The 144179-nt window shown below is 38.3% G+C and overlaps 2 protein-coding genes across 4 annotated transcripts; one reads left to right on the top strand and one right to left on the bottom strand.

Annotated features, from left to right (window-relative positions):
* Positions 1-32315: 32315 nt before the first annotated feature.
* PHC3 (polyhomeotic homolog 3) lies at positions 32316-104927 on the top strand (the record flags this gene model as incomplete). Of its 3 annotated transcripts, XM_084231629.1 has the most annotated exons (15): positions 32316-32474; positions 36785-36940; positions 38012-38089; positions 63868-64026; positions 66126-66224; positions 72342-72588; positions 75818-76263; positions 76375-76689; positions 81840-81990; positions 85097-85347; positions 87509-87668; positions 95508-95622; positions 98877-99009; positions 99102-99333; positions 104773-104927. In XM_084231629.1, 15 exons carry the CDS (start codon positions 32331-32333, stop codon positions 104925-104927), a joined length of 2841 nt encoding a protein of 946 aa, XP_084087755.1. The 3 variants fall into 3 exon arrangements, with proteins under 3 accessions (XP_084087755.1, XP_084087754.1, XP_084087753.1); XM_084231628.1 differs by having other exon boundaries at positions 75818-76689; XM_084231627.1 differs by lacking the exon at positions 66126-66224 and having other exon boundaries at positions 32331-32474; positions 75818-76689.
* Positions 104928-116583: 11656 nt separating this feature from the next.
* On the bottom strand, positions 116584-117597 carry GPR160 (G protein-coupled receptor 160; the record flags this gene model as incomplete). Its single annotated transcript, XM_084231182.1, has 1 exon — positions 116584-117597. The coding sequence occupies one exon, from the start codon at positions 117595-117597 to the stop codon at positions 116584-116586; it is 1014 nt and encodes a 337-aa protein (XP_084087308.1).
* Positions 117598-144179: the final 26582 nt, after the last annotated feature.

Below are 144179 nucleotides of genomic sequence, written 5' to 3'. Positions count from 1 at the left end.
ATGATCTATCCATAGCTAAGATGCTACCTGAAATCATTGTTCTTAGACAATCACTATAACCTACATGTAATTTTTTCTTAGCACAATCAGTGAACAAGCTGGCTGTATTCCCATAGATGTATTGTAACAGGGTGGTCCCCAGGAAAGGGAGAGGGTCCAGGTTTCTTGCCTCATCCAAAAGGAGGGTGGAGCTGAGCAGGGAGAGAAGAAGCTGCAGAGGAGACTAAGGAAGAAAGGATGCAGGATGGATAGCCAGAGGAGACCTCTAGGAGACATATGGTGCCAAGAGACATGTGAAGAAACTGCACTTGCCGGTTGTTGACTGGTTGACATAGATGTGGGTGAGACTCATGGGGAGGTGATAATGGCAGTTTTTGTCTGGATTTTGATTTTGCTCTCTTCCTCCCAGACTTGTCTGGTTGTTTCTGATCCTTTTCTGTGGGTCCACACTGGAAGATGCTTTAGACTTGTGACAGGCTTTGGGGCCTTGCTCTAGGTGAATCCTGTTTGGGTAGACTTTTACCCACGAGGGGAAGGGTAACTTTGGTGCTTGATTTAGAAACTATATTCTTTGCCTTTCCTGTATTGTTTACTAGTTGTATTAAAGTTCCTTTTTATTAAAGTCTCATATGTTTTACGTTGATGTGGCAGATGGCAGAACCTATTTAGAGCAGGTAGGTTTGTGGAGTCTGTAGTGCCCCTCTCCCTGCCGTGTAACAGTATTGTTACAGGGCAGCCACGATATGAAATGGGTTGCCTGACTGTGGGTCCTTACCTGTGGCTGAAAAGGGACTTAATACTCCACTGTAGGCACACACAAAAGGTTAATAAAAGATTTACTCACAAGGGAAGGGGAAATGAGGAAAGTACAACTCAGGGAGAAAAGTGGGAGATAAAGTCTTAAATATGTACTATCAGTTCTGCCGATCTGGAATCCCAAATGGCACTCTGAGAGCTGGCAGTGAGCCAAGAGCTGTGAAGCCAAGAGGTGAGAGTGAGTGCCCCAAGGCCCACGTGTCTGGTTTTTATAACAAACCAGGCTGTTTAACTCTACCCTCAGGTCCCAGCAATCTGCCCTTTGGTGGTGATGGGATTTGGCTTTCCCAATGTCCTGATGGCTTTGGTCTGGAGTGGGGGTGGAGTCCACAAAGCCTGTATGGAATTAGCTCAGGACATCCTTTCCCCCTAACAGTATCACGGTATATTGAGTATCACATCTTTTTGACATATTCATTCTTTATGATTTAGCAATACTATTTAGTCTTTATTATATGAACCCAGTTAAAGATTCTGGTTATGTTCTGCAAACACTGTTCAATATGAGGCTAGATTATTCCATCTCCTTCTCTACCTCATAATTAGAAAGCAAGCTTAAGATAAGAAGAGAAACAGGATGTCTTTCTTTACTTTCTCACTAAGTAATTTAAAACTAACTCAGAGTTTCCTTGAGAGTTTAATTTATTGGGTTTTTGGAGGGAGGGGGGGAATTTTGCCAAACTTTTTCTTATCCATCTAATAGAATTGAAAAACTTTAATAGTAATTAATGTCAGAACATCTTTTAAAAATATGTACACACTAATTATTAGGTCTCTTGTTTCTCTATTCCTCTGTGAAAACAAGTAGAGATTCACTGGAAAATTTCCAAATGAGAGAGGGTACTTCACCTTCTAAATCAGTCACCCTGAGCAATGTAAAAGTCAACAAATATGGTATATGGGGGAGGGGCAGAATGAAGTTTAGAGCTAATAGCTTAAAATTAATTATTTAAAAAATAATTATTTAAATAAAAAAATAATGTTTAAAAATATCTGTTGCATGTCCCCTGGTGTAAAGCTCTATATTTAATAAAATAAAATGTAAAATCCAAGTTTTGCCTCTTAGTTTATTTGGGGCTACTTAGCAAGCCACATAGGCCTATGGTGAATAACAATTTTGAGATTTTATAACAATCCAAAACACTAGGGCAGTACAAAACAAATTGCTAGTATTGTGGAGGAGCAAGTGAAAGCTACAGAAATTCAGAGAAAGGAGTAATTATGTACAGTCATACTGGAGGAATTTTTTTTAATCTCTGATAGCAGTTATCTCAGAAGATAAGTGTGGTATGAAACAGAAGCAGTTGTCTTTCAAATGGAATGGACTTTATCAAGGATTAACTGAAAAAAATTCTTTATCTAGGACTAACTGAAAAAATCCTTTGTTGACTTCTAATAGTCAGAATGCAGTTTCAAAGAGACCTAGAACTCTGGCAAATTTATAAGAGATAGGCTACAGGCTGTTATTTAGCTTTTCAAGGCCTGCTTTTCCTTATTGGAAAATGAGGGGGCAGGGTCAGGAGAGAGTCTATAATCTTAAAGACCTCTCTCAGTTTAGAATTGTGAGATTCAGGAAACTTTCACTTTAAAAAATTCACAATACTGTGACCTTATGTGTAAAATTGTCCTAACACCTACAAAGTCTATAGCACCTGGTATTTGTTGGTTGACATTCAGAATTACCAAATCAGTTTTTCATTCATTGAATTTGATTTTGAGGTTTTAGAGGAACACCGAGGAGCAAACTCTCAGCCAGGTAATGATGTTCTGAACAACTCCACTCCCATCTTCACACTGAATGGAGCCTAGGTTCTGAGGACTACAACTCCCAGCATGCCATGAACCTAACTTCCTGAATGGGTGGCCACTCGACTAGAGTTAGGTGGCCAAGTTTGGCTTCAAACTGAACAAATGTGTGCTCTTATCCTCTTGCTTTTCTGGTTTTGACTTGCACTATAGTGTTTCAGTTCAGATGTTGTTGCTGGTAGGAAGTATCAGCCTCTCTCTTCCTCTGTCTCTCTCTATTCCTCTCTCTGTCTCTGTCTCTCTCTCCATTCTCCTACTTCTCATTCCCCTTGTAAGTAAATTTTTTTTTTAAGATTTATTTATTTATGCATATAAGAGCTGGGGTGTAGGCCAGAGTTGCGGGGATAGGGGGTGGTGAGAGGGTTCACCAGAGATAGAGTGGGGAACACAACAGGCGGATCTACTGAAATACACTGCTGAGGGGAGCAGCGGGTGAGACAGGAGAGATCTGCTGCATCATGTGGGTTGCTCCCTGGTCAGACCTTTTATTAAATTTCTCTCTATGTGTCAGTCTTTGGGTCTGAGTTCTTAAGTACGCAGGTGAGGATTCACAACCCAGGTCGCTCCCATTTCCCCCAGGGTTGCCCTATAACAGTTGGTCTATTATGGCTTTGTTCTGTGCTAGACGTGTCATGGTATTGTTACACGGCAGGGAGAGGGGCACCCCAGAAACCCCAAACCTGCCTGCTCTAAATAGGTTCTGCCATCTGCCACATCAAGACAAACATAAGACCTTTAATGGAAAGGAACTTTAATAGAATTAATGAATATAGAAAAGACAAATCATATAGTTTCTAAATCAAGTACCCAGAGTTACCCATCCTCTTGTGGGTAAAAGTCCACCCAAATGGAATTGGCCCAGAGCGAGGCCCGAAAACCTGCCACAAGTCGAAAGCAACTTCCAGTGGGGATCCATAGAAAAGGGTCAGAAGCAGGCAGACAAGTTTGGGAGGAAAAGATCAAAATCAAGATAAAAGCTGTAATTGTTAACCTCCCCATGGGTCTCTTTTTTAAAAAGATTTATTTATTTATGCATACAAGAACTGGGGAATAGGCCAGAGGTGTAGGGCTGGGGGTGGGGTGAGAGGATTCATCAGAGACAGAGTGGGCAATAGAATAGGCAGACTGAATGAAATACACTTGCTGAGAGGAACAGCGGGCGAGACAGGAGAGGTCTGTGCCATGTGGGTAGCTCCCTGGTGGGCCTGGGATCAAACTCGTGATGCAGAGACTGCGGACAGCTTAACAGTGCTGTGCTTAATCCCTTGCACCACCAGGGAGGGCCCCCATGGGTCTCAGACCCACATCTGTTTCAACCAATTCAGGACCAAGAAACAAGTGAAGCTTCTTTAAATGTCTCTCTGCTCCACGTGCCTCCTCCAGGTCTCCTTCTGGCTCTCCATCCTACTTCCTTCCTTCTCCAGTCTCCTCTCTAGCTTCTTCTCCTCTGGGCTCAGCTCCACCCTCCCTTGGGTGGGGCAGGGAATCTGGAACCTCCCCTTTTTCTGGGCACCACCCTGTTACAGTTACTAAATTTAAAACTAAACTCCCACTCATTGCCCAGCAAGCAAGTTTGGGAGGCATGGATGGAACTGCTATGGTAACTGGGCCTTTAAACTGATGATCCATTAAGCTGATCCAGTTCAAGAGTCAGGACACAGCCAAAACTAGTCACCCTACCCAATCAATGTTGCTTGGAGTATTAATAGAGCCTTAGGACCATCTCTCTGTGTGTAGCAGACCTTTCCTGACTTATGTGCCGTTCCTCTCAACAGCATATTTCAATAAATCTGCCTTTTCTGTTCCCACCTCTGTCTCTGGTGAATTCTTTCACTCCAGGCCTCCAGCCTACACCCTGACTCTTCCCTACAACAAGATGAAGGTAGGATAAACAAAAGATCTTGCTCTCAATTTGCTCACAGTAGCAGTCATGTGTCAACGCTTATTTAAAAACATGTTGTAAAGGCCAAGACAACTCAGTGGGGAAAATATTAAGGTTTTCTGTTTTTAACAAATAATGCTAAAACAATTGGTTATTCATCTAAAAAGCAATGACTTGAAAGGTTAGAACTGGGGGATAAGAGGATGACCTTGTTTGTGAGTCCCTATCTTAACATTGCAGAACAAGACCCAAAAGCAGGTTTACATTGGGAGTGAGAAAAGAGAGAACCAAGAGACAGGGAGAAGAAAATTGATTGGTCAGCACATGGCGGTATGCCATCTATCCTACCAGCAGATACAGTCAGCTGAGCAGTGATCACTGTGCAAGTAAAAACCAAAAATAGCAGTCCACCTGTGATGAGTCTTGGAAGCTCCACTCTACGCTAGTTTCTAGCAGCCCCTGTTCAGGGAGTCAAGATTTAGAGTACAGAAAGCTCCATCTTTTACCATTAAGTTGGTTATGAGTGCCATTCACTGGCTTGGAGATTGATTCCTCTTACAGAAGTTCAACCCCTAACTAACCTATACAAAAGTTAATTCAAAATGGATCAAAGACCTAAATATAGCAGCTAAAGTTATTAAACTCTTAGAAGCTGTGCCTCCCCGGTGGCCTTGGGTTTAAATCTCAGTGCTCTAACTGCTATGGCCTGAGTTCAATCCCTGGCCAGGGACATAACCCAGATACGATGAGACCTCTCCTGTCTTGCCCACTGCTCCCCTCAGCAGTGTATTTCAGTAAATCTACCTATTCTGCTCCCCACTCTATCTCTGGTGAATCCTCTCACTACCTATACCCCAGTTCTTCTATACACAGAAAAACTCTTAGAAGAAAACATTGTCGTAAATCTCTGTGACCTAAGATTAGATAATGGTTTCTTATATTAACACCAAAGCTCAAAGAACAAAAGAAAAATATTAATTGAACTTCATCAATATTAAAGTGCTGGTATTTCAAAGGACCCCAAGAAGCTAAAAAGTCATTCCACAGGATGGGAGAATATATTTACAAATCACATATCTGATAAGTACCAAATATGTGAATAACCCTTACAACTAAACAATTAAAAGGCAAATAATTTAATTTCTCTTTATGGGCAAATGATTTAAATAGATGTCTTTCCAAAGGAGATACACAAATGAGGTGTATATATGTTACATATATATATATATATATTCACATTAGTCATTAGGGAAATGTAATTCAAAATCACAATGAATTATCACTCATACTCACATAAAATGGACTTTAATTCTGCAATAAAAGGAATAAAGTACTGAAATATATTGCAGTGTTGACAAACCTTGAAAAGTGAAATAAGTCAGACAAAAAAATGACATATTATATAATGTTTATAATAAATGTTTAGAATAGGAAAGATCCAAAGAGACAGAAATCAGATTAGCGATTGCCAGAGCTTGCAGGGAATGGGGTGGGGTGGGGAATGATTACTTAATAGACATGGAGTTCCTTATGGGGTGAAGAAAGTGATGTGGAGCTACTTAGTGGTGACGCTTATGTTGCCAGTAATGCTGGGTCCTGCTACCTATCACTACAGAAAGCCAATAGCAGGGGCAGGAATGAATCTACAAGAAATATGTTTATTTAGATAGCTGGCCAGCAATTTGAGAATAGTGGGCATATTACTCTGAAGAAACCATTTGACATTTCATCTCTAGCTGACTGTTTTATAGTGAGTTTGATGAAAAAACTTATTATTTTTTTTTTTTTTTAAAGATTTATTTATTTATACAAGCACTGGGTACAGTCAGAAACGCGGGAGGGTGAGAGAATTCACCAGAGCCAGAGCGGGGAAGAGAACAGGCAGACTGATGAAAAATACACTGCTGAGGGGAGCAGCGGGCAGCAGGAGAGGTCTGCGCGCCATGTGGGACCCTCGCCCAGTGGCCGGGGATTGAACCAGCGCTGCAGAGGCTGCGGGCAGCTTTGCAACCCAGCACTCAACCGCTGCGCCACCGGGGAGGCCCGAAAAAAAACTTATTATTGAGTAATGAATATAATAAAGATTCCAGCAGAAATTTAAGCCCAAGGGCAATGACTATTCCAACGCAGGCATAATCAACAAGTTTGCCTGCTTACAGCTCCTTCCCTTTCAAGATACCTGGCCAGGGCTTCAGCACACTTATCTACAAGGTTGGGCAGCTGGCCAAGCTGATCTCTCTCTCTAAGGCCATCCCCAAATGCCTGCATCTTTCACCCCTTGCCTTGCCCTCCTAGACTTTGCCACAAATGGTTGAACCTGCTGAAAAACGATGTTATCAATGTAACAGACATGGACACAGTTGTGTACAAAAGGAATCCTTGGTTTTAAATGGGTGCTCAGATCTTACGGGGCTACCCAGGCCTGTGACCTCATGCATTAGTAATAAAGCTTCTCCTGACCTCACCATTCCTGAAGTACCACTTGCTCTTCCTCTGCCTGGATAAAAGGCTAGAATTTATTTCTACAACAAGTTGAATAAAAAGTTAGTCATTAAGTGAATCGATTCTTCAAAACAGCCCATCACAGCTGAATTAATTTATCAGAACAGCCCATCATAGTTGAATTAATTTATCAGAATAGCCCATCATAGTTGATGTTCCTGGTTTTTTGTCAAGGTCATCCCCCAGAGTTTGTTATCAGCTTCCCAATTTTCTTGACCTTGGTATACATCCTGGCCTGCTTGGTTAATTTCTGATGGTTTCAATGTCTGGCACTCATTCCATCATTATCAAGGCAGGAATCTCAGTTCAAAGTAAGAGTTTTAGTTTAAGGAAAACAGATCATTAGTCATACAGTGTGTATGTGCAGCCTGTGCTATGTGTGTATATACAGATTCCTATACTAGATGTTCCTGTACTTCCTCCCCTACTCATCAGTTACACAACATTGTGAATATACATCAGGTCCTTACACCATTTCATTCAACATCATATTGTTATAATGCTGATGAGGAAAAACACTGATCACCAGATGGGGCTATATCTGTATAGAGTTGTACATTCTCCCTATGTCTGCACAGGTTTTCTCTTGGTGTTCTAATTTCCTCCCACAACCCACAGATGTGAATTGGTATGTCTAAATTGTCCCAGTCTGAGATGTGTGGGTGACTTATACCCTGTGATGGAAGGATATCCTCTCCAGGGTTGATTCTGCCTGGTACCCTGAGCTGGCTGAGTACACACTGGCCATCCATGACCTTGAATTGGAATAAACATATTTGAAAGTGAATGAATGAATATAAATTATTATTTAAAATTACAAGTGTTTTGGATCTTTTTTTAAAGATTTATTTATTTATGCATACAAGAACTGGGGTACAGGCCAGAGGTGTGGAGGGTGAGAGGACTCACTGGAGACAGAGCGGGGAACAGAACAAGCAGACCAACAGAAATACACTGCTGAGGGGAGCAGTGGGCGAATCAGGAGAGATCTGCTGTGCCATGTGGGTAGCTTCCTGGCCGGGGATGGAACTCGTGTTACAGTGACTGTGGATAACTTCAGAGTGCTGCATCTTGACCTCTTGCACTACCAGGGAGGCCCTTGGATCTTTATATAGAAGTTTGGCGATGTCTCTGTGACCAGAAATATGCCATAGGAACTAAACTCTATTTGTGATCAGCCTATGGTAAAATTGGTTTACCTCTATGTCATTGCTTACAGTGGCAGTTTCCAAGCACCGATCAGTGATGTTAAGTGAAGGCTTAATGTAGTAAAACCCACTGAGTTTTATACTTTAAACAGATGGATTTTATATTATATGAATCATATTAAATTAAAAATAAACACCTGGTAAGCACTATTAGAGAAATATAAACATAACCATGGGAGCACTGTGAAGTGAGGCTGTGAAGGCTAAAGGAAGGAAATGGTGAGCAGTGGTTGGAGAGAATGATGAGGCAGTGGTTGGAGAGAATCAACATACGGAGGAGGCCAGGACTTGTAGTTGGGGGCTGGAATTTAGTCCCAAATCTAGTCCTGTTATAGTGTGATCTTGGACAGTTTATTTATTTTTAAAATTTTATTTATTTATTTATGCATGGAAAAACTGGGGTGTAGGCCAGAGGTGCAGGGGTGCAAGGACTCACTAGAGACAGAGTGGGGAGACGAACAGGTGGATCTATTGAAATACACTCTGAGGGGAGCAGCGGGTGAGACAGGAGAGGTCTGCTGTGTCATGTGGGTCACCTCCCTGGCCAGGGAGCAAACTCTGGCAGCAGTGGTAATAGCACTGAGACTTACCCCCTATGCCACCAGGGAGGGCCATGGACAGTTTATTTAATCCCATTGACATGAGTATCCTCATCAACAAATTGGGGGATAATAATACCTACTTCATGGTTTGTTATGCAAATTAGATGGGATACTGCATATAGAGCTCTCAGGTTTTCAATTTGTAGCCTTCTCTTTCTCCCTTCAACCTCTTCTTATTTCTATTTTAGGTGGGATTAATGTTGAGGGGTAAAGGAAGAGCAGTAAAAAGGCCTGGATTTTGTCTGAATGGTGAGAAACCCCAATGAGGCTTAAGTATAAAAACATTTGAAAACAAAAGAAGGTGTTTTGGAGTCATGAAAAATACTCATGAAGCCAAGGAAGGAACATTGGATTTAGTTGTATGATTTAGTCTGATATGCGTTCTTTATTTAATTTAATTTATTTATACATTTTTTTTAACATTTATTTAATTTATGCATGAAAGAGCTGGGGTATAGGCCAGAAGTATGGGAGTGGGGATGAGAGGATTCACCAGAGACAGAGTGGGGAGCAGAACAAGTGGATCTACTGAAATACTCTGCTGAGGGGAGCAGTGGGCAAGACAGCAGAGGTCTGCTGCGCCATGTGGGTCAGCTCCCTGGTCAGCTGGGGATTGAAATCGTACTGCCATGGCTGAACATATCTAGGGCTGTGTCTTTAACTCCTGCACAACCAGGATATAGATTCTTAACTTTATTAAGTGTAAACCATCAGTGGCATCTTAGAGATACTTGGTGTGTCCTCTTTACGCATAATGTATTGCTAAGGATTATTTAATGACAGATTTTTCATATTTTAATTGCTTGCCCCAACAAATATTTTGATTTAAACAAACTTAAATGATTCCAGCAAAAGAAGATGTTTATTGTGGGGAGCAGTGGGAAGCTTATTGTGGAGGAAGTGTCTAGCTTGAGCGCTTCCTGGCAAAACTGAAAGCCCTGGTTCTAATTTTGACTCAAGCCGGTTATGTAACTTGCTGTGTATTCATATCCTTTCAGAGAGGGATGATGACAACTTTACCTGACTTAAAATATTATGAAAATAAATAAATGTTTCAGAGCTCTTTGAAGTTCATTGGTGGAAGTAATCCTTTAATCTAAAATTTCTCTGTATAAGTAGGCAGTAATTAATCTTTTCCTGAATCAATTTTTAGTGTTCACCTGTCCAGTCTTGCCCTTGAAGATTTCTATAATTATAACAACAAAGAAACTTCTGAGTTCTTATTCTAAAAAAATTCCTGCCGTATATTGTAAAAAGAGTAAATTTTAAACACATGTGCATAGTGCCTTGCAGTTACAAAAACATTAACAAATGCGATCACTTTTAGATCAATTTATTTCTCCTAATAAGCTTATCTGGTAAAGATTATAGTTATTCCTGCTTTTTGATGATGAACCTTATGTTTGGAGAGGTTAAATTAATTGCTTAAGAACCCAGCTGAAAATGGGTAGGACCGGTGCTTGAATTCAGGTTCTTTTTTTTTTTTTAAGACTTATTTATTTATGTATACAAGCTGGGGTGCAGGCCAGAGGTGGGGTGGGGTAGGGCAAGAGGATTCACCAGAGACAGAGTGGGAAACAGAACATGCAGACTGACTGAAAATACACTGCTGAGGGGAGCAGTGGATGAGACAGGAGAGGTCTGCTGAGCTATTTGGGTCACCTCCCCGATCAGGGATGGAACTTGTGCTGCAGTGGCTGCAGATTGCTTCATAGTGCTGACACTTAAGCCCTTTCGCCCCCAAGGAGGACCTTGAACTCAGGTTCTTAATTCCAAATTTCAGATTCTTCACATCTTGCAGGATGCGAACTAAACAAAAGATACACACGCACACACAACACACACACATGTGTGCATGCACAAATGTTTAACTACTGACCAAATGCTTCATATCTGTTACAAAGAAGAGATTGCTTCTGGTCTCTTAAATATAATACATTGAGGCAGAAATTTATGTAGATTAAGACTGAATAGTATAGCATTGGCTAAGAGAAAATGATCCTGTTCTTAATGTTTTCATTTCCATAAAACTACTTCAAATAGGGCCTTGCTGGTGGTGCAAGGGGTTAAGTCTTGGCACTATGAAGCTATCACCAGCCACTGCAGCATGAGTTCAATCCCCAGCCAGGGAGCTAACCCACATGACATAGCAGACCTCTCTGTCTGGCGGCCCTGTTCCCCTCAGCAGTGTATTTCAGTAGATCCATTGTTTTGCTCCCCACTCTGTCTCTGGTAAGTCCTCTCACTGCCCCCTACTCCCCAGCACTGTGGCTTACGCCCCAGTTCTTATTTGCATAAATAAATAAACACAAATCTTTAAAAAATGTCACTTTTAATTCTACGTAACTACATTTGGGAAATGTAATAACTAATATGGGAAAGCATATTCTGGGATTGTATGGAAGGCCCTGCAATAAGCAAAGTTTGGGGTTCTTAAGAAACTGGAGGGAAGTCAAGTATACTGACATGGAAAGACTGACTGACATCAAAAGAGTTGTAGGATAAAACTATAAAACACTGTTAAAAGAAATAGAAGAAGACACAAAGAAATGGAAAGACATCCCCTGCTCATGGATTAGAAGAATTAACATCATCGGGCCTCCCCGATGGCGCAGCGGTTGAGCGCTGGGTTGCGAAGCTGCCCGCGGCCTCTGCGGCGCCGGTTCGATCCCCGGCTGCTCCCCGGCCACTGGAGGAGGGTCCCATATGGCGTGCAGACCTCTCCTGCCACCCGCTGCTCCCCTCAGCAGTGTACTTGGGTCCTTCTGCCTGCTCTGCTCCCTGCTCTGGCTCTGGTGAATTCTCTCGCCCTCCCGTGCTTCTGACTGTGCCCAGTGCATGTATAAACAAAAACAAACAAACAGATAAAATAAATAAATAAAACATGCCTCTATTTAAAAAAAAAAAAGAAGAAGAATTAATATCATCAAAATGGCCATCCTACCAAAACAATATACAGATTCAATGCTATTCCAATCAAAATTTCAATGACATTCTTCAAAGAAATAGAACAATTATTGATGAAATTCATATGGAATCACCAAAAATCCCGAATAGCCAAAGCTCTTCTGAAAAAAAAAAAAAAAGAAGGGAATGGAGGCATCACACTCCCAGACTTCAAACTATACTGCAAAGCCATAGTCATCAAAACTACATGATATTGGAACAAGAACAGACACACAGACCAATGGAATTGAATAGAAAATCCAGAAATAAACCCACAGATTTATGGTCAACTAATATTCGACAAAGGAGTAAAAAATATGCACTGGAGCAAAGAAAGTTTGTTCAATAATTGGTGCTGGGAAAACTGGCTCGCTACATGCAAAAGAATGAAGCTTGATCACTACCTCATACCATGCACAAAAACCAACTCAAAATGGATTAAAGAACTAGACATAAAGAACTAGACAAAGAACTGAAACCATAAAATACATAGAAGAAAATATAGGTGAAACACTACCTGACATGCACCTCAAAGACATCTTTACTGACACATCACCCAAAGCAGTGATAGTGAAGGCAAAGATAAACAGCTGGGACTACATCAAATCAAAGAGCTTCTGCACAGCAAAAGAGACAATAACCAAAACAAAGAGAAACCCCACCGACTGGGAGAACATTTTTGCACAAAACACTAATGAGAAAGGACTGATCACAAAAATCTACAAAAAGCTGATGAGACTCAACAAAAACCAAAAAAAATAATCCAGTCAAAAAATGGGCAGAAGAGCTAAAAAGAAACTTCTGTGAAGAAGAAATGCAAATGGCCAACAGGCATATGAAAAAATGTTCAATATCACTTGTAATCAGGGAAATGCTAGTCAAAACTACAATGAGATACCATCTCACACCAGTGAAAATGGCACATATTAAAAAAACTAACAACAACAAATGTTGGCGAGGATGTGGAGAAAAAGGAACTCTCCTGCACTGCTGGTGGAAGTGCAAACTGGTCCAACCACTATGGAGAGCTGTGTGGAGATTTCTTGAACTACTAAACATAGAGCTTCCATATGATCCAGCATTGCCACTCCTAGGTATTTACCCGGATGACACAGAAACAGTAATTCTAAAGGGCACCTGTACCCCTATGTTTATAGCAGCACTATTTACCACAGCTAAGCTATGGAAGCAACCCAAATGCCCCCAAATAGATGACTGGATCAAGAAGATGTGGTACATATACACAATGGAATATTACTCAGCAATCAAAAAGATAAACACATGCAGTTGCAGCAACATGGATGGAGCTAGAAGGGATCATGCTCAGCGAAATAAGCGAGAAAGAAAAAGAAAAGTACTGGATGGTCTCACTCATAGCAGGAATTTAGAAAACCTAAATAAGAGACCAAGAAAAAGAGTAATCAATACAAAGTAAAAATCAAAATCAACAAGCAACTATAAACCAGAGACACACTACGGGGGAGGGGGGGTGGCCGGGGGGGACGGAGGGCAGGGAAAGGAAGGACTAGAGTCAAAATAAGGGGGGGTGCAATTGTATGGGGAATATAACCAAAATTAAAATGCATACATTGTGCAAAGATGAGAAAAGCTGTAAGAATTATATAAAATAAAATATTTAAATAAAAAAATAAATAGTCAATAATGCTTCATCTACTGTATTAATCTCATTTTTTCTTAAGTAAAATATTAATTTCTGCTTATGTACTCAAATATGATAATTAAAACATATTTTCCAAAATCTCAAAAATTATGTTTTATTCATTCTCAATTTAAATAAATTATAATTTTGAATATCTCAAAAAAAAGAGTTGTAGGATAATATGTATAATCCAATACCATTTTTTTAAAGATTTATTTTATTTATTTATGCATAGAAGAACTAGGGTGTAGGCCAGAGGTGTAGGGGGTGAAAGGATTCACCAGAGACAGAGTGGAGAGCAGACCAGGCAGATATACTGAAATACACTGCTGAGGGGAGCAGCGGACAAGACAGGAGCGGTCTGCTGTGCCATGTGGGTCACCTCCCTGGCTGAGGATTGAAATCAGGCTGCAGTGGTGATAGCAGAGACTTAACCCCTATGCTACCAGGGAGGCCCCAATCCTATACCATTCTTAACAAAAAAGAGATATAACACTTATAGGTATGTCAGCACATAGAAAATCAAGACTAGCATACAATAAAGTGCTAGTATTGATTATTTGTGGGCATGGAAATGGTGGATTATTGTGGATTTTCACTTTCTATTTCATATCTATTTTGCATTATTTGTATTTTTACACAATTTTTATTCAAATTTTACCAAAGATAAATATGAAAATCAAATTTTGTCTTTGTAAGTTTATGTCACATAACTTTTCACCCCCACTCACTAGCTTTGCTTTTTCCCTGTAATGTATTTCTGCCTCTGTTACCTCTTATTTTATGTAACTATGAGAGATTTATCAATCATAAATAGAACATTACAATTAAGATTTAACATGAAACTGATATAATATTACTGTCTTAGTATGATAAGGAGCATTTATTTATTCTCTAACACTAACACCAAATATTTAAAAGGGCAGGGTATGCAAGTTTAAAAATGTATATAGTTGTGCAGCGGTTGAGCGCTGCACTGTGAAGCTGTCCGCAGCCTCTGCAGCACGGGTTCGATTTGGGCCAGCCAGGGAGAAACCCACATGGTGTGGCAGCCCTCTCAAGCCTCGCCCGCTACTCCCCTCAGCAGTGTCTTCAGTCAGTCTGCTTGTTTTGCTCCTGCTCTGTCTCTGGTGAATCCTCTCACCCTCCCGCGCCTCTAACCTGTACCCCAGTTCTTGTATAAATAAATAAAATCTTTAACAACAGCCAAAAAAAAAACTAAAATAAAATAAAAATGTATATTGCTAAGTAACTTTCAAAAGTAAGAACAGTTCACAGTGCTTAAAAATGATAGCTTTTGGAAATAGGACAGGTTAAGAGGATGATTTTCCTGTAAACATAATAACATGTGGCAAAATAACAAGAAAATGTAATGACAGTTAAGCTCAGTGTACATTTATTATACTGTTTATATATATTATTTCACTATTTTACTTCTACAGTAACTTAGTAGTTACAGTACTGTTTTTCAGATAAGCAAACTAGAATTATAGAGATTAAGTAATTTTATTCATTCAATGCACATTTTTTGTTTTTGTTTTTGTCTTTATTTATTTTTTTAAAGATTTATTTATTTATACAAGAACTGAGGTACAGGTCAGAGGCGCGGGAGGGTGAGAGAATTTACCAGAGAGAGCAGGGACCAGAGCAGGCAGAAGGACCGAAGACGCTGCTGAGGGGAGCAGCGGGCAAGGCAAGAGAGGTCTGCCATGCCATGTGGGTTTCTCCCTGGCTGGCCGGAATAGAACCCACGCTGCAGAGGCTGTGGACAACTTCACAGCGCAGCACTCAACCCGTCAATGCGCATTTATTGAGCACTTGTTTTAAGAATTAGTAATACAGCAATGAACAAAATGTGGAGCTTACAACCTGATTAGAGTAGTAAATAAACAAATGACATAACATTATGTCTCGTGCACTGAAGTAGAGTGCACAAGAAGTAAAGGGAAAGAAAGTGATGGGAGAGCCATATTAGGTTAATGACAGGGAATACTCTTTGAAGAGAAGGTGTTTGAGCAAAAGGCTGGGTGACATGTATAAGAAAGCTGTGTCAGGCATTCTCAGCTGCGGAAGTAACAAGTGCAAAGGAGGAAGTAGCAAGTGCAAGGAGCCTAGTGTGACTGGAGCAGAATTAGCATGAGAAAATTTCAGAAAACTTCAGGGCCTTCCTGAAAGTGGAATGCAAAGATACTGGGGGATTTGAGCAAGGTAGTGATGTGATCTGATTTACAGTTGAAAAATCTTTCTTAGTGTAGAACAGACTATAGAGGAACAAGAATAGAAACAGGGTGACCTGTCAGGAGCTTGTGCAGCGGTCCAGGAGACAGGTGATGGTGACTTGGCTTACCCTGATCACAGAGGACATGGGGAGAACAGTCAGATTTGGTTTGTATTTTGATTTCATGCATGTTCACAGTACTGTAGTCAGAGATGAAATCATATTTTGAAGAGGGAGCTGAATGTAATAGCAAGAGGTCACAGAGCTAATGAGTGCCAGAATCAGGGTTCAAATCTGTGTCTGTTTGATTCTAATGCTCTGCTCATTCGTTTTCTTTTTTTTTAAAGATTTATTTATGCATATAAGAACTGGGGTATAGGTCAGAGGTGGGGATAAGAGGATTCACCAGAGACATAGTCAGGAGCAGAACTCACCAGAGACAGAGTGGGGAGCAGAATAGGCAGATTGATTAAGTACACTGCTGAGGGGAGCAGTGGGTGAGACAGGTCACCTCCCTGGCCGGGGATAGAACTCACGCTGCAGTGGCTGTGGATAGCTTCATAGTGCTGAGACTTAATTCCTTGCGCCACCAGGGAGGCCCTGCTCTGCTCATTCTAATGTCCTGCTCATAACTTGTAGGCTGCCACAACGCTAAGTAAACATCAAGCATTAAAACAAAATGAAAATATATAGCATCTTCAAATGGAACACCTAGATGCTTGAAGTAAGGCTTTGTGGCACAAGGGAAAAACTTTGGACTGGGTAGATAGAAGATCAGAATTTGAATTTTGCTTTACCACTGGTTCTTCCTGAGTGGGTCACATGATATCTAAAATTCCTTCCAGCTTTAACACTCCCTTTTTCTACTATTCAGCACCTGGAGATATAAGGAAGACCACTTATGGTGCTTCCTACAGCCCATAGGTATCCAAAGGAAGGTAAGACTGGTAAGTAGAAGATCAGCATACTGATGATTGTAAGAGTTGATGAGAGGTGGCAGTAGATGAGAGACTGTCTTTTTAGTTGCAACACTGGTTTACTTATACTAAAGTAAAGCAGTTTAGTATAAGTAAACCAGTGTTTTAGCATATTTCTTTCTTGGAAAAGAGAAAGCAAGTCTATAGAATATATCTTTCCAACTCATAGGTTTTATTGAAATTTTATGCCTCAGTCATCTAATTATTCACACATTCATTTCCTCAACAACCTTTAAAACTGACTGGGTATTAGACAATAACATTTATTGAGTAAATCTAGGTGAAGAAGGACCTTGATAAAAAGTTGAAAAAAAAAAGGGTTTTTTGAGATTTTGCATTTGCCTTTATAAGACTGCATAACATATCAGTTATATGGTGTAGGGTAAAGAAAATGTCAGGCTTTTCTGCCCTTCCGCCATCAGGATAGATGATGGATCCTTGTCCTGAATGCATGCCTGATGGCGGGCACCTGGAATAGGGTGTGGGCATAGGTAGATGGGATTCAGCTGAGCTAAGACTGTGCTTTTAAGGGCGGCGTCACGGGGACGCTAGTAGCAGTAGCAGCAGCAGCAGCCGCCGAAGCAGCAGAAGTCGAAAGAGATAGCCGAGAAGCAGCAGAACGAGCGCTAGAGAGCCCAGATAGAGTGAGGACTTGCTGGGGGGCTGGGAGGCTGGTAGGCCTCCCAGCCCCCCAGCCAGCACCCCTGCCTGCCATATGCCTGGTGAACCCCAGTGAAGGACCTGCAAGGCTACTGAGGACTCTGACTCCTCCTTTGCCCGGTCTGCATGGGATCAGAAAACCTGCACTGTGTCCTGTTCCTGCCCTCTACATATGGTATTGTTGTAAGGTACTATTGTACCATCAGTCTTGTAAGCTACTGTTGTTCCCCTCTATTTTCACGTTGTAAAATTAAAACTGGGAGCAGTTAAATTAGTTCCTCAAGTTTGCTTATTTGATAAAGTAATGAGCTCAGTATCCAAATTCGAATCTGCTGGAGTTTTGGTCTCACCAGTAACCACAATCTTGTTGGGTGTGCAGGGCCCTGTGTCCGTTATATTAACTATCCTTAAAGAGTCCACAGGAGGGGAGGGGGTAATCTGTGATCTAGAATAGGAGTCAGCAAACTTTTTTTTAAAGATTTATTTATTTATACAAGAACTGGGGTACAGGCCAGGTGTGCGGGAAGGTGAGAGGATTCACCAGAGACAGAGCAGGGAGCAGAACAGGCAGACGGACAGACGGACTGAAGTACACTGCTGAGGGGAGCAGCGGGTGAGAAGGGAGAGGTCGGCCATGCTGTAAAGGCAGGACTGAACACAGTGCAGGTTTTCTAATACCCAGCAGACCGGGTAAAGGAGGAGTCAGAGTCCTCAGTGATTTTTGCAGGTCTTTTATTAGGATTTACCCGGTACACAGCAGGCAGGAGTGCCTCCCAGCCCCCAGCAAGTCTTCACTCTATCTGGACTCTCTGGCATTCTCTGCTTCTCTCTTGGCCTCTGTTCCTTCTTGGCTTCTTCTCGGCTTCTACTGGCGTCCCCGTGATGCCGCCCTTTAAAGCAGTCTTAGCCCAGGTGAATCCCATCTACCTATGCCCACACCCTATTCCAGGTGCCCGCCATCAGGCATGCATTCAGGACTGCAGGGATCCATCATCTATCCTGATGGTGGGCGGGCAGAAAACCCTGACATTTTTTCCTTACCCTACACATGCCATATGGGATTCTCGCTGGCCGGCTGGGGTAAAACCGGTGCTGCAGAGGCTGTGGACAGCTTCACAGCGTGGCGCTCAACCTCCTGCGCCACCAGGGAAGCCCAGCAAACTTTTTTAATAAAGGTTCAGAGAGTAGGCATGTTAGGTTTTGTGGGCCATTACATTGTGGCAACTACTCAACTTTGCCTTTATGGCACAAAAACAGCTATAGACAATATACAAACAAAGGTGTGGCTGTGTTCTAATAAAACTTTATGGATTCTGAAATTTGATTTTCATATAATTTTCACATGCACAAAATATTACTCTTCTTTTGATTCCCCCACCCAATCATTAGAAAGGGAAAAACCATTCTTAGCTTGAAGGCAGTACAAAAACAGGTGGCAGGCTGGATTTGGTCTGTGGGCTTGCCTTAGTTTGCTGTCAGCTGCTTTAACAAATACCATAGTGTAGGGCAAATAAAAAATAAAAACGTATCAGGTTTTTCCGCCCTCCTGCCATTAGACTAAATGTATGCCTGATGGCGGACACCTGAAGTAGGGTGTGGGTCTGCATAGGTGGGTACACTTGGGCTGAGACTGGCTTATAAGAGAGTGAAATGGAACTAACAGAACAGAACAGAACCAGAAGGAGAAGAGAGAAAACGAGGCCAAGAGAGAACATCGGAGAGCCCAGGAAGAGTGAAGATTGGCCGGGGGCCAAGAGGCAGGAGGCCCCCCTGCCTGCTGTGTACCTGGCAATAAAAGCCTGAAAAAACCACCAAGGGCTCCCAGGACTGCCCTCCTTCACCCTTCTGTGTAGGATCATAGAAAACCTGCTCTGTGCCTTCCTGCCCCTACACATAGGTTAGGTGACTTCAACAACACCAATTATATCTCACAGTTCTAGAGGTTGGAAAGTCTAAATTTGAGGCACTGGTAGATGGAGTGTCTGGTAAGAGTCTTATTCTTGGTTTGCACATGGCCACCATGTGGCTTTTCCTCATATAGGGGAAGAGAGATCATCTCTTTCAGGTGTCTTCTTATAAAAGCACTAATCCTGGGCCTCCCTGGTGGTGCAAGGGGTTAAGATGCAACCTATAAGCTATCTGCAGCCACTGCAGCATGAGTTTGATTCCCAGCCAGGGAGCTACCCACATGGCACAGCAGACCTCTCCTGTCTTATCTGCTGCACCGCTCAGCAGTGTGTTTCAGTAGATCTGCCTGTTCTGTTACCCACTCTGTCTCTGGTGAATCCTTTCACCTCCCACACCTCTGGCCTGTATCCCAGTTCTTGTATGCATAAATAAATATATCTTTTTAAAAAATCATAAAAAGAGTGAGCCCCTTGATTAACTCTCAGACCTCAGAGACACTCAAATGTAGAGCAGGCCAGGTGCCCTAAAGGAAGGACACATGCACACTACCAATAATTTATACAATTTACCTTTCTCCAGTCTTCATCAAGGGCACCTACAACCTTTTACAAGAATAACTGTGCACTGGGGGAAAGGAAATAATCACACTCTTTGGGACTATAGGATATTGGTTCTGAACTGACTCTAATTGCAAGAGACCCAAAACTGCCATGATTCACCAATTAGAGGGGGTGCTTATGGAAGATGGGATCAATGGAGTTTTTTTCTCAGGTCTGTCTCACAGTGGATCCTATGGCTCTCTAAACCCACCCTGTGGTTATTTTCCCAGCTCTGAAAGACATAGTTAAAATAAATATACTTACCACCCGGCAGAGTCCCCATATTGGTTCTCTGACATGTGAAATGAGAGCTAGTGAAATGGATAAGGTGGAACCCATTTGTGCTACCTCTACCCCGGAAAACAGTAAACCAAAAGCAATAGTGTATTCCTGCAAAGGAAATGCAGAGATTAGTGGGCCTACATCCCCATTGAACTGGCCTATTTGGTCTGTGCAGGGGACACATGGATCTTGAACAACTGGTCCATTACATTGATAGTATGCTGACTGGACCCAGTGAACAAAAGGTAGAAACTACAGTTGTAATTTATGTGTCAGAGGATGGGAAATAAATCCAAAAGAAATGCAGGGTTCTTCTACCTTAGTGAAGAACCAGTGGGGTCCAGTGGTGTGTGGTATGTTGAGAAATTCCTTATAAGGTGAAGGATGACTTGTTCACCTGGTCCCTCCTCCAAAAAAAAAAAAAAAAGAGATAGAGCCCCTGCTGGGCCTCTTAAATTTTGGAGGCAACATAGTCCTCATTTGGGTATGTTACTCTATTTACCAAGTGATCTAAAAAGCTCCGAGTTTTGAGTGTGTCTCAGAACAAGAGGAGGCACTGTGAGAGGCCCAAGCTTCTCTACTTGAACCATTTGACCCAGCAGAGCCAAGAGTGTCAGTGGAAGGTAGGGAGGGTATTTGGAGGTTTTGGAAAGACCCCATAGGTGAGTGTAGGGTAAGGTAAAAGGTATCAGGCTTTTCTGCCCTCCCACCATCGGATAGATGAGGGAGCCCTGTGATCCTGGGTGCATGCCTGATGGCGGGCACCTGAAGTGGGTCCACCTGAGCTAAGAGACTGATTTATAAGGGTGGTGCAGCAGAGTGCGGTGTGGTGGTAGTGCGGTGTCGAGGGTGGAGGAGTGGAGTGTACGGAGGAGAATGACGACTACAAACCACGGCGAGGAGCATGTGGCTGCTAGAACCGTTCATAAACCTGCTCGGAATGGGTTGGTTGCTTTACAACTGGCGTAGACGGCAGGACAGTTCAAGGCAGGACAGCTCTACACAGATGAAACCCTTTGAAATCTGGAGAGGGATCCCCAGATGGCTGGCCACGAGCAGATGGTACCCGGTGGCCGACCTCCTCACCCAGTGGGCACCTCCCCAGGAATGGCCAGAGGTAGATGGATCCCCGGGGCAGTTGGAACAGGCCCTGTATGAAATAGAAGAAACCCTGAGTGGATGCAGTGCCCGCAAGGCGGCAGGAGCCGTGGGATGGGTGTTTCTCACGGCTCTGCGAGAGTCCGGGCAGAGAGAGCAATCTAGAATCCAGCAAGAATGTGATGAGATGCGAGAAGAGATGCGGATACAGCAACAACATTTGAGGATTCTGGAGGAAGAAGAAAACCGACCCACCCCTCCGGAGATGCCTGACCCCTGCTCAGGAGAGGAGGAGAGGGAGGCTGAACCGTTGCCTGAGTCCCAAACGGCCGTGGCAAACCAACCTGCAACCCTGGAGATGCCGGACTCCTCTGGAGAGGAGGAGGAGGCTGGTCCCATGCTCCGGGCCCGCCCAGAGGTGACTCAGAAAATGAAGCGGCAGCGACCCATGGCCCCAGGGGGTCAGGCTGCGGGACCACCACAGATGACGGAATTTACTACCTACCGACCTTACACCCAGGCGGAACTGGTGGACTTGGGCAAACAGTTCCGCCAGAAACCAGGGGAACCCTTGGCAGCCTGGCTGCTATGTTTATGGGACCTGGGGGTGGATGGGATTATTTGCATGGCTCAAGAGATGGAGAGACTGGCCTCTGTGACTTCACACCCATCCTTGCGACAGAGGCTGCAGAACAGCCGGCGGTATGGCCAGGGCGACCACACCCTCCTGGAGTGGATAATGGCTGCCATACAGACAGTATGGGCTGATGCAGGAGACATGCTGGAGACAGTAGGTGGATGGCAGATGTACGCCGAGCTGGTGCAGGTACTTTGGGAATTGGGGCTGCGGCAGGCCATGTTTAATGTGAAAACGCGTGGTCCTGACGACGAGCGTTTCACAGCAGGGATGAGAGACTTGGTATTAAAGAATGCCCCCTCATCTACATTTGGATCTCTCATGGCAGTACTAGCACCCTATGTGGGACATCAGATACATGACGTCACCACAATGATAGGCAGCTTGGGAGAAGTTGAGAGCTGGAGCTCTCAGAAAGGAATATGGGTAGTTTCAGAAAGGTCAAAAGGAATGCCAAGGAGGGCAAGGAGGCCTCTTGGCATCACAGAACCTATAAAAGTCACCCGTAACCAAATGTGGATGGGTTTAATAAGAGCAGGGGTAGATGGCACTAAAATAGACACGCAGCCCAATGCATATTTATTGGAATTATGGCAGCAGCTGAGAGAAGACCAGAGGTTCACACCCATGAGAAGGACTGCTGCTCAGGGGGAGCCTGGAAGCCCGAGGCCTCAGGCGCGTGTCCTGTGCCTGGAAGACCACTTGCTGCCAGCCCCGTCCTCGGGTGATGGCCTGATATCCTTTGAATAGGGTGAGGGCCAAGGAACCCGTCCACAGGGGACGGGCGGGGACGGAGGCCACATGTGGAGCTTGCCATCCACTGGTCCCCGACTAACGTACAAAGGGTTTTAGCTCTAGTAGACATAGGAGCAGGTTGTACTCTGCTCTATGGAAATCCAGAAAGATTTCATGGGTCTACTTGTTATATCGATGGCTATGGAGGCCAGAGTGTCAAGGTGACAGCAGTAAAACTATCTCTGGGGATTGGGCGATTACCCCCGAAAGAGTATAAAGTATATGTATTGCCCATCCCGGAGTACATCCTGGGGGTGGATGTACTACGTGGCTTATGGCTAGAAACCACAGTCGGAGAGTTTCGCCTTAGAGTGCGAGTGGTAAAGGCAGTGGTGAGAGGACACGCTAAGCGTCCGCCCCTACAACTGCCAGTCCCTAGGCGAGTGACTAATACCAAGCAATATCGGTTGCCCGGAGGCTACAAAGAAATTACAGGCACAATATCAGAGCTGGAGAAAGTGGGCATTGTGCGTACTGCCCACAGCCCCTACAATTCGCCAGTGTGGCCAATGAAGAAGCCCGATGGCTCTTGGCACATGACAGTAGATTATCGTGAATTGAATAAGGTAGTTCCCCCCTTGCATGCTGCAGTGCCTTCAGTGGCAGATTTGATGGATCATCTGAGCCAGAGCTGGGAATGTACCATTTTGTAGCCGATCTGGCAAATGCTTTTTTTTCAATAGATACAGCCCCAGGAAGTCAAGACCAGTTCGCCTTCACCTGGGAAGGCCGGCAATGGACATTCACTGTGCTGCTACAGGGATACCTGCACAGCCCGACTCTGTGTCACGGGCTGGTGGCAGCAGATTTAGCCCGGTGGGAAAGGCCATCTTCAGTGCGTTTATACCATTATATTGATGATATTTTATTGACAAGTGACTCTCTTACAGATCTGGAAAAGGCAGTACCTTTCTTATTAACACACCTGAAAACATGCGGCTGGGCAATCAACGAAAGCAAACTGCAGGGGCCTGGACTGTCAGTTAAGTTCCTGGGAGTCATTTGGTCGGGTAAGACAAAGGTTATCCCTGAAGCTGTGATAGATAAAGTGCAAGCTTACCCCACTCCAACCACAGTGAAGCAGCTGCAAGCCTTTCTGGGTCTGCTGGGTTACTGGAGGGCATTTATACCTCACATGGCCCAGCTCTTACGACCCTTGTATATGTTAATACGTAAGGGAGCCAGGTGGGATTGGTCAGCTGAGGCAGACACAGCATTTGCCACGGCCAAACGAACTATAAAGACTGCTCAGGCCTTGCAGTTTTTTGACCCAGCCGGACCCTGTGAGCTTGATGTGCATGTTACTCAGGAAGGGTTCGGGTGAGGACTGGTAGAAATCAGAGAGGCTACGACAGCCTATTGGGTTCTGGTCCCAACTCTGGAAGGGGGCTGAGGTTAGGTATTCTTTAATTGGGAAACAATTAGCTGCGGTATATGCAGCCTTACTAGCCACAGAAAGTATAACTGCCACAGCCCCTGTCTCAGTGAGAACCACTTGCCCAATAGCTGGATGGGTACGGGACTGGACAACAAAGCCCCATAGTGGCACTGCTCAAACGCCCACTTTGGCGAAGTGGGGGGCATACTTAGAACAGCGCTGCACCCTGTCAACTAGCCCCTTAAGGGTGGAGTTGCAGGAGGTTCTTGGTCCTGTGACATAAATTAGTATGGAACCAACTTCAGAAGCCTGTGTAGAAGCCGAACCTGAAGCTAGTCCCTACAAGGAGGGTCGAGCACCAATTCCAGCAGAGGCCTGGTATACAGACGGCTCCAGCCGGGGCCAGCCAGCCTCTTGGACAGCGGTGGCTGTCCACCCAGAAACAGACACTATTTGGTTCGAAACCGGGACGGGACGGAGCAGCCAATGGGCTGAAGTGCGAGCAGTATGGATGGTGGTGGCCCATGAGCCTTCCCCTCTAGTAATCTGTACTGACAGTTGGGCTGTGTACAGGGGTCTGACACTGTGGATTTCCACATGGAATTTAAATGACTGGACAGTTATGCATCGGCCATTGTGGGGCCAGGCCCTATGGAAAGATCTATGGGATCTGGAGCATCAGAAGCAGGTGACTGTTTATTATGTCACAGGACATGCCCCATTAGCCTCACCAGGCAACAATGAGGCAGATACCCTAGCCCGGGTTCGATGGCTTGAAACTGCTCCAGGGCGATGTTGCACAGTGGCTATACAGATGCTTGCTCCATGCAGGGCAGAAGACAATGTGGGCCACTGTGCGTGCCTGGGGTCTACCTGTAACTTTAAAAGAAATCCAGACTGCATGTGAAACATGTGTAGTATGTTCTAGGACTTACCCCCGGAGACCTTTTGCATCTACAGGCCAGGTGTTGCGGGGGCAGGTACCCCTGACACGCTGGCAGATTGACATCATTGGACCACTACCTCACTCCGATGGACAACAATATGCTGTCACCTGTGTGGACACTGTTACCGGGTTATTGGCAGCTTACCCTGCTCCACATGCGGACCAAAAGGCAGTTTTGGCAGCACTGGCACGTATGTGCTGCATATGGACGTCCGCTGGTAGTGGAGAGTGATCAAGGGACTCATTTTACAGGAGCCCGGGTGCAGCAGTGGGCCAAGAACATGGGTGTTGAATGGAAGTTTCACACTCCCTATAATCCCAAAGCTGCAGGGATTATAGAGAGGTATAATGGCCTGCTGAAGCAAGGACTAAGAGCTACCACCCCCACTCAGACGCTGGCCGGGTGGAGCTGATGTCTATGGGAGGTGTTGCAGACATTGACTGAGAGGAGCAGGAGAGGCGGCCTGGCTCCAGTGGAGGCATTGCTACATCGTGCCGCTGCTCCCATCCAATTACAAATAAAGACTGCAGACGTCTTATTAAAACCGGGACTTGGCCAGCAGGGCAACATCTTATTTCCAGCCCCAACTGGAGTGGACCCAGGGCAGACTGTGGACTGGGAATGGCCCTGGACAGTGAAGGCTCCCCACATGCGGTGGGTGGCTCTGATAGCCCCTTGGGGTCGTGGCCTGGAGGCTGATTTACAGATAAAACCATGGGTGAGTGCGCAGTGGCTGCCACGGGTGCGTGTTACCCACCCTGGAGTGGCAGATCAGCGGGCAATCCTCAAGGCGACATTTGTAATAACTCTGTGGCCCATTATGAGCTCTCCACTCCTTTTGCATGTAGAACCCACTGATGCCTCTTCACTGGCAAAGCGAGTGTGGTACTCACGACCTGGAAGGCCACTGATGCCAGCGGCAATATTGTCCTCAGATGCCAAATTGGCATGTATATTGCCCGATGGGAGGGATCTCCCATTGCTGGTACCGGTAACTTCTCTGTCTTTCCGCCCCTAGGAAAATTAAGTTTAGTCATTTTGTGATGTATTTGCTTTTGTGGTCCATGGCTGCACTGTTCATGTTTGCTTAAAAAATTGTATATACGTGGACTATATGGCAGAAAACCCTGAGGGGGTGGACTGTAGGGTAAGGTAAAAGGTATCAGGCTTTTCTGCCCTCCCACCATCAGGATAGATGAGGGAGCCCTGTGATCCTGGGTGCATGCCTGATGGCGGGCACCTGAAGTGGGTCCACCTGAGCTAAGAGACTGATTTATAAGGTTGGTGCAGCAGAGTGCGGCGTGGTGGTGGTGCGGTGTCAAGGGTGGAGGAGTGGAGTGTACGGAGGAGAATGACGACTACAAACCACAGCGAAGAGCATGTGGCTGCTAGAACTGTTCATAAACCTGCTCGGAATGGGTTGGTTGCTTTACAGTGAGTCACAGCACCAGCTCTTAGGATTTGGGAACAAAGCCCTACTATCCTCCACAGGTAACTACACTCCTTTTGAGAACTAGCTTTAGACCTGTGACTAGGACTGAGACAGAAGGCTTCACCAAGGAACCATGCAACCTCAGCTGCCCATCATGAACTGAATGTTTATAAGTCATAAAATGGGTGTGAATCTTAGAATGCCATCATCAAATGGAAGTGTAATATACAAAATAGGGCCTAGCTGACCTTGAAGGCACAAGGAGATTATATGATGAAGTGGCCTAAATGCCCATGGTCCCCACTCCTGCCACACTGCCTGCTATCTCCTCAACATGCGAGGATGTAGCAAGAAGACAGCTGTTTGTGAACCAGGAAAAGGACCCTAACCAGACACCAAATCTGCCAGTACTTGATTTTGTCCTTCCCAGCTTTCAGACCTATGGGAAATGTTTGTTGTTTAAGTCATTCAATCTATATAGTATTTCTTATAGCAGCCCAAACTGACTAACATAGAAATAATAGAATGCCAGCCTCTGATCTAGAGTTCAGACTGCATTACACAATGGGTCTTACTATATGACAGAAATGTTGCCACTAGCCACATATGGCTGTTGAATATTTGAAATGTGACCAGTGCAACCAAGACGGTAAACATTTAATCTAGCTGTCCCTTATGCTCATGTAGCCCTTATAATTTCTCAAAGGATTAATAGTTTCCCAACTAGTTTCCCTGTATCCAGTTACACTGTCCTTCAATCTATCCTTCAGAAATCTGGAGGGATTTTTAAAAAATCATATAAGATTGTAGCAACTCTCCTAGGTTTTTTTTAAAGATTTTTTTTTATGATTTATTTATTTATACAAGAACTGGGGTCCAGGCCAGATGCACGGGAGGGTAAGCAGACTCACCAGAGACAGAGCGGGGGACAGAACAGGCAGACTGACTGAAATACACTGCTGAGGGGAATAGCAGGCGAGACAGGAGAGGTCTGCTGCGCCAACTGGCTATCTCTCTGGCTGGCTGGGTTCGAACCCACACTGCAGAGGCTGCAGATAGCTTCACAGCACTGCGCTCAACCGCCTGTGCTACCAGGGAGGTCCGGTTCTTAGAAACTTTAGAAAGAAATTCAACCTACAAGCAGGACAAGAATTCCTTTCCTTAGGAAATGAAAAAACTATAATAAACCGTCTGTTTGATCTCTTAAGTGATGATACATTTCATTAATGCAGTTCATCATAGTCTCTAATATTTTGCAGTGGCCAGCTGATTGACTTTAAGGAGGTAATTTTTAGGGCCTCCCCGGTGGCGCAGCGGTTGAGCGCTGGGTTGCGAAGCTGCCTGCAGCCTCTGCGGCGCCAGTTCGATCCCCAGATGCTCCCCGGTCACCGGAGGAGGATCCCACATGGCGCGCGGACCTCTCCTGCCGCCCGCTGCTCCCCTCAGCAGTGTACTTCTGCCTGCTCTGCTCCCTGCTCTGGCTCTGGTGAATTCTCTCACCCTCCTGCGCTTCTGACCGTACCCAGTGCATGTATGAACAAAAAAACAAACGAACAAACAAACAAATAAATAAATACAACATGCCTCTATTAAAAAAAAAAAAGGTAATTTTTAGAACCCCACTTCTGGTATATTCTATCAGAGTCACCTTTGGCATTTAATCACCTCACTATAATTCCGTGCTAACTAAAAATGATGATTAATTACTCATAGGGATGTTGTGAAGATCAAATGAGTGGTGGAAATCATAGGCATTCTGTAAAAGGCTGCACAAATATTAGCTGTTGTTAAAATAAATATTGCATTTTGAAATGTTTTGAAGAAATAATACTAGTCTGACTTTACTTGACATATGTTTTGAATTTTAACACCAATCTGCAGGATGTTACAACATAGATACAGGCCTTAGATATTTAAGGGAAGAAGGATGAAAAGGAACAATTTTGACCGATTTAGTCAAAATTTTCTTTGAATTATGAATTTTTCTTCACTTTTGTTTTTCAGCAGCGCTAATGCAAAGTTGATTCCGGAGTGTTGAATGACAAATGCACAAGTCAGAACAGAGACAAAGTAATAATATCTTAATTTTAAGCATCTACAGGGACTTTCAAAAAGGGACTTTCTCAGTGAGTTCTTGGAATACTAGGAAGGGCTCTGCTCTCAGATAGGAAAATAACTTAGAGAAACAGTATTATCAGATGGGGATGAGATAAAGAAAGAATTTAGTTTCTGAAGCAAGAGTTCTCTTTCCCTCCCCAGGGAGATTCTCCTACACAAGCTTTCTAAGATTAAGTATATGTTCCATGAGACAACATTACACATCAAGATGGATTTACAGATCTTGAAATGAGCACCACTCCATCTCCTCCCCTCTGCCCTCCACCAATTTAAGGAATGCAAAAGGGAGACATCCTTTTGATCAATTTTTTTTAATGAAGGGTAGTCAAAATGTATTATTCCTTGATTTAAGGTCCAAAGCTTCCAGAATATTTCAATCACTGAGCCCAAAAGAAAGATTGCTGACAGGGATCCCCAAATTCCTACGTGCCCTGGTAACAACCCTTGTAGCCACCATGGACTTTCCTTTCCTTCTGAGACCTCAGCAATAACCTGTGGTATTTTCTTTCTTCTTACTCTTGGCATGCAGTTTGCAGCGCAGGTTTTGGTATTTTTAGATGTTCAAAATTTTAATTTAACAGTCTAAGCAGAACCTTTCCTATCTTGCGGATATCCACCCCAAGGGGAGGAGGACCCCAGGCAAAAGAATGCGAAGGGATGGAGCTGCGACCCAAAATCTAAGTTGGGGAGACCTGGTCACTTCCCAGAGACAGCAAGGCCCGAGGAGTCGGGGTAGGGGGGGCGAGAGTGGGCGCCGAGGACCCCCACGTGACGGCGGGGCCCGCGGCAGGACCGACCCCTCCCCTCCGCCCGCCGCCGGGGGGCGCATGCGCAGCCAGTGTTAGTGATGGAGGAGAGAAGATGGCGGAAGCGGAGTGAGTGACTTGCTGGTGACTGATGTCGTAACGGGGGTGGGGGGGGCGAGTGGGGCAGCGACACGTCCCCCAAGGGGAAAGCTCAGGGCCCTTTCGCGGGCAGTGCGGGGAAGGGGAGACCCGAGAGCTCTCTTACCGTGGGGGGGCCCGCTCGGCCCGTGTCGGGGGGCGGAGGCGAACTGTGAGCGTCTGTTACCTCCTGGCGGGAGCGCTCTTTCTGGCGTCTGGTCCCGGATCTGCTGGGCCCTTTACGCCGGGTCACCGCGGGGACCCCGGCCGCGGGGGTCCTTCGGGGGGATGAGCCCCGGTGGCCGCTTAGACGCTGTCATCCCTGCAAGTGGGCCCCGCGGGCAGCCGTGGTAAGGCCGCCCGCGCCGAGGGCCGGCGGAGGCTGGGTTAGGCAGGGCGGGCACTGCCAGGCCTCCTTCGCGCTCCCCTCCTTCTCGCCCCAGCGCCACCCCACTCCTTTTCTTGGGGGAACCCGAGAAGCCCGGCGCCCTCTCCGGGGAGGCGTGGAGGAGGTGTCCCAGCAGGCCTGGGAGCGGCGGGGTCCGCTGCGGTTCTGTGGAGACTGAAAACCCCCTGGAAGGAAAGCACCGCCTTCCTCGGGGCTCTGGCTGCAGTTTTAGTGCCTCCCTCGCGGGTCACATTCTTGTGTAGCTGTGTGACGGTATGCTTGGTTAGCGACTCAAACTTACTGTTTACTTAGTAGGCCTCTTGAGCACCAGAACTGCCAGCTGTTATTTTGCTGGCATCACTGTGCAGAGACGGTGAAGTTATCAAAATTGTTCTTTTGTGTCAGGTCTGCAAACGCAGTGCAAGGGCTCGGCCAGTTTCACTCCCCAATGTTTTGACTTATGCCTAGAATTTGGATTCGCTGTGACCATTTTTGGTTAGTTACTGAACTGCTGAGGACATGGTTGAGCAGAATAGCACTCTAAAAGGATCAGAGTTTTTTGCTTATCACTGGTAGGTAGTTCAGAAGTATTATTGCAGGCAATTATTTGGTAAAAAGTTTACCTTATCTAACACTAAATCTGTGTGATGTGGCGCAGTTACTTTATGATGCTGTGATTCGATGATTGGAAGACAGTTTGCAAAGCTATTAAACAGGGCAGCATAAAGAGGTGTGAGTCATTTACTAATCAAGAAAGTGGGGAGTCACCTTCCTCCCATTTTTTCTTTTATTTTCCCTCTTATTATCAAATGGTCATTATTTTTACATTTGATTACTGAAAGAGCTTATAAGTACTGTTTACATAAATGATATAAACAAGAAAATTTCTACCTATAAGGGCACCCTATGGAAATAATGCATTCTTACGCAATTTGTGTCAAATTCCTTTGTCTTTTGTGAAATAGAAAGTGTTCTTTTTACATTCTTGTCAGTGCTGCTAGTGTGAGGCTGGTCAAATTTTGTTTTTCAGAAGAAAAGGATAAGAAAGGCAGATAAAAGTAGTATATCCTCAAATGTGCTTTTCACCATTGTGGCACATTTCTGACTTACAGAAGTACTGTAGTTTTAGTTTTGACAACGGACACCTTCAGAACTAACTTGAAATAAAGTATTGTTTGAATTTACTTAATTCTGTATTGAGTGGAATTTTGCACCACAACAGTGAAGTTAATTGGAGGGAAAAGAATCAGAAAGAGGGGTCTCAGTGCCGGTTGTTGGGGAGGGTCCCACATGGCTGGACAGACCTCTCCTGCCGCCCGCTGCTCCCCTCAGCAGTGTACTTCGGTCCTTCTGCCTGCTCTGCTCCCGGCTCTGGCTCTGGTGAATTCTCTCACCCTCCCGCGCTTCTGACTGTACCTAGTGCTTGTATAAATAAATCTTTAAAAAAAAAAAAGAATCAGAATCACTTTTGTCTTGTACAAAAGTGTAATGAAGAAATAACATAGTTATGCTGTTTTCAAAATGTGGAGCAATTTTTTTTTAAGATTTATTTATTTATGCATACAAAAACTGGGTACAGGCCAGAATTGCGGGCTGGAGGGCGGGCAGTGAGAGGATTCACCGGAGATAGAGTGGAGAGCAGAGCAGGCGGACTGACTGAAACACATCACTAAGGCGAGCAGTGGGCCAGACAGGAGAGGTCTGCTGTGCCATGTGGGTCACCTCCATAACTGGGGATCGAGCTCCAGCTGCAGTAGTTACAGATCGCTTCATAGTGCTCATGCTTAACCCCTTGTGCCACCAGGGAGGGCCCCATAATGTGGAGCAATTCTTAAAGAGATTTTTGTAAGGAAGTGGGAAGTTGTCAGCTGTTTCTGTTTCCTCAGAGTAGTTTGTAAGTATAACTCAGTCCTTAGAGGTAGTAAGGACAGTGTTATAGATTAATTAGGGACAAGGCTAGTGTGAGATGATTAAAAAAGCCATTTTTTAAATTAACTTATTTTCTAAAAGAACTTATTTTTAAAGCAAAGTGTATATGGTATACTTTGGTACCATATACCATACTATGGTATGTGACAGAAGTTAAGCTAACACCATTCCTTAAACATTGCATTTTAATGAATAGATAAGAATAGCTTTAATTTATTAATAGTATGTTTAAAAGAATGTGAAGAAATATACATTTAAGAAATACTATTATATACTGTGATATTGCTTACATTTTAATTTCCCCAGATAGTTTAATATTCTCTCATCATTTGTTTTGCTTTCAAAACTCATTATTCATTCAGTATTGATAAGATAAACGTTAGGGTGGGCTTTATCTGATTTATATATCCTGAGTCTTTTGAACTCAAATTTAGTGGGTATAACTATTAAATATGCTATATATTTGTGAAATACTTTTCTAAATGTTCATAATGGCTGCTTATTTAAATCTGTATTTTATGAGAACATTCTTGGAAGTTTAGATTGTGCTGATAATTTCTTTGAAATAATTAAATGTCTCTTAAAGTCCATAAAATGATGTTTTTGATAATATAAATTCTTTGTGTTAACTGGCAGATTTAAGGACCACAGTGCAGCAATGGATACTGAACCAAATCCTGGAAATTCTTCTGTGTCAACAACAACAAGTAGCACCACGACCACCACCATCACCACTTCCTCCTCTCGAATGCAGCAACCACAGATCTCTGTTTTCAGTGGCCCAGACCGACATGCTGTACAGGTATTTGGTTATAATAATGGGGAGCTTAGGACTTAGGATATCATTACTTTTTCCTTAAGCCTGATGAACCTGTTGTTTCTTACCTCAAATGAGTTGCATCATATCCTCTAAATGAATATAGTTAGAATTGTTAATGTTTGAAACAATTAACAGAACTATTTAGTAATCATTATATTGAAAAGACATTTGTCACATGCAGCTTATAAAATGCATGAACAGGAAAATTATAATTAGGAGGACTCTAGATGCTGCTATAATGTGGAGACACTCAACCTAGAGTCTCAACATGCAGAATGAAGTTTTTCTGGGTGATTTCACATTTGAACCCAAATATAGACATAGGGAGATCTAATCAACTCTATAATTTTAAACCCAAGTGGCCTACAAATCCTAAGTAGGAGGATCCATTATAAAGCTCTCTTAAGGGTAGTGGGGAAGGGAATATTTTTAAAAAGTGTCAGGCTCTTCCCTTAGTTGAGAAAATAGTCTTTATTTGGTTAACCTTTATAATATGGAGGTTGATGCAATATAGTATTGCATAAAAAGGGCCTGGATGTTGTCTGATATGTTCTTTGTTTGAATTTCATTTTCTTTCTTTATCATTGGTAACTATGTAGCCTGGGGTGAGTGACATAATCTTGAGCCCCTGGAAACTGTAAAGTGAAGATGAGACCACGTACTGCATTTGTTATCATGAGGATTAAAGGAAGCTAAGATCTATGTGACGCACATTTATACACTCAATAAATAGCAATAGTGACTATTTATTAAAAAATTTTTGTGTGCCAACTATTTGGTAAATATTTTACATGCCTCATTTCTTAATCCTTACCGCACCTACATGAAGTGTATACTATCATTATGTCCATTGAGAAAAGTGATATTTTAAATAGGCTAAATAGCTTGCCTAAATTCCTGTATCTCGTAGGTTATCTGACTTTAGAGTTGTATCCTTAACCACTGTGAATTCTTATTTTTTCCCCGTTCCTACTTTTATTCTGTAGAATCACCATAATTGCATTTTATCCTGAAAAGATACAGTACTCTTCTTGGGCTTTTTTCCTAGAGTGGATATCCCAGTATAATGTCTACTTAGCTGTTCTGGAGTTTAGGATTCTGAAGTTACCATGAAATGGTGCCAGAATTGTTGGAGACCCAGTCATTTTGGCAGAAATTTAAACTGAAGTGTAGAGTGTTTTTAATGTCAGTGTTGTTCGTTCTTTCTCTGAGGCATGACATATAGGGAAGAGTGTCTAGACCTTTGAGCATGCAGATGATATAATACCTTAAGGTACCATTATGTTCTCTAGTTTTTTTTTTTTTTTTTAAAGATTTATTTATTTATGCATACAAGAGCTGGGGTACAGGCCAGAGGTATGGGGGGTGAGAGGATTCACTAAAAACAATGGGGAACAGAACAGGCAAATTGACAGAAGTACACTGCTGAGGGGAGCAGCGGGCAAGTCAGGAGAGGTCTGCTGCGCCATGTGGGTTGCTCCCTGGCTGGCCAGGAATTGAACTCATGCTGCAGTGGCTGCGGACTGCTTCATAGGTTGCGTCTTAACCTCTGCGCCACCAGGGAAGCCCTGTTCTCTAATTTTTTTTTTTTTAATAGAGGCATATTTTATTTATTTGTTTGTCTGCTTTGTCTATACATGCACTGGGCACAGTCAGAAGCGTGGGAGGGTGAGAGAATCCACCAGAGCCAGAATGGGGAGCAGAGCAGGCAGAAGGACCGAAACACACTGCTGAGGGGAGCAGCGGGCTGCAGTAGAGGTCTGCGAGCCATGTGGGACCCTCCTCCGGTGGCCGGGGAGCAGCCGGGGATCGAACCGGCACCACAGAGGCCTCGGGCAGCTTCGCAACCCAGCGCTCAACCGCTGCGCCACCGGGGAGGCCCTGTTCTCTAATTTTTATGTAAGCTGGATGAGATAATAAAAAATAAAGTGTATTTGAGAGCCCCGGGAAACTGTAAAATGAAGATGAGACCACCTACTGCATTAGTTATTATGAGGATTAAAGGAAGCTAAGACCTGTGTGACGCACATTCATATACCCAATAAATAGCAATAGTGACTATTAAGAGAGGTATAAAGACATGTCTCATAGAAAGCACTAAATATATGTCTTATGAGATCACATAATAGCTTGCCTGAAAATGCAGTTAAATCAATATTATCAAACTAAGTAGTTCTTTTCAGTTTTATTATCAAACTAAGTAGTTTTTTCTTTTTCAGTTCTTTGAATTCACTTCACCCCGCCCCATTGTTTTTTCAGAGAAAAATAATAACATTGTGCCATACCTTTAACTTATATTTAGGAGTCTCATGAGTGTAGCTTTGAATGGTTATGAACGACTGTGCTGAGAATATGCAAAACAATAAAAAAATTACTATGACAAAAATATGTGTCAAGTAGATTAATCATTTGTTATTTCAGTTTGATTTTTGAATTTTATTTTGGAATTAGAAGAACGTGTATCATTTTACCTGACAAAAAAGGGCATACTGTAACTTTAAACCACTTAATGCTAGTTTTACAATTCCCTGCATATAGGTGTCAAGAGCTTGTCATTGATTTTGTGACAGCAGTATATACATAACATGTGTAGCAATCTGTTATTGGAGAAATGAGATTAGAAACATATGAAAGTAAAAAACAAGAAATATGCTTTCTTGAAATTAGACCTAAGGAGTCATAACTTTGTAGTTCAAGGTGTTCGGACTTAGACCTTCAAACTATAGTTGAATTATGGCTCTCTTACTCCTTAGGCTCTTTGAAAACTCTGGGTTGAGAAATAAACCCACAGATACATGGACAGTTAATCTATGACAATAGAGCTAAAAAAATAAACTGAAACAAAGCTAGCCTCTTCAATAAATGGTGTTGGGAAAACGAGACAGCTACATGCAAAAGAATGAAACTAGACCTCAATCTTATACCATACACCAAAATCAACTCAAAATGGGTCAAAGACTTGGATGTAAAACCTGGAACCATAAGGTACATAAAAGAAAACACAGGCAAAACATTTTATTACATAAGCTTTAGTGATGCTTTTGGTGATTCGTCTCCAACAACAAGGAAAACAAAAGAGAATATAAACAGCTAGGACGACCTCAAACTAAAAAGCTTCTGTACAGTGAAAGGAGCCATAAATGAAAATGAAAAGATCCCCAGCTGAATGGGAGAAAATGTTTGCACACCATACATCTGACAAAGGACTGATATTAAAGATATACAAGGAACTCAAACTCAACAAAAATAACCCAATTAAAAAATGGCCAAAAGAACTAAACAGACACATCCCCAATGAAGACAGCCAATGCAAACAGCCAGGGAGCACATGAAAAAAATGTTCACAATCACTTATTATTAGAAAAATGCAAATCAGGACCACAATGAGATACCATTTCTCACCTGTGAGAAAGCCTCATGTTGAAAACACCAGAAGTAGTAGGTGCTGGTGAGAATGTGGATTAAGGGGAACCCTTCTACATTGCCGGTGGGAATGCAAACTGGTTCAACCCTTATGGAAAGCAGAATGGAGCTGTCTCAAAACATTAAAAATGGATCTGCTATTTGACTCAGTAATTCCACTCCTGAGCATCTGTCTAAAAAATTCAAAAACACTAATTTGAAAGGAAATGTGTACTCCCGTGTTTATTGCAGCACTATTTACTATAGCTGAATTATGGAAACAACCTAGGACCCCAGAACAGTAGAATGGATCAAGAAGATGTGGTATATATACATAGTGAAATATTACTCAGCAATTGAAAAAAAATACGCCATTTGTGGCAACATGGATGAAACTTGAAGGGGTAATGCTAAGTGAAGTAAATCAGAAGGAGAAAGATAAATACCAGATGGTGTCACTAATATGTGGAATATAAAGTAACTAAACTAAGAGTCAGTTAAAGACAAGCTTAAAAACTAACCCTTTATCGCTGATTATAGAACCAAAGTACCCATGTGGGAAGGGGTTGGGGAAGGTCTAAGAACAGAGGGAAGGAATCACAGTAGTCAATGGCGGTGGAATATGGGTGAGTTAGTGGCAGTGAAGTTTCAATACTAGTGAGATTGAGGGTGTTTTTGAATGTTTATTTAACCCTATTTTGTGAATTGCCTCTACTAGGTAATTTGTACAGGTTAGTTGCTCTTAGTGATATCTAACTATGAAAGAAAATTATGTCCATTAGCTTAATGACACTGGGCATTAAAGTAGTGAAATTTTAGATTGGCACATTTTAATAATTTATTTTATGGTTAAGATTGTGTTTGACATTGGTTCAATTGACTTATCACAGGTAATTCAACAGGCATTGCATCGTCCTTCCAGCTCAGCTGCTCAGTACCTTCAGCAAATGTATGCAGCTCAACAGCAGCATTTAATGCTGCACACTGCAGCACTTCAGCAGCAGCATTTAAGCAGCTCCCAGCTTCAGAGCCTTGCTGCTGTTCAGGTGAGACTGAGATAAATTATGATGAATTTATGAGGCCAAAGATGACGTTATCTGCAGATAACTATTGAAAATAAATATGCTGGGTATTACTTCAGAGTTGTCAAGTGTGCTGTGATTATTTTTTGTTAAAGATATATAATAGGCTGCCAATAGAAATTAACTGAAAAAAATGGCTTTGTTTTTTATTTGAGCACTGTTGCTATTTTTCATTCCACTGATTTATATCTATATTGCAGAAATATGCAAGATTAAGATGCAGTGTGGTCTTAATCTTGTGTGTAAAATCCTAGGTACAATAGTGAATACTTAGGGTTACATAAATTGTATTTAAATTTTAATAAGTGATTTTTTTGTAAGCAATTTATACTCATTAAAAAAAGCAAAAGTATAAATTGTTTATAAGAGGTAGAGTAGAGGTGTTCTTTTCCACACCTACTACTGTTTTCCGTTCTTCAGAGGTGGCCACCGGAACAGCTTAATATATATTCCTCCATACATTTTCCATGTAAAAAGATGTATATGCATCGTTCTAAAATCCAACCATATTGTTCTTAACAGGATTTTATGACTGAATTTATATTTAAAAAATTTTCATTACTACTATATTGTTTGTTTCTATAAAACTCTATGTGATATTTAATCTTAAATCTATGTACCAGAGAAGGCACTCAGCTGACTGAACCTGAAAGTGAAAAAATCTTTTATCTGTTATTTCTGCAGTACGATTTTAGGTAACATCATATTCATGATATGACTTAGGAAGCTAAAGCCTACTGGCACTTAATGTAGCTCCAGTTTCCTTTCAGAATGTGGAGTAGTGATTCCATATCAAAGAAGACAGAGACCTGTAGAATAAAACTGACAATGAGTGCAGCTATTAGCTTTTGGGTCCCTCTGATTTCATCATTCAACCTTTTCTTTTTTGTCTTAATCTGTTTGGCCAAAGCTTAATCCATGTTGACTGTAAAAATGTGTGTTCGTACACAGATATTTTGACTTTTATTATGCTTTTGTGGTATCCTGCTACCAGAAAGTTTTTATAGACATATTATAAAGATCTTATTATTTTAGGCAAGTTTGTCCAGTGGAAGGCCATCTACATCCCCCACAGGAAGTGTCACACAACAGTCAAGTATGTCCCAGACATCTGTAAGTGCCCTAATTTTTTTCATGGATTAAGAAATTTTAATTATTGCTTTCCAGAAAAAAATTGCTAATATTTACAAAGCTGTTATTGTATACTTGTTGAATTCTATTTAAGTAGCAAGTGCTTAGAAAGAGAAAAGGTAAGGTTCAAGAAATCAGAACTAATGTTAAACTTATGAAAATATGAGTGTTTTTTCCCTTTTAAAACTCCACCTTTTTAATTGAAAAATCTGAGTTTTAGAAATGGTTTTCTTATTTCTTTTACATGTTTTCTCACTGATTACATTTAGGTCATATGTGATTTAAATGATTTCAGTTTTCAGTGTGTGCTGAAAATCTGACACACACAGTACACTTTGAATTTCTTTACACAGTGAAGAATGTTGTACACTTGGTGGACATCTAAATGTTTCTAGCTTTTTCTGTGCAATTCAAATTTTAGAAATTGTAGTTTTCAGGTTATGCTCACCTGAGTTATTTAGATCAAATTTGTGTTTTTTCAATATAGTATACTTTGAAAAAGAAGTAAAAGAAAACTGATTTGCTATTTAACCCTATTTTGCGAATTGCCTCTACTAGGTAATTTGTATAGGTTAGTTGCTGTTAGTGATATCTAACTATGAAAGAAAACTATGTCACTTAGCTTAATGACACTGGGCATTAAAGTAGTGTCATTAAGCTGGTGTCCAGTTTCTCAGATAAAAGAAATTTACAGGTATGGTAATACTTATTGAATTGCAAGAATATCCCAAATTTTTCTTAATACGCTGTACTCAGATTCACCAGTTGTTGGCATTTTGGCTCACTGATTTATCATTTTTTATCTGTACATATACACATACCTTTTTTCTGAACCATTTGTTGATAAGTTGAGCCACTTCTTTACTGCTAAATACATTTTAATATTTCCTAGCAACAGAATTCTTTTACCAACCCACATGAAAATTTGACATGAAGTGCAGGAATTCAGGAAATTTGACATGAAGTGCAGTCCATATTTAAAGTTCATCAGCTTTTCTAGATTCCTCAACCTCATCATTATAGACATGATGGGCAAGTAATTCTTTAATGTGGGAGGCTATCCTGTGTAGCATCCCTATCGTATACCCACGAGGAACCAGCAGGTTATGATAGCTCCTTTCCTCAGCATGTTAATCAAAAATGTCTCCAGGCACTGCCACATTTTCCTGGGGTGGGCAAAATTCTTCTTGTAGCCTTGAGTTAAGCTAATAATGTCCTTTGTAGCTGTTTTTCCTGATTGAAGATAGTATTATTTTGATACTTTGAAAAATTGACTCCAGTAGAGTATAGTTTGTAGATTACAAGGAACTGAAGGTGAATTTGTGCTGTAGTTCTTTAGCTAAGGGTATGGTCTTTGCTTTCTAAGTATATGCTATGGTGAATATATAGATATTTTTCTGCTATCCGTCTGACATTTTTAATTAAAAAATTCTTTTATAGTGTGGAGGTATCCTGGAATAGGAATAAAATTAGTTAAAAAATTAGTTATGACTTGAAAATGTTAGACTGAAGAAAATGAAAAATTTAAGTAACATTATCTAGCCTTAAGCTATTTCAGTAGTTATTGATGTCAGGTATGTGTGTATATAATACATTGGTAGTACAGGAAAAATGTAGTAAACATTTTTTGGGCTGGTTAAAAAAATGGTAGACAAATTCTTTATTCTGTGAAATACTGGGATAATGTTAGAGTATATATGTATTAAGTATGTGTTTTGGATTTTTTTTCCCCTTCACCATATTAAAGGTATCATTTTAGATTTTTTTTATTATGATTTTATATACTGAGTATTCACGGACATAATTCCAGGATTGTGCTTATTTTTTATGACATTGTTAGTGCAACTTGTAGTAAACCAGGCAACCTGATATGATAAAATATGCCAGAACTTTTGACTAGCAGGCTGTGGGGTGGGGGGTAGAGGGCAAAGAAATAGTGAGAACAGGTGTCCAGGAAAAAAAAAAAGAATAATGCATCACATTGGTTTTATTTTTATCCTATAGAGCGGTAAGTCCAGTGAGTTAACTGGTAGCCCAAATATGAAAGCAGCTTAGTAAATTTAGATCCCTATCCAAAAGAGACGTAGAGCATGGCTTAGCAAATTTAAATCAGTATCCAAAAGAGAGGTAGAGCATGGCAGCAGAAATCTCTAGATAGTGATAATAATGAACCATCATTGACAGTGTGGTAGTTTTCAGAGTTTTTGTTATTTTGAGGTAGGTTTCTTGATAATAGTGAAAGCCCTGTGGAGAGGTCCAGCCTGGAGGTAGGTTGTCAAGTCATCGGCCAAATAGGTTAGGGTTTAGAATAGCAGTGGGATCCCAATGTGGAAATGCAATATTATTTTTTAAAAAAAGTTTAAAAGTCCATTATATCACCTGGTGAGTCTATGTATGTATTTTGGAGAGACTGTTGTTAATTGAATGCATAGGTAATTAGAATTTTCTTGTTTCCCCGCATTAGAACAGAAGGACTATTTCTAGACTCATCAGTAAATGAAAGCAGTGAGTTTATGATTGTTTTGCTCTGAAACTAGTTGGGACTGAGCCTTTAGCGTGGTGTCTTTGTATTTCAACTGAATGGTACTAAGATTTCCTTAAATTTGATTTGCTAAAATGAAATTTAAACTAGTTTAAAACTTCTGCAAAAAAAATCAACAGTTAATAAATAGCAAAATGGCTGAAAATATATTTGCATCGTGTATGTCAATCAACTTATATTTGTGAAATACGAGGGTTAATTTTTTTCCTTTGTAATTATCTAGAGTTCTTCTTTTGGGTACACCTATAATGCCCTGACTTTGTAGGGAATGGTTACCAGCAACTTAGGCTTTTTTCTACTCTTTCTAATGAAGTATGTTGTTTCTCTGTGTAGAGCTGGTTGGCCCTTCAAGTACCTTTCTCTCTGGTTTCCTTTTCTTTCTGATCATTCTCTCTCTCTCTCCCTCTCTCCCCCCCACCTAAAGTGTTTAGTATGAACATTAATTCTCTTGGCAAGAATATTGCCCTTTATATATTTGTTCACAACAATGCTAACTGCATGCTGGGTACTGTTAGTTCTTCTGGTTTTGCCATGGTAACATTGTTGGGGCACTCTAGGTTTGTGTTTTTTTTTTTTTTTTAAGATTTATTCATTTATACATACAAGAGCTGGGGTGTAGGCCAGAGGTGAGGGAGGGGGCGAGAGTGTTCACCAGAAACAAAGTGGGGAGCAGAACAGGCTGACTGAAAATACACTGGGCGAGAAAGGAGAGGTCTGCGTGCCACGTGGATCAGCTCCTTGGCAGGCTGGGAATGGAACTCATGCCATGGTGGCTTCCGATATCTTGATGGGGGGTGTGTCTTTAACTCCTGTGCCGCCAGGGAGGTCTCCACTTTTTTTTTTTTTTTTGCGTCCTAACCCCTTGTGCCACAGGGAGGCCCCCGCATCAGATAAGTCTTTCTAAACACAATCTTCAGAATCTGTCAAAGACTATTTCTTGCCTGTCTAAAGACATCTGAAGTCAGCCTGCCTTTTCAGCTTCATTCCCCCTTACACCCTCTCTAAACAAATGTTCTTTATTCTGGAATTTCCTATGTATGTTCTTACTTCCCAGGCCACATTGATTCTCTTCACCTATAATACTGCTTTCTGCTTCCTACTCTTCAAAGCCTCAATCTAGATACCCTTTCCAAGATTTCCCTAGTCCCCACACATTAGGCCTGCCTTTTGTGCTATCTTTTTTTTTTTTATAAATTTTATTGTTATATTCCCCATACAATTGCAGCCCCCCCATTCTGACCCCAATCCCTCCCCTCCCGCCCCCGCCCCCTTATAAGTGTCTCTGGTTCATAGTTTTTTGTTGATTTTGATTTTCACTTTCTTATATTCATTTTCCTGGTCCCTTATTTAAGTTTTCTAGATTCCTGCTATGAGTGAGACCATCCGGTATTTTTCTTTTTCTTTTTGGCTTATTTCGCTGAGCATGATCCCTTCCAGCGCCATCCATGTTGCTGCAAATTGCATGTGTTTATCTTTTTTGAATGCTGAGTAATATTCCATGGTATATATGTACCACATCTTCTTGATCCAGTCATCTATTTTTGGGCATTTGGGTTGTTTCCAAAGCTTAGCTATTGTAAACAGTGCTGCTATAAACATAGGGGTGCAGGTGTTCTTTGGAATTGATGTTTCTGTGTCCTTTGGGTAAATACCTAGGAGTGGAATTGTTGGATCATATGGAAGCTCTATGTTTAGTAGGTCCAGAAATCTCCACACAGCTTTCCACAGTGGTTGGACCAGTTTGCACTCCCACCAACAGTGCAGAAGAGTTCCTTTTTCTCCACACCCTCGCCAACATTTGTTGTTGCTAGTTTTTTTAATATGTGCCATTCTCACTGGTGTAAGATGGTATCTCATGGTAGTTTTGATTTGCATTTCCCTGATGACAAGTGATGTTGAACATTTTTTCATATGCCTGTTGGCCATTTGCATTTCCTCTTCAGAGAAGTTTCTTTTTAGCTCTTCTGCCCATTTTTTGACTGGATTATTTTCTTTGTTGTTGTTGAGTCTCATCAGCTCTTTGCAGATTTTTGTGATCAGTCCTTTATCATTAGTGTTGGGTGCAAAAATGTTCTCCCAGTCGGTGGGGTTTCTCTTTGTTTTTGTTATTGTCTCTTTTGCTGTGCAAAAGCTCTTTAATTTGATGTAGTCCCAGCTGTTTATCTTTGCCTTCACTATCACTGCTTTGGGTGATGTGTCTGTAAAGATGTCTTTGATGTGCAAATCATGTAGTGTTTTGCCTATATTTCCTTCTATATATTTTATGGTTTCAGGTCTTATGTCTAGTTCTTTAATCCATTTTGAGTTGATTTTTGTGTATGGTGTGAGGTAGTGGTCAAGCTTCATTCTTTTGCATGTAGCGACCCAGTTTTCCCAGCGCCATTTATTGAACAAACTTTCTTTGCTCCAATGCATATTCTTTGCTCCTTTGTCAAAGATTAGTTGACCATAAATCTGTGGGTTTATTTCTGGATTTTCTATTCGATTCCATTGGTCTGTATGTCTGTTCTTGTTCCAATACCATGCAGTTTTGATGATTATGGCTTTGTAGTATAGTTTGAAGTCTGGGAGTGTGATGCCTCCATTCCCTTCTTTTTTTTTCAGGAGAGCTTTGGCTATTCGGGGCTTTTTGTGATTCCATATGAATTTCATCATTAATTGTTCTATTTCTTTGAAGAATGACATTGAAATTTTGATTGGAATAGCATTGAATCTGTATATTGCTTTTGGAAGGATGGCCATTTTAATAATGTTTAGTCTTCCAATCCATAAGCAGGGGATGTCTCTCCATTTCTTTGTGTCTTCTTCTATTTCTTTTAACAGTGTTTTATAGTTTTCTTTGTATAGGTCCTTTACCTCTTTTGTTAGATTTATTCCAAAGTATTTGATTTTTTTTGTTTCAATAACAAAAGGGATGGTTTTTTTGATTTCTTCTTCTTCAGATTTATTGTTTGTGTATAGGAAGGCTACTGACTTTTGCGTGTTGATTTTGTATCCTGCCACTTTACTGAACTGATTGATGAGTTGAATTAGCTTTTCTGTGGAGTTTTTGGGGTTCTCTATGTATAATATCATATCGTCTGCAAATAGTGATAGTTTGACTTCTTCTTTTCCTATTTGGATTCCTTGGATGTCTTTCTCTTGTCTTATTGCTCTGGCTAGGACTTCCAGTATTATATTGAAAAGCAGTGGTGAGAGTGGACATCCTTGTCTTGTTCCAGATCTTAATGGAATTGCTTTCAGCTTTTCACCATTGAGAATGATACTGGCTGTTGGCTTGTCATAGATGGCCTTTATGATGTTGAGGTATGTTCCTTGTATCCCAAGAATTTCAAGGGCTTTTATCATGAATGGGTGTTGCACTTTGTTGAAAGCTTTCTCAGCATCTATTGATATTATCATATGGTTTTTATATTTCTTTTTGTTAATGTGTTGGATAACGTTGATTGATTTTCGGATGTTAAACCATCCTTGTGTCCCTGGAATGAATCCTACTTGGTCGTGTGAATTATCTTATGGATACATTGTTGGATTCTGATAGCTAAAATTTTATTGAGGATTTTTGCATCAGTGTTCATTAGGGAGATTGGCCTGTAGTTTTCCTTTTTTGTGTTGTCCTTGTTCGGTTTTGGTATTAGTGTAATGTTGGCTTCATAAAACGTGTTTGGTATTGTCCCTTCCTTCTCAATTTTTTGGAAGAGTTTGTGAAGGATAGGCACTAATTCGTCGTCTCTGAATGTTTGGTAGAATTCATTTGTAAATCCATCAGGACCTGGGCTTTTGTTTTTGGGGAGGTTTTTGATTACCATTTCAATTTCGCTAATTGTAATTGGTCTGTTTAGGTGTTCTATTTCTTCTTTATCTAGCTTTGGGTGATTGTAGAGTTGTAGGAATTTGTCCATCTCCTCTAGATTGTTAAACTTGTTTCCATATAACTGTTCATAGTAGTTACTGATTATTCTTTTGATTTCTGCTGTGTCCGTTGTGATTTCTCCTCTTTCATTGATGATCCTGTTTATTTGTGCTTTCTCCCTTTTTTCCTTTGTGAGCCTGGCTAGGGGTTTGTCTATTTTATTGATTTTTTCAAAGAACCAGCTCTTGGTTTCATTGATCTTTTGGATTGTTTTTTTAGTTTCAATTTCATTTATTTCTGCTTTGGTTTTTATTATTTCTTTTCTTCTACTGGTTTTGGGGTTTTTTTGTTGTTCTTTTTCTAGATCTTTGAGCTTCGAGATTAGGTTGTTTCTTTGCGTTCTTTTTTGTTTCTTGATGTGAGCTTCTATTGCTATATATTTTCCTCTTATTACTGCTTTTGCTGCATCCCATACATTTAGGATATTGGTGTCCTCCTTGTCGTTCAATTCAAAAAATTTTTTAATTTCTTCTTTGATCTCCTCATTAGTCCAATGGTCTTCCAGTAGTGTGGTTTTTAATCTCCATGAGGTAGGAAAGTTCCTTGCCTTCTTTTTATGGTTTATTTCTAGTTTGATGCCTTCATGGTCAGAAAAGATGGTTGATATGATTTCAATCTTGGTGTATCTGTTGATGTTTGTCTTGTGCCCCAGTATGTGATCGATCCTGGAGAATGATCCGTGTGTGCTTGAGAAATATGTGTACTCCGTTTTTTTGGGGTTTAGTGTTCTATAGATGTCTGTTAAGCCCAATTGCTCTAGGTCCTTATTTAGAGCTTTGGTTTCTTTACTTATTTTTTGTCTTGTTGATCTATCCATTGTTGATAGTGGTGTGTTGAAGTCTCCCACTACGTATGTGTTTTCTCTGATGTCTGTTTTCAGAGAGGACAACAGTTGTATGATATATCTTGGTGCTCCTTCGTTTGGTGAGTATATGTTAATGAGTGTTATTTCTTCTTGAAGTATTGTCCCCTTGATCATAATGTAGTGACCATTGGGGTCTCTTTTTATCTTTTTGAGTTTGAAATCTGTTTTATCTGATATAAGTATAGCTGTTCCTGCTTTCTTTTTTGGTCCCTTTGCTTGTAGGATTGTTTTCCATCCTTTAACTTTGAGCCTATTTTTATCTTTTGTAGCTAAATGTGTTTCCTGGAGACAGCAAAAGGTTGGGTTTTGTTTCTTAATCCAGGCTGCAACTCTGTGTCTTTTTATTGAAGAGTTTAGTCCATTTACATTTAGAGTTAATATTGATATGTTAACATCTGTATTTGCCATTGTGTTTGTCTTTCCTTTGATTTTATTTATTTATTCTTTTAATAACTTTTTTTTTTTTTTGGCCTTCTTTCATTGTTATTCGTCCCTCTGAGGTTCTGGCTTTAGGACTCCTTGTAGTATTTTTTGGAGTGGGGGTTTAGTTGCAATGAAATTCCGGAGTTTCTGTTTGTCTGGGAAGGTCCATATTCTTTCTTCAAAGAGGAAGGAGAGCTTTGCGGGATAGAGTATTCTTGGTTGGCATCTGTTTTCTTGGAGTCTGTTGACTATGTCCCTCCACTCTCTCCTTGCCCGTAGTGTTTCTTCGGAGAAGTCTGATGTCAGCCTGATTGGTTTTCCTTTGAATGTTATCTGTTTCTTCCCTCTTGCCAGCTTCAGCTTGGCAGGCTGGGAATGGAACTCATGCCATGGTGGCTTCCGATATCTTGATGGGGGGTGTGTCTTTAACTCCTGTGCCGCCAGGGAGGTCTCCACTCTGTTTTTTTTTTTTTAAATACCCATTACCTTGATGTCTACAATATCTTGTCTCACATGTATGGGGCCAATGAGCAACTTTATATTTTCTAAAAGGTCTAAAGAGCATATATTGGGTACACCTTCTTACCCTTTTTGTTGGTCATTTTGGTGAATTACTGGGAGTTGGTAGTTCCAGCAGAAAGAAAAGGGACTCTTTAGTTGCATGATGAATATTAAGAATTCACAAAAAAACCTGCATTGATAATTTTCAAAAGAAAAACTTTTTAGCTCTTAAACATACGAAAATATATTTACGTTATTAGTAATAAGGAAATGTATGTAAAGGCTTCAGTGAGTTGTATTTTCACCTGTCAAATATGAAAACAAAAACATTGAGGGCATGAGAAAGTAGGTACCCTGGATACAGCATTGGTGGAATGTAATTGGTAGTACTTTTCTGGGGGATAACTTGGCAGCAGTGTGTGTGAAAATTTATTTATTTTTAAAAAAGATTTATTTATGCATACACGAACTGGGGCACAGGCCAGAGGTGTGGGGGGTAAGAAGATTCACCAGAGACTGAGTGGGGAAGAGAACAGGCAGACTGACTGAAGTACACTGCTGTGGGGAGCAGCGGGTGAGACAGGAGAGGGCTGCTGTGCCATGTGCTTTAGCTTCCTGGCCGAGGATCAAACTTGTGCTGCAGTGGCTGCGGATTGCTTCATAGGTTGCGTTTTAACCCCATGTGCCCTGTATATGAAAATTTAAAACTGCACATACCCTTTAACAAAGCATTGACATTTTTAATGTTGTTATTTACTGAAAATGACAGAATTATGATTATATTATGTAAAAATGATGTAATTGCAAATACACATTTTTTAAAAAGATTTATTTATGCATTCAAGAGCTCGGGTACAGGTCAGCAGTGTGGGACAGAACTGAGACAGAGTGGGGAACAGAACAGGCAGAATGACTGAAATACATTGCTGAGAGGAACAGTGGGTAAGTCAGGAGAGGTCTGTTGTGCTGTGTAGGTTAGCTCTCTGGCTGGGCATTGAACTCATGCTGCAGTAGCTGTGGATTGCTTCATAGTACTGATGCTTAACCCCTTGCACCACCAGAGAGGCTCCCCAAATATGCATTGTTTGTAACAGTGAAATGCTATAAGCAATATAAATATCATTAATTAAGGATCAATAATCTAAATGATTTAATTTATATAATGGAGTACTAGAGCTTCTAAAAACACTGTGTATACAGAGACTTAGGTTTTTGTTTGTTATTAAGTGATCATACTCTGTGTATAGTATGACCAACCTCATTTATATTATTAGGTGTTCTGATTCTTAGTTCTAAAATTTCCATTTGTCTCTCTCTCTTTTTTTTTTAAAAGATTTATTTATTTATTTATACAAGCACTGGGTACAGTCAGAAGTGCGGGAGGGTGAGAGAATTCACCAGAGCCAGAGCGGGGAGCAGAGCAGGCAGAAGGACCGAAGTACACTGCTGAGGGGAGCAGCGGGCGGCAGGGGAGGTCTGCGCGCCATGTGGGACCCTCACCTGGCGGCCAGGGATTGAACTGGCGCAGAGGCTGCACGCAGCTTTGCAACCCAGCGCTCAGACCCTCCATTTGTCTCTTTTTATCTTCTTTTTCTTTGCTGAGAGGGTTTTTTTCTTTTTTCCCCTCATTTGTTTCAGTTGTACTCATAATTGTTTCTTCAAAGTTTTTTTATGATGATTGCTTTCAAATCTTTGTTAATGATAATAACTCTTTCGTCTTGGTGTTGGTATCTGTTGATAGTCTTTTTAAAATTTTTTAAATTAATTTAATTTAATTTTTTTATGTGTACTTTTTTTTTTAAAAAAAGATTTCTTTATTTATACAAGCACTGGTACAGTCAGAAGCGTGGGAGGGTGAGAGAATTCACCAGAGTCAGAGCGGAGAGCAGAGCAGGCAGACTGACAAAACACACTGCTGAGGGAAGCACAGGCAGCAGGAGAGGTCTGCGCGCCATGTGGGACCCTCACCCAGCGACTGGGGAACGAACCGGCGCTGACAGGCAGCTTCGCAACCCAGCATTCAACCGCTACGCCACCGGGGAGGCCCAATTTTATTTTTTTAAGATATGTTTATTTATACAAGAACCAGGGTACCGGCCAGATGTGCGGGAGGGTAAGCAGATCCACCAGTGACAGAGCAGGGAACAGAACAGGCAGACTGACGGAAATACACTGCTGAGGGGAGCAGCAGCGAAACTGGAGAGGTCTGCCGCTCCCTATGGGTATCTTCACGGCCAGTGGGGATCGAATAGGTATTGCAGAGGCTGCAGACAGCTTCACAGTGCTGTGCTCAACTGCCTGCGCCACCAGGGAGGCCCTGATTGTCTTTTTTATTTAGTTTGAGATCTCTATGTTTCTTGATATGATGAAGGAGTTTTGATTGAAACCTGAAAGTTTTAAGTATTATGTTATGAGACTGTGGCTCTTCTTTAAACTTCCTACTTCGACTGGCACATGAAAGGGAATGTGTGCCACCTCCTTACAGCCGTTTGGGCACAGAAGCTTAGGTTCTCCATTTGATCTCCTTGATACCAAGGGAGGGGGTACTCCTTGTAATTGGTGAGTGGGGGATAGGAGTTCTGATTTCTTACTAGTCTTCCACTGTTGCCTCCTTAATTGGAGTGCCATGTTACTACTGTATACATGGTCTCCACTGATACTGCAGAGATGGGGTGGATTATTGGTGGTGGTCTATTACTACCTGACTTTCTACCTGACTTTCCCTAATACTAACTGGAGGGATTGGGTGCTAGAAAGAGTAGGCTTCTATTGGAGCTTTTCTATTTTTTTATTAATTTTTAATATTTTTACATGGTATTTCATTTTTATACAATATTTAATTTTTCTCTGTAGGTGTAGTCCTCATAAATATCCCACTACCACATCATCTGTGAACCATCACCACGGTCCCTTGTGTCTGTTGGAGATTTTATAGTCCGCACCTATTGGTGTTTCTTGTTTACTCACTTCTTCATTTTCAAGTATAGGTTATATAAAACAAAGAAAACAGAGTTGCTCATAGCCACATTATTCCTGGGGACCTGAGGTTCCTAGCTATTTGATTTTCTCCACTTTATGGGTTCTTCTTATGTATATTTTATATGTAACATCAGTGTTTTTAGTTGTATTTAGTGGTAGGAATAGAATAAAATACATCTTTTCCATCTTCCTGGAAACAGAATTCCTGTCATTTAACTTAATTTTTAAATGTTAAATCTATATATCTTCTGATTATGCAGAAAGAAAATCTGTGATATACAACAAACTTAATCAGTGATTATCACAGAGAAAGTAGGTTGAAGAACTTTATTTTGTTCATTTTTATGTTGCGTAGGTAAAACACGAATATACTCTTGTTAAGAGACAGACAATCCAAATATGTAGCGTAAAAGTGCTGTCTGTCTTCAGTAGTCCCTTTTGCCCTGACCAAATTTTGTGTGAAGCTTTCCTGTGTTATTACTATGTATTTCTATGCATAAACACAAAAAGATAGCTTGGGTGAGCTTTGTTTGTTTTAATGTAAGTAAAGTGCCATTGTTCTATGTATACTTCCCCTCCCTAAGTCTTTAGGTATTTTCCTTTTCTTTCTTTCTCTTTTTTAAAGATTTATTTATGCATACAAGAACTGGGATGTAGGCCAGAGGTGTGGGGGGATGGCATGTGAAGGAGAGTAAGGGAGGCAGACATACTCAAGAAATAGAAAAGGTGGCAGTGTAGCTGAAGTGGATGAGAATGGGAGTATGGTTTGGAGATGACATTAGAGAGGTAGCTAACTTAGTTGTAAGGAAATTATAAAACTCTTCAGTTTTTACTCTTGATGAGATAGGAACCTGTTAGAGAACAGTTTCAGTAGGGAAGTGATGTGTGAGCTCATACTAGTTTTAAATAATTGCAGTGTTGAGGGTAGTTTCTGGGGTGGGGGTGGGAGGCAAAAATAGAAACAGGGAGAAGAGTTATGGGTTCTTAATTTTTTTTTAATATTTATTTATTTATGCATACAAGAACCGGGGTAAAGGCCAGAGGTGTGGGGGTGAGAGGATTCACCAGAAACAGAGTGGGGAACAGAACAGGCAGACTGACTGAAATACACTGCTGAGGGGAGCAGCAGGTGCGACAGGAGAGATCTGTTGCGCCATGTGGGTTAGCTCCCGGACTGGGCATCAAACTTGTGCAGCAGTGGCTGCTGATAGCTTCATAGTGCTCAGACTTCACCTAGAAAGGATTCTATTTAAAAAGAAGTTTGAGAACCAGTGGTTTATATGTTAATGTCAGATGCTGTCAGGGCTTCCTAAATAGTTTATGTATGATATAAAAATCAGTGCCTGCCATGTAGTAGGCATATAATAAATATTTGTTAAAAGTTATAATCAACTAGAATATGTAACACATACTATTAATTGTTTTTAGTATAATTTTTTTTTAATTTAAAAACAAAGCAGGAGCTATTTAGAAAACAAAATTCACAGTGAAACGATTTTGTAACTGCTGACTTTAAACATATCCACAGTGACTGTCTGCCTGACAGTATACATACCTAGAACCCAGCACCTCCCAGGAAGCCATGGCCAGGGCCATGTACTTGAGCTCCAGGTGGCTGCCATCTTTTGCACCTGTGTCATCTCCACTAGACTCAGGCACTGTCACACTTAATAAATAGATGTTTCATAAGTTAAAGATGCATTCACAAAAAGTCTTATTCCAATTTTGCTTAGTGTTTAGTTTAAAATGCATCTAATTTTTAAGTCTTAGAAATGATCATGTAATTATACTGACACACAGGATTTAGCATCACTACTCACCTCCTCTTTCATTTACCTCCTTTAGTGTTTAGCTTCCTTACCATTCTCTCTTTCCTCCCTTCAGTATTCTCTTTTCTGGACTTTGTGCTACTTAATCTGAGTCTCAAGAATAAGTGGATTTGCTAATTAGTAACTGATCAGGCTAACCACTATTTCATCAAAGATTTCCCTGTTTCATTTGTTCCATCCTGAAGAAAAATGAGCCCTTTTCACTCCACCTACCTTACCTTCCACAGAAAGCCCAGCAGAACTTGCTTCCCAGGAGAAAGCCACATGCCTGAGAAGCCAAGGGTGATTGTTAACAAAGGGGACTGACACATAACCTTCCTTCATGTGCATTTCACTCTCAGACAAGCCACTGAAGTCATTTTTTAAATTTCATATCCTCTGCCCTTCAAAAAACTGATAGCATGTGCATGTGCCATATCAGAAAAATACTGGTTTTAGCAGATCACTATATGCATAGTTTTTCAGTCATTTTACATATGCACTTTTTTTTAAAGAAAAAGACTTTATTTTATATAAGAACTGGGATACAGGCCAGATGAGTGGGAGGGTGAGAGGATTCACCAGAGACAGAGCAGGGAACAGAACAGGCAGACAGACAAAATACACTGCTGAGGGGAGCAGTGGGCAAGACAGGAGAGGTCTGTCACGCCATGTGGGACTCTCGCCGGCCAGCCGGGATCTAACCGGCGCTACAGAGGCTGCGGACAGTTTCATAGTGCGGTGCTCAACCGCCTGCACCACCAGGGGAGGCCCTAATTACGTACTTTAAAGGAGTATCCAGCTTCATTTTCTGATGAAGAACCGTTACCATGGAGTCTAAGTTTTGAGTCATTCTATCTAGTTCTTCCTGAACATTTGTCAATAGTGTTTTGTCCTAAAAAAAGAGAAAAGAGTACAGCAGTGATGGGAAAGCACAAAAGAATTTTTTAGAAGAAAGCATTTAAAAATAATTATTTGGGGCCTCCCCAGTGGCGCAGCAGTTGAGCGCTGGGTTGCGAAGCTGCCTGCAGCCTTTGCAGTGCCTGTTTGATCCCCGGCTGCTCCCGGCCACCGGAGGAGGGTCCCACATGGCGCGCAGATCTCTCCTGCCGCCCGCTGCTCCCCTCAGCAGTGTACCTCGGTCCTTCTGCGTGTTCTGCTCCCTGCTCTGGCTCTGGTGAATTCTCTCACCCTCCCGCGCTTCTGACTGTACCCAGTGCTTGCATTAATAAATAAATAAATAAATCTTAGAAAAAAAAAATAAAAATAATTATTTGTGGTGCTACTAATCTCAATAAAATTAAGGAAAACCTAGCGCTCCCTGCTGGCGCAGGGGTTAAAGACAGCTCCAGCCACTGCAGCACAAGTTCAATCCCCAGCCGGCCAGGGAGCAACCCACATGGCGCAGCAGACCACTCCTGCCTTGCCCCCCTACTCCCCTCAGTAGTGTATTTCAGTAGATCTGCCTGTTCTGTTCCCAGCTCTCTGTGGTGAATCTGCTCCCCCTTGACTCCCAACCCCGCACCTCTGGCCTACACCCTAGTTCTTGTATGCATAAATAAATAAATCTTTAAAAAAATTAAGGAAAACCTTTATTCATTGCAATGATTATGAGGAGACAGTCCCTAATTGAGCCCTTTTTAATTTCAAGCATGACAGTTCTCTTTTTCCACAACTGCATGACTGCCCCCTGCCTGAAGTTGTCAAACACACACACGTCTTTCTGAAAACCCAATTCTCATCACCATCATCCTAGATGTACAGGTTTCCACCACTAGCAGTAGTATGTTCCTGTTTGATGTAATTTGGTAGATTAGTTGTTGGGTCTGGGAGTGATACTACCATTAATTTACAAGGAAAAAATTTTGAGCACTCCCAGACTCTAAAAATAAATTACCAAATTATACCAAATAGGAACATTCTACTTTCAGATTACATGGGGCGGGTATTCTTGGGGGAGGTTGGGTCTGCTTTTGAATTTTGGGCATGCAGCAAACTACATTCTGTCTCTTGTTTAGGTTTAGCTTCTAATTAAACACTGTAGACTGACTCATACAGATAGCCTGAAGCATGATTTTCAGTAGAACATAAGACTAAGGCAACATGTTTCACTCCTTCACAAAGTTGGGGCTCATATTTATTTATTTAGTAAAGATTTATTTATTTATACAAGCACTGGGTACAGTCAGAAGTGCGGGAGGGAGAGAGAATTCACCAGAGTCAAAGCGGGGAGCAGAGCAGGCAGAAGGACCGAAGTACACTGCTGAGGGGAGCAGTGGGCGGCAGGAGAGGTCTGCGTGTCATGTGGGACCCTCACCTGGTGGCCGGGGATCAAACTGGCACTGCAGAGGCTGCGGGCAGCTTCACAACCCAGCGCTCAACCACTGTGCCACTGGGGAGGCCCCATATTTATTTTTTATTGTCAAACATTGCCTTATGGTTTAGAGATAATCCCCGTTTCTTGCAGGAGAATACCAGCCTGTAGCCTAGGCCACCAGACCGGACTTTTGAACCTTAGGAACTCAGGAGCGCCTCAGAGCCCATGTGGGCCTGCAGATGGAGTGGTCTCCTAAGTGCCAATTGTGACCTGAAAACACCAGTTAAGAAAAACTTTGAATTAACATACTTTAGCCAATGGAAAATTCAATGCAAAGATGCCCTTAAAATGGCCTCAAACTTCCTGGGAAAATGAGTAATTCCCAAATAACTTGATTCTTTTCTTTCAAACATAGGTTTCCCTATTGGAAGGACATGGAGGGGGGCTGCCACAGAGACTGGTATGTGTATGATAAGGAGGGGTGGATTTCATGGAGGAAGAAATGACTCTCCTGTGAGATAGTGAAGGTTCACAGACTCCAATTCATGATAAGTCTAGGGGTGGTTGGAGTGAACAAAAACACTTTTAAAACACAGAAAATTAAATAGAATAAATGAAATGCCAATGGTATACCCTAGACCATGACCTCCAATGGATAGAGCTTCTACAGTGGACAATGTGAATGATTGAGGCTGTACCTCAGCTCATGCAGCAGTCAGTTCTTGAGAATTTGGAAGTACCTAAACCCACTTTACATGTGCCTAGGAAACCTGCATGGTAATAAGGTAAACCTATGCAAAGTGTACTTCTTGGTATCCTGCGGAGATCTGCTTTCTTATTTGACTATTCAGAATGAAAATGGTCTGCAGGTCAGGTGAAGGCAGGCACTCCTTTCTGTTGTCCCACCAGCCATCACTGCTTAACCACAAGGATCATAGATAAATGAAGGTCCTTCAGTACCTGATTTTTTGGCTGTGTTAAGCACCTCACCAGCATCAGGACTTCCAGGAGACCCTGTTTTTAAAAATGGACCGTTAAAAAAGCTAGTCAACACTCCTTCACTTCTACATTGTTTTTAACATTTGGGCTGTGCTGCTTTATAGCCCATCTAGGAACATGGGCTGGCCCGCCCTAGCCCTGGGTTCTCGGGGAGCCAGAGGATTGGTCATTTCATAGGGGACTCAGAGGCTTTTGTGGGTGAGACTGGCAGCTTGGCAAGGAGTAATTGCTGCTCATCCTCTGCTGTCAACTCTTTGTCATAGATCAACTTTTTCACGTAAGATTTTGCAATAGTCTTCATATCTATCTTGTGGCTACCCAGTTGTGAAATTTACATGTAAAATAGCAATTCCATTTTTATTTTCCCAGCTTGTAGGTATTAAAAACTACAACCTTTTCCACAACAATGGCAGGTGCGGTAAAGTAAAAACCATACATTATATTTATTTTTCTTACATCTTTGTTCATTTTTGTGTAGTATTTGATTTCTCTCCACATATGTAGTTCCTATGATTCTCCCACTCATGATCCATCACCATAGTCTCTTATGCTCTTCTCTCTCATTTTAACCTGTCTTGCTCCCCCTCCCCTGTTGTATGCCTCAGATCTATGGTCATGTTGCAAAATTTGTGTTTTTTCCTGACCCTTTGTTTGTTTAGTTTCTCTAGATTCCACATGTAAGTGAAGCCATCCTGTATTTCTCTTTCTTTGGACTCATTTTGCTTAGAATAATCCCTTCCAGCTCTATACATGTTGCCATCAATGACATGATTGTATCTTTTTTGATAGCTGAGTAGTATTCCACTATGTATATATATCACATCTTCTTGGTCCATTCATCTGTATTGAGGCATTTAGGTTTTTTCCATATCTTAGCTATTGTAAATAGTGCTGCAATAAACATAGGAGTGCGGATTTCCTTTTAAATTAGTGTTTTTGTGGTGTTTGGGTAGATTCCTAGGAGAGGAATCACTGGATCATATAGTAACTCCATTCTTATTGTTCTGAGGAACCTCCAAACAGCTTTCCATAATGGCTGGACCAGTTTACATTCCCGCCATCAGTGTAAGAATGTTCGTTTTTCACCGCATCTTTGCCAGCATTTGTTGTTTCTGATTTTTTTTTTTTACGATTTATTTATTTATGCATACATGAGCTAGGGAAAAAGCAGAGGTGTGTGTGAGGGGGTGAGAAGATTCACCAGAGACAGAGTGGGGAACAGGCAGACTGACTGAAATACACTGCTGAGGGGAGAAGCGGGCGAGACAGGAGAGGTCTGCTGCACTGATGCTGTCTCATTGTTTTGATTTGCATTTCACTGATAATAAGTGATGTTGAACATGTTTTCATATGCCTGTTGGCAGTTTGCACTTCTTTGGAGAAGTGTCTTTTTAGCTCATCTGCCCTTTTATTATTTCTTTTAATCTTTTTTTTTTAATAGAGGCATGTTATATTTATTTATTTATTCATTCATTTATTTATTTATTTATTTTTGTTTGTTTGTTTGTTTGTTATACATGCACTGTGTACAGTCAGAAGCATGGGAGGGTGAGAGAATTCACCAGAGCCAGAGCGGGGACCAGAGCAGGCAGAAGGACCGAAGTACACTGCTGAGGGGAGCAGCGGGCGGCAGTCCGCGCGGCAGGGGAGGTCTGTGCGCCATGCGGGACCCTCCTCCGGTGGCCGGGGAGCAGCCGGGCATCGAAAAGGCGCCGCAGAGGCCGCGGGCAGCTTCGCAACCCAGCGCTCAACCGCTGCGCCACCGGAGAGGCCCTCATCTGCCCATTTTTTGATTGGGTTGTTTGCTTTTGTTTTGTTTGCTTTGTGGATCTTTTATATCAGTCCCATATTTGTATGGTGTACAAATATTTTCTCCCATTCAGTAGGGTTTCTCTTCATTTTGGTTGCTGTCTCTTTTGTTGTACAGCAGATTTTTAGTTTGATGTTGTCCCAGCTGTTTATATTCTCCTTTGTTTTATTGCTTCTCGAAGTGCATCCTCAAAGATGTTTCTGCAGTTTATATGATGGAGTGTTTTGCCTAGTCTTATTCTGTATATTTTATGGGGAAACTACATATTATAAACTGTACTTACACAACAAATTGTGATTTTTCTCTTTCTCTTCCTTCACGGATGTGTAAAATAATGCAGCTTCATGTTCTGCTTCTTTGGAGGCAGAATCTCCAAAGATGTGACTGGATACAGCAAAAGTGCCCCTTCCTATAGTTGTGCTCCTTCTCCAGGACCCTCACATCCACTGTTTACGCACCACCAGCACTGGGATCCTCAGGTTATGTGTCGCATGTTGCTGAAAGGCAGGGCAACATTTCTTCATCAGGCCCTAAAATCAGAAGTTCTTTTCTTTGTGGGGACCTTGACAACTTTCTTCAGATTTGATGTAATCTTGAAAATCTACTATAAACTTTTTTTTAGCTTCCTCATCTCTAGAAGAATTTTCATTTTATCAGTGTGCTCACATAAAACAGTAGCCCATTTCTGTAGAGATTCCATCTCTGTCCAAGGCCTAGACACATCTCCAACACAAATGACCAGGGTCTCTGGCAAGGATTAAGCAAAATATGCCTCTGTAGTTTAGGTCTCCATCTAGAACCCTGTAACTTGTTTGATCATCTTGGTCCTTATCATGGGAGCTAGAGATACTGTAGGCCTGTTCCTTTTTTGCCATCCTCAGCTCTGTGTAGCTTAACCATGAGGGTTGTTTTACCAGAACTGTTTTTGCTGAAAACCTGGATGTTTTTGCTGGATGGCAGCTTAGAGCAGGTGGACACCTGCGGCTCTGGCCCTCCTCCTTGGTGGCTGCCCCTGTAGCCCATTGGAACCCAGCAATAGCAGCTTCTCCACTTCCACCAGCACCATCTTGCCATCTGCCTGCATATTCTACTTTTAATTCTTGATTAAAATAAGTTAAAGAGGGCCTCTGTGGTTGTGCAGGGGCTAAAGTCTCAGTGCTATCAAGCTATCAGACAACTGTTGTGGCGCAAGTTCAGTCCCCAGCTAGGGAGCTAACCCACATGGCACAGCAGACCTCTCCTATTTTGCCTGCTGCTCCCCTCCCCTCAGCAGTGTATTTCAGTTGATCCGCCTGTTCTGCTCCCCACTTTGTCTCTGGTGAATTTGCTCCCCCGAGCCCCCGCTCCAGTACCGTTGGCCTATACCCCAGCTCTTATATGCATAAATGATTAAAAATCAATCTTAAAAAAAAGTTAAAGACATCATGACATTTAATTCCTAGGTACTTCAGCATGTATTTCCCAAGAAGATTCTCCTACATAACCTCTGTACCATATCACCCCTAAGAAATTTAACATCAGGACAATAATATTATCTAGTATATGTTGCATATTTGGATCCCCTCAGTACTCTGCAAAATTCCTTGTGTAACCTTTTCCCTCCATCTAGGATTTAATTACTGATTGATTGCCCATAGGATATCCTATGTTTCCCTTTAATGTAAAAATGTTTACCTGCCCCCCCCCCCCTTATTTTATAACATTTCAAAAACTCAGGTCACTTATGGAATGACCCACAGTTTAGATTTGTTTGTTTCCTTAATCTTTTTTGTTACTGTATTCATTGCTATTTTATTAGGTGGGAGAAGCAAATGGTTGTGCTCATGCTATTCTGTATTTTATTGTTTTATAAATATTTTCATGGGTACATAGTATTCTACTTTAACAAAAACCATTTTCCTCTTGCTGGACATTTAAATATTTCTAATAGTTTTGCTACTTTAGGTAAATCTGCTGAATGTTCTCTTATATACCTTTGTACACTTACCTAGTTATTTTTGTTAATTTTTCCCTAAGATTACATTTATTGAATCATGAAGATTGGTTTTTAGATCAAGAACCTTATCATTATTCTCTAAAAATGTCAGGTCAGATAAATCACATATCAAATGACTCTTTTATGAATTTCTCTCAGAGAAAATTATTTGCTTATAACCTGTTAATTTCCAATGTCCCCATTCTCTGTTATCTATATTTTAGGAGGTACTTTAAAATTTAACATTAATTTAAGAAAATATAATTTCAAGTGATTTGAGCTTAGAATCTAAGCCTACCCCTAAGGTTAATACTGTAATCTGAATAAAACTGTAACTGAATATTTGTATGCTATGAGCTTTTCTGAGTTCATGTGAACTATTGCAGCAGTACAGAAAAAGCAAGAAGTTCCTTTTTACCTCCTTTTTCAGGCTTTCTATCTCCTTAATTTGTTGGCTATCCCTCCAGACTCCTAATTACTTGTTATGGACATATACAGCAAAAAGAAATCAGTCTATATATGCTTAACAGGGTTTTACCTTTTAGTTTTACATATTTTGAGCACAGGTGTTTTGCATTTGTCTCTTACATGTAGCAGTGTGTCTTGAGATCTTTCTATGTTAGCAAATAGCTCAGGCTCACTCACTAAAGCTACTATGTAGTGTTGACTAGTATAGGTATACTTTACACTTCAGTCTCATTGCTACAAATTTTAAGTTATATCCAATATTCTAATTGTCTTAATATTACTTTGCAACTTTTCTTTCTAGGGAGTGAAAATCATTTTTTATAAGTTTATTTTTGTTTTATTTAATTCATCTGTTTTCTCTGTAAACCATGCAAGAGTGAAATCTTGTAGTGTTTGTCTTTTTTTGGCACACTTATTTCACAAAGCATAATACACCTACAGGGTATCAAAATCTTAAGAGTGTGAGGTTGTTTGTTTTACTATTGTTTTTTTATAGCTTGTATTGAAGAAAGTAGAGATAATGACTTTTTTTATCATAAGTAGAATAGGCATTTTGTTTGATTTCATTATTAAAAATATCCAGTCTCTTAAGGAAATCCTTCATGGTTAGGTAGAAGTTATTAATTGAAATTTCTTTATAATTTATATTTTTATATGTTTGAATTACATATTCCTACACCTTATCAGTTGTGAGGTGGAGGAAAGAAAATTTATGTTTCTTTAAATTAATAAAAACAATATATGAATTTTTTTATTTTTAAAGATTTGTTTATGCACACAAGAACTGGGGTATAAGCCAGGGGTGTGGGGGGTGAGAGGATTCACCAGAGACAGTGGGGAGCAAAACAGGAGGATCTTCTGAAATATACTGCTGAGGGGAGCAGCGGGCAAGACAGGAGAGGTCTGCTGCGCCATGTGGGTTGCTCCCTGGCTGGCCAGGGATCGAACTCATGCTGCAGTGGCTGCCAATTTCCTGACAGCACTGTCTTTAACCCCTGCACCACTAGGGAGGCCCAGTATACTAATTTAAACATTAAAAAAAAAAGGAAAGCATTTTCTTCCTGGGTCTAAAGTTAATACTTACATAGAAAAGACAAAACTTTAAAAAAACAAAACCATAAATCATTCCAAATTTTATCTGTAGTAGACATTATTTGCTGCTTAATATTTTGGTGACTATTCTTTCAGATGTATGTGTGTTTGTGTGTCTAGCAAATTCAACATACAATTTTATGAGTATGCATTATTTTATATATATGTAATTCAATAATTTTCTCAACATGTTTTTCACATGTATCAAATATGTACACACAGATATTTGTATGTAATTATATAAGTAGAATTGTGTATTACATGATCTGCATTTTTTCACTCAACAGTAGGTCACAAAGAGTTTTTCATGCCCTTGAATACAGGTGTACATCCTCCTTTTAATGTCTGTGGACTATATCTCTTTGTAGATATACCTGATTGATTGTGATCAGATGGCAACAGTGGCTCTCAAGTGGGCTTTGGCTCTTGGATACTCTGGACCGGCGACCCTGTGTAACCTCCTTTTGGGGGCACCAAGAAGTATTTGGGAGTTAAGTGGCTTTTCTTAGCAGACCTGGTTTTGTCTGGCAATGTCTAGAAGTAGTGCCAGTGAGGAGAGATCTTCCAGTAATAGAGCCTTTGTGAAGTGTGGGCTTGACATCTGAAGTGACAGGAATGGTTAAAGCTTTAAAGTGGAAGGGAATTAGAGAAGTATTGGGATTGAATTGACAGACAAAATAATGGAAACAGGTAAACATATTTGGTTCAGATGAGCAGAGCAAAGCAGAAAATAGAGGAGAACCTTATCAATTGTGGGGTAGAAAGGAAGTTTTTTATGGAGATGGACATCTAACCTATATACCATTATGGATTGGGTATTGATTGTGGACATTGCCTGAAATGTTACTAGATATATAGAGCTTAAAAAATAAATAGACATTTATACTTTAATCTCACAATTTTGAGAAAGTGGAAAGCAGGTGGTTAGGAAGTTGCTATCTAGTTTTCTTACTTTTTCTTTTTTAAGAGAAGGAAAGCATTCTGTTTGTGCTTTGTGTAGTCTGTCCTTACTAAAATCCTTACCTCCCTCCACCCAACCCGAGGATGCAAGGATACTCAGTCCAGAGCATTGTTACCAGTATGACAGAAGCCTGAGATATCATGACATTATATACAGCCTCTAATGTGGGAGAAGATGAAGCTAGAGAGATAGTCAAGTGAAGTTAGACTTTATCCCAAAGATTTTCTAATGGGTAATTTAATATTAGCCAAATCAGGGAAAGATTATCTGGCAAGTGAGAGGAGACGAGATTCCAGTTGAGAAATCAGTTTACAATTGCTAAAATAATATAGTTGGAAGTGCCATGGGCACGGATGCTGAAACTAAGTTGTTAAAAATCAAAATGAAAATAAGAATAAAAGTATAGATGCAACAAGACATGTGAGTAATTTTGTGTGTATAGTAAAGAAGAGGAAAGAATCAGGATCACTTCCAGATAATGTTTTGGGGGATTTTAGAAGATGCCAGTGGCCATTTGAGGAGAAACTGATTTAAGAAGGAGTCACAATGAGTTTGATGTTTGAACTTGAGTTCGAATTGATGAGATGTCCAGAAAGATGTATTCCTTAGGTGGTAGTTGGTATTATTATTATATATATATATTTCTTTTGCATAGAAGAACTGGGGTGTAGGCTAGAGGTGTTTGGGGGTTGCGGTGAGAGGATTTACCTCTCAGAGACAGAGTGGGGAGTAGAACAGATGGATTTACTTAAGTATACTGCTAAGGGGAACAGTGGGTGAGACAGAAGGGATAAGCTGTGCTATATATGAGTAAGCTGTCTAGCCCGTGATCAAACTCAGGCTGTAGGGGTAATAGCTCTGAGACTTAACCCCTAGGCTACCAAGGAGGCCCCTGAAAGTGATAATTGGATCTGGAGTTCAGAATAAGTGTTTGTAGTCAAGGATTGAGAGTCATCAACATTTAATTGTTTGAAATTATGGGAGTAAATGTATATAATCTTAGGGATTCAAGAAGAAAAATGTGGCGGTCAAAGCATGAACTTTTGGGAGTAGGACAGAAAAAGAGCTGATACAGAAGATGGAGAGGGCATGGTGTGAAAAGAATCTACTGAATTTGTCAGATATTGGCTATTGGTGATGATTGGTAATGGGATTTCAGTGATGTACAATGAGTAAAAGCCAGATTGTGAATAATTCTGTTTATCTCACTGAATTTGTGCATTGAGTTATAAATTTAAATTTTTTATTAAAATTAAATACTTGTAAGACACAGATAAATTTAGAGAATTTAATAACTGACTTTTGTATCCACTGTGCTTTTTTTTTTTTTTTTTTTTACATAAATCACTTTAAGTTATAGGATAGGACTCAGGAAGTTACCAAAAAAATAGGGGCTTCCCTGGTGGTGCAAGAGGTTAAGCATAGCACTGTGAAGCTATCCAGGGCCTCTGCAGCACAAGTTCAATTCCCAGCCGGCCAGGGAGCAACCCACATGGCGCAGCAGACCGCTCCTGTCTCGCCCACTGCTCCCCTCAGCAGTGTATTTCAGTAGATCCACCTGTTCTGCTCCCTACTTTGTCGCTGGTGAATCCTCTCACCTCCCGCACCTCTGGCCTGTGCCCCAGTTCTTGTATGCATACAAATAAATAAATCTTTAAAAAAAAAGTTACAAAAATGTTTAAAAAAAATAGTATAGACAGGGTCTCCTTTGTGGACTTCAGCTCAGTTTCATACAATCAAGTTCTGGACTAGTGGAAATGATAATGTTTGGCGATGGATAAGAGAACAGTTCAGGTATTGTAAGTTGCGATTTCATACTCCTCCACAGTGAAAGTCCGGAGTTTTGAGCCTCATTGGATCCTTTATCCAATGTGAGCAGGCCTGCTTCTGAGGGCGTATGGGTGGAACTTTTCCAGCTCCCTTTTCACTTAATTGAGCAAGCAGTCCTTTAGAAAATTTTTTGGCTCATAATAAGAATTATACTTCCAGCTCTTCCCTGAAATAGGCTCCTAATCAGATTTATTTTGCTTTGTTGCTTAAATCAGAAGTCTAATTAACTGTTTCTTAATTTTATTCTTGGCTTTGTTTCACAGAAAGGGTTTGAGGTCAGATTATATTACTCATTAAAAATATGATTTATATCTTAAATGTATAATACACGATTGTGGTATGAAATTGAAAAGGTCAAAAAAGAGTATATGCATCTTCTTTTGCCCTGTTTCCTACCACTCCACCCAGTTTGCCTTCACAGATTCTACTAGTTAGCAGACTCTTACGTATATTAGAAGTAGACAATACACTAATTTATTCTTTAAGAGCAATTTTAAACTTTAGTGTTTATAATTTAATTGTGTAACCAATATTTGAGATTTTTTTCCATCTGTTTGACAAGTAGCAATTGTATTTTCTTATTCTGATGCCTTTGGAGGAAGAAAATTACACTAATTATATGTTACATGTATGTTTTCATTATGTGAATGGATTGTTGTGTTTGAATTTTTGTTCATAAGCCCCTCAAAATGTGACAGAATATGACAAAACAGTGTAAAATGTTTATTAGAAAGCTTTAAGTTACTATGTGGAATGTTAATGGAACATTAATCTTGTTTTGGGGAGACAGTCGAAATTATATTTTTAGGATACTGAATTTTTTTTTTAACTTTTCCCTTGCCATATTGGTACTAGAGGTCTTTCTTAAAGTTCAGCTCTAGTGTCACTCTCCATTGCTTGGAGTGATGGCCTTCAAGAAGGGGTGCTTGCATCATTGAATGTGGGAAGAAAATACTAAAACATGTATTTATGCATTTAAGCTTTACTAATACTTGATGTGTGCAGTGATTTTGGTACTATCATTGGCTGTATAAGTCATTCAGATCCTGGAATCTTACTCAAATGCACTGTGGATATACTTAAAAATTGTTCCACTTACTAACGAGAACATGCTGTTTTCAAAGAATTGAATGAAGGAGCTGTCAAAGATGAAGCCCTTTCTTTTAGGTTCCTTAGCCACAGTTTAGACCATTGATAGCCTAACTGCAGCTTCGTAAAATTCACTGACATGGAACCAAGAAATGGAAGCCTATGACCTAATATGTTTTCTTCCTTAGATCAACCTCTCCACTTCTCCTACACCTGCACAGTTAATAAGCCGTTCCCAGGCTTCCAGTTCTACCAGCGGCAGTATTACCCAACAGACTATGTTACTAGGGAGTACCTCCCCTACCCTAACGGCAAGCCAAGCTCAAATGTATCTCCGAGCTCAAATGGTAAGATAAGAGCTACCAAATGTTTTCAGTGTTTAAGGACTTGAGAGAGATCAAAATGTTTCTTGTCTTGATGCAATAAGTAGTGTTTTTAATATTGAAGAATGTTTAACAAATTTTTTATGTCTGTGCTTAGAGCATATACATTTGTGTGATGAAAAATTCTGCTTTTAATTGGTAAATCCTCTTGAAGTATCAAATAGTAACTTGCAAGATTGGGAAGCTAACAGGTTCTCTAACATAGGAGTGATTTTTTTTTTTAATATACAATTTCATGCCTTTTTCAGATTTTTAACATCTCTGAAATTAGATATGTTTTATAATTGATGGCTTCTTATAATTGGCACTATAGTGATACATGAAATATTATAATACTTTGACATTTAAGATTTGATGAAATAGTAAGAAATGTTGAAAACTTGGTTGATAACTATAAATTGGAATTTATATTATAGGATTTTCTGAAATCTGGATAGGAGTGTCTGGTACTTATCCAGATGAGTCCTCTTAGGTTTGATTGTACCCATCTCACATTTTATTTTAGAAAGGTGATTTGTATTCTTAAACTCACATTGATGTTGTGTTATATACGAATGTTAATTTGTATTTTCTATATTTGAGTACCTACCTACTGATTTCCAAATTTAACTGTTGAACTTCTTCAAGAAATATAGAAATTGTTTGACATTTATTTGATTGGTGTCTTTACAGGAAGCTATACAAGAGTGCTTTGACCCTAAAATGCATATATGTATATGTATGTATGTATATATATGTATATACATATATGTGTGTATGTATACACATATATACACTTTTTTTGTCCAGTGAACTGAATATTTACCTGAATCCCCAGTTCTCCACTAAAATTGCAAGGACAGTTTCCCATAGTATTTCTAATGGGAAACAATGACATCCACCTTTTATTTATGGATTACTCAGTGGACCTTACCATATTTCTGGGTTTTTTCCCCATGAGATTTTAGTTAACTAATAATATACTTCAAAATTGTGCTGAACTGTTTGATATGGTTGTTATTTGACTGTTTTAACTTCTAAAACTGACAGATTCATATGGTCTGAGCCATACGAAACTTTAGATTTAGTGCTTTTAACTGTTTGTACTGGAAATTACCTTCTACTGAAAGTTATACTTTGTTGTTTAATTCACTTAAATTTAGTGTACTAAAGTTCTAAAGTTTAAAAGAACACTTAATTTTAAACAGGAATAGTTTTTGAGGATCCAAGTAATTCTTAGTGCAACTTTGAAATAGACTGTTTACACATTTTTGGAACAATTGTCATAATTTACTGTAATGGATTCAATAATCTTTGTGTCACTTGTATTGCCTTTTAAAATTAATGGCATTCTATTTCAATATTAACAGAAAGCATTTAAAAAGAGATGGTGACAATAAGTACATCAAGTATGTTCTTCCTTTTTTTTTAATGTGAAACTTTTTTATAGGCTGTTTTGTTGTTAAATTTTGACATGTTATGGCATTTACATTTAGAATGAATATTTCTTTACAAGTAGTTTGAAAATCAAGAGCAACCTAGATTTGTACTGTAGATCCTAGGTAGCTGAGTGAAACATTACAATGTGGTATGTGGCATAGTTATCTTTTGTGGTAAAGAGGACTGAAAAGGCTTTTTGGTGTTTTGTTTTTTTTTTTCCTCATGTTTCACACAGAAGTTTACTTCGTTTTCAAGAGTAGTGACTATGGTTGTCTATTTTAACTTCCATTTTAGGCCTCCTGCCACAGTAATTCCAAACTGGGAAAATTTTAAGTATACTAGCTTATTTGGGGCAAAATTTGTTTATGAGGATTTCATATTACCAATATGCATTTTCTTTTTTTGAGCACTGATTTTTTTTCCTACTCATCAGAATCATGTGCTGTTTGAAAAATGTTTATGATTTTTTTTTTAGTTCTTTATTATCAGAAATTTCTTTGTCATGTAAAACCTTTTGCTTAGAAAACAATCCTAAACTGCATTGTCTTTCTGTCACAAATTCAGTCTCTCTTGCCTGCTATACATTGTGTGTGGGACATGTTCTTTTGTCTTAGGGTATATTTTTGGTTTTTCTGTCTGTACAGCTGATTTTCACACCCGCTACCACTGTGGCTGCTGTACAGTCTGACATTCCTGTTGTCTCGTCGTCATCGTCATCTTCCTGTCAGTCTGCAGCTACTCAGGTGAGCTTGGCTAGCTTCATAAAGTGGTCTTTGAGGTCTGGATTTCAGGTTAAAGATAATCATACCTTTGTGTTTAAGTTACTGATGGTTTAAGTGCTTTGTCATGTGTTCGAGACTTAATAAAATAAAATGAAAGCTTCAAGAAAGGTTTTTTGTACTATAGAAATTATATCGCCATTTGACCACAGATAGTCAGATTGATGTTAGTGAAATTTAATAGCTTTTGCTAATGATGCCATATGTTTAGTTTTATTATAAAGCAGACTAAATTCTCTTAAATGAGATGTATTCTTTTGTGTAGGTTCTGTTGCAATCAATTATTTAGTGATAAGTCAAAATGGGTTTTAAGTTTAAAAATAAATTTGATAAATTTTATATTAAAAAAATGGAATATAATATTGCTTTTGTACAAGGAAAAAAAAAAAGACCGTAACTTCTGACCATTCACAGAAATAAACTAGAAATAAAATGTAAGCCTAAAGGAAAAAAGTCAAAACTATAAAACTTCTAGAAGAAAACATAGAAGTTATCTTTGCAACTCTAGGATAGGTAAGGCTTTCTTAGGTAGGACACAAAAAACACAAACCTTAGAAGAAAATAATGACATATTGGACCAGTAAAATTATAAACTGTTCTTTGAAAAAAAATGAAGAGGTAAACCCTAGACTTAGGAAAAATATTCATGATATATGTATTTATATGCAGAATATGCAGAGTATGTTTATAATTCAGTATCAACAGCAGTTTAATTAAAATGGATAAAGGCTTTGACTACTTTCCAAAAGAAGATATACAAATATCAATAAGCACATGAAAAAATGCTCAACATCATTAATCTTAATAGAAATACAAATCAAAACCACAATGAATATCACTGCACTTTCACTAGAATGACTTAAATGAAGGAGACAATTAATACCATGTGTTGGGAAGAATATAGAGCAAACATACTCTCACACATTTCTGGTAAGAGAGTAAAATGTACAACCACTTTGGAAAACTGTCAGTTCAATGTAAAGAGGTTTATCCTGAGAGATTTTAAAACATATCCATATGAAGATTTGTGTAAACAAATGGTTCTTAGCAGCTTTATTTAGAATCATTCCAAACTTTTAACAACCAGCTCTCTTAACCAGTGATTGGATAGGCAAATTAAGGTATAGTAATAGAGTAGAATACTACTCAGAAATTAAGTAGAACTGACTACTGATACATCGCAGAAACATTATAATTAGTGAAAGAAGCCAGAACACCAGAGTGCATACTCTGAGTACATTTATGTGACTGATAGTGGAAAAAAAGTCAAATTGGTCATACTTGTGAAGATTAACTGGGAAGGTGCATAAGTTTTTGGCTGATGGAAATTCTCTATCTTGATTGGGATAGTGGTAACGTGGTTTATGCATTTTCCAAAACTCATTGAACTGGCTAATTCATTTTATTGTATATAAATTACACCTCAGTAAAGTTTATGAAAGTGAATTAAATTGTGTAAATTTTAAATAAAACAGTTATATAGAATATTATTTCTTTGTATGATAGCAATTGTCCATAGTGTTTTAGACTCATGGCAGAAATGGTATATATAGGGTTATCCTTTGTTAATCATTTCAGTAATCTTCTGCTAAGTAAATAATGAGACAGTAATGATATTCTTTGGTACTTCTCATAGAACTCTTGTATATTATTTTATTTAAATATAAAGACCAGTTTTCATAAATCTGTATGTAAAGATGGTGATCAGCTAAACTTAAGAGTTCTCCTCTTGTGTGCTGTGATCTTCCACAATTCCTTAATTTTTTTTTTGGACAAATTTCCATCTTTACAAAATGAAACCTTTACTTTGTTAACTTTTTTTTTTATCTCAGTAGAACAAATTTGTTGTAATTATCTTCCTTTTTTTAAATTTTTTTTTTATAAAACCTAATAGAGCTTAGAAAACTCAACTTTCAGAATATTTTAAATTCTATTTTTTTATTTGTACTTGACTTTGCTCCAACTAAAATCTTAATTGACTTATACAATACTACAACAAAAAGAGATAAATTGGAAATCATGCAAGAAAAAAAGCACAAATAATAGGAATGGCATGGAGCTGAGTGAAGTAGCTAGTAGTGAAAAGAGAAATGCAACAACTACAAGGATTCATGATTGCCAGGGTAAAACAAACCAGTTGTTAGGGAATAAAACAAACATATTCTCTAGAGCACATCTGTCTTGTGGTTCTCATGGAGCGTCTTTAGTAGCATCTCTAATGTGAACATAGTTGAAGAAACTTATAAAAATAGTTCTTCAGGGTTCAGTTTGATGTGATACAGATATATGGCTCTGTGGTATTCTAATTTATTTCAAGGATGGAACTTGGCGTGAATTGAACGTTAGGAATTTGTCTACAAATGTTGTTTTTCTTTGCTGTGCTTTTGAAATGGCAGTAAATGAGACTGTAGTGATAGATGGTGCTAATATTTTTAATATATCAGTGGTAATTTTCCTCAAATTTAGTGGTGAGTTTTGAAAACTTGGTGCTTCATTTTAAACTAATATTTGCAATTTTAAAAACAAGTTGTTTGTATTTGAGAAATGCTAGATTTAAAGTTTTATTTTACAGAAGTTACAGAAGTCTGTATAATTAAATTTTTACTTACTGTTAAACTTTATTTACAGCTTATAGTAAAAAAATAAGAAATTTGTTCTGTCTTACATTTACTAAGTATTTAAAATGCTCTATTTGTTTTACCCACTATGCCAAAAGGAAAAAAAAAATTTGACTTTTAGAAAGATAAATTAGCACTATTTTTTTTAACATTTATTTTACATATTTAGGAATACAAGAGCTGGAATGTAGGCCAGAGGTGTTGTGGGGGGTGTTGAGAGGATTCACCAGAGAGAGTGGGGAGCAAAACAGGCAGACTGAAATATGCTGCTGAGGGGAGCAGCAGGTGAGACAGGAGAGGTCTGCTTAGAGATGGAATTCACATTGCAGATAGCTTCATAGTGCTGAGACTTAACCCTTTGTGCCTTCAGGGAGGCCCATTTTTTTCACTAATGTTAATAGAAAAGTAAGAAATCTTGCTTAACAAGGTTATCTGGGGTATGCTATTAGAATAGTGGGGGAAAAAATCTCCATTTAAAAGTCAGTAACTCAGTTCTGCTGCCAGCAATGTGACATTAACTCTTGGTTTCCTCATGTGCAAAGGGATTCTATGGTAATTCATGCAATGTTATTTAGATACAAATTTAGATACTGATGTGAGAATATTTGGGTAATGTACTGTAAAAATGTGGGATGTAGAATGGAATAATACTCAGCAATCAAAAAGATAAACTCATGCCATTCACAGCAACATGGATGGGGCTAGAAGGAATTATGCTCAGTGAAATAAGTCAGAAAGAAAAAGAAAAATATTGGATGGTTTTATTTATAGCAGGAATATAGGGGAACCAAATAAGGTATTAGTGTAAAAAATTAATAACAATACAAAACACAACAAAACAAAAAGAGACAATTATAAATCAGAGACATCCTGCAGGGGAGGAGGAGGGAGAGGGATCAGAGGGAGAGAGGGAGGACCACAGGGGACTGTGGTGATGGTGCACGGGTGCATTGGTGAAGGAAATTCTATGGGGACTACACCTGAGGAGGTGGGAGGAAGCAAATACTGTTTAAAAATGAACAATGATGTAAAAAAAAAAAAAAAAAAGTGGGATGTGGAAAAGCCAGTATGCTTCATGTGAAACCTAGACTTTCAGAAGTTAGAAAGTTTCCATAATTTGATCACAAGAGAAGTACAGATGAAATGGAAATTGGACATTAGAGTGCCTAATGGAAAATATGGGTTCTCTTCAAAAGTGAACTCTGTCAAGGAAATCTGCATATATGATCTTTCTGTTAAGAGCTAAAATAACTTTGTAATATAGGAGTAGCATTTACATGTTTGAAATGTATTGTAAATACTTAGGCCAAGATGATCATAGGTAATCTAGGCACATTCTAAAATTTATATATGTGTATAAGTGATACAGAGCGTATATTATGTGTCCATATATTTTCTTACAGAATTCTAGAAAATAAAAGGAAAACTAGATAAAGTAAATTATTTTCTAGAAATGAACTACTGCAGGTCTTAGGATTCGTTATGTCAAATCTTTATTTACTGTGAATATACTTTTAATTTGAAGGAAGATTTTCAAGTTTTTCAGATTTTTATAATGCGATCTTTGGCTATGATTTTATATAGTCCTTTTCAGGTCATGCATGGCAGATGTTAAATTTTGCACTGTTTTTCTTTGCTCCTTGAGAAATTTTAATGTGCCTCCACTAAATATTTGTTGAGATTTTTTTTGTTGTTAAATATCAACAGATTTTAATAATAGCTTAAGAAAACTGAAGACTAAGTACTTGCCTCCCACAAGCCCTGTGATTATGTATTTCAGATTCATCTATAGAAAATTACCTTAGACTGGAGGTTCTGTTATGTTTGTAGCACTGAACTGTGGGGAGTATAAAAATGACTTCAGAGATGAAGCCCACCATCCAATATCAGTATTTGCAGATATTATTAATTCTAAAATAAGCTCAACATTTGTCAGTGCTATTTGATCTAAATTCTATGGGAAATGTGTTATAGAGGGTAGGATAAATTATTTCTAACCAGGGATGTGGGGAGTTTTCTTATGCAGTATCAGTGGGATTTTTACTGAAGATGGGTTGGGCTTCAGGGGACAACTTTGAAGAATGGCATTTTAGGCAAGAAAACTTGAAGAAGGGCTCTAAATGAAAGGAAGTACAAGGTACATTGGAGAAGGTTAAGCAAAACAATTTGGCTAGAATATCAGTATTTGTGGATTGGTGTAGTGAGTAGATAGTGGGGCTCAAAGTGGTTTTGGGTGTAGTCTTGGAGGTCTTTGAGTAGCAAGTTGAGAAATTTGGATTTTAGCTTATTTTATTTTTGTATTAAATTTCCACAATACAGTGGCTATTACTCCACTTATATGGCTAAGAATAATGAGAACACGCTGTATATGGTCTCACCTAGAAAATTATTTTGGTAGTTTAGAATAGAACTAGTAAAAAACTGACATGAAGTAAGTGGTTGTATCCGTTGTTGGCTGAACATTACATTTGGTCCTTGAAAGAGAAAATAACAGCTTTTGAGTGTCAGTTTAATGATCTAGTTGTAGAGACAGAACACACTTGAAAATAAAGAACATTCATAAATCATTTGCCTTGTTGCTTTAGAGTCTCTTTCATTTCGTTTTTTCTCCCAGACTTCACCACCATAAATGTATACGGTATATTCATTCTCCATAGGCAGTTGGAGAGGGGTTTTCTGTCCTCTCTTTGGAGGTGTTATAATTACTCAGGTGAGAGTAATTGGGCTGATCCTTGCTACCATTCAGACTGGCAGTTTGTTTACAATAGCCGTGGGTATATACGTGAATCTTCACATAAACCATTTCAAGGTCATGTACAAGTCAGTTTTGTACATTAAAAATGATGTTCATAGAAAAATGCCTTTCATAATTATCACAGTGGGGTAGGTGATGGACTAGTTTTCTTAAAAGAAAATAATTTTTATAAGCTGGTAACTTTTGTTATTTTTTTCTGATCTTTACTAAGACAGCAATTTTGTATTTGCACTCTTAATCATGCATAGTAACTTTTGACAAGTTTATGAGGTACTTGCAACCTTCAGAGAAGGCACCTTGGGCTCTCCCTCTGTAGCTTTGTTTAAATTTTCTCCTTTACCTGGAATGCCCTTTGCTTTCTCTTTCCCTTTGGTTGTGGTCGATATGGAAACCTTAAAATGTAGTACTTTGCAGAGTAATTTCCTTGTATTCATAGTTACTTTGCAATACATATGTATATATATTCCAGTTTCATTTACTTATTGATTCTCAATGTGGTTAAATTGTCACTAAAGATAGGATTACTTAGGATGATACACTTTCCTTTCCTTCCGGATTAATAAATTGTTTCAAGTGTTTGTAGCTTTGCATATGAAAAGTGTAATATAAATGTTATTGTAAATCATTGTTCATTGTTGTTATAGGTAATGATTACCACATCAATTAATACCACATGTTTTATCCTTATTTTTGTTATGTGGTTCTTAGGTTCAGAATTTAACGTTACGCAGCCAGAAGTTGGGTGTATTATCTAGCTCACAGAATGGTCCGCCAAAAAGCACTAGTCAAACTCAGTCATTGACAATTTGTCATAACAAAACAACAGTGGCCAGTTCTAAAACCAGCCAACGAGATCCTTCTCCAGAAAGTAATAAGAAAGGAGAAAGTCCAAGTCTGGAATCGCGAAGCACAGCTGTCACCCGGACGTCAAGTATTCACCAATTAATAGCACCAGGTGGGATGAAACTTTTGTTGAAATTAGTTGCATTATTCATTTTCTTACTAGGCAGAGCAAAACAAAAGATTTTCATTACTTGAAGATGAATGATATCTTTAAAACATTTTAAAATATAAATTTCATAAGCTAAAAAAAGACCATGTCAACATTATAGCTTAAAAAAAGAAATCAAAAGGCTGCAACAGCTGAAACATTATAATGAAGTATATATTTTTTGTCAATTGACATTTAATTAACATTTTCATTATGCGTAGGCCTCCTATTAGATTAAAAAAAAACCAAAACAAAAAACCTTCTACGCTTTTAGCTTAAAAGAAAGGATTTGCCTATAGTTTATTTAATATGCTTAGTGGGACCAACTAAAGCTCTTGTAAAAAAAAAAAATAAAGCAAATATTTTTCTGTTTAAAGTTGTCATTAGTTGGAAGAATTTATTATTTTCCAAAAATAAGGATTATGCATCATTATTTTCCTTACCATTTGCTTTCTTTCCATTTTTGATTTCATCTCTTGAGAGGAAGGTGTCAGGGAATCAATTAAATCATTTTCATTCTCATCAACCTTTGAATTCCACTTGTACTCCCCTCTGCTTTCTACAGATAACCTTGCTTCATGGTTCTCATGCTGAAAATGTTGGGGCAATCCAGAGTGAGTTACCTTACCATCTCTTCTACTCATCTCAGAATTTCTCAGTGTTGAGCTGTCTTGGTATCTAATAAGTTAAGGAATTATCTGCTTTTTTCTTTAAAGTTAGCACTATTTTCTTATCACTGATTGAATCTTTTTTTACCTGCTTCTGGCCTACTCTCATAGTTATTATAGCATCTTTTTTTCTCCCTCATACAGCATCCTTTCCTTGCTTCTCAAACATATTTAGTTCTCTCTATACTTAATATATCTGCATATGTTTTTATACCAGTATAACTAGTTTATTGAAGGTATGTGTGTGTCATGCACTGGGGTAGGCACATAACATATATTTCATTAGAAAAAATCCTTTGATCCAACCTTTTCAGGTAAGCATCTTTTTTATATCATTTTAGAACTCTGTATTGCTTTTTAGAGATTCAGTTTACATTATTGATGCATACTTTTTATCCATCTAAACCTATAAGTACAAATCTCTTTTCATATTTCCTCTGTCCTAATATTGCCAATATTCTTTGCATCATGCAATCTCAAAATCTTGGGATTGTTTGATTTCCCCTAGTGGGACATCTCTCATCATTCTGAGCTTCTATAGTATTTTAATGCTTTTTCTTTTTATTGTTATTTATATACTTATTGATCTTAACTTTCCTACAATACAGAAAACTCTTTGAGGATAGGATAATGTCAACATTTTACATTTATTAACTCTTAAATCTTTTTTCAGATTTACATTTTTATCTTTCTATCTTGACAACACTAGGTTGTACCTTATATGTCCTTGTCTATAACAGGTACATAGTATGTTGTAGTAATAGTTGATTTTTGTTTTTTCATTGAATAGTGGACATTATGGCAAAACTTTTCGCATTTGTACTAAGTAGGTATCACTGTTTAGAATTGTTAAATCTGAATATTAGATAAGTGCAGGCTTTGTTATAATGAATAAATAAATAAATCCCTTTATAGTGTAGGTAGGTGTGAGTTCTTTTTTATAAAAATCTTTGTGCTGGATCCTGCTCTCTGTATGGCTTTATCAAAAAAACCATATAGGATTATTGTATTACATTGTCTAGAGTATTCTTACCTTAAACTAACCTCTGGCCAGTGTTGATAGAAAGTCAGTGTGGAGCAACAGTTGATCACTGTACTTGGAATGACTTGCTCAGGGAACAAATCCTATGATTTGTCTAGTCCTGAGGTGATTATAATGAATAATAGTAATCATTAGAATTCTCCTTCCAAAAAGAATGCTACTTCAGTGAAAGTTAAGAACTCTTGCAGTGTTAATTCAAGCAAGGAGACCTACTTCTGGATTTTCAGTCCTCCAGAACTCCCAATATCTCATTCTAAGTTCACATTTATTCTTCTCCCTTTCATTGATAGTGTGATAATGTCTTTCCCTAGTGGCCAGTATTATATGTAGGCATGAAAGACATCAATAAACTGAAGCCATCAAACAGTGATGAGACAATTGCAATTCCAAATTTAGATCTTACATGCTATTAACCAAGCTCCACCTTTCAGCATGGAGTTTGTTTCTAGTAGTCATTACCTTAACATTCTGAGATTAAGGATACATTTTTGCCCTAACTAGATATACTTTAAATATGTATAATTTTCACACGATTCTTGTTTAGAAAGGATTTCCCTAGCTTTTCCCAATGTGTAAAATGCGTCTTTATGTAGAAGAGGCATAATGATGAGGACACTACTTATAACTCAGTTTTGCTTGTGCTTACATATATTACCCTTATTGTGAGTGACTTCTCTGGAGAAAACAGATACTGTGACTTATAGGTTACTGTGGTTTTGGCCTTTTTATTTTGTGGGGGAGGAAAGTAAAACATTATTTAGGTAGCGTGGACTTTTGTTTACCATATTCTCTCTGCAAACATAGTTAGTGCCCTCTGAAATTTAGCTGGTCCCTGAAATTTCATTTCTTAGTTAACAGTGATTTTTAGTCACGCTGTCAGACTCACACATGTGTTTTGGTTAACTAAATTATATTAGTGTTTTATACAAAATCTTTTCTCTTCTTGGGTCAAAATAATAGCAATTCTTCATATGCGGGAAGATGTATAGGTAATTACTTTGACTATTAGTTGGAATAATGTATAGACAGAAAATGAAAAGGATGAGGCCTTTATTTTGTGAATTATGATAAAAGCATTTTTATGATTTTGAAGTTATCTTTTATATGTTATACTTATTCAGCGATACTACTTTTTTTTTTGCAGAATGCTTTGAAGTGGATAAAACTTTATAAAAGTTAATGTCAGTATTCTCATGACCTATAAAATTTAATAAGAATTAATTGTATAGATTCAGATTTATGAACCAATTCTCCTAGGCAGTTTTTGGGGAGAATTGGCCACTGTAGAGCTTATTTTATAAAATACAGGTTTCAAAGAAAAGTTGTTTTTCATTAAGTTTGCAATTCATTTTTAACTTACAAACTTATAATCAATTTCTGATAATTATGATCTGATGTGAAAGTTTTCCTCCTTCAGGTTAATTTTTAAAATTCTATATTATTTTTCAAATAGATACTAATTGTCTTTTTTTTCCTCTCACAGCTTCATATCCTCCAATTCAGCCTCATCCTCTAATAAAACATCAGCAGATTCCTCTTCATTCACCACCTCCCAAGGTTTCCCATCATCAACTGATATTACAACAGCAGCAACAGCAAATTCAGCCAATCACACTTCAAAATTCAACTCAAGACCCACCCCCATCCCAGCACTGTTTACCACTCCAAAACCATGGCCTTCCTGCAACTCCCAGTAATGCCCAGTCACAGCACTGTTCACCAATTCAGAGTCATCCCCCTTCTTTGACAATGTCTCCTAACCAGTCTCAGTCAGCACAGCAATCTGTAGTGGTATCTCCTCCGCCACCTCATTCACCTAGTCAGTCTCCTACTATAATTATTCATCCACAAGCGCTTATTCAGCCACACCCTCTTGTGTCATCAGCTCTCCAGACAGGGCCAAACTTGCAGCAGTCCACTGCTAATCAGGTGCAGCCTTCAGCACAGCTGAATCTTCCATCCCATCTTCCACTTCCCACTTCCCCTGTTGTGCACATTGGCCCAGTTCAGCAGTCCACTTTAGTGTCTCCAGGTCAGCAGATTGTGTCTCCAACATCACACCAGCAATATTCAACTCTGCAATCCTCTCCAATCCCAATTGCCACCTCTCCACAATTGTCAGCATCTCCTCCAGCTCAAATTCCACCACTACCCCTGCAGTCTATGCAGTCTTTACAAGTGCAGCCTGAAATTCTGTCCCAGGGCCAGGTTTTGGTACAGAATGCTCTGGTTTCAGAAGAGGAGCTTCCAGCTGCAGAAGCTTTGGTCCAGTTGCCATTTCAGACTCTTCCTCCTCCACAGACTGTTGCTGTAAACCTACAAGTACAGCCACCAGCACCTGTTGATCCACCAGTGGTAAGCCCTTGGAAGCTCTTTGACTTTCTTGCTGAACTGAAAGTAAAAACTATTTTCTCCCACATTCTATCATTAGATCTAAATGCCTATGAATTTGAAAAAAAAAATGAAATTTTCACCTGTCAATGTGTGACAGACATGCTGTATGGGGACAAAAAAGTTGCCATTTGTTGTAGTATGGTTGCATGCTTGATAATTTTGTGGTGGTATTAAAGTCCCTCGTTAATTTTATTACTATTTAAACAAATCCATCTGCTATCTTTACAGAGTTGATTTTTTTTCCCCAAGGGAATGCATTTGAACCAGTGTCATCTGCACAAAGTTTTTTCTCTTAAGGTGATTATCCTTCATAGATCCCTTCTGTTGGCTTGTGTGTTCTTAAACGTATGGTTTATCTAGATAACCTTTTTGGTTGTATGCATTCTGAAGTCCTGGGCCTTTAGGAGCTTCTGTTTTAAGCTGGAGGCATGCTTGTAAGATGTAATTTTTTAGTAAAATTTATTCTACAAAAAAGTTCAACTTTGCAAAAGATACTAACTGTAGACCATTTTTTAGGATGATTAGACTTGAATTTTTAAATTTTTACTGAAAGAAAATGTGTACCTAATATAGTTCTCATTTAAAACTTGAAGGCTCAGTGGATGGATTTAATACTGATGATTAAAATTTCATTGGGTGAGTGAATATTTTGAATAATTGGTGAAATTTATCAGAATAAATGTAAAAATCATATATATTGCCTTGAAAGGAAAATTATCTTAATTTTTTTAAACATTCTCTAAAGGATTTCCTTAAATTTATAAAATAATTTACAAAAATATTGAAATGAAGTTTCTAAATATTTAGTCAGAATGATCAAATTCATAATTTATAATTGAGGAAAAAACTTTCCCAAAGGAGGTTTTATATCAAACCTTACTGAAGAGACTTGATCATGTAAAGACTAACCATTAGCTCAGAAAGGAAAGGGTTTCAAAGTCTGTTCCTCAACTGGAGGAACAGTTTAGATTCTTTATTCTCGTCATTTTGACTGATCTTAATAGTCATAGAGATTGAATTCTAATTGCTATTCACTTTTTTTTATAAACAAAACATGGCAGAAAGAACAATGGACATGTAGAAATAAGTTTGTTATTCAGTTTTCATGTCTATTTTTTAAATAAATTTTTGAAGAGTTTAAAAAATCAAATTTGGGGCCTCCCCAGGTGGCGCAGCGGTTGAGCGCTGGGTTGCGAGGCTGCCCGCAGCCTCTGCAGCACCAGTTCGATCCCTGGCCACCGGTGAGGGTCCCACCAAAAAAAAAAAAAAAAAAAATCAAATTTGAAGACTTTAAAAAATTAAATTTAGATTTATGTTTTCACTTTCTAGTTCTGTGAATTCATTTCTAACAACTGAAAAATTAAAATTTTTCTATATGCCTTAAATTTTTTTTTAAAGATTTATTTATTTATAAAAGAACTGGGGTACAGGCTAGATGCGCGGGAGGGTGAGAGGATTCACCAGGGGTAGAGCAGGGAACAGAACAGGCAGACGACCCAAATACAGTGCTGAGGGGAGCAGCAGGCGCAACAGGAGAGGTCTGCCATGTGATGTGGGACCCTTGCTAGCTGGCCGGTATTGAACCTGAGCTGCAGAGGCTGCGTACAGCTTCACAACTCGGCTCTCAACCGCCTCTGCCACCATGGGAGGCCCATGCCTTAAATTTTTTTTAATAGTTTTTGTTAGAAAAACTTCGAAGGCACTTTTTTGTATAGAAATACCACAAATATAGGGCCTCCCTGGTGGTACAGCGGTTGAGCAATGGGTTGCGAAGCTGCCAGTATCCTCTGCAGTGCTGTTTTGATCCCCGGCTGCCGGGCAAGGATCCCACATGGCGCGCAGACCTCTCCCACCGCCCGCTGCTCCCCTCAGCAGTGTATTTCGTCACTCTGCCTGTTCTGCTCCTCGCTCTGGCTCTGGTGAATTCTCTCACCCTCCCGCACTTCTGACTGTGCTCAGTGCTTGTATAAATAAATAAAATCTTTAAAAAAAAAAAAGGAAATACCACAAATATAGTAGTAATAGCTTAGTTAAACCTAAGAATACATTTAAGATTATCCTTCCTCATTTCTTTAAAATTAAAAAAAAATTGTAATTTTTATAGAGTACAATGTTTTTTTTTTTTTAAAACTTTCTCTATTAAATTACTATTTTTTTCTATTACCTTTGCTTAAAGGTATTTTTTAAAACCAAAACATATTTCTTACTGAATTGTGCTTTGCTGGTTGTTTCAAATATTTAAATAGATATATTACTTCTTAAGAGATTTGAGATTTTGAAAGGCAAGGGTGAATTAGCAAAGTAAAATCAATGTTTCATAAAGGCTATATTTATAAATGAACTAAGATTTTGCATTGACATTTGGATATGAAAAGTAAGATATATAGTAAAAATAGATAATTTTGAACTAATAAATATTCCTCAATTTAGGAGCAGGAGACAAATGTGATAAATGTACTTTATTGAGATCATTGCTAGTGTTAGAGTAGTAGTTACGAGCTAGACAGAAACTGTCATATATAGTTTCCTAATGATCTTTTGAGCAATACCTCCACTTCCCTTTATTTAGTATTTGAGTTGTTACACTTAGATATTTTTGAACTGGTGGTGCTAGAAGTCTGTGACAGATGTTTTTACCTGCTTTTATTCAGTAACTTATTTTGCCTTTACGTGGCAGATTTAGAACAAAGTAAGGTATACTTTAGATTAAATAGAAAGAATGAAAAGTATTTTATAATCATTTTGATGGATTCTTTTTAAAAATCAGAAATCTACATATGATCAGACTTTCTTTCCTTACTATAATAGGTATTTGAAAAACTTGTGACGTCATTAATATGAAAGAGCACTTCAATATTTTAAGGAAAGATAATGGTCTTTGTAAGAAAAATATTATCTAATAAAGGAATGGTACATAGATACAGTTGTACTGGTTGATAAAACCATATTTATCTAATTATGTTTGAATCATAATATGTTGGAATCCCTCTACAGCAGATGTCCCTTACTAGGAGGTTGCTTCCCCAGGACATTTTTTTAGCTGACTTTCCATGTATTGGGCATAATCATCATTTAAAAAAAATAGAAGTAGAGATTATCAGATATCTTTTGCAAATGACTGTTTTCATTTCTGAGGATCCATACAAGGCAAGGGATCTTTTTATGAAATAGGCTTCTAGGTGCAGGGTTATGAGCAAATAACTTTTAAAACCTTAGCTGATTTATACCACAGTTCTAGGTATTATTATTATTATTTTTTAAAGATTTATTTATTTATGCATACAAGAACTGGCATACAGGCCAGAAGTGAGGGGGGCGGAGAGAGGATTCACCAGAGACAGAGTGGGAAGCAGAGCAGGCAGATCTACTGAAATACAGGGGTGAGTCAGGAGAGGTCTGCTGCGCCATGTGGGTCACCTCCCTGGCCAGGGATTGAACTCATACTGCAGTGGCTGCAGATTGCTTCATAGTGCTGAAGCTTAACCTCTTGCACCACCAGGGAGGCCCTCTAGGTATTATTTAGTATAAAATTATCAGAAACAATAGCATTTTTACATTTTTAAAAAGTAAAAAGATATTTTGCTTTTGGTAGAGGCTTAGAAAATAAGATTTTCATTTTTCCCTTAAGTTTTAGATATGCCTTTGTGGACAAAATTTTAAAGTCCTTTTTTTTATTAATACATGGTTTATGCTGGTTTCAGAAGTTTTGATCATTTTTTAAAATTTTTATAGACTTCAAATCAACGTTCCCAAATAATTACATTAAAAATACACATAATGGGGGCTTCCCTGGTGGTACAAGGGGTTAAGACGCAACCTATGAAGCTACCCACAGCCACTGCAGCACGAATTCGATCCCTGGCCAGGGAGCAACCCACATGGTGCAGCAGACCTCTCCTGACTTGCCCACTGCTCCGCTCAGCGGTGTACTTTGTGAATCTGCCTTTTCTATTCCCTGCTCTTTCTCGTGAATCCTCTCACCCCCCACACCACTGGCCTATACCCTAGTTCTTGTATGCATAAATAAATAAATCTTTAAAAAAATAATAAAAATACACATAATTTTCAATATCACTTAAAGGTTTTTGTGACTAGTGAAAGATTTTTTAACCGTTAGAAAGTATTAAATAGCTTGGGCAAGTAATACTAAAATCTCGCAACCTTTGTAAATTTAAGTAGTAAGTTTTATACATAAAAAAAGGGAGGTGAACAGCTTTGTGGCTTTGTTTTTAGTTAACCTATCATCTTTCAAAAAAAATGGCTAAATAAATAATGATAAATGAAAATACCTATGCAGTCTCTAGAAGTGAACTTTGAAAATTTAGCCTTAATTTTAATGAAACATTTAACACCTAACTCATTTTTAGTTATGTAGTTGCTTCTCAGAGTGCATTCAAGTTGATATTTTCTTAAGTATAATCTGTGCCATCAGATGAACAAGGTAAAGATTTAAAAACTTTCTCCTCTAAGTAATGAACAGTTCAAAGGTCTTAAAATGTTGTGTGTGTATGTATTATTTCAAGAACACATTTTCTGCTTACCCAATATTAGCTTATAAAAATTTGTGAGATGCTTGAATAAATCAGAAGATGAAAAAATATGTAATTGCATAGGTACTCAGATACTACTTTTCATAATTTAATCTTTGACACAAATATAATAAATAAGAGCCTGGGTGTATCATTCTTTGATAGTACATTTCCTGATATACTATGTGTTATTTTGGAGAGTTACTTAGTGTGCTTGTGTCAAATAGTTGCATTTATTTTGATTTATGACAGAAGTTAATAGAAACAGTAGTAAATTCCTAAAACAATTGAGCGTACAAAATCATAACTTTTAAAACATCCTTAAAATTAAAAATTTCTTGACCCTTTGGAAACCTTAGTGATTAGTTGCCTACATAGTGATCCACAATGTGTTTAGTGAAATATTGTCAAGTATGATGACAAACTTCATCTGAGTGATTTTAAAGTTTTCCTTTCAATTTGTCAAATAGCCATTTTGCCTTGTTTTTAAATTTAAAACTTTTAGAATTGATATTTAAAATTTAGAATGCCTCATCAAGGGGAGTTTTAGAAACACTTTCAGGCAGTGTTTTGTTGTTGCAGGTTTATCAAGTAGAAGATGTGTGTGAAGAAGAAATGCCAGAAGAATCAGATGAATGTGTCCGGATGGATCGGACCCCACCACCACCCACATTGTCCCCAGCAGCTATAACTGTGGGGAGAGAAGATTTAACCTCTGAACATCCTTTGTTAGGTGAGGAAATACAAAAAATTGGGGAAATTTTTTAGTAGATAAATGTTAGTAATGGGAAAAGTTTTTTTTTTCCAGTAGTGACTGCATTAAATGAATTTTTGTGTAATTAATTGCAACAGAACATAGATTAGAATACAATTTTTTTTGATGTGCAACAGTTAGGACTATTGATGAGGAAATGTTCAAATGAAAAATATTTTAGCCTTACAGTTTTTTCTACAGTGGTTTGTACACAATTATTTCATATGCCCTGAGTCTCATGTCAATTGTTTTCTACCTTAAAAATTAAAATAAATTCAAGCCCCATCTAAAGATTTCAATTATATTTCCTAAAATCACAAAACATTCTAAATCATAGGTCACATTTCATAATCCTTTGTGATCCAGCCTGAGTAAATGCTTATAATGAAAGTGTTCTTTCCCACATGGTACTTAAATTAAGCCTCAATAATTCAGACATGGATTAAAATATTTAAAAATAATCTTGAGTTTAAGCATTCAAGTTCTTACTACTTCAGTGCTATTTATGTATTCAAGCTACTCTTCTTTTTTTTAAAATTATTTATTTTTATACAAGAGCTGGGGTACAGGCCAGAGACACGGGAGGGTGAGAGGATTCACCAGAGACAGAGTAGGGAGCAGAACAGGCAGATAGACCGAAGGCACTGCTGAGGGGAGCAGCGGGTGAGACGGGAGGTCTGCTGCGCCATGTGAGATTCTCGCCCCACCAGCTGGGATCGAACCCACACTGCAGAGGCTGCAGACAGCTTCACAGCGCAGCGCTCAACCCACTGAGCCTCTGGGAAGGCCCTCAAGCTACTCTTCTATATGTGCCTCTTCACAGTATTAAAATGACTGAATCCTACATGTTTTACTAAGTCATTAATATGTCCCATAGTTATGTATATGGGTCCTAACGAGATATATTTTGTTAATTGTTTTTTTAAAATATGAATATTTTATTTAGATTAAGGATTGGCAAACTATAGCTCACACTTCAAACCTTTCCTGCTGCCTGTTATTGTATGCGCATAAGCTAAGGATGGTTTTTAAACTTTTAAATGATTTGAAAAGTCAAAAGTACAGTAATATATGTCGTGAAAATTATGAGAAATAATTTCATTCTCTGTAAATAAAGTTCTGTGGAACATAGCCATGTTCATTTGCTTAAATATTACTATTACTACTTTCCTGCTACAACAGTGAAGATGAATACTTGCAGAGACCGTATGATCCTTTACAGAAAGCTTAATGACCCCTGATCAAGATAATATTAATCTTGCTTCGGGCTTCATTGTAAATATTCTGTTCTAGTCAATGTCTCATGATTCTTGTGGTTATTTTCAGTTAGGGAAAACCACTATAATAGGCATGGAAACAAATTATAATGGGACACCGACCTTATCTGTTACTTATGCAACCCCTTGCCTCTTTTTTCTTTAGCATGCCACATCTCTACCCCTACCCTTTTTTTCCACTTTTTATTCCCATACTAATGTGATTCCCCTGCCAATAACAATGTGAGTCTTTGGAAAGTATTAAAAGGGTAAATCAGTTTTCTTCCAACTTTTCCCCTTCCTGAATAATAGAAAATATGTAGTCAAAAAAATATTTAAGACAAGTTTAATATTATTACCTTTGTTTATTCAAAATAATACTTCAAAAGATAGGTTCAGAGAAATCTATAGTATCGAATATTTATGATTTCTGTGTTGCACATTTCTTGGAGATTAGGCAGAAATACAAGTATGCTTACATGAATATGTATAACCTTGCATTGTGATTGTAATTATTGATGGCCAAAGAAAATTGAAACATTTTTGAAGTATCGGAACACAAAAATATCCTTTCCCCCTCCTCAGAAATGTAGTCTGAGATTTTGTGGCGCATAACCCTCTAGCTAAATTTTCTAAGTACAGTGTTGACTTTTGACACTTCTTATAATTTGCTTCATATTATTACTCTTCTGTAGTATATGAGCAGGAAAAGCCAGCATAGATTTGTTTTGTTTTGTTTTGTTTTTTTAAGTATAACTCATCAAATCCCATTGACAGCTCAGCTGATAGAGCAGAGGACTACAGTTAATTCTTGATAAGAATAACTCATCAAATCATAAAATAAACTAACCTGCAAAACCAGAGGGACTTTTAAAAAATATTTATTTTTAAATTATTAATTGATCTTTTGGTATTATTTTTAGTGTGGTAACAGTGGTTTATAACATTGTATGTCGGCTCATATCTCTTCAGATGTACATTACACCACCATGTCTACCACCAAAGCAACCATAATCCCTCTACCATATTCTGTTGAGCTCCTACCCTCGTCTCTCCTCATCCTCCCCCTCTGGAGGAGGGGATGGATCTAGTCATGGATCTAGGGTTTGTTTTGGTTTAGTTTTTCTTTTCCTTTCTTTTGTTTCTCTCTAGTCCACATGAATGAAAGCATCTGGTTTTTGTCCTTTCTCCTTCTGACTTATTCCACTTCCATTCATGTTGTCATAAATAGCAAGATTTCATCTCGTAATAGTTGAGTAGCAATCATTCCATTGTGTACAGTATCACCTCATCTCAATCCACTCATCTGTTGTTGGGCACTCAGATTATTTCCATAACTTGTGTATATGTACTAATCTTCATGATCCATTTATCTGTTTTGGGGCATTTAAGTTGTTTCCATATGTTGGATAGTTTAAATAATGCTGCAATTTAAGCAGGTTTCCAAAGTATGTTTTCCTCCATAACATTTATTAACAGAAACATAGGGAATGTAAAATTTGTGTAACTTAAAAATTAAAAGATAAAAGCAACCATTTTAGTATCTGTTCTTAAATTGACATTGAAAAGTATTTATATGCCTTATGGGACAGTTCTTTTTAATCAAACAAAGTTGGAACAATAACTTTGAGCCAGTTGCTCCATTCTTTTGTAAAGTGGGGATAATAGTGGATTCTATGTCGTAAGGTTATTGTGCAGGTCAAGATAATAAATCCAAAATTCTTAAAGTTTTTTTTTAAAGCACCACATATTGTTATTGTTTATTGTTATTCTTTTATATTTGCCTGGGTAGAATGCAATAGATTAAAAAAAAGTGACTTTTTTTCCAGAGCAAGTGGAATTACCTGCTGTGGCATCAGTCAGTGCTTCAGTAATTAAATCTCCATCAGATCCTTCACATGTTTCTATTCCCCCTCCTCCACTCTTACTGCCAGCTGCAACTACAAGGAGTAATAATACATCTATGCCCGGTAGCATTCCCAATATAGAAAACAAACCTCCACAAGCTATTGTTAAACCACAGATCTTGACCCATGTTATCGAAGGCTTTGTGATTCAGGAGGGACTGGAGCCATTTCCTGTAAGTAACAAACAAATTTGTATTTTTTAAATTATTAATGTGGCATTATTTTAAAATTTAGTTTGTTGTTATTCTCTACTAAAAAGCTTGTAATTTCTTTTCAAAAAAGCTTTCAATCTTTTATCAAGAATTTATCTCTGTCTATATATAGCCTTCATGTGTTTCCAAATATATTTTTAGAATTTTATGCTGACTGTTTAGATATGTAACAAAGGAAACAATTTCAGGATATAAGGATATCTGTTCTATAATGTTACAAACATAGTTGGACGTTTATTCCAATGAAATAAATATTTGTATTTTTTCTTTTAAGGGAACTGAAAGAACACCTAAAGTGTATTATTTTGCAAAAATTATGTTTCTTGAATAATGTGTTACTTTGTGAATTTTAAGTTGAGTACAGAAAACAGTAACTTCTAAATGACCTGATACTTCTGAAATTACCCAGTTGATGGCTTATAATTAACAAATAGATTTTCTCATTATTATTATCACCTTCCATTCAGATTTAACATGCAGTAGTGTTTATCTCAAAATGTGCTATTTCTATCATCAAAATTTATATGCTCATATCTAAAGATGAACATTTTTCATTAGAAAATAAATCAGGGCCTCCCTGGTGGTGTCTGGGGTTAAGACGCTACCTATGAAGCAATTTGCAGCCACTGTGGCATGAGTTCGATCCCCGGCCAGGGAGCTACCCACATGGCACAGCAGGATTCTCCTGACTCACCTGCTCCCCTCAGCAGTGTATTTCAGTCAATCTGCTGTTCTGTTCCTCACTCTGTCTCTGATGAATCCTCTCACATCCCCCGCTCCCCCACAGCTCTGGCATGTATCCCTGTTCTTGTATGCATACATAAATAAATATTAAAAAAAAAAAGAAATCAAAAGACAAGTAGCCGAAATCAAAGCCAAAATCAAAACAAGAAAACAAAATAATTTATTTTGAAAAATATTTATCAAGCCTTTGAATCACCTGAATTTTTAGGTTTATGGACAGTGAAGACTGCATTATGATAGTTGGTTGCTATCAATTGCTTTAGTTTTCATTTTATTCTGTGTGTGTTAAACTTAGCTCTCCTTGGAGAATTCTGATATAGTGAGTGGTGGCAGTTTTTCTCTCTGTGCTCCTCAGTGTTTGAACCTGCACACTAACTGTTATCTTTGTCAAGCCACTCCACCTTTCTGATCTTTTGCTCATTTGGCAATTGGGGATAATACTTTTACTCTTCGGGTTGTTTTGAGTATTAAATGTGCACAAATTATTCTGTTGAACTTTTTTCCACTTTTTCACTATTCATACAGTCCTGAAGGGAATATCTTTGTACATAAATTGAGCATATTTTAAATAATTTTCTTGGCATAAATTCCTAGAAGTAGAGTTTTGGATCACTTTACCTATATTATTTATTAGACTCTTGGCTTATATTGCCAAATTATTTTCTACAAAGTTTATTTAAGTTTATTCATATACCAGAAATACATACCTTTAGCAGCACTGAATATTTTAGATTTTTCAGCAATAGCCTCTATATATTTTACATGAGGCATATTAAATGTTTGAACTGAAATAAAATTTAAAAGGGTATGAGTGATTATTCTCCAAGGTTAAATGTACATTTTTAGCAAGGTATTATTCACTATGTGTGCAGATGTTGGAGACATTCTTAAGCAGTTTCACTTTTGCAGATTAACCAAGGGTTCAGTAGTGAATCAGTTATTATTTTTGATTTGAATTGTTTTTTTCTGGAAACACTTCTAAAATAAGTAATATTCATGTTTTAACCAAATATATATGAACATAGTAAGTATTTTTGTTGTTTTTGATTTTAATGTTAATATTTGAGGGGTTTTCAGTATCTTCTCTATTGTAGAAGAGATTGCTGAATAAGAGTTAGGAAACTTGAGTTCTAGACTGATTCTGCTTTGGTAAAGGAATCACCTAAACACTTCAAACATTAGTTTCCATATCTATAAAATACATGCAATAATGATCCATTCTGAGAAGACTGTAATTTTGTTTCTGCTGACACATGCCAGCAATGCACTATGAAAATTAAATGGAATGAATATATTATTCAAAATGAAGTCCTTTGCCTAAAAAACGTTATTTTGAAAGTATTTTAAAAGATTATTCATTTTATTCTCTTTTTTACAGGTGAGTCGTTCATCTTTGCTAACTGAACAGCCTGTGAAAAAGAGGCCTCTTTTGGATAACCAGGTGATAAATTCTGTGTGTGTTCAGCCAGAGCTACAGAATAATACAAAGCATGCAGATAATTCATCTGACACAGAGATGGAAGATATGATTGCTGAAGGTTTGTGAATTTTATGTAAGATATTTTAAAATTAACTTTGACTTCTTGCTTGAAGCGGGACACAGGTTTTTAAATCTGTACACATTTTCTCTTGGAAGTATTTGCTTTTGTTTTCATATAATGTACTATTTGACTAGAATAGTGGAAACATTAACCAGATTCTTAATGGCTAGATAGTTAAAACAGCAAGATTGGTGTTAATTTGTTTGTCAATTTGACATGTGAAGGCGTGTTGACGGGAAAGATTCCATTATATTGGATAGTAATTCAGACTTTTAGTATCAAAACAGCCAGTTCTCTGTTTTTTTTATTATGAAGACTTAAGTAACAAATGACTGTTTACTGAGTTTGTTTAAAAATTTGGAACTTCTAGGTTGTTTGGTTTTAGATGTTACCATTTTCTTTGTGGTAGTACAGTTATATTTGAAACGTGCTTTTCAGTCAGGAAATAAATTTGTTCAAAGAGAAAAATATCACTAAATCTCCTTAATATAAAAAATTTATTACAGATTTTATTCCAATAGTGAATTTTCCATAAAAGTCAAAGTGGTGTACAAAACGATTACAGGAATATAAACAAATAAGGAAAAAAAAAGAAAAATGATACTATCTTAATTTTATTTATTTATGCATACCAGAACTGGGATGTAGGCCAGAGGAGCAGAGGGTGAGAGGATTCACCAGAGACAAGTGGGGAGCAGAACAGGTGGACTGACTGAATTACACTGCTGAGGAGAGCAGCAGATGAGACAGTAGAAATCTGCTGCGTCATGTGGGTTAGCTACTGGCCAGGGATGGAACTCATGCTGCCATGGCTGTTGATAGCTTGACAGAGCTAAAAACTTTAACCCCTGTGCCACCAAGAAGGCCCCTCCAAAATGATATTTTATTTTTTACTCTGAACATGACCTAGCATTGGTACAATGCAATTTAGTTGAATAGCATATAGTATAGGTAGGACTCTATGGTACTGCTTTAAATAACATCTGTGTCTAATTAATTATCCTCAGTATATTAGAATAGTTCATGTAAAATTAATTTAGTCACCTTCTAGTTATTTATTGAGCATTTACTGTGTACCTGTAATTTGCTAACTTAAGCAAAATAGCATGCTGGTATGCAAACTAGCTTTTGTCTTTGTCCACAGTTATCCTAAGTATCCTAAAGAAAGGTGCCTCTGTCTTTGTTGTCTTAATTTATGAATTGTTTTAATTTGTTCATCACTGAATATATTACATACTTCCTTAAAACAGAAGAAGGAAAGGGTTAGAGAAAGAGGGAGTATGATGGTAAAATCAGATTTGGCACAGAGTATGGTAGTAACAACAGAGTATTGTGGCAATATAAAATTTGGTTTTTACTGTTTATATTAAATTCTGTTTGATATTTTTGTTTAAAAGACTGTTAACCATGAAAGATTTCAAACATACAGAAAGAACTGTATAATCACCCAGACAGAACATCATCATCATTATCCGATTTCACTTTCTTGCCACACTAGTTTCATCGATCCCCTTTTGTTTTTTTCATCTCTCCTATGTCCCTTCCCTCTTTCTCTGGCACTTTCCCCCTTCCTTTCTTCTTTACTTCTATTTAAACAAAAAGTCTTGGTTTTCATTTTTATTTAACTGACACATACTAGTTTGCCTTTCTAAAAAAAGGACACTTTCTTAGTAACTGTAATGCCATATCATATAATAATATTAATATTCTTTGGTATCGTCTAGTACTCTATATTCAGATTTCCCAAATTGTTTATAAAATGTGCTTTTTATAGTTATTTTGCTCAAACCAGAATCCAGTGTTTACATTTTGCCTTTTGTTCATATGAGTTTAATTTCACTTATTCCTGAGTACTTGTTTTTGAATACTATTTTAGCTGAGAATATTTTTCTTTTCTTTTTTTCTAATTTAAATTTTATTTTTATATTCCCCATACAATTACAACCCCCTTATTTTGACCCCAAGCCCTCCTTTCCCTGCCCCCCACACCTCCCATAGAGTGTCTCTGGTTCATAGTTGTTTGTTGATTTTGATATTTTCTTTCTTATAGTTATTCTTTGTCCTGGTCCCTTATTTAAATTTTCTAGATTCTTGCTATGAGTGAGACCATCTAGTATTTTTCTTTTTCTTTCTGGCTTATTTCACTGAGCATGATCCCTTCCAGCTCCATCCATGTTGCTGCAAATTGCATGTGTTTTTTTTTTTTTTTGAATGCTGAGTAATATTCCATGGTGTATATGTACCACATCTTCTTGATCCAGTCATCTATTTTTGGGCATTTGGGTTGTTTCCAAAGTTTAGCTATTGTAAATAGTGCTGCTATAAACATAGGGGTGCAGGTACTCTTTGGAATTGATGTTTCTGTGTCCTTTGGGTAAATACCTAGGAGTGGAATTGCTGGATCATATGGAAGCTCTATCTTTAGTAGGTCAAGAAATCTCCACACAGCTCTCCATAGTGGTTGGACCACTTTGCACTTCCACCAGCGTGCAGGAGAGTTCCTTTTTCTCCACAACCTCGCCAACATTTGTTGTTGCTAGTTTTTTTAATATGTGCCGTTCTCACTGGTGTAAGATGATATCTCATTGTAGTTTTGATTAGCATTTCCCTGATTACAAGTGATGTTGAACATTTTTTCATATGCCTGTTGGCCATTTGCATTTCTTCTTCAGAGAAGTTTCTTTTTAGCTCTTCTGCCCATTTTTTGACTGAATTAATTTCTTTGTTTTTGTTGAGTCTCATCAGCTGTAGATTTTTGTGATCAGTCCTTTATGTGTGCAAAAATGTTCTCCCAGTCGGTGGGGTTTCTCTTTGTTTTTGTTATTGTCTCTTTTGCTGTGCAGAAGCCTGAGAATATTTTTCAAGCTGAAGAATAGTAAAGATAAATATGCCATTTTTTTTTCTTTCTATATCTATAGAGAGTGTATAAATAAAAATTTTAAGCATATGTAGTATGCCCCCTTGTGTGCACACATTGCAGAAACATGGAAAACTGCTTAGGAAATGTCACAGAATATTTCACGATACTTTTAGGCAGATGACATGAATAAGTGTTTTTAGAAACTGCTGGTCATCTGTAGGATGAATATAGAGATTTGGCATGTAATTGATACCTGTAATCATAGTGGAAAGAGGAAGGAAGGAAGGGATTATTGCCAACAAGGCTAAATTTTATAGGACAAAATATAAAGGAGAAATGGAAGATTTAAAGTGATCAAATTTTCATAATGGAGATACATTTGTATAAAATGAAATGTGCCATAAGTTTTAAAACTTCTTAATTAAATTGTATCAATTTAAATAATTGCACTTCAGTGTTTTGGGGAAGTTCTATAGGTAGAAATGGTGAAGTCACTTTTTCAGTGGGTTTTGTTTTACAGTTTAATAAAAAACTTAATAAGTTTTTAAAGAGAAAAACTTAACCTCTTTTTAAAGGATGAACTGTGTTTCCATTTGAACCAAGTTCTGGAAGCAATAGCTCCAACCAATAGGTTGTGATTTATCAAAATAGATGTCTTTTTTTGGTAAATCATCCTGTCTCATTGCCTCTTTCCTTGCTGGTGATCCTCAAGTTATCTCAAAGTCTTCCAGGAAATTAAAATCCTCACATAAAAAAATTGGGGACTTGTACTAATTAGAATGTACATTCAGCCATTTAGTAGAGACCCAGAATTATATTTTATTAAATAAGATAGGTAAATTTTCTATAACAAAAGGTAAGCAATTGAGTACATAAGCTTCCAGTGTCATATGGTTCTGTCATCCCTAGAATGTTCCTCCAAAATAGCTGGTATCATAACTGTATTGTATTCAGTGCCATTGATCAGACATTGACTACATCTAGGGCAGAAACTAGCTATTTTCCTCCATGCATGTATTTTTAGCAAAAACTTAGGATTTTGTTACTATAGAAAGAAAGTGAAGAATGGATATTGAAGAAATTACATTATTTCTGTCGTAGATTTCTGTCTTTATTAGGTAAAACAAGTAGTTTTGTACTTACTTGGTTCTGTAATTTTTTATTCACAAATGTGAACAAGTAGCCGAGTTAATATTGCCAAATTTGTTAAATTTTGACCAAACAGAATGGGAATTTTTTGAATCTGTTAATGTTTTTCTCTTTATGATGAATAAAATTGATGTTCTATTTTTGTTAATTGTTAACCTTGCAACGCTACCTATTTGAGATTCCCTGTGTCTCACTAGCAAAAGCATTTTCCTTTTTTTTGTGAGGTATTTTAACCTTTAATTAAGTTTTGCATATTGTTCTATTAATAACAAAAGCCTTTGAAATACAGCTTTTGATATAGTCTGGAAATGGAGCAATTTGTCAAAGGGACTCTGGGGCAGTAGTGGTCCAGTGAGAGGTTCTGTGTCTGGTACAGTCTTTTCAAGGTCAGCTCAAGTTACAAGTGTGGCAGAGTAAAAACAGTATTCCTCGAAGTTCTGACATCAGGCCACAGCTTATTGGAAGCCATTTATCAGTAACTGGAAGGAATGATTTTAATTTTACTTTTTTTTGAAACTGTTTCTTCCTCATTGCTACTAAGTAGATGGCTTTTGCTTTGAAGGTAGTTTTGAGAATTTCTGTAAAATGATCATTTGTTAGTCTGTAATTTGATCAGTCCCAATAATATTTAGGGCTTCAAATATTATTTCATAGTATTATAGGACAGGGGTAGGGGCACCCCAGAACCTCCGAACCTGCCCGACCTCCCCTTTCCCTGGGGACCAACCTCTTACAATGTGTGTTTTTTGTAATTTTACTGCCCTACTTGATTAGCACTTTGCCATCTGCTTTGTCCAGTAATACTGGGATAATGTGAGTCCTTAAACTTATCGAATACACATTATCCTGCCTACATTTCAGTCCCTTTCTTCATCTTGACCAGTCTTGCTAAATGAATTGTGTGGACAATACATATGTAGCTCACGGCTGAAGCTTCAGTTAGTGAAGTGCCTCTGTTTTTTTACTTGGCTTGGGAATTAATAGTTTTCAGTGAAGTACTTCCGATCACTTCTTAACACATCTTGAAAGTCTGGAAAATAGGAAGTGGAACTGTCACTTTTTTATGCTTGCTACATTTTATATTGGGCCCTCATAAATAAATCTAAATCACTTCTTATTTTAACTTTCAGTATTTTTTTTTATTTTTATTCAAATACTGTTGACTTACATAGTTTTTAGTATTTTGTAACCATCTCTCTCCCACCCTGGTGGAAGTTACTGTCGCACATACCCAAGGTGCCTATGGTCCATCACCATGGTCCATTTCTCTCCCCACTTTGTTCTCTCCTTTCTCTCTCCTCCCCATTCGAGGTGCCTCAGTTCTATGGGCAACTTCCAAGGGTTAGTTTTTAGTTTGACTTTATCTGACCCTTTGTTTGGTTTCTCTGTATTCCACATATAAGTGATACTATCTGGTATTTGTTTCTCTCTTTCTGGCTTATTTCATTTAGCATAATCTCTTTCAGTTTCATCCATGTTGGTGCAAATGGCATGAGTTTATTTTCTTTGATTGCTGAGTATTATTCCATTGTTATATACCACATTTTTTCATCCATTTGTTTTTTGGGGGGCACTTATGTTGTTTCCATATCATGGCTATTTTTTTAATTAATTTTTTTATTAATTAAATTTTTTCTTACATCATTGTAATTCCCATAGTTCTCCTGCTACCATGTCACCTGTGAACCATCACCATTTCCCCTGGTGTTCATTCCTCCCACTGTTCCCCCTCCCCCCCAAATCCGGCTCCCACCTTTGCTGTATGCCTCAGTTCTATGGTCAGATTGCTAGTTTGGGCTTTTTCATGACTTTGTTGTTTCTCTATATTCCACATATCAGTGAGACCATCAGTATTTATCTTCTTCCTTCTGACTAATTTCAGCTAGCATAATCCCTCGAGCTGCATCCATGTTGCCATAAATGGCATGAGTTTTTGATTGCTATGGCATCTTTTTTTTGATTGCTAATATTCCATTGTATAAATATACCACAACTTTTTGATCCATTCATCTGTTAGGGAACATTTAGATTGTTTCCATTTCTTGGCTATTGCAAATAGTGCTGCGATAAATATAGAAGTGCAGGTTTTCTTTCAAATTAGTGTTTTTGTCCTTTAGGTAGATTCCTAGAAGTGGAATCCCTGGATCATATGGTAGATCCATTTTTAATGTTCTGAGGAACCTCCACACAGCTTTCCATAGTGGTTGGACCAGTGTACATTCCCACCAACAGTATAAGAGGTCTCCTTTATCTCCACATCCTTTCCAGCATTTGACGTTCCCCCCCCCCTTTTTTTTTAATGTGGGCTATTCTTACTGGAGTGAAATAATATCTTATTGTGGTTTTGATTTGAATTTCCCTGATAACTAGTGATGTTGAACATTTTTTCATATGCCTCTTGGCCTATTTAAACAGTGCTGCAATAAATATGGGAGCGCAAGTTTCCTTTTGAGTTAGTGTATTTGTGGTTTTTGGGTAGATACCCTGGAGTGGAATTACTGGGTTGTATGGTAGATCCATTTTTAGTCTCTTGAGAAACCTTCATACTGTTTTCCAAATGAGTTGGACCAATCTACATTCCCATCAGCGGTACAAGAGGGTTCTTTTCTCCATACTCTACCCAGCACTTGTTTCTGGTCTTTTTGATATGGGCCATTCTCTCAGGCCTGAGGTGGGTATCTCATTGAAACTTTGATTTGTATTTCCCTGACAATAAGTTTCACCACTTCTTTGGGAGGAGGTATATTATAAACCCTTCCTTACAGATGAGAAAACTGTGGGTTATGAAGATTAAATTACTTGCTTACAAGTGACTTGCTTAGTACGTGAGAATGTAGGTGGGAACTTTCTTTGGATCCTATGCTGTGCCCTGAAGAAAGCTGGATATAGAGGTGGAGGGAAGGATATTCTAACTTAATCTGGAGTACCCTAAGCAAAAGGGAGTAGAGGTTAGAAATTGCAAATTTGTAATTTTTACGATTTATCTAAAGTTTTTGTTTTAGTGTAGTATAATAAAAAGGGACTATTTTATATTTAAGATATATATCTTTATATATACCGTTGTACATTGTAGATCTTTGTATTATTTTACATGTTCTTGTAAAATCAGACATATCAAAATCTTACTTTTTTTTTAAAGATTTTACTTATTTTTGCATAAAACTGGGGTGTAGGCCAGAGGTTTGGGGGGTGAGAGACTGGAGAGCAGAGCAGGTGGATCTGCTGAAATACACTGCCAAGGGGAGCGGCAGGTGAGACAGGAGAGGTCTCCTGAGCCATATGTGGATTAGCTCCCTGGCTTGGGATTGAACTCAGGCTGCAGAGGTGACATCACTGAGATCTACCTCTAGGCTACTAAGGAGGCCCCCAAAATCTTACCTTCTTTTTGAAGTCATCCTCATTTTCTTCAGTTAGAATGAAGTGTTCTCTGCTATATCTCCACAGCACAATGTACCAAAATTCATATCCCATGTGGTGTTTTTTGAAAGTATTCCTCCTGAAGGTTAGTGACTGTCTCTTGCTCATCTTCATTTCTCTTACAATGCTTAACAAAGCTATTTGCACTTTTCATCATGTTGAATTCTTAGCAAAATGAACTTTTTAAAGCATACACCTTACTTATGTAGTGAAGATAATGTATAATTTTTGGTTTTTGAAGGCTTTTGCCCTGCCAAAGTGGGCTATGATTGGAAAGTTAAAGAACCATTCCTTTAACTTTCCTGGGAGGGTCTGCATTAACAATATCCAGGCAAAATAAAGGATAAGATAAACTTTATCACAGTTAAATGTTTGGATTTCCCTCCCCCCTTTGTTTCTTTCTCTTTTAGAGACATTAGAAGAAATGGACAGTGAGTTGCTGAAGTGTGAATTCTGTGGGAAAATGGGATATGCTAATGAATTTTTGCGGTCAAAACGATTCTGCACTATGTCATGTGCCAAAAGGTATCTGTTCTCTTGAATTTCCTAAAGTACAAATCAAAAACCAGTGTAACAACTATAAAAAAGTAGTATAGCTTACCACTAGCCAATACTACTATATTATAGAGGAATAATATCAAATAGGCTTTATTTAGAGCTGCTTTGTTTTTAGTTACTAAAATTTTATTCTGTGAAAATTACTTGTTTATAGCACTTTAAGTAAATTTTACAGCCTAAAACTGAAGTAGCAGTCTCCTGATGTAAGAGTGGACTTAGGAGACCCCCTAATTCTCTTAGTAATGAATAGTTCTTAAGGTATCAGAACGAAATTGTTTTATCACCTGATTTTTGTATCAATATTGAAACCTCTGAATTTACTTTGTTTTAAAATGTTCCCATTTGTTAAAGTATCCTATTTTAAGTTTTTATGTGGGACAAGCTATAGTATTAAGTTCACATTGTTAAATTATCACACAGTAAAATTCCTGTCTTTATATATTGTATTTTCAATAGTAATATTATAGGAAATAATATCAAAGTGTGTAGCATCTTCACTGATCTTATCTCAAGTTTAGTTTACATTAAAAATAAAACCCTTTGATTCCAGATCCGCGGATCGCGGATCGGGTAGGACGCATTTAAAACTTTGTCTCCTACTTTTCTCCCTGAGTTGTACATTTCCTCATTTGCCCTTCCCTTGTAAATAAACCTTTTATTAACCTTTAAAAAAATAAAAATAAAAAAATAAAACCCTTTGATAAGATAATAAATTCTAATATAGCTATTTACCATTAAAGGCGTGAAATGTATGCACAGGTTATTTTGGAATGTGTCCTCTGTTCAAAAAAAGTAATTATTCTCTCACATAATTTAAGATTCTGATTGTATATATCTGTGGAATTTCTTGTTTCGGTTTTTTATTGTGATGTCACTAAAATATACTTTGTGAAATTCAAGTTAAATAATAATAATAGAATCATTTTCTTTCAAAAATGGATTCATTGATTTTCCCCCTGTCTGTTATTCAAATATTATTTCATGTTACTGATAGTCCTAATCAAATTATGTAATTTTATATCAAATCACATAACTCATATTTTAACTCGGGGAATTTTTCAGTTTGTATAAAAGTAGAAAGAATCATGGCTCTTTGATTCTATGTGATTAATAACTCTGAGGGAAAAGAACTGCCCTTCAGGATATTTTAATCATCTTAACTATTTAGAAGCAATTCAGGACATTTAACTATCACTCACTGCTGAGAGATGATTGCTGAGTTGTCACATTATTAGACCTTTAGGTAAACTTTTTTAGAGGATTAGGGGTCTAATACAGGAAAATGCAAATGAGGGCAAGGAAGAGAGGATAAATTAGGTCAGGAAAGAATTGTTGTTAACTCTGTTTTGGAGATCTAAATACTTAGAGACTAAATGGCAAGTAGAAAGCTAGTCTCTTTTCTTTGTTCCTTAGTCAGTGGGGATAGAAGTTTTGAAAATTGTGTAAATGAAAATCCATAATCTTTAGAGCTGAGGCTACAGATGAGCATATAAACACAGCAGAAGTTTAAAGAATTGTTTTAGGGTAAAATGAAGTGGACATCAGGACACTTTTTAATATATTTTTAGGGTAAAAATAGTGTTCATTCTGATAGTACTGTCTACCTCCTGATATTTGCATAAAGCATAGATGGGGGGAAATTATTTTGGTGTCTGCATTCTGGTCCTAGAACAGTTATCAATAATAAAGTTAATTGGAACTTATTCTTTTTAATTTTTTTTATTTTGATTATTATTTTTTAAAGATTTACTTATTTATGCATATAAGAACTAGGGTGTTTAAGCCAGAAGTGTGGGGGTTGAGAGGATTCACTAGAGAGAGTGGGGAGCAGAACAGGCAGATTGAATGAAATACACTGCTGAGGGGATCAGTGGGCGAGACTAGAGAGGTCTGCTTGCACCATGTGGGTTGCTCCCTGGTTGCTCTCTGGCCGGCCAGGATTGAACTTGTGCTGCAGTGGCTGGTGATAGCTTGATAGTGCTCTCTTTAACCCCTGCGCCACTAGGGAGACCCTGGAACTTATTCTTGATATTTTCCAGAAGTGTATTTTTAGAAGAGTTTTGAAAATAAGTTATAATAGCAGTTTCGTATGTGTAAAAAAGAGGAATGAAATGCATTTTTTTTAGTCTTTTTGTAGTTTTTAGAAATTTATTTCATAGATTATTTCCATTTTTCTTTTTAGGAAAGGTTTGCAAAGTATGCCCAAACCAAATCTTTCTAATAGCCTCTTTTTATACAACTCCTGAATGAAGAACAGTTTTAAAAATTTTAGGTGATTAAAAAAACAAAAACAAAAGAAGAATGATAATTTGTGACACATGGAAATTACGTTAAATTCAAATTTTAGCGTTAGTAGTGTTACTTAAAGTTTTATTAAACAGTCATGCTGATTATTGTCTGCAGCTGCTTTCATATTACAGCTGCAGAGTTGAGTAATTGTGAGAGAGGCTTGTATAGCCCATAAAATCAATTATTTACTGTCTGGCTCCTTATAGAAAAAGGTTGCCAGTTCTTGTTCCAGAGCATTGGAGACCAATAAATGGCAGAGAACATTTTAAAGCTGTCATCATACCTTATAATAAAGGTCTGTTTTCAAAATATTAGACAGTCTGTTTTGATAAGATAAAAATCTTTGAACCAATTTAAAAAATATGTGTATATCTGAATTTTTTGAGTAATTCGAGCTTTGAGCAAATTCCTTATATAACTTTGAAATCTCAGCCTTACAATTTTACTTTTAAATTTCAGTAATTAAAATCTTTTACTAGCTGTTTTAGATTTCCCCCTCTCTATTAACTTCTTTTTTACTTATTTCTCTTCAGAAATGATTACATTGAAAAATATCTGAATAAACATCTAAGTAGTTAAAACATAATTTTTTTTCTGGAAACTTGAATTATTGTGCAGTTACAAAAATCTGTTACTCTGCATTTTGCAGAAAGTTGCCCACTATCATGCTGTTATCAGGATAAAAATAATACCTTTCTATAGCTATCCAGTTCATATTGATATTTTCAATATGATGTTTTGATGTATACAGAAACTTATCTGACTATTAGTATCCGTAATTCCATTTAACACAATGGTTTAAGTTTGAGGTGTTGGTGTCCTTAATGAAGTAGATAGCACTTACTGCTTCATAATTGCACTTTAAAGTCACAGTTAAATGATTTTCAGCATACTCCGTTTAGTATTAAATATTTTTTTCTTATATTTCCTAGGTACAATGTTAGCTGTTCTAAAAAATTTGCACTTAGTCGCTGGAATCGTAAACCTGATAATCAAAGTCTTGGGCATCGTGGTCGTCGTCCAAGTGGCCCTGATGGGGCAGCAAGAGAACATATCCTTAGACAGGTCTGTAGAATTCTTGCTTCAATGTACAATACCCTTTTCAGAAATGCAAAGGAAAGTGCAATGCTGTATTTTACTTGTACTACATTTTCCAGCTTCCAATTACTTATCCATCTACAGAAGAAGACTTGGCTTCTCATGAAGATTCTGTGCCATCCGCTATGACAACTCGGCTGCGCAGGCAGAGTGAGAGGGAAAGAGAGCGTGAACTGCGGGATGTGAGAATTAGGAAAATGCCTGAGAATAGTGATTTGCTACCGGTCGCACAAACAGAGCCATCTATATGGACAGTTGATGACGTTTGGGCCTTCATTCATTCTTTACCTGGTATGTAACCCATCCATCACTTCTGCCTTAATATTTCTCTTGTACAGTCACACACAGGACTGTTGTTAGATCCATCCACACCTGTTATACAAAAGGGCTAGAGAAGTAGTATGCAGATGTATTAATTAAATGGCATTTGTTATTGAAATGTGATCTGTCTCCTCTTGCTTATTCCCTCAGCACAACTGGGTATTTTCTCATACCCCCCAAGTCGATAAAAACTGACTAGTCCTGCTTCTGCTGTGACACCTCAGCCGGTGAAGATATTAAAGGTGCTCTCTTCTCTTCAGTCTGATTTCTCTTGAGAGGTCAGTAGAGAGATTGAGTCAGACACTTCTTCCCTTCTGCTCTTCTCTTTTTCTATTCTGTATCCTCCTTATTTCCTAATTTAAGCATTTTAAAAATGAAGTTAAGAGAGACTGATTTTTTTTTTTTTTTGACATTTTTGAAAGTACTGCCTTTAGAATATGATACAATTTCGTTTTCTTTCTAAAAAAAAAACAGGCTGGTTCTTTTAATGAAAGCTGAGTCTTTGATTCTTTGCAATAAGTAAACCATCAGGAACACTTCTAAAATTTCATTTTTTAAGTAGACAGCTAAAATTCAGTTATATATCCCATTCCAGTACTGAGGATAACTTTCTTATTTATGTTTTTCTGCTCTCTCATTTGGTGCTCTTTCCATCAGCTTAAGTCTTATTGTTCTTTATCTATTTTCTTTAATGCAACAATAATCTTTTATATCCACTTTCTCCAAGGGGCTGGATGCTAAGGACAGCTGTACCTTTGCTCATTATGAGACCCACATGGTTATATGTTAAGATAACATTTTTTTTAATCAGCAACTATTATTCAATTTCACCTTATGAATATGGAAAAGAAGGAAATTTATTAAATGTTCCATTTGGGTTTTATTATGAATCATGCCATTTCTCTTGATACTTGCTATCCAGAAAAATACATCCATTATGAATGTGGCTACAGACTTAGTAAAATTTAATCCAGCTATTGTTAATTAATCTTTCTATGAAGGTGACCATGTTCTCAGAAACAAGCTTACAACTAATGTGTGAGTAAAGAAAGTATATTCAGAAATAATATTGCTTTTTAAAAAATTCTGTAGGCCCCCCCCCCGTGGTGAGCACCATGCTGTGAAGCTGTCGCAGCCTCTGCAGTGCCGGTTCCATCCCGGCCAGCAGGAAAGGGTCCTATGTAGCGTGGCAGACCTCCCCTGTTGTGCCTGCTGCTCCCCTCAGCAGTATATTCCGTCAGTCTGCCTGTTCTGTCCCTGCTCTGTCTCTGGTGAAGCCTCTCACCCTCCCGTGCATCTGGCCTGTACCCCAGTTCTTGTATAAAATAAATAAATCTTCTGTATCATTCATATAGAATTTAGGTACTTACCTTCTATACAGAACTCTGAAAATTTATTAAATTGTTCTAAAAATACTAAATAAGTTTAACTTTTATAAACCAGATATGGTCACTTTTAAAGAAAGGTGAAATTGTTTGAAGGGGGGATGTGTTTTTCATGGGAAGATTTTAAAGCATGCTCCTAAGAAAATTTAGGTGAGAGACATGCTGACCATGTGGATTTAGAATTTGCTTTAAAATTGATGTATTAGAGGATGGTGAATCTTCACTGGTTTGGTTTTAAATCTAACGAAATGAACTTCAGTTTTTAGAGCAGTCTAGATATCTTGAGAATTAACACTGGAATCTATAAGTATCACTTTGATAAAATCACCTTCAGAAGTAGCCTCAGTCTTCCAAATGGGGCATGTGAGTTGTTAGCCTGATTTCTCATTTGGGGGAAAATATTTGTTTTCCTTTGGGGAGGAGGGTTAGTTCATATGCCTCAGCAAATTGTTGGCCAAATAATTAATAAATAATAGGTATTGCTGATTCTTCTATCACTTGATATGCCCTTTAGCATATTCTCATTTTGTATTTTTCCAATATTCCCCAGCATCCATTTGCCATGAAGCCACTCTTGGCTGCTTTATTAGAACGAAGACTAACTCCATTGTCTCATTTTTGTGTTATTTAAGTTAAAAAAAAAAAACAACAAAAAACAAAACACATTAATGAGATGCTCAATTTTGTTGTCATTTGTTTAGAGAAGATTACATATCATTAAGTGGAGACTGCTTTATAATTTACAATTGTTTGGTACTGCTTAAGAGTGTATAATATTACTCTGCTTTTCTTCAGTGATTGAGTGGGAGTATTTCCAAACTGCTTTGATAGGCTAAATAACAAGCTTATTTCTGTGATCAGTTTATATCTTCTTCCTCAAGTTTTTCTCTGAATAATGCCTAGAAGTAATGCCAGAAAATGTCTTTTATCTTCATTTCTCCATGTTCCTCCACTTCTTCTTGAGCATCCTTCAGCTCATTTCAGGGCGGGCTGTTTTTTGTGTCCCCCCCCAACCCCCCACACCCCTCCTCCCCAATAGTCTCCTATGATTTTTCAGAGAATGAACAAGTTTGTAAATTTTGTAATCTCTTGTATTTTGTTTCTTTCTAGTTGAGAATAGGCCTCCCTCTTTTATCAGAGCTCCTATTTATTTATTCCTGTAGTTTTCTCTTCTCTTTGTATCATGTCATCATGTGAACTACCCCTATTGGGACCACATGAGAGCTAGTATGGCGTGTACCCAAATATCAGGGCTGTGAGCAAAGTGAGAAATTATTTTCTTCTTATTTTTTGTACATCACAAAGTTCTCTTCAGGAATAAGTCTTTATTTTTGATTAAATACATTTATCTTCTTTAAGTCTTCCTTGACATAGTAACTGACCTTTTTCAGATACCAGTTTATTCTGTATTTATTGATCTGTGATTCTGCAATAGATTTGATTTCTCTGTAGGCATGTAAAGTAGGAATCACAAAAAACCCATGACTGTGCTGGTTTTCATAACATTGAGACTTGTTTATTCTTTAATATTGAGTGGCAGGTAATATCTTTTCACCTTCCTTACTGAGGTCATTTTTTTGTTCAGTGTGTTTGGTTTCGGGTTTAACTGGAAAAGTGAGTGAATACTTTCAAAGTTCAGTTGGAACCTGTGTCCCTGTGCAGAGCTCCATGCCTGTCCTAATAGCTGTTTCTGGTGACGTGAAGCCAGCTGAACTGACTGAATGATATAGTTGATATATATTTTGTGACATGTTCTTGGGGTACCAGCCATTATAAAGAAGTAGTTTCTAATGTCAGAAACTCACAGAATGTTTTGTTCATATACCTTAAGCATCTAGAATTTTTAAAAAACATTCCATGTTCTCTAATGAGTTTCTGGAAGCATATTGGCTACTGCTCCCCCCCCTCCATTTTCGCTTTTATTTTTTCATTTCTATACCAATATATAGTATAACAATCCCTTTTGTGGATAAGAAACATATAACCTAAAATTCTGGAGATAAAGCATTCCGATTTGATCAGACTATTTCTCAAAACACTTTCAGTTGTTTGTTTTTTTTTAATTATCATTGACTGACCATCTGCAAGAAGATATTTGAAGAGAGATCTCATAATACAGAGGAATAAGAATATGCTGTATATTTTCCTCGTGGACAACTCCATATTTCTATTCCCAAATGTAGCTCTTATGGTCCTTGGTACTTCTCATTGCTCCTGTTTTCTGAATCTAAGTAAGTCCTACCCTTTCTCTCTCTCTCTTCTTTTCTTTCCTGTGTTCTTGTAAGTAAGACTGAAGAGAGAAGAATGTTATTAGTTCTTTCATAAAAAGAAGGATGAAGTCACAACTAGATGCAAGATTAGTCAGTTTTGTCAGAGAGCTACCCAGTTTTGTTGAGAGCTACCTCTGGGAAAAGAAAAGGGACTTTTCTACGGTGAGTAATTCCATTTTTACAAGTTTCTTTGATGTGACAAATGGGCAAAACCATAAAAATTTACATTACAAGGTACTTTTGAAATGCCAGATTTTAAGTCTGAGAAATTACTAAGGTAGAGAAATTGAAAAGCTGGCTACTTAAGGGGAAAAAAATATAACAGAGAAGATGGAAAAAGTATAATCAAGAGAAAAGATGGCCATACAGCAGAATACAGAAAAAGCATGATTATATGACTTTCCTGAGAGCTCCTCTGTAACAGATTCTGGTTTCGTTCATTGTTTGTTCACTCAGTCAGTTGTTCACTTATCCAAAAATAGACCTATTTAGTACCTATAGTGTTTTGTGCTCCAGTGCTGACGATATACAAATGAGATCATGACCTTATATACACAAGGGTGATTATTGAGCTAAGTTGTGATATCCAAGGGTGTGTTTTAACCATTTATAGTTTTCATTACTGCTTTCTTGTAAAATGTTGACATAAATAAATTTGGAAAACTTTAGGCTATCGGGTTTTTTGTTTTTTTTTTTAAAGATTTATTTATTTATACAAGCACTGGGTACAGTCAGAAGCACGGGAGGGTGAGAGAATTCACCAGAGCCAGAGCGGGAAACAGACCAGGCAGACTGATGAAATACACTGCTGAGGGGAGCAGCAGGAGGGGCAGGAGAGGTCTGCGTGCCATGTGGGACCCTCACCAGTGGCCAGTGATCAAACCGGTGCTGCAGAGGCTGCGGGCAGCTTCGCAGCCCAGCGCTCAACCGCTGTGCCACCGGGGAGGCCCTAGGCTGTCAGTTTTTATTTTTAAAATCATTTTACTGTCTCTTATAAGAAGACCTCCATAATTTTGCATTCTTTTCTCTCTTGGTTCCTGAATTCATTATCTTCCCTGCTGGTTTCTTTATCCTTAGTGGGAAAGCTTATTGATTAGGGAAACAGTGAAAAACATTTGAAGTTTAAATAGATGCTAGCATGGTTATCTGCTAACGCAACAGGCTTAGACCGAGAGCCAAACTATGGGTTATTTGGCAAGAGATTAACCAGGATACTAATCAGTTTAAAAATTATGTTTTCTTACCAAAAGTGGGGATGAATCCAAACGATTTGGAGTTGATGTGAGTAGTATACATTTTCAACAATACTGTAACTTTGATGAATTGGTTTTGTCCTGAGTCAATAAAAATGTTTAGATGTGCTTAGCAATTGAAGGCTGTAAAGTAGAACAAGGCACAAATGACAATGAAAGTGGTATTCTGGTACTTGATAAAATATAAATTGTTTAAATGGCAGAACATTATATTTTATTCCTCTGTACTTACATATTACTGCTGCTTACTGATGAGGTTATTATTTTTAGAACAGTTCCAAGTAAATTGCTTTACTTGGATTTCAAATAATTTTTATTTTCAGAATGCCAAGAAGTACTTTCTTCTTCAGCAGTGAACCCAAGACTACCACGAATAAATATGATTTGTTTCTCAGCCTATATTTCAGATACTCAGACCTAGTGAGAACATCACTGACTATTAGGAATAAAGTATAATTGTTGTTTATTAATTCTAACTTCCTTCCTCTGATTAAATTCCAGGCTGCCAGGATATTGCAGATGAGTTCAGAGCACAGGAGATTGATGGACAGGCCCTTCTCTTGCTAAAAGAAGACCATCTTATGAGTGCAATGAATATCAAGCTAGGCCCAGCTCTCAAGATCTGTGCACGCATCAACTCTCTGAAGGAATCCTAACAGAATTGTGAGGTTTTGAGATAATTGCGGTTTTACCCTTCTCACAAACTTATAAGGTAAAGGCTCAAGTTGGCCTAGAATATTACATTTATTATGGCGGATAGCCAAGCACATTGGGATCTCCGCATCAAAAGCTGACATTTCTTCAGATAGAATAATTCATTATACATTTTCTTAATTAGCCAACACTGATGAAATTAATTTTACAGGTCACATGCAACATTGAAAGACTTGCTACAGAGGGCCATAATATTTTTCAAAGGCGTGTGTAATACTAGATAATTTTTTAAAAGGTGACGTTTATCAATATATAGAATCCTTTTAAAGGTAATTTGATGATTTACATTCTTCTCTTTTGATTCAGTTTCATATACACTTTTATATCCTATAAATTTCTATAGGTTGTCATGAGAGATAATTTAGGAATAATTTAGTCCAGTGACTGGAATTATATACAATGAGATATCATTGTGCTTTTAAAAACATGTATCTATTAGACAATTACTTTGTCTTTAAGAAAGGATTGCATTCTAGTATAAAGAATACTGATCTGGAAGTCAGAAGAGTTGGTTTCTATTCAAAATTTCACCAAGAATTTGATGGCTAAGAAAGTTTTATTTCCTCTTAGTTTTTGTACATTTAGAGCAGTGGTTCTCAGTGGAGGTCAGTCCCCTCCTCCACCCCCGAACATTTGGCAATGTGAACATTTTGGTTGTCAGCTTTGGGGAGATGGGGGGGCTTGCTATTTGTATCTAGTGTGTGGAGGCCAAGGGTGTTACTAAATCTCCAACAATTTAATAGCCCTTCACAACAAAGAGCTATAAGGTCCAGAATGTCAGTAGTGCCAAGGTTGAGAAACCTGATCAGTGTTGCTCTTTGTCATCCAAATGGATATTTTCAAAAGATGGGATGTGCACTGGGAGTATTTCAGACATTATTAATGTTCTGCTGAAGTATTTTCTCCAATTTCGTGCATACTAGAAAAGGGGAAAATGCTTTAAATTGGCCCATAAAGTAAGGACTACCATAGAAATGATTTGACTCTCAAAAAGTACTAATTCATATTATCTTTCATATCTTATGCTCCTCTGCACTGATGAAGGGACAGTATGCTTATACGTCATGAACCAGTGCATATCCTTTGCTAGCAAGGAAATAGGCTGTAGCATATGTGGTTGCTCTTTGGAATTTTTCTAATATTATTTGAGGTCTAGCTGGAATACATACATATTCCTTTTCCCTTGACTAAATCATTTGCTTACTGCAAAGTACTTACCAAGTGGTAGCTCTTGGATGATTAGATCTTATTTTGTATGTATATGTTTTAGGGGAAAAAAATTTTTAAGCGAAACCTTTCACTGAACAGTTAGTGTTATATAGAATTAGGACACTACATCAAAATTGTGGGAGTCCTGAGAGATTTGTACCTCTGGACATCAGGAATTTGTTTTAATCTTTTTTTATCTTTACCACATGATTGAGATGTTTTAGTAGTTGAGGAACACACACAAAAGTTCAGTAAGTGGGAAGAATCCATGAATTTCAGTCATTGTCACTGCTCTTTTCCAAATGATTGTGTTGAGCTAGTAGAAGACTGAAGATGTCACTGAAGACATCACAGATATTTATCTTTTGGCTTTGTGTACATTAGAGAATGTTGATTATTTTTATACAAAAATACAGCGGGTAATTTTTTTAATCTTTAGATGCCTCTTGTTTGAATGTATGCTTTGTGGGATTCTTTTGTGTAGTAATGGTTTAAAAAAAGATGTTTACTGATAGTTATGTGTAGGGTTAGAATGTACAGTATAGTATGTAAGGCTCATGTTCCAGACCTACAATATCCTGTAGTCTATGTCACGTATTTCTTTATATCACATTATTTTATTATTGGATTAAAATGTCAAGGATAGGCACCCTATACTCAAATTTCATTTGTTAGCAATTAATCTTGACAGAGTTGTTACATGTTTCACTTTCCCCCTCATCTTGCATTGTCAGAACAGATATATGCTAAGTATTAGGAGGAGATAGTCCACTGTATGGGGTTTGCAGGACATGAAAGAAAATCTTCCCTGGAATTAGAACTTTATCATAGATGACCTACAATTAATACAAACTTGATTATTTGGGGATAAATTCCCTAGCAATAATGATTACGTCCCATAAGTAAGTGTATTATCCATAGACTTTAACATTTTAACTCTGGACACTTATTTACTCTATGATTTACTCCCTCTTCTGCTATCAGTCATTGTGGACTTACTGAGAGCCCCTGTGCTTAGCATGTGTTGAGTATCCAAAAGAATTTACAAGAGGGGTTTCCATTTGAGAGCACCTTATAATCTAAAATATTATAATGATTTTTAAGTATTGTTCAGATCTTTTGTTGTCCCTACTCAAAACATACCTAGAAAATACACTGGTTTTTCAAGTGAGTTGTTTATTTAGAAATGGCTTGTTTGCTTTCAACTGGTAATTCTCCTCATTGATTCAGTTGTCTTTCTAGAGGCTTTAATTTCAAAGCTTCAGTTACATATAATGGATGTAGACTGGGTGTCTACTTCCTGAGCTTCAAGCACAGTTGCATATGGTAGCGGTGGGCAGCATTTTCCTTCATAGCACCAGTTGTTTTAGGAATTTGATTGAGAAGAGGGAATGACAAGAGAAAAGGGACATGGAGGGGTCTTCCTATTTTTGCTATCTAAAGTTTGCATTTTCTGACTTCTTTAAACTGATGCACTCTTCTCCCTTTAAGGGGAAAAAAAAACCTATGAGTTTGAATTTTTTTTTTTGCTTTAAGCCATGTATTTCTAAGCAAGCAAGCAAGCAAAGCTTGTTTTTAAAAAGGTTTTACTTGACATGGGTTTTCATCAGGCCTTGTGTAGGTGCGTGTCTGCCCAGCTATGCAGCTTTGATAATAGTGTGTATGAGACAGCATGCTCCCAAAACCTGTCACTTTTAAAGTGACATGTAACCATTTCCATGATGGCACTTGTAATTTGCAGTCACACCCTGTAAACAGACACTTTTTTTACGTCCTAGTTAAGGGGCTGTCATCTAGTAGAGAAGTGGCCTGGGAAGAAATGTTGATGAAGCGGCTTGAGAGGGAGAGAGGCAGACACGAGGCCCGCCCCCGGGTTAGTTTATCCTCTTCAACACTGAACAAGTGTCTGCACTTTTGAAATTAGTATTCATGTGTGCCTAGTTTTTAAGTAGAAATGATTTTCCTTTTCTTTTCTTCCGCCCCCCCCCCACTGTTTTTGTTTACTGGTGTGTTGAAATACGTAGAACTATATGAGATAAGTATTGATTATCCCTTTGAATAATTTTTGACATAGCTAATCTTCATATATCATGTGATATTAGTCAGACATTTATTCAAAAACAAATGCTAGTCTTAGATTGAAGTCGTAGTGACCCAGCTCACTGACTACTCAGTTAAATGTCATAAAGTCCCATTATTTGCAGTTGCTGGGTTTTGTTACCCTTGTGGCACAAGTAAGGTAGGGAGGAATAGAAAGAATTTTAGTCTTTTTCGGTTGTGTTTACAGGAGTGTAAACAATTTTGCAAAGAATAAACTACTACGTATGTATGTGAATGATGTTATCCTAATAGCCATATTGAGTGGATGAAATCCATGGCTGGACATGCTCTTAAAACATCTTAAAGATATATTTTCAACCAGAAACAGCCTGGTTGTATTTTGTGGTTAGGAAATTCTCTCCCTTAGCGAATGCCCAGAGCACATGCTGCTGGTACACAGCGGCATCGAGCAGTCATTATCAAAGAGCATATGCTCTTCACTCTCTTACCTTTCCCAAAGCCTCCTCAAGTCCTAAGTAAACCGCATGAAAACTGGCTTCTTAGTGAGAGATCTTTGCTTGGAAGTCTTTAGAGAGGATTTTGTGGTGCGGTTCAAATTTTAAATGAGGTAACTGAGTAGGACTTTGTAATATGTAATAGTTATGTTCCAGTGCAATCTGTGGGCAGTGGAAACTGGCTTATTTCTGCACAGTGTTTGCTCAGTCTGTGTCTTCTGCATCATGTGTGTTAACTAGCTGGGCTTTGAGGAATGGTCTTTTGGGTGAAGGATAGGGATACAGAGGAGGAGACAAATAGGAGGAGAAGCATTCTAGACCCAGTTAACTGAGTGAGGCCATGTAGTGATAGATCTAGCCTTCAGTAGTTCAGAGTAATAGACTGTATTTGTTGGATCCCAGTTATAGCAATAAACAGGTTATCGTTTTTGTTTTGTCAGGATTTACCTGCAGTCAAATTTATTTGTTCATTCTCTTTATCAAGTGATCCTGTCCTGAGAAGCATAGATATTAATGGCTTCAATGATACACAGTGATGATTTTTGACTTCTGAAGAAAGGTGACAACTATTATAGTTGGAGAATATCTGTCAAAAACATGGAGGTTAAGTGTTAAGTTAGGATTATCGGAATTACAGAGGAGAGAGTATCCATTTTCAAATAAATCAGCCTTGTGGATTGTTATAAAGAAAATTATTTTAAAGATAGTTTTGCAAGGTTGTGTCTAGTTAAGACTTGGGTGAGTAACAGCTGTAGGTTTCTTATTATTTTGGATTTCAGTAAACACAAGCCTACCTCGATTTCTTTGATGCACAGTAGTGTGGATCATGAAATGACCCTTTTCACCACATCCATCAATATTGGTATTTTACAAACCTACTTAGAGCATTTGATTTCATCTTAAAGATTATGGTTCACTTTAGATAAGCACAAATACAGTATTAGGAAAAGCGAATATGCACTCTTACTAAAATTTAGTTTCAATCTGTGATTGTTAAGCTACATCTTTAAAAAATTCTTTGGGAAGATATTCCTCTTTTGTTAGAAGCTCAAAAAGTGTCACTATAGTTTCCTTCATAGTAGCTATACAAGCCACTTCTTCAATAAAAAAAGTCAAAAATTATATTACCTTCTTTGGAAAAATTTTAAATTTTTAACATATTTTTCAGAGCTTATTTAATCTATTTTACAATAGTTCTATGAGAAAATTTCTTTTGAAAGTTAAGCACTAATACAAATATAATTACCATTATATTGCAGAGCAAAATGTCTGACTCATTTCTGACTCTCACTGTAGTACACCTTCATTAAAAGTACGTCCATGCCCTCCTTTGCACACCTGAAGCCCAGTTCTCTAATGAAAACCCTGCCGTTCTGCTCTGACATATGAACACACCTCTTAAGTGCCATGTTTATGGAACCTTTTGGGAAATATTTTCCGTGAGTGTTTCCTTTTCCACGTATAGCTTATGAACATTTAATTTTATTTAAAGATGGCAATTTTAACCTCGTGGTTGGGGAAGAGATGCATTAATCAATTTTTCCCTCACTGTCTTCAGAAATTACTGTTGCTCTCAGTGATAATGGTGGCATCAGTATGAACCTACAGAAAGATAACCAGTGCCAAGGTTTTAAAATGTATGGTCTAAAAATAGTAATGAATACATTTGACTTGAAAAAAAATCAACATAAATTGATAGCTTTAAATAAAAGATAATGTAGTAAGTTCTTTTAGGCCACCTATTAAATTGAGTCCGGTAATTTTAAAGATTGATAGTAGTCATCATTTAGTGGCTTAAAAGATATACTTTAGATGCTACTATCTATGTTAAATCCATTTGTTGTGGAGCTGTAAGTGATGGAGGTGAAAAGTTGGTGTTTATAAGAGAGAGTGATGGGGCTAGTGGTGAAATAAACAGCAACCTATTTTAGAAAGAGGGAACTTTTTAATCTTGCCTGAAGCAAACCAGTGTCCAGCACTTAAAACCTTTGGCTAGAATGTGTCGAAACAAATAATTCTTTTTGTCTTAATTTAGTACTAAATAATCAAATCGAAAATAATAGACATTACTGACTTGAATAACAGATTTATTGAATTACTACAATGAATGAAGATATTCTGGGAGACTGGAGGATTTATTTCCAGTTGGTTGATCAGCTGTGCATGACACCTATGGTAGCCACTTGTAAGCTGTTTCCTCTTCTGTGGAGCCTGTATTACTCAAAATATTGATTTTGGTTAAATCATCTTCAAGGTACATTCAGCTCTAAAACTATCACTCTGTGCCACTTAATAGGGTTATTTAAAAGTTGCTCTTCTCTTTTTAATGGCTTATTTTATATTAAGAGCTCTGGGTAAAAGATAATCATTAAGTATCCATTTCCTATGTCACCCGTTATCCTTGTACTAAGGATTAACGTAGAAAATTCATACAAATGAGGACAATTTTCTAAATGCTTTTTTGCTAGTTTACCTACTAAGTGTTTGAATACATATGAACATTATTCATGCATGTATTCATTCAGGAAACCATTTGAACTCTTACTGTAGTATGTAGTATACATGACTTAAGGAGCTAGTAATATAACAAAATCTTCTCAAACAAAATTTTGATTGTAGTTTAAAACAAACATGGCCATAACTATTACTATTCATTGTACTGAATGTGAAATTGGCACTGAAAATCATTTTTATGCTTTGGGTAACACATTAGGCTCAGTGACATCTAAGGGCTTTTAGGGGTCACAGACAATTCCTGTAATACATTCCAGGTACTAAACACCAACCAGCCATATACCTGATTAGGTTACAAAATTAAGAGTATTTGACATGTTAAGGATTTACATTTGGAGACTGTTGTGACAGCCCTTATTTCTCAGAATTATTTTGACATTTGAATTTATTCCACAGGTTATTACTGTAGAGGGGGTGTGGCAGAATTAAAGTTGGTACTGATTTACTATACATTTTTAACTATAAAAGCTTTATACCCAGTATTGACAGTGCAGTTAACATTCTCAGATAGAAAAAGCTCAAAGGAGATTCCTGAATAGATTTTGTTTTTTGCTTTAAAACAAAGATGACAGAAATTTTATTACAAAGATCTACTTTTTACAAAGCACATATATATTTAGTTAAAAGGATTTCTTTAAAATATGGAACTGCTAAACATAGAACAAATTCCATGTTTGAATTAACAAGTATTTGTGAGTAAACACTGAATGGGAGAATTGAATTTAATTGGGAAGGGTACTTTTCCACTTGGGGATTCTGTGAGTTATGTTGTCATTCCTACTGGCATGGCTTTACATATTAAGAGCACTTGATACTAACTTTTCATAAGTATACAGAATGAAAATGTCTAGTGTTAAAGGAATCTTTCGTGCATTATAGTCTGTTTTTAAAGCAGGAAAATGTCTAAATGAGTGTTAGATTAGAATCTGTAACACTGCTTGAAAATAGGAACACTGACATCCAAGTATTCACAGTCTGGGTTTAAATTTTTTTTTTTTTCCATGATATGGTTAAAACTTACTTTTTAGAATATTTTAATTTTTACCTAGTCTTTCAGATATTTCATTCTGTTAAAATGTGTTGCATAATTACTTTTTGTATATGCATTCTTAAATTTTAAAGCAAAAGAGTGTGCAAAAGTAGTGTAATTTGGGGTACCTAAGTTATAAGATATTTTGCTAGGTGTCTGAAGACCCCATTCAAATGCTTGCTTGGTCTTTTTGTTTCCAGAGGAAAATAAAAAGTCAAAGTAAGTTCCAAAAACTCCCCTCAAGAGTGAGGCGTGGGTTTGTTATGATGGTTGGAATTGTAGGCAGCAACATGCATGTAGGATGGACACTGGCACTGGTGGCAGACATTTCAACCCTCTGTGTTTTGTCTTCTTGATTGCTCAGTTTTTTTCTTGATTTAACAAAGACACTGTTGTGATAAACATTTTTTTTTTAATTTCATTTCTGATGCTTCAAGCACATATTAACTGATTTTATTCCTTCTGTTGGTTCCTTCCATTGTTCAAAAATAGGACTTTAATATTATTAAAAGCTGATCCACCTAGAATGAACAAAGTATCACCAAGGGGAAAGAAAACATTTTTTATCTTTACAGAAAATAAACGTTAAGATTATATATAGATGTATTCTTTACATTGGGTATTGTATTAGAGTCCTCCTTCAGGAAATGAAATAGTTTTAGCACTCTTAGCACTAGCGTTCCTAGATTGGTGTCTATAGCTGCAGTTTTAAAATGTATAACCTGAAAATGAAGTTAATTTTTGCATTATAAAAGCACACCATGATATATGTAAAGACTGTCCATTGGTGTATTTTTTTAAAAAAAAGAAAGCACTTTCATATTAACAAGTAGCATGTGTATGAATTTTAGATTTTCATATTTGTTGTCTGTATTCAGTGAAGTAAAAGCGAGCATTCAAATGTATGTTAATGGCAACATTAACTGTTAAATTAAAGCACCTTATACTCTGCTGCTTAAACTTGCTTGTAATTGCACCTTTGTTACCTGCACATTTTCACATAGAATATTGTTGTAACATGCTTTCATGTGGGTCTGGATGGAAGGTTAGTGGGCCTACACGATCATTTATTTATATTGTTTATATTACAATAATATATTGTAGACCAGTTGTAAGTTCATTTCTTTACAAATAAAAGCCTCTTCCATTTGGCTGGTTTCTTGAATATTTTTTTCTTTAAACTTATGACCCATAGGGAATTCTCTAATAAATAAAAAGCTTAATGAGGAATTTGAAAAAGTTTTAAGTGTTCCTAATTTAGAATCTGCTAAGAGTATAAATGGTTAAGAACCATATCTTTTGAAATATATCAGTCCCATGTAATGGGCAATTAGAATACGTTCAGAGGAAAAGTAACAAAGGAGAGTGGGCCAAGTTTAGATATTGTAGAACTGCTTTAAAAAATACACCCTGTTGTGTCCATCAGTCTAGGAATCACTCCTTTTGAACTTTGGCTATGTAGTTCACTTTGTTTCTGTAGCTGTGTGCTTTTTATTAGTCACTATTTTCTTTAAGCATTTTAAGTATTTTAAGTATCGTACTATCCAATACAGTGGTTATTCCTCTTCCATGTAGTATCTTCTGTTAACAAACATGCCCACAGCAGTGGACATATAATTCAAGTCAGGTCACACAATCATTCCCTGGAATTTTTTATATGAAGCCAGGAGATGCTTTAAGTTGGAATGAAAGTCCTGAGCTCTTGGCAGGCAGAATCCCCAGGGTGTGGAAAAAGTGACATCGTGTATTCTCCGAATAGTTTACCATGTCATCTTTCCAATATGGAGCTTTTTTTTTTTTTTAATTTTTTTTTTTTTTAGAAATTAAATTCCATTTTATTTTTTTTTAATTTTTTACATCATTGTTCATTTTTATTTTTTTTTTAAAACAGAATTTTTTTTAAAAGATTTTATTTATGGGCCTCCCCAGTGGCGCAGCGGTTGAGCGCTGGGTTGCAAAGCTGCCCGCAGCCTCTGCAGTGCCAGTTCGATCCCCAGCTGCTCCCCGGCCACCGGAGGAGGGTCCCACATGGCGCACAGACCTCTCCTGCCGCCCGCTGCTCCCCTCAGCAGTGTACTTTGGTCCTTCTGCCTGCTCTGCTCCCCGCTTTGGCTCTGGTGAATTCTCTCACCCTCCTGTGCTTCTGACCGTACCCAGTGCTTGTATGTATAAATAAATAAATAAATCTTTAAAAAAAAAGATTTTATTTATTTATACAAGAACCAGGGTACAGGCCAGATGCGTGGGAGAGTGAGAGGATTCACCAGAGACAGTGAGCAACAGAACAGGCAGACTGACGAAATACACTGCTGAGGGGAGCAGTGGGTGAGACAGGAGAGGTCTGCCATGCCATGTGGGTTGCTCCCCTGCTGGCCAGGATCGAACCTGTGCTGCAGAGGCTGCAGACAGCTTCACAGTGCAGCGCTCAACCGCATGTGCCACCAGGGAGGCCCTCATTGTTCATTTTTAAACAATTTGCTTCCCCCCTCCCCCAGGTGTAGTCCCCATAGCATTTCCTTCACCAGTGCACCCTTGCACCATCACCTCAGTCCCCTGTGCTTCTCCCTCCCTCCCTCTGATCCTCCCCTGCAATATGTCTCTGATTTATAATTATCTGTTTTTGTGGAACTTTTTCTTACAATGGTCAGCTTGGATTTGTATTAACTCACAGAAAATTCTCAACTATCCAGTAGCATTTCCCAAACTGTCTTTCATAAATGACTAAGTACTAATCAGTAAACAGGTTTCTTTACTACAAATTTCTAAGCCTTTGAGATGTTCGTGGCATTGTGCATTTTCAAGTGAAAAAATGGTAAGAAACAACATTCTTCACATTTCACTGGGAGATCATTCTTTTGAGAAACAATGAATGGGACTGAAGAGAGAAAGTACAGTGGTATAAGGAGCATAGGCTCTGAAGCCAGGACCTCTGGGCTTGAAACCAGTTTCCCCAATTATTAGCTTTATTATCGTGAGTGGGTTTTTACTTTTTAATTTCTTCATCTGTAAAATGGGGATAATAGTACTCATCATAGTTATATTAAGGATTAAATCAGTTGCTGCATGTGACACTTAAAACAGTGCCTTGCATATAGGCATAGAGGAAACACTTCCTAAGGCTTCGCTAATATTAATGATCCCTAGCACTAAGTTTTCAAATAACAGTAATCCACTGTGGATCATGAACTCAATTTAGTGGGTCACAGCCAGCACTAAAAGAAAAGATACTATGAAATGTATCTGCATAAGGATATTAGGGCATATACACTTACACATACTTACATAAATGAATGTGTATGTGTGATATAAAAAAATCTTACAGATGTCAAAAAACTTCAGTCACCAATTTAGGAAATGTGAGGTTTAGAGTTAGGCAATATATTTGTAAATGGTGATCAGAATACTTATGTAGTTTAATTCAAAGTGATTTCAGATTGTTTTGCCCACCGAGGGAAGTTTGGAAATGTCTGAAGACATTTTGATGGTTATGACAGAGGAAGGAGGTGCTACTGGCATCTAGTGGAGAGAGGCCAGGGATGCTACTCAGCCTCCTCCAATGACCAGGGCAGCCTCCCCCAACCAAGATTAGCCAACCCAAAATGCCAGCAGTGCTGAAGGATGAGAAACCTACTTTCAGTGTGATATGTTGCTGATGTGATTATGATTTGATGTGCCAATTATGTGACATTTGATAAATGAAGGTGACTCCGGTATGTCATGGAAGAGCTGGTCACTACTCGTAATTCTGTAAGTTAGGGAACGGAAGCTTTTCTCCCAGGACTATTGGCATTAAGTACAGAGATATATTTTTAAAAACTAGATCAGTTTAAGTTGAACTAGTTTTTCTCTTACATTAAAGAATACTTACACCAAGTAAGAAATACTTACACATGTTAAGAAAATGATCTTGATTTTCTTGCTCTGAACTTAAAGTGTTAAAGTTCATATGTTAAAATTAGTAGTAAATCTCAGGTTTCCATAACAGTTTGCATCCCAGGAGCTTTTTGGGTAACAATATGGCCAAATGTTAACTCCTATCACTTTGTGGCAGCAAATTGGTATTTGTAACATATAGTGTCCTGAACAGGTATAAAGTTTTTCTTGGAATTATTTTGTTTAAAAATAAATGAATAAATGATATCATAACCTAAAAGACACAGTCTGGAAAGGTGTAAGAATGGAGGTGGGGGGAAACAAGAAAATTGTCAAGTCATTATTCTTTCCCGTATGTAAAATTATGATTCTTACAGTAGTTTTTAAGTTTTAATTAGTTTTAACATGGCAACAATATTAACAAATTGTTACTGATATAGGCTTTTCGATGTGCTCAAGATTACGAATTGTAAATGGAACGAAACAGCATTTCCAGTTGACAAATGGATCCACAGTTAACACACTGTCTCTTAAATTAAGCTTGTGACAATTAAACCAGTAAATGGTAGCAATAAGAAAACTATTAACAAAATACAACCATGGGACATTCATCTCAATATATGCTGGAATCTGTACTTTAAGTAAAAGGATAATTACTTGAAGGAATACAAATGGTAACCAGGTACCAAGAAAACAGATAATGAACTTGGGCAAGAGTGTTTTCTTAGTGTTGACAGTATAACTAGCCTGGGATGAAAAGGGGAAATAAAGGATAGTCTCATTCATATAAGAAGTTATCCTCATACCGTGTACCAAGGTGATAACTTCTGAACAAGAGATTAGAAAAGCCACACATAACACCATCACCATGGCACAAGAAAGCCAGTAACCCTGCTCGCTGCTATAGAAAGGACACTGGTAAGAATAACCGTGCTGTGCCTCCAGGTGTGGGTACATAGCTGGATCCCCCAAAACATAAGCAAGGGTTGACATCCAAATTAAAATGACTATAAAGATATAAAATAACTTTTGATACTTAAATTGAAGCTTCGTGGCTTTACAGAAGTTCAGGCAATAATCTACACACGCTATGGAGAAGACTGGATAATGCAAAAAGCCGTAAGTACAAGAAATAATTTGAGTAAACAGGCAGATGTGGTATTTAGTAAACCTCATGCCTAAAAGTACAAAATCCCGGAAATAAGATATAATGGAAATGCTTGCCAAAAGTAAAAGATCAATGAATGCTAATGAAATGCAAAAATATTCCATGAAATTTTGATAGGTGTTTTTTCTTTTCATTCCTAGTGTAAAGATACTTAATAATGTTTTCCCAAGTATAATCAAGAAGAGCAGACAGTTACCATCTAGGGGCTGATTTGTTTGATGTAACTGGTATTGATAGGAGTTCTCTGAAGAAAGTGCAGTCATATTTTTAGTTAAGTTTCAGAAGGCATGCTGAAATACATATGATAAATATTGCTTCCCTTTATTTTCCATTCCTGCAAAGAAAAATAAAAAAACCTAGATGTTATCTTGATACTATCTCTATTTTAAAACTTTACAAAGCAAGCATCTTCTTTCTAAAAATCCAGTTTAACCTAATCATTTCCCCAAATACCTAAGAATTTATATTTCTCTTAATACTTAGAGATTGAGAATATGATCAAGATGAATTAATGTGTATAGTTCAGTGGCCCAGAACTCAGATTTATAAACCAAATTGTTATCTAAATTATTATATACACACAGGTTTCAATAACTTGTAAAAAGAGGGAAAAATTTCTATGGTACTAAAGCCAAAATACAGGCTTAAAAGAGCCGCCTGAGAGTCATACTCAAAACAACCACTGATAAACTGTTAACAAGTTCCACTCTGACTCCAGTCACTACCCCACTCCCTCTTTTTGTCAGAGAAATTGAGACCAGGCTTATGGAGCTCTTGAATAAAGCAGTTCTCAAAGCTTTATAGCCGTAAGATCATCACTCAGGGAAATCTTTCTCAGAATCTCAAATATATAAAACAGATGGCTCAGCTGAAAACGGTAGGAATACTAGCAAAGGAAAGAAAGATTTACCTTCTGGATATGGTTTCTGGGTATGGCACTGGCAGAGAAGAAAGAATGCAGGGGAGAAACAGGACGTGACCCAAGAACATGAAAGGAGTGTTCAGCAGGGCTCCAGAATAGGAGTGGAGGCTTCAGTAATAAATGTATTCAGGAGTAGGAAAAAAGAGAAGATGACAAAGACAAGGTCAGAGAGGAAGAAATCGGCAAAGGCTGAAAGGGAAGGAAGGACATTGGTCCTACAAAAAAAGCCAAAAAAACCTGAAGCTTCTCCTGCAAGACAATCCACCCACAGTGTTTACAAATAACAAACCCCAACAATAGCAACAAAATAAACCCACCCACAGATGACAACTGAGATGAGTTAAAAATGATACCTGGTTTATAGAGTCGTTTTTAAAAAAGTCTTGCATTCTCATCACAAGAAAAAAACTGTAACCAGAGTTAACCTCTGGCGACAAATGTTAACTAGACTTACTGTGGTCAATTTACAATATATACAAATAGTGAATTAGTATGTTTTATACCTGAAACTAGTAATAATGCTATATGCCAGCTATACATCAATTTAAAAAAATGGCTCTCAGACAAGGAGCAAGACTTAGTTTCCATTCTACCTTTTTTTTTTTTTTAAGATATTTATGCACATAAGAACTGGGGTGTAAGGCAGAGGTGTGTGGGGGCAGGGGCAAGAGGATTCACCAGAGATAGAGTGGGGAGCAGAACAGGCAGACCTACTGAAATACACTGCTGAGGGGAGCAGCGGGAGAGTCAGGAGAGGTCTGCCTCGCCATGTGGGTAGCTCCCTGGCTGGCCGGGGATTGAACTCGGCTGCAGAGGCTGCGGACAGCTTCATAATGCTGTGCTTAACCCCTTGCACCACCAGGGAGGCCCATGAACAATTTTTTCTTGAACATACTCTCATGGCCCTAAATCTACTATGTCATCAGCACACATGTATTAAATTATCTATGTAATTTTATTTTTTTATAATTCCCTTCTGAAATTAGATAAGCTAAGGAACTGTGTTTAAGCAGGCAATGTCTGAGGGTGTTAGCATTTCATCACCGACTCAGAGTGCAGCCAACTGGAAAGCCAGAAAAGCAGATGAGGCCCCTGAGGAAGGGATAACCCTGTGTGTTTCTTGGGCTAAGGAAGGTCAGCAGACAGGGAAGCAGCTACAGCAGCCAGGCATGAACAAGAAGCTCTTCAGAAGACTAGAGGAAAGAAGAAAAGTCTGAAGCAGAATATGTAAGAGAATCATAAAGCTAGAAGAAACAGGAAGATCGACAACAAAAAGTGATGTAAAGGAAGTATACGAGAGAGTGAGATTTCAGTTTTGTAGCAGTCCCTGAATACCACCACCATGCAAACCAGTAAGATGATACCAATTTTATATCCAACTTCCCCCATATACCAAAAGCATTCAAAATTCCAATTTTTTTTTAAACAACCTGCTGGACAAGATAAAACCCTTTAATAAGCCACCTATCCTAAATTTAACCATGAAACATGTTTGCATTAACTATAGGGATTCAGAGATTTACAAGATCAGTTCCTTTCCAGGCATGAACTATGTAGATGTATGTTCATATATAACATAAAAAGTTAAAGCATTTGAAAGTCTTTTTTTAGGGCCTCCCCAGTGGTGCACTGGTTAAGCGCTGGGTTGCGAAGCTGCCTGCGGCCTCTGCAGCGCTGGTTCGATCCCCGGCCACCGGGTGAGGGTCCCACATGGGGCACAGACCTCTCCTGCCGCCCGCTGCTCCCCTCAGCAGTGTACTTCGTCACTCTGCCTGTTCTGTTCCCCGCTCTGGCTCTGGTGAATTCTCTCACCCTCCAGTGCTTCTGACTGTACCCAGTGCTTGTAGAAATAAATAAAATCTTTTAAAAAAAAAAAAGTCTTTTTTAAGACATTGTTGGGCTTGCTGTGAGATCTAACCAGTTTAGATACAATAGCAGGGCCTTGGGGTCTCAAATCATGATTCTTCTCATTGACCCAGTCTCTGCTTTTCTATTTATAACTCAATTTTTTAAAACAACATATCCTACTTACTCTGCTTCCTCCAGCAGGTCTTTCTTGGCTGATGATCTTATTTTATTTCTATTTACCACCTTTAATTGTCTTACTTTTGGTTCCTTGCATTTCATTTTACTATACCAAGCTGCCACATGAATAAAGCTCTGTGTGAAGGAAAACAAAAATAAATATCATTAGTGGCTATCGTAACAACTGGAATAACGTATAACTGGGCTCCAGCTTTCTGCTTAGAGCAACTATCTCTTTCTGTGGAATTAGAGCCATCAACTCTATATGCTTTCCAGCAAAAGGAAGAAAGAAATTACCTAGATTGAAAGCCTACCAGAGACCCTAAGATATACTTAAAGAAATAGCACCTAGTTAAACCTTGCTTATAATGAGGTTTTCACCTACAAGCCTTAAAGTCTAAACAAGCAATTGTCAGACTGTCTGGTTTTCAAGACCTTTGACACATGTGCCATGTTAACATAAATAACATCATCTTAAATAAAAAAAAGACTGTATTTTCCATACAAAAAAACAGTGAGCAGAGTGCCTGGCACTTTTTCATGTTTCACGAGTTGCTTTCCTGTCTGGTTCAAGAGGAGACGCTGAATTCTCACCCAGTGTTCATTAGCTGGACTTGCACTCATTGTGCAGCTTTTGTAAGGTCCTCTGTACATTTCCAAGAGTTTGAGAGTAAAAACAGGTAAATAACTTCACTGTATTATTATAATCAATGTTATACTACCAGTTTGCATGCAATCTCAGAGAACTTTAACAAAACCATCTGCACTAAAGGGTAGGGTAGGCAGATGAGCACCGTTAACATTCTGGTGGGCTGTTGTACAGAAAACTGCATCAGTACCTAGCAAGATTTGCTAGCAGGTGCTACAAAATGGAGAAAGCCTGTGGGAAACTTGAAGTACTGAGACTTGTGTAGTGGTTTTACATGCCTTTCATCTAATCTTTACAACAATCAAGAAAGGTACATACTCTTTTTCCCCAAGAGGAAACAAGGCATGCTGGGTAACAAGCACATTTCCCTAGTCAAATGACTTGTAAGCATTGGAGCCGGAAGTTCAACCTCAGGTCTGGTTTCAAAACAGTTGTGTTCTTCAATAAACTGCAACTGTGACTCAGCTCAAAACGGCAAATGCAGGAAGGCATTCATTTCATATGTGTGCAGTAGCTTTCCCAAAAGGGAACAGCCAAATAAGAGCGACTACTTTGATTACTGGTATCTAAGGACCATAAAGGGTAAATGACAAACTTTCAAAATGTGGTCTGTGCTGGATATGTCAAAATTCAGTGAAAAAATAAAATGTCGTTCAACTCCAATAACTTTATTTTTTATTTTTTTTTAAAGATTTATTTTTTATTCATACAAGAGCAGGGGTACAGGCCAGATGCACGGGAGGGTGAGAGGATCCACCAGATACAGAGCGGGGAACAGAACAGGCAGATTTCAGTCGAAATACACTGCTGAGGGGAGCAGTGGGTGAGACAGGAGAGGTCTGCTCGCCGTGTGGGTTGCTCCAAGGCCTGCGGGGATCAAACCGGCACTGCAGAGGCTGTGAACAGCCTCACAGTGCTGGGCTCAACCGCCTGCACCACCAGGGAGGCCCACCTTTTTTTTTTTTTAAAGATTTATTTTTATTTATACAATAGCTGGGGTACAGGCCTGAGGCGTGGGAGGGTGAGAGAATTCACCAGAGACAGAGCAGGGAGCAGAACAGGCAGAAGGTCCGAAATACACTGCTGAGGGGAGCAGCTGGCGAGACAGGAGAGGTCTGCTGTGCCATGTGGGAATTTCCCTGGCTGGCCAGGAATCGAACCAGCGCTGCTGAGGCTGTGGACAGCTTCACAGCGTTGCGCTCAACCTGCTGCACCACCAGGGAAGCCCCTCCAATAACTTTTTAAGAAATAAGTGTTTTCATTCATTTATACAATTATAATTAGAGTCAACATAGAAATGCTTTAAAACCTTAGAAAATAAAAAAGTTTTTATTAAACTTATTTTTTTAAGTAGGTAACACAATCTTCATGGTTTACAGTCTGAGTTACAGTGTACAGTGGAAATTCCCCATGCTACCTACCATCCCTCAACACCCTCTTCTCCGACTCATCCCTAGTCTGCTCAGTTTTTCCTCCCTAGATACCAAGGACCATGATCTATTATTTATATATCTTTCAAGACATTCTAAAGTTAGGTATTAAAAGGAACTTTTAAAATTCCATGTTGTTAAGGTAAGTTAGTGAGGGATTCTTGACTGGCCCTTTCCCCAGTCTCTTTATTGTATGCAGATAAAATCAGTAAGAGTTGAAAAAAAAGTATCAATGACCTGTTAAACCACAGGAGTCATTTCCACCAAGCCAATTCAAGGTTGGTCACCGGCTGTGAGGAGAGGTGGAGAAGAAAGGATGAAGGGTTCTCAGAGTAGGTGAAGAGGTGTTTTTAAATTTTTTCCTGAGCTACAGAATTACAGAGTTCACCCATACCCTCTAGGCCCCTGGGAATATTTGAGTTACTTGACCCTTACAATTAGGTGGGACACTGCAGCTATTTCTGGTAAAGGGCTATGAGACCAAAACATTACTTGCAGATGAGAGTCCCTTTATTTCCCTTCCCCTCCCACAGGGAATAAAGAGGCCAGGTGTTCCAGATGGTACTGGGAACCTCTGTTACCTGGGTCCTTAAGTGACTACTTAAGTAGTATGAACGAGAAATGATAGTTTGCTGTATTAAGATGCAAGGATTTTGCAATTGTTATGGCCTACATTGCTCTGTTCTAATTTTCTTGTATTTGTCTTTATTGAAAAATGAGATCTTAATTCAGTGACCTACATTTTCACTTTAAGAAAAAGAAGGGTCAGGCCTCCCTGGTAGCGCAAGGGGTTAAGACGCAAACTATGAAGCTGTCTGCAGCCACCGAAGTACGAGTTCGATTCCTGGCCAGCCAGGGAGCTACCCACATGGCGCAGCAGACCTCTCTTGTCTCGCCCACTGCTCCCCTCAGCCGTGTACTTTGGTCAATCTGTTCTGTTCCCCACTCTGTCTCTGGTGAATCCTCTCACCCCCCATACCTCTGGCCTGCAGCCCAGTTCTTGTACACATAAATAAACCTTTAAAAAGAAAAAGAAGGGTCAGTTAAACTCAAAATAAGCTAGAGGAAGGATTAATAAAGAGCAGGAAAAATATCTGAAAAACAACAGAAGAAATCAATGAGAAAAACTAACAGTAAAATTGATAAATCGCCAATTAAACTAAGAAAGCACTTAACCAAAACCAAAATAAGGAAAGAGACAACCTCACTACAGATCCCACAAACATTAAAAAAAGTTAAGGGACTATTGTGAATAACTTTATTTGAATAGACAAAGTAACTATAATGATACAGGCAAATGTCTGGAGACACACTATCAAACTCAAAAAGATCTCTAAAACTCACTATTACTAGAGAAAATGATTTTGCACTTTCAAACTTTCCCATAAAGAAAACATTAGGTTCAGAAATCTTCACTGATGAATGAGAAAAATCTGCCAGCCCATTTTACAAGAGCAGAATTAATTACCCGATACCACACCAAAACATTTTAAGAAAACTAAATTATAAATCAATATCCCTCAGAACATAGGAAAAAATCCCTATAAATGTAATATCAAATCTATCAGTTATAAAAAGAATAATATATCCTAATCAGAGCCAATACACAATTGGTTTAAAACTAGAGAAACAATGTAATTTACTATGCTGACATAACAGAGGACAAAACTACATGATCATCTGAATAGAAGCAGAAAAAGCATTTAACAAAAATCTACTACTATAAAAACTCCCAAACAATTGAAGGGAATTTTTCAACCTGATAAAATCATCTAAGAAAACATTTAACATCAAGCTTGGTGGGGGGCACTTCCCCGCTAAGATCAGGAATAATGCAAAGATATTTCCCCTCTACTCCTACTCAACATTTTATCAGCAGTCCTAGCCAGTGCAAAAAGTCATTAACAAAGAAAAGGCATGCACATTGGAAAGAAGTAAAACTGTCACAGTTTACATGATCACATAAAAGCTAACAATAGCAAATGAATTTAAACAAGGCCATTGGTTAAAACTTTTAAAAAAATTTAAACTGTATTTCTATATATTATAAACAACTGGAAAATGGAATAAAACATTTAAAGTGGGGCCTCCCTGGTGGCACAAGGGATTAAGACACAAGCTATGAAGCTATCCACAGTCACTGCAGCATGCATTTGATCCCCAGCCAGGGAGCTACCCACATGATGCAGCAGACCTCTCCTGACTCGCCCGCTGCTCCCCTCAGCAGTGTATTTCAGTCAATCTGCCAGTTCTGTTGCCCACTCTCTCTCTGGTGAATCCTCTCACCCCCCATACCTCTGGCCTGTACCCCAGTTCTTGTATGCATAAATAAATAAATCTTTAAAAAAAAATAAAGTGGATCAAAAATACAAAACATTTAAGGGTAAGTTTGACAAAGCATATATAAGCATTATTCTGAAAATTAGAAGCACTGCAGAAATTAAAGATCTAAATCAATGAAGACATAAACCATGCATTGGAAGACTCATGTTCAAATTAAGAACAAAGCTGGAGGACTCACACTATCTGATTTTAAGATTTGCTATAAAGATGCAGAAGTAAAAGGGATGGGTATTAGCATAAGGAATGGAGTAGAAAAGAATCCAGAAATAGACCCAACACATTTATGGCAAATTGACTTCAACAATATTTCAATATAATTCAATGGGTAAATGTTTTTTTCCTAAAAATCGTGCTGCAAAGTGGGTAACCATATGAGAAGATTTAACCTTTACCTTTATCTCAAACTATGCACTAAAAAGACTCAAAATGGCTAAGACTAACTGTGGAAGCTGAAATTTCTAAAGGAAAACGGAGAAAATCTTTGTGATTCAGGGTCAGCATCTTAGTTTCCTAGGGCTGCCATAACCAATTATTGGTACATGGCTCAAAACAACAGAAATTTATTCTCTCTCAGTTCTGGGGGCCAGAAGTCTGAAATCAAGGTGTCAGCAGAGCCTCACCTTTAAGAGGAAAATCCTTGCCTCTCTGGCTTTTGGTGGCCTCTGGTGGCAGCGTAACACAGACCTCTGCCTCCATTTTCACAAGGCCATCTCCTGGTGTGTCTGCTCATCTTTTAAGAACACCAGTCACTGAATTTAGGGCCCAATATAATCCAGTATAATTTTAATTTAAATACATCTGTAAAAACCTATTTCTAAAAAGGGTGATGCTTTGAGTGGACATGAACTTGGGGTGACACTAAACAACACACTAGGCAGGCACAGCTTTCTTGTGCACATAGCTGATAAGTTGAGATTTGTTAAAGAGCAGATATTTCTCTTTGAAAGCATAGATAAGAACATGAGAAAGCAAGCTGCCAACTGGGGGAAAATATTGAGAATATCTGACTAATGACTTCAATTCAGAATATAAAAGGACTCTTACAGTTCAATAGGACATTAGCTCTTTCTAAAATGAGTGAAAGATTTGGACACATTGGGGAAATGCAAATAAAAACCACAGATATCACTGCACATCCACCAGAATGGTTAAAATTTAAGAGACTGACAATACCTGCATTGGCAAGGAAATAAGACATTTAGCTCTTTCAGACACTGCTTAAACCATTTGATGATTTATTAGGATGCTAAACATTTCATCCAGTAATCCTGCTTCAGGTATTTACCCAAGAGAAAGGAAAACACACGTTCACCAAAAAAAAAAAAAAAAAAAAAAAAAAAACCCAAAACCAAAACTGTTCACAAATGTCTATGGAGATTTATTCACTATGGCTCCAGATGGAAATACTCCATTTGGCCATCAGCAGGGGAATCGATAAACAAACTGCAGGGCATCTACACAACAGGCTCTGTCCCAGCAATAAACAAGGAATGAAGTACTGATAAATGCTACACAAGGATAAATCCAAAAATTGATTGAAAAAAACATACACAAAGGGTAGAGGCTGTGTGGTTCCAATTACATGGAATTCCAGAACAACAAGGCTAGACAGTCTGTGTAGACTAGACAGTATCAAGTAGAAATCTTGGGCCAGAATGTACAATAAAAATTTTGCAGAGATGAAAATTTAGATGGGTGTGGTAGTTCAACAAATGTACACATTTTTCAAAACTAAAACTATACACTGAAAATGAGTGCATTTTATTAAATTTTTAAACAAAAAAAATGTTTTATTATCTTACATCTTCGTTAATTTTTGGATACTATTTGGTTTCTCTCCTCCAGTTTGGTTCCTGTAGTTCTCCCACCACCCAAATGCTTGTGATCCATCGCCACAGTCCCCTGTGCTCTTCCCTATTATTAATTTATTTTTAAGGCTGTTTCATTTTTACTGGATATAAAAGGGAAAACCCAGAATTAACTTCAATATCCAACAAAAGGAAATTGGTTACCTAAATTATGATAACAGTTTCCGAGGAAATGTAACTGTTGAGTATATGCAATTATCTCTATTCCCTCTTACAATGCCACTAAAAAAACAGTAACTGAGTTTGTAAATGATTCCAAAACAAGCAAACCTAATTTGTCACATCTGTGAATACTAGGAACCCAAATCACTATGTTTTTTATGTTTTTATACTGTTAAATACAGGAAAAGAGGCAAGAACTTTTCCTGCTTTTCCTATACTAACTGTACCACTTGGTGACAAAATAGTAAGTGAAGGAATATTTACATTTACACAAGTAATCTAATAAATGAATAATAAGTAATAAAATTTGAAAATTGCTACTTTGCAACCCCTGCTGTATTACTAGTAGCAGCAGCCAATGGTCATCAACAGCTACTAACATCCAAAGAGAGACGCGGAAGAATGCACTGCTATCTGTCAGCACTTAGAACCTGATCAAGTGTGTAGATTTAACTACTTATTTACAAAAACAGACAAACAAACAAACAAAAAAAACCCAGGAGAATGAAGATGTTAAATGATGCTGTAAATAAAATCCAGGTAGTGGTAAATTCTATAGAACAGTTTGTTTCGATAAATTTTATCAACAACACAAAAGATTAAATGAGTCTTAGATATATCAATTAAGTGCAATGTGTAGAACTGATTTAAATCCAGTGAAACAAATAACATATAAAATAATTGGAAAATTGAACACTGTTTTACCAGCCTAGCAGGTCATATCACTCATTGCTCAGAAAGATGAACTCTGAACCATGAGCTTGTTCCCACAAAGAAAGCTTCTTCTTAGTAAGTGGCCTGCCACTTTGGGAGAACAGTGCAGTTAACACACTAAAATGGCCACCAGTAAGGGAGACTGTACAGGAAAGAATGGAAAGGGAGGATATGCAGGCCATGGGGAGGGTTTCTTCATTCTCACGTCCAGGAAGATACAGGGCAGTCTGACAGGTTTATGGATGACCTGGGAATAGCTGCTCTCTTTTTCACTATCAGTTTATTTTTAAAAGATTTATTTATTTATGCACATAAGAACTGGGATACAGGCCAGAGGTGCAGGGGCTGATTCACCAGAGACAGAGTGGGGTATAGAACATGCAGACTGAGTGAAATACACACTGCTGAGTGGAGCAGGGGGCAAGTTAAGAGAGGTCTACTGCACCATGTGGGCATCTCCCTGGCCGGCCAGGGGATCAAACTCGTGCTGTAGTGGCTGCGGATAGCTTCACAGTGCTGTGCTTATTAACCCCTTGCGCCACCAGGGAGGCCATTCACTATCAGTTTAAAATGCTATTTGTCCAGCACTAATACTACTGGCATCCTCAGAAGGAACAAATATATATCTTTAGGCATTAAGCTTCCCTTTACCATGGCCCTGAGAAATGTGTAGGTTAGGCTAAGGTTATATCAAAGTCCTTGGCTCAGGCCTGACCACAATTGCAAATTTGAGAGTATTAAAGAATTACTGAATTTTGGTGTAATAATGATCTTTTGTTGTGATGGGCTGAATTGATTGCTTCAAAATTCATATGTTGAAGCCCCAACCCTCAGCACCTCAGAATGTGATTATATTTGAAGACATGGCCCTTAAAGAGGTAATTAAGATTAAAAGAGATCTTATGGGTGGGACCTAATCCAGTCTGACTGGTATCATTACAAGAAGAGGAGATCTGGGGCCACCCTGGTAGCCTAGGGGTTAAGTCTCAGGGCTATCACCTCTTAGGCCTGAGTTGGGTCCTAGGCCAGGGAGCTAGCTAACTCACATATGATACAGCAGGCCTCTCCTGTCTCACCGCTGTTGTCTTTAGTAGCGTTTCAGTAAATCTGCCTGTTCTGCTTCCCACTCTGTCTCTGATGAATCCAGAATCCCTTTGTACACCCCAGTTCTATGAAAAAAAGTAATTAAAAAAGGTAATTTGAAAAGTAATTAAAAAGTAATTTTAAAAAAGAAAAGAAACTTAGCTTGTGTAAAAAAAAAAAAAAAGAGAGAGAGAGATTTGGACACACATGAGACACTAGGGATGTTAACACTAAGGATTCAGCCCAAGCTAAATCCATGAGGAAGTCAAGATGGTGGCTGCCACAGTGTCTCAAGAAAGTGGGGAGTGCTGCCTGCTAACCTCTAAAGTCAGAAAAAGAGTGACAGGTGGTGCCAGCTGAAGGGGCACAGGTGGGACCCGAGCATGAGCAGAAAGGTCAGCCACGTTGAAGTAGAGGTCCCCTTTCTCTCCCGTTGGCTCTTTCAAAGTCTAAAGGGAGGTTCCACTCCACCCCTCAGTTCTAGATGTTTAAGAAGTCTGGAGCTTGGAGTTACAAAAAGCACAACTTTCTTACATGGCTATCTGGGAAACAGGCACATTAAGTTAAAGAAAGAGGACTTCACCTTGCCTTATATGAGACATGTCACTGGGTGACCAAGTAGTCAATGAGGTGAAGTATCTCTTTGAAGAGCAATTAAATTTACAAATGAAAAATGAATTGTACACTTAGAATTCCACCATTTTGCAACCAGATCATCTCTCCTAACCTCCCACCCATAAATGAAGATGTTAAGCATCTTAATAGACATTAAACACCCACTGCTATCATCACCACACACAGGAATGAAACCAGACATTTCATGCCTCCTACAGGTCAAATTTGAGTCTGATCAAATTTCTGGATCCAGCTGCCAATTTGTAAAAAACACAGAGGACACAAAACTAGAAACAACCCAGATGTCTAGCAGGTGAATAGGTAAACAAAATAGTGGTACACAGTCATGCCTCGCTTAATAATGGGATACATTTAAGAAATGCATGGTTAGTTGATTTTTCATTGTGTGAACGTCATGAAAAAAGATATAGAATACTACATAGAATGAAGAAAAAGAATAAATACCAAATAGATTCCATATATGTAAAATGAAGCCCCGAAAGGAGACTTTATAGGTGAGAAACAATGGTTCTAAAGGTGGCATTTGGCAGATGGGGTCATGGATGGGAAGGAGACATCAATGCATAACTTTTCCCAATGAGTAAAATCCTACTTATCATGTGAACACATTAATATTCAACAATTGAAATATACTGAATAAGAGAAAAAACCTCAAGTTACATACAAATTGGTATAACTACACACAGGATTTAATAAGCCTTCACTCTACTTTGAAAAGTTTTTGTTTTTAATGAAAAAATATCTTTAGGAAGCCACCGGAAGGAAAGCTCCATCAAAGTGAAGGAATAAACTAGGAGGACGAGATGGGATCCAAGAAACAAGGCATGCATTAGAAGAGAGGAAGGACCCCGAGGTGGGAGAAAGGGATCTTTACACCAGATTAAAGTAAACCATCTAGATTAAAGTAGGGCCTAGACATTTTCCAAAATGGAAATACCAAATACCTAGGCACTTGAAGAGATTTACCCACTAGGGAAGAGTCTACAGTTGAATTAGTGGTAAGTATAAAGAAACAAAGAAAAACATGACGAAAAGAAAAATAAAAGCATGGTTTTGGAAAGTTAATGTAATTGTAATATATAACATTTATTAGCTGTAGTGTTTAGGGTTATGGTAAAATTAACATTGAATATTGACCTAATGAAAATTCTAACAGTTACATGAATAGCATCAGGCACAGGATGTGTTTACCAGGAAAGTGGTGGTGCTGGTGGGGCCAGCAGGTGGCGAGGTCTCTTCTCTCTAAGAAGTTACTAGCTAATGCTTAGGTGAGAAACATACACAAGCATGTACTGGAAATACCATCAGGGAAAGGAGTTGTGAAGTGCAGGCAAGGAAATGGCTTTTTTTCCCCTTCTGGAATAAGCTTTGTGACCCAACTACAAAAGGAATAAATCATGGAATAAAAATTTATATTTAAAAATGAAAATAAATCAAATTGGTATTTGTACTTCTGGTAAGAGGAAGAAGAACCTGAATTTGTGGCTTAGAAGATGACTGCAGACATAACAGTGGAGTACTTTTAAAAAAAAAAAACCAGCTTTACTGGATTATTGGAATATAATTAATTTAGTATACAATTTATCCTTTGAAAGCGTAAAATTCAAAGTCAGTGGAACATTAAATAAATGTTTTTGATAGCATAGAGGATAATACACAGGTAGTGAAGACTAAATTGTAGTAATTCAGAAAAACTGAATGCTCAAAATGAGGAAGTCTGAGAAATACTTAAACCAATTTTTCTTTCTTATGTTTTCCTAATTATGCAAAATATGACAAAATTATGCATGCTATGACCAAAAAAACAACTCAATAGTCTGCAGAAGCTGATTTTTCAACAAGTGTAACAGTTCAAAGTTAAAAAAATATTGGGGCCTCCCTGGTGGCGCAGGCTGTTGCGCGCCGCACTGTGAAGCTGTCCGCAGCCTCTGCAGCGCAGGTTCGATCCCGGCCAGCCTGCTAGGGTACCACATGGCGCAGCAGATCTCTCCTGTCTCACCCGCTGCTCCCCTCAGCAGTGTATTTGTCAGTCTGCCTGTTCTGTTCCCTGCTCTGTCTCTGGTGAATCCTCGCACCCTCCCACACCCCTGGTCTGTACCCTGGTTCTTGTATAAATAAATAAATCTTTAAAAAAAAATTGCATCATAATTTGGTAGGATTATTTTTTCTTTAGGATACATAAAATAATGTCTTACAATTGAAGGCATACTAAGCTGGATACAATTTAATAAATCTAAAAATAAAAAACAGCCTTAAAAAAAAAAGAAAAAGAAAAAAAAACAGCCTTGAAGATGCTGCCACCACGAGATCAAATCCCACAGCGCAGACAAGGTGAGCCCCATGGTGTTCTTCCACCTCCCTGTCTACCATGAACCCTTGGACTCTGTCTCCTTTGAGCTGTTTGTAGACAAAGTTCCAAAGACAGCAGAAAACTTTCATGCTCTGAACACTGGGGAGAAAGGTTTTGGTTATAAAGGTTTCTGCTTTCACAGAATCATTCCAGGATTTATGTGCCAGGGCGGTGACTGCACTCGCCACTCGACACTGGAGGCAAGTCCCTCTATGGGGAAAAAAATCTGATAATGAGAATTTCATTCTGTAGCATATAGGCTCTGGAATCTTGTCAGTGACAGATGCTGGACCTAACAGGAGTGATTCCCAGTTTTTCACCTGCGCTGCCAAGACTGGATGATTGGATGCAAGCATGTGGTCTTTGGCAAGGTGAAGGAGGGTGTGAATACTCTGGAAGCCATGAGGACTCTGGGTGCAGACTGGCCAGACCAGCAAGAAGATCACCATTGCTGATGGGACAAATCTAATAATTTTGACATTTTTATCCCAACCACCAGACCATTCCTTCTGCAATACAAGAGTGCATCCCTTCACCCCCATCTACTCAAAATATACTATAATCTTTATGCTCTCCCTATAGTTCTTTAGTTCCCATATTTTTCTTATCTCCTTCCAAGTCTAGCTGAATTGCAGAAATGAGTTTATGACTATGAAACAATGAACAAGATTTATCCTTATTATTTATCCTTATTGTGTCATGGCGTTACAAAGGTTTCACTATTTTCTTTTATTATTTATTTACTTACATCACCATTCGTTTATGCACAGAGCTTGGTTTCTCCCCTCAGGTGCAGTCCTCCTGGTTCTCTCATCACCACAGCACCCGTGACCCATCACCACAGCCCCTTGTGCTCTTCCCTCCCCTGTTTTGACTCATGTCCCTTCCCTCCACTGCTGTGTGCCTCAGATCTCTGGTCAGTTTGCAAGTGTTGTTTTTTCTGACCCTTTGTTCGATTTCTCTGTGTTTCAAATATAAGTGTAGGTTTCATTTTAAAGAGCAGCAAATTACTTCTAACACAACACTTGCTATGTTGGCTGAATTACAGATTACTTTGTTTTTTTGCTTCCCTCACCAGAATTAATGTTGCTGATAAGTTAAAAAAATATATATTTCTTTTAAATTAAAAAATAAAAAAACAGATATTATATAACTACTTAAAATATCTTTGAGGACTACTTAATGAAATGGCGAATTGCCAATAATATAATTTGGACCAAAAAGAAAGGACTCAGGTATGGTATAAACCACTTCTGGGCTGGACTCATTCCATCTTCCTGTGGGCAACCAGCTCACCACTGAATGATGTGCAGACAGCACAGTTGCCACGGTCGGGTGTGAGTACACAGAGTGCTACCAAGACCTGAAACAACCACCCAGGACTGTTACAAGAGAGAAACTTGTACTGAATTTCAGCCACTACACTTTCAATTTCTTTTTACAGTATTTTAGCCTATCCTACTTAGTACAAAATACTTTAATTCATTTTTTTTTAATATCCCTTCCCTCTTGCAGCAAACACCTCTGCCTCTATTTAAAAATTTTTTTAAAAGATTTATTTATACAAGAACTGGGGTACAGTCAGAGGCGCGGGAGGGTGAGCGAATTCACCAGAGAGAGCGGGGAGCAGAACAGGCAGACAGACCAAGGACACTGCTGAAGGGAGCAGTGGGCGAGACAGGAGAGGTCTGCCGCACCATGTGGGTTTCTCCCTGGCAGGCTGGGAATCGAACCTGCACTTCAGAGGCTGCGGATAGCTTCACAGTGATGCGTTCAACCCGCTGCACCACGGGGGAGGCCCTCTATTTTAAAATTTTTATCCACACTAAGCCTTCACTGCATTTTTTTTTATGTAAGTATTCTTAACCAGAGCATTGACTTATAAAATGTGGAGTTCTGCATATGCTTGTATTAATTACTGTGATGGCTCAACTATCCCGTGATTGACCATTGCCCAGGGGTTTTTCCTGCCAAGAAAAAATTATCTGTACAAAGCTGATCTTTGGCCAAAATGAACATGCTATTAACAAAATAATTAGCCCTCATTTGGCTTTGCCCAATTTATAAGAACCCAATCTACCTAGGCTATTTTGAATACTTTTATTGCCAATATTTCTAGCACAAAAATAAACATGTACACAATACATCACTAGTCATAGATTAAAAATGACTCAACAGAACTGGGTCCCAGATTAACCTTTTGTAAGTTTAAATGATGAGAGTAGAACCAGCACCATATCCTTGATAATATCTCTGTATGAATTTTCCACCATAACTGTGGTATCATGTGAACTAAACTGTTTCCCCTGGTTGTTGATAATTATGTTATTCATAATTAAATAACAGCATGAGAGAGTCAGGATATATGTGTCCTGTTTCCTCCAGATCCTTGCAGTGTTCTTAAAGAAATTAGATTATGTTGATATGATTTGGTTTTCTACAGAGTTACCATTAGTTTTTCCCCAATGTCTTGCATTTGATTGTAAATTAATATTCTGGTGATGTATATGTCACATGCCCTTCCCTCACAATGTAACTATTGTCTTCTTATGTACTGCAAATTCGATATATATATTCATCTCTTCATCATTTTGGTAAGAACAGATACATACAAGTATAGTTATTCAGAATTATGGAGGAAAGTTTACCACATCTTCAATTAGTCATTCAGTTTTTGCTATTAAATTTTTTAAAGATATCACTAAATAGGAATATCTATAGAAGTCAATAAATCTAGGCAAGGGATTCATAAGCGCAATATTGAAAGGACTGTAAGAATGGGTATGCTTAAAAAATGGGCTATGTTAATTTGAGAGCTAGTGTTTATACCATTTGGAAATGTCCAAACAATTCCAGGATGACTGGCTAGCAAACATGCTTATAAAAGAGGTTTAATCTTGAAAAGATATTTGACATAGAGACCATTTCCTGGTTCTCAATGATTACCATTAACTTTAGTCTTGCTAAAGGAGGAGGTTAAGCATAGAATAATCTGGAAAATACCAATCAGAAATCTGTATTCAACTGCCCCTGAGACCTCACTCACAGTCTCAGACTTCTGAACATGGTTCCTGATACAACACTATAACCAGAGAGATGACAACATTGCTTATATTCAGTTCATGGTTTCTAAACCATTGCTCTGTCATTGCGGAGATAGTGAGCAGGCCAAGCACCCGAAGGAGATTATTTTCTCAGCATCAATCTGGCATAGCTTTTCCAATCAACCAGGTCTAGCTTTCCCATAAGTCTTTGACAGTGGTATCCCAGACTTGAACTATTTGCTCCACTAACATAAACACTTTCCATTCCCTCAGAATCCTTCTTGGATTGATTTTTGTTTTTATTTTACATTCATTCATTCATTCATTCATTTTAAGATGTGAACTAAACTGTTTCCCCTGGTTTATTCATATAAGCACTGGGTACAGTCAGAAGCGTGGGAGGGTGAGAGAATTCACCAGAGCCAGAGTGGAGAGCAGAACAGGCAGACTGACGAAATACACTGCTGAGGGGAGCAGCCGGGCAGCAGGAGAGGTCTGCGCGCCATGTGGGACCCCTGCCCAGTGGCTGGGGATCGAACTGGGGTTGCAGAGGCTGCAGGCAGCTTTGCAACCCAGCGCTCAACCACTGTGCCTCTGGGGAGGCCCTGATTTTTGTTTTTAAACCATGATAGTACCAAGTTTCAGAAATTCAGAAGTTTTTTGGAGGCAGATAGACCCCTCAAGTCAAATAATTCTACTTAAATATAAAATGGTTTTTAGTTTATGAAGTATTTTAAATATAGGGCCTACCTGGTGGTGTAGGGATTAAGTTTCAGCCCTAACACTGCAATAGCCTGAGTTGATCCCCAGCCAGGGAGCCAACCCATATATGGCACAGCAGATCTCTTCTATTCGCTGCTGCTCCCCTTAGCAGTGTATTTCAGTATAAATCCAGCTGTTCTACTCCCCATTCTGTCTCTGGGGAATCATCTCACCTCCCCTCCCACCCCAGCCTACATTTCTATGCATAAATAAATAAATCTTTTTAAAAAAATGCCAACACTCTCTAGATTGATAGTTTTAATAGAGTATTGATCAAAATCCCACCATGGAATTTTATAGAAATTGAAAAGCTGATTTTGAAATGAAAAAAGCAAAGTGTATAGTCAAAATATTTTGGAAAAACAAAGCTGGAAGATTTATACTACCTGATTTCAAGGCTGGTAAACTACAGAAATCAAGTGGGTGTGTGCTGGCATAAGAACAAACAAATCAACAAAACAGGAAGGAGCATTCCGACACTTCACATGATTTATAAGAAAGTACCAATGTGACTTAATGGAGGAAAGGGAAGCCTTTTTTATAAGTGGTCCTAGACCAATTGGGTTACTATGAAAATGAAGGATCTCAATCTTATCTCACACAACACACAAACTAGTTCAAGATGGATCATAGTCCTAAATATGAAAGTTAAGACTCTACAACTTTTAGAAGAAAAACAAAGAAGCCCACTTTGCAACCTTGGGACATGTAAAGCAATCTGACACAAAAGACAAAACCCCAATTCTAATGAAAAAATTGACAGACTCATTAAAATTAAAATCTTCTCATAAGAAAATAAAAGGCAAGAAACACATGGGGAGAAAATATTCACCACACATATATCTAACAAAGAACTTGTATCCAGACTACCAGACTACACATACAAAAAATGCCTATAAATCAATAGTAAAAGACAACTCAAAAGAAGAATGGGCCAAATAGTTGAACAGATGCTTCAAAAAGAAAATGTACAAATGGTAAATAGCATGTGAACAGGTGCTCAGCATCATTAGCCATTAGGATAGAGCTAATTAAAATCACAATGACATAAAATATTAAAAAAAATAAAAAGATCACAATGACAATTTCATATCTATCAGAGTAACTAAAATTTTTAATTTTAGGACCAATACCAAATGGAAAAGATGGAGTTAAAATGTACAGCCTCTTAGAAAACACTCTGGCACTTAAATATACATCTATCCTCTCATCCAATTCTTCCACTCTTAGGTGTTTACTCAGGAGAAATTAAAATACATGTCCATATGAAAAAAAAAGTATGACATCAAATGCTGGTGATAATGTGGAGAAAACAGAATTCTCACTAGTATTGGGAATGAAAAATGATACTGCCACTCTGGAAGACAGTTTGTCAGTTTCTTACAAAACCAAACATATTCTTATTATATGATCTAGGAATCATGTTTTTTGGTATTTACCCACATGAGATGTAAACTTATGTCCACACAAAAACCTGTACATGAGCGTTTACAGTACCTTTATTTATGAATAATTGCCAAAAGTTGAAACAACCAAGACGTCTTTCAGGAAACAAATGAATAAATTGTGATAATTCAATATTTTAAAAAGTTATCTAGTTGTGAAAATACACGGAGAAACTTCAAATGCATATTACTAAGTGAAAGAAGTTGCTCTGAAAAGATATATTCGGTATGATTCCAACTATATTATATTCTGGAAGGGCAAAACTACAGAGACAGTGAAAAGATCAATGGTGACCATTGGTTAGAGGGAGGAAGAAATTAACATGCAGAGCACGGAGGATTTTTAATATGACTCTATATGATACAATAATGGTAAATACATGTCATTATATATTTCTTCAAATGCATAGACTATTTAACACTTGAGTGAATCATAAAGTAAACTATGGAGCCTCCCTGGTGGTGCAGGGGTCAAAGATAGCGCTATCAAGCCACTGCAGCACAAGCTGGATTCCCTGGCTGGCCAGGGAGGTGACCCACATGGTGCAGCAGACCTTTCCTGTCTCACCCGCTACTCCCCTCACCAGTGTATTTCAGTAGATCCACCTGGTCTGCTCACCATTTATATCAATGGGCAGATAGTGTACCAAACCCCCAAATCTGAGTACTCACTCTTCTGAAGCACATATGAAACATTATCCAGGATAGACGACATGTTGGGTTACAAAACAAGTGTTAATAAATTTGTAAAGACTGAAATCATATCAAGTATCTTCTCTGATCATAATGATATTAATCTAGAAATCAACCATAAAAAGAAAACACAAAAAACCTCTAGTATGTGGAGACTGTACAGCACACTACTGAATGACTGGGATAATGAGGGAAACAGAGAAGAAATTAAAAAATATCTGGAGACAAAGGAAAATGAAAATCCAACTTACCACAACTTATGGTATGCAAAAAAGCAATACTAAGAGGGAAGTATACAACAATAGAGGCCTACGGAAAGAAACAAAAAAAGAGATCAAATAAATATACTATACACAGAAAACTCAGAAGTTAACACTAAAAATTTATTTAAAAACAATAAATCAGTAGAGCACTAGGTTGCAAAAGAAATATACAAAAGTCTGTTGAATTCATGTATACAAATAGTGAATTAGAAGAGGAAGAAATCAAGAATAGTCCCATTTAGAGTAGCATCAAAAAGTATTAAAAACTTCAAGATGAAAATGCATACATTGTGCAAAAATGAAAAATGATGTAAAAATATATAAAACAAAATAAAATAAAAAATGTCAATTTCAAAAAAAAAAACAAGCAACATAAACCAAAAAAAAAAAAAAAAAGTATTAAAAACATAGGAGTGAATCTGACAAAGGAAATGAAAGACCTAACCAATAGAAACTGTAAGACATTGCTAAAATAAATAGATGACACAAAGAAACTGAAAGGTATTCCATGATAATGGAGTAGAAGAATTAACATTGTTCAAATGTCTCTTAGTCATAGCAATATATTAATCAATGCAACCCCTATCAAATTTTCAATGGAATTCTTCAAAGAAATAAATATTATTGACATTAATATGGAACCACAAAAGATTACAAACAGCCAAAGCAATCTTGACAAAAGAGGAATGGAGGTATCATATGCCCAGACTTCAAATCACACTTCAAGGCTATAGTAATTAAAACAGTATGGCATTGGAGTAAAAATAGATACCTAGACCAATGGAATAGAACTAAAAGAAAAATAAGCCCACATTTATATGGACAGTCAATCTATGACAAATGAACCCAGAGTATACAATGGTGGAAAGAAATTCTTTTCAACAAATAATACTGGGAAAAATGGACAGCCACATGCAAAAAAATGAAACCAGAATAACCTCACACCTTAAACAAAAATTAGCTCACAATGGATTAAAGACTTGGATGTAAGACCAAAAACTATAAAATACACAGAAAAAAACATAGGCAAAACACTGTGACACTGGCTTTGTCAACCCCAACAGCAAGGACAACAAAAGCAAAAATAAATGAAAGGAACTAATGAAGTTAAAAAGCTTATCTACAGGGGCCTCCCTGGATTCACAAGGGGTTAAAACGCAGCACTATGAAGCTATCCACAACTACCGTAGTACGAGTTTGATCCCTGGCCAGGTAAGTGACCCACATGGCACAGCAGACATCTGCTGTCTCTCCTGAAGCTCCCCTCAGCAGTGTATTTCAGTCAATTCACCTGTTCTGCTCCCCACTCTATCTCTGGTGAATCTTCTCACATCCCACACCTCTGGCCTATAGCTCTTGTATGCATAAATAAAGAAATCTTTTTTTTTAAAAAAAAGCTTATCTACAGCAAAAGACACTATCATTAAATTAAAAAGACTGTGCTGAAGAGGAAAAAAATTTCTACATCATATATTTTACAAGGGCATATATGTAAGATCTACAAAGAATTCATATAATTCAACAAAAAGAAAACAAAGAACTGCGCCTTCCCTGGTGGCGCAGGTGGTTGAGCGCCGCGCTGTGAAGCTGTCCGCAGCCTCTGCAGCGCCGGTTCAATCCCGGCTGGCCAGCGAGGGTCCCACATGGTGCAGCAGACCTCTCCTGTCTTTCCCACTGCTCCCCTCAGCAGTGTATTTCATCAGTCTGCCTGTTCTGTTCCCTGCTCTGTCTCTGGTGAATCCTCTCACCCTACCACGCATCTGGCCTGTACCCTGGTTCTCGTGTAAATGAATAAATAAATCTTTTTTTAAAAAAAGAAGAAAACAAAGAACCCAATCAAAAAGATAAATAATTCTCTAAAGAAGACATACAGATGGCTAACAGGCCATTAAAAAAAAAAAGTTCATTCAACATCATTTATTACCAGGGAATGCAACACACACACACACACACACACACACACACCACACACAAGGCACCCATACACCATGTAGCATGGGTAAACTTAAAAAATATTACACTACAGAAAAGAAGCCACACATACAAAATATTGTATTCTAGGATCCCTTTCATAAGAAATATACAGAAAAGGCAAGACACAGAAAGCAGGTCACTGGCTGCTTAGGCTTAGGGATGAGAACTGACTGTAAACTGGCACAAGTAAACTTGGCAGGGAGTGTGACAGAAAGGTTCTGAACAGATTGTGGTGATGGTTGGGTAAGTCTACAAAAATCACAGAATTGTATACTTGCCATAGGTGAATTTTATGCCATGTAACTATGTCTCCATAAAACTGCATTTAAAGGGCCTCCCTGGTGGTACAAGGGGTTAAGGCGCAACCTATGAAGCTATCAGCTGCCACTGCAGCATGAGTTCAATTCCTGGACAGGGAGCTGCCCACATGGCGCAGCAGACCTCTCCTGACTGCCCACTGCTCCCCTCAGCAGTGTATTTCAGTTGATCTGCCTGTTCTGTTACCTACTCTGTCTCTGGTGAATCTTCTCACCCCCCACACTTCTGGCCTGTATCCCAGTTCTTGAATGCATAAATAAATAAATCTTAAAAAAAACTGCATTTAATAAAAGGCCTTGTATAAGAATGTTCACAGTTGCTTTATTCACAATACCCCCCAAACTGGGAACAGTACAAATTGTCTTCCAAGTAGAGTGAATGGACAAATTATGATATATTCATAGAATGCCATTTTAGTCAATAACAAAATACTAAAACATACAACATACAGAAATTTCAAAAACATTATTGACAAATTATGACAAAATAAGCTACTATTAACTGTATTCTACTTATAAAAGTCTGCTATATATGATATTCCATTTATATGAAGTTCAGCAACAAGCAAAACTCACTTATGGTGCTGGAAATCACCCTGGGATAGGGTGATTGACCAGAAAAAGGGTAGAAGAGAATATTTTGGAGCATGGAAATACTGACAGAAATACTGTTTACACGGTACCTACACTTATCAAAATGCAAGACTTTTTACTGTATGTTTATCAAAACATTTTTAAAGGATTAAAAATGCTTTTTAAAAAGGGGACATAAAATGAGAAAAACTATGACTCGATCACTTATTTCCAGAAGGTATGGTCTACTTGAAATCACAGTTTGTAAAATAGGTGATATAAACGAATAGCTAGTGGTTTAATACTTGTCTAAAATGTTCTAATTATATCATATGATACATATATATGTTATGGAACATAACTGAACTTACTTATTCTTTGTATAATCATTCACTCATTTACTCAAATTATTTATAGAGGGCACAAAAATTATTTATGGGGGGCATCTAAGTTCAACTGTGACTTGATCACAAATCCACTGCTAAAATTTCACTTTTTCTTTGTCAGAATATGAATGCACCTTGCAGAATAAAGTTTACTTAACATGAGTTTCCTGGTCCGCTCATGGGAGGAAGAAGTGTTAGATAACCTAATGTCCCTGGCTTACGAAGCAAACACTGGTTTGGTACCACAGGTCCAACATTCATTCAGGACTGGTAACTTAGGTTTCAGGTCTCTTCAAGCAGCATGTCCAACTACTCCCCTCCCCCTGGGGGAAGGATCTGGAAGCAAGGTTTAAATGTGGGAATCATCCTGAAGGAGGCTGCTGCCTGGTCGGTGGCATTACCACTCAGAACTCAGGCTAGGAGGAAGAGAAAGTCACCACAACTGGCAGAAGCCCACCCTTCTGGTCCCTTTCCTTCCCCGCCCCAGATTTCCCTACTGTCACCTCTGAGGGTCTGCTCTCAGCAGGCCTACAGGCTGCACAGTGATGCATGAGAGAGTCTGTCTACTAACTGTAACAGCCAGTGCCTAGGAGGGCACTGGTGGTAGGGTACTTCCACTCCCAGAGCATTTTAAAGCATGTTTGAAATAGTCAGGCCTTTTGACCTAGTAGCTCCATTCTAGGAATTTATCATTAGGAAATAATCAGTTGAAGGAAGTAATCAAAGCATGAGCAATTCACTTCAGCAATTTATAAATAGCTTTCAGAACACGCTCCTAGCTGAAAAGAATCAAAACAATTTAAATGTCTGACAATGGGGAAGAAGTCAAATGAATGAGAATTGCTGGATGGACTACTGTCTGCGGCCATGGAAGACAAGCTTTTCAGAGAAAGTAAACAGCTAGAAAATATTGACAATATAAAGTGAAGTGATAGAAATAAGATGAAAACTATTAATGGCAGGGCTTCTCACAGGGGGATATAGTGGAATTCCCCCAATTCTGCTGATTTCCCAAATCAGTACTATTGAGGGGAGCATGTTCATATCCTCAGATATTCTTGGAGTCTAGGTGAAGGGAAGCTGAAAACCAGTGGTTTGGTTACATAGGAAAAATGTATGTATGTATACTGAATACAAATTAGAGGTAAGTAATGTAATGCCTCCTGTGACTGGCAAAGGCGTGGCACTGTACATAAACACTTCTCAAGCTTGAATTTGGATCCTGTTAAAAGATGGACTCTCGTTTTTGTCTGGGGTCTGAGATTCTGCATTTCTAAGCTCCTGGGGTGGCCATGCACAGCCTGGGTCTAGGGCCACACTGGAAAAGTGGGGCTGAGAGAAGGAAAGCGACACCCCCAGCAACTGTCACTGGGTGGTGCTGGTACGGGTGCGTTTCACTTCTTGCACTTTCCCTGTGCAGGCCAGATACTTTGCTATGAACATATACCGCTTTTGTAATCAGAAAGAAAACACTGTTCAAAACCTTTGATTAAGTAGGGTTTTTTTTTTTAATAGGAATCTGCCTCCCACAATGTGAAATGGTCCTGAAAGATAAAAGTATCTTTCCTTACAACATTTCTGAAACCCAATGTTTTTCTTTTTTCTTTTTTTTTTTTTTAAAGATTTATTTATTTATTTATTTATATATACAAGCACTGGGTACAGTCAGAAGCACGGGAGGGTGAGAGAATTCACCAGAGCCAGAGCAGGGAGCAAAACAGGCAGAAGGACTGAAGTACACTGCTGAGGGGAGCAGCGGGCGGCAGGAGAGGTCTGTGCGCCATGTAGGACCCTCCTCCAGTGGCCGGGGAGCAGCCGGGGAACGAACCGGTGCTGCAGAGGCTGCGGGCAGCTTCGCAACCCAGCGCTCAACCGCTGCGCCACCGGGGAGGCCCAATGTTTTTCTACTCAAACCAATTCTGACACTAACTATCCAGAGTTAGTGCAGACACCACAGGTTAAGGGCTCAGTCCCACAAGGTTGCTTCCTACTTCGGGTGTCAGTGGAGCCCAGGTTGCTTCTTGTAGTACACCAAGTAGCGGTACACCAGGGACCCCAAGACTCCCTCCCTGGGTTTGACCATTAGCTCTAACTGCTCACAGAGCTCAGGGAAACATCTTACTTACTATTACTAGTTTATTATAAAGGGTACAATTCAGGAAAAGCTAAATATAAGAGAAGCAGAGGGCAAAGTGTGGAGATGGCCTCAGCAGTTCCAGGCCCTCTCCAGGCAAGCCACCCTGCAGCATCCGTGTTTACCAGCCCAGCAGCTCTCCAAACCCCATGTTTAGGGTGTTTTTATGGTGGTTCCATAACACAGGCATGACTGATGACATTATTGACCACTGGGAAGTGATCTCAATCTCCATCCCTGTGTGTGTGTGTCTGTGTGTGTGTGTGTGTGTGTGTGTGTGTGGACACACGCGCACGCTAGGGCAGGAAGGCTAAAAGTTCCAACCCTCTAATTACAGTGTTGGTTTCTCTGACAACCAGTGTCCATTCCAGCAAGAGTCACCCAATTAGCATAAACTCAGGTGTGGTGGAAAGTAGTTTATTATGAAAAACAAAAGATACTCCTCTTCCCAGGAGCTCTCCATCAGGAATCAGGAACCAGATACATTTATTTCTTATTATAACTACAGAATCAAGGGTTTATTTACATCTAACTTTGATTTGCACTATAAAAACTGAGCCACTACCAAGTTCTCTAAAATTAAGAGAATGGTTAAGAAATTCAAAAAAAAAAAAAAAAGACAAAACAAGCAGGCAAACTATAAACTTGAGACATACAGCAGGGGAGGGAGAGGGTCAAAACAGGAGGGAAGAAGACAAGAGACTATGGTGGCGGTTCACTGGTGACGAGGTGGTGGGAATTTCATGGGGATCACACCTGAGAGGAGAAATCAAACATTGTACAAAAATGAAAAAAAAATTTACAAAAAATAAGTAAATAAATAAAAAAACAAGAAGTTATTACAAATGACATATATAAAGATATATAAAATGCAACAATAAATTTTTTTAAAAATTTTTTTATTTATACAAGCACTGGGCACAGTCAGAAGCACGGGAGGGTAAGAGAATTCACCAGAGCCAGAGTGGGGAACAGAACAGGCAGAGTGACGAAATACACTGCTGAGGGGAGCAGCGGGCACAGCAGGAGAGGTCTGCGCACCATGTGGGACCCTCGCTGGCCTGCCGGGATT

This window comes from Talpa europaea (genome assembly GCF_964194135.1).
Source record: "Talpa europaea genome assembly, chromosome: 4".
In the NCBI taxonomy this organism is placed as follows: domain Eukaryota; kingdom Metazoa; phylum Chordata; class Mammalia; order Eulipotyphla; family Talpidae; genus Talpa; species Talpa europaea.
This window is presented reverse-complemented; position numbering and strand designations above follow the sequence as displayed.